The 144179-nt window shown below is 42.7% G+C and overlaps 6 protein-coding genes and 1 non-coding gene across 17 annotated transcripts in view; 5 read left to right on the plus strand and 2 right to left on the minus strand.

Annotated features, from left to right (window-relative positions):
* Positions 1–18809: 18809 nt before the first annotated feature.
* Positions 18810–18881, minus strand: trnaa-ugc (transfer RNA alanine (anticodon UGC)). Its single transcript has one exon. It is a non-coding gene; the product is annotated as a tRNA-Ala (tRNA).
* A 2479-nt stretch (positions 18882–21360) lies between these two features.
* On the plus strand, positions 21361–32909 carry LOC115159681 (myomegalin-like). Its single transcript, XM_029709638.1, has 27 exons — positions 21361–21642; positions 23070–23180; positions 23301–23377; positions 23469–23538; positions 23664–23944; positions 24107–24263; positions 24467–24520; positions 25840–25977; positions 26249–26362; positions 26479–26532; positions 26739–26885; positions 27044–27139; positions 27268–27405; positions 27497–27634; positions 27782–27961; positions 28182–28364; positions 28671–28775; positions 28913–29509; positions 29655–29831; positions 29944–30046; positions 30202–30582; positions 30862–31051; positions 31285–31406; positions 31506–31733; positions 32004–32269; positions 32468–32581; positions 32746–32909. The coding sequence occupies exons 1-27, from the start codon at positions 21565–21567 to the stop codon at positions 32887–32889; spliced, it is 4443 nt and encodes a 1480-aa protein (XP_029565498.1). The 5' UTR covers positions 21361–21564; the 3' UTR covers positions 32890–32909.
* Positions 32910–47007: 14098 nt separating this feature from the next.
* Positions 47008–64475, plus strand: LOC115159682 (uncharacterized). Of its 2 annotated transcripts, none has more exons than XM_029709639.1 (8): positions 47008–47171; positions 48100–48298; positions 48508–48698; positions 48960–49159; positions 50478–50631; positions 50838–50975; positions 52027–52119; positions 63185–64475. In XM_029709639.1, exons 1-8 carry the CDS (start codon positions 47157–47159, stop codon positions 63656–63658), a joined length of 1464 nt encoding a protein of 487 aa, XP_029565499.1. In that variant the 5' UTR covers positions 47008–47156; the 3' UTR covers positions 63659–64475. The 2 variants fall into 2 exon arrangements, with proteins under 2 accessions (XP_029565499.1, XP_029565500.1); XM_029709640.1 differs by having other exon boundaries at positions 50481–50631.
* A 199-nt stretch (positions 64476–64674) lies between these two features.
* On the plus strand, positions 64675–79825 carry trappc13 (trafficking protein particle complex subunit 13). Of its 2 annotated transcripts, XM_029709641.1 has the most exons (13): positions 64675–64775; positions 66097–66165; positions 70491–70590; positions 70912–70996; positions 71121–71248; positions 71437–71509; positions 71953–71997; positions 72411–72428; positions 73819–73952; positions 74323–74521; positions 75021–75121; positions 79364–79511; positions 79658–79825. In XM_029709641.1, the coding sequence occupies exons 1-13, from the start codon at positions 64730–64732 to the stop codon at positions 79763–79765; spliced, it is 1254 nt and encodes a 417-aa protein (XP_029565501.1). In that variant the 5' UTR covers positions 64675–64729; the 3' UTR covers positions 79766–79825. The 2 variants fall into 2 exon arrangements, with proteins under 2 accessions (XP_029565501.1, XP_029565502.1); XM_029709642.1 differs by lacking the exon at positions 72411–72428.
* Positions 79826–83689: 3864 nt separating this feature from the next.
* On the minus strand, positions 83690–91518 carry LOC115159686 (small glutamine-rich tetratricopeptide repeat-containing protein beta). 3 transcript variants are annotated; one of them, XM_029709653.1, is made up of 12 exons: positions 91407–91518; positions 90021–90135; positions 89687–89790; positions 89420–89501; positions 89134–89233; positions 87653–87802; positions 87173–87311; positions 86272–86334; positions 85532–85569; positions 84986–85069; positions 84573–84715; positions 83690–84287 (listed from the first exon to the last, which is right to left on the minus strand). In XM_029709653.1, exons 2-11 carry the CDS (start codon positions 90118–90120, stop codon positions 84604–84606), a joined length of 972 nt encoding a protein of 323 aa, XP_029565513.1. In that variant the 5' UTR covers positions 90121–90135; positions 91407–91518; the 3' UTR covers positions 83690–84287; positions 84573–84603. The 3 variants fall into 3 exon arrangements, with proteins under 3 accessions (XP_029565513.1, XP_029565512.1, XP_029565514.1); XM_029709652.1 differs by having other exon boundaries at positions 84595–84715; positions 91407–91514; XM_029709654.1 differs by lacking the exon at positions 83690–84287 and having other exon boundaries at positions 84597–84715; positions 87653–87757; positions 91407–91510.
* On the plus strand, positions 91313–102163 carry nln (neurolysin (metallopeptidase M3 family)). 5 transcript variants are annotated; one of them, XM_029709651.1, is made up of 13 exons: positions 91313–92331; positions 94292–94569; positions 94859–95007; positions 95774–95878; positions 96077–96179; positions 97535–97695; positions 98083–98218; positions 98580–98946; positions 99147–99348; positions 99501–99687; positions 101266–101394; positions 101527–101663; positions 101914–102163. In XM_029709651.1, the coding sequence occupies exons 2-13, from the start codon at positions 94320–94322 to the stop codon at positions 102070–102072; spliced, it is 2085 nt and encodes a 694-aa protein (XP_029565511.1). In that variant the 5' UTR covers positions 91313–92331; positions 94292–94319; the 3' UTR covers positions 102073–102163. The 5 variants fall into 5 exon arrangements, with proteins under 5 accessions (XP_029565511.1, XP_029565507.1, XP_029565508.1 ...); XM_029709647.1 differs by having other exon boundaries at positions 91313–91584; XM_029709648.1 differs by having other exon boundaries at positions 91313–91569.
* A 6656-nt stretch (positions 102164–108819) lies between these two features.
* LOC115159684 (erbin) overlaps positions 108820–144179 on the plus strand; it is a 145901-nt gene continuing 110541 nt past the window's right edge. For all 3 annotated transcript variants that reach the window (XM_029709643.1, XM_029709645.1, XM_029709644.1), the window contains exons 1-2: positions 108820–109437; positions 135394–135469. The gene's annotated coding sequence lies outside the window, so the exon portion shown is untranslated. The remainder of the gene's footprint in view (positions 109438–135393; positions 135470–144179) is intronic.

Here is a 144179-nt window from a genome sequence, read left to right on the forward strand (position 1 = left end):
GTAAGTGGAGTGAGTGTGTCAGCAGCAGAAAGAGATGGCTGTGAAACCATGCATGAGTAGTCCACACTCCACATGTCCCACTGCAATTGACACAACCCTTTCAGAGAAACACTAAGGAGACAATCAACTGGTCTGAAGGGTTTCTGTCTGTCCTGGAACAGTGTTCAAGCTCCACGTCATTTCGCCGCTTCGGAGTGGATCTGCCCTCAAGGGACAATAAGAGGACAGTCTGGGCAGATGATGACAGTCTGGGCAGATGATGACAGTCTGGGCAGATGATGACAGTCTGGGCAGATGATGACAGTCTGGACAGATGATGACAGTCTGGGCACATGATGACAGTCTGGGCAGATGATGACAGTCTGGGCAGATGATGACAGAGCTTTTACGTTTATTTATTTTATTTTTTATTTAACCTTTATTTAATTAGGCTGAAATGTATTTACATTGACTGACAAGGAATAGAGAGTGGTCCAGAATGCATGTGTTTTTGTCTATTGACTATTATTCTTGTTCAGTGACAGACTATGCATTTCTGTAAAAAAGAGTTTAATTTTCGAAGTAAAAGTTGTTAGGTTTTGACTTTTGCATTTTTACTGGGCCCTGTACGTGTGAAGGAAATTGTTAACAACCAGCACTTGACCATATCAGGTGTGCATTTTTCTTACTTGAGTTAATAAGTGTTGTGTCATTGGTGTGATGATATTTGCATACCATCAGAGGACTTTGGACCAAGTCAGAATGATAGCCTCGCTGTCTGACCAGCACCATCCTACATAAGTGTTCTTCAGCGTTTCAACAACTCAGCAACTCTCACACTTCAAACTACTACAGATCAAGGTAAGTGTGATATCCCTGAAATAACACAGAAAAGATGTTAGCATGGTAAGAAGTTACAACAGCTTAAATCATTGATAAATAGGGTAAATATGGTGAAGGTATCTTAGCATAAATTGAGGGAAGATGTATTTATATATTTTTCAAAAGTACAAAGAAGGTGACAGGAGGTTTCCAAAGATTGATGAAAACAACCAAAATGAACAGATGGCACAGATTAGCTGAGAGATATCAGATATTGTCCTGTCCCAGATGATACAAGGACATTCTGACGTCAACAGAACATTCTCCAATAAGACCTCAAAAAAAGAGCATCTTACATTCTCTATTTTGACTTTCCCTGTCAACATCAAATGTCATCATGCTCCCATTTTGCCCTTTCAAAGGTGAGACGAGGACAGAGCAAAGAATTGTAGAAATCTAAGGATAATGACAAGTAAGGAAAGGAGAGGTGAGGAGTGACTCAGTGGGAGACCGTTTAACTCTCAGATGGGGGGCAGGTCTCCCTTTGTCTCGACCGGGAGGGAGGGAGTCCTTCCCCTGGAGAAGAGGAGAGGAAGAAATTACTTTCATTTCATCTCACTGTTCCTCTCATCAGACACAGAGAAAGTGTGACCCATGGTTGAATCTTTCCTGTGCTAGTCAGTGAATTATTGTCAAACGGTCCACATCAAGTCAGTTTAGGGAGAGTCACTTTTGAGGATTCCACCACCGTTAAGTAAAGAGGCCATTTGAGTGGGTGTCACGACAGTATTTGTTGACATTTAACATGTCATGAGGATATAAAGTTGTCATATTATACGAGAGCTCTTCGCCAGAGAGAGAAAAATGAAAAATATATAATTGTATTACAGGCTGTGGCCGACAACAGGGGCCTGTTAAATTGAGTGCAACGTTACAACACGTTCAGATAGGAATGTATGGTGCAGAACAATTATAATTGTCCATCATGTAGAATAGGGATTTGTGTCAGTTCTGTTCATTACATTTCTATCTGGAACGCTCCAAACGTATCACATTAATGAACACACCCCTGGCCTACTCTAACTGCTCCTATCACTCCTCTCTACAGCTGACCAACAGTCGCAGAATGGGGAACACCAACACTGCCAGCCACCTCAACAACCAAAGCAAGATGAACATCCGCGCTTTCCTGTCTAATGCCAAGCTAGAGATCGACGCCTTCATCGTCTCCAACGCTGCCGCTGGCAGCAGTGACACCTTGACCAAGCTGCAGCAGCAGCCTGGTGGCAAGAAGTTCAACTTCAGGAAAGATGTGCAGTGTGTCCGTGTGCTGGCCTTGCAGAGTCAAGAGCTGCCCTGGGTTGATAACAAATTTATCTCCGTCTTTGTGGAGGACGAGAACGATGAAAACATATGTTCCAGACAGATTGTTCAGTGCATGGCTTTGTCCTCTCCTGTGTCTTTCATCTTATATGATGTATAGCTATAGCAATGATTGATCCCATTGAAACTGTACTCTTTGGTTAATATCATTAGAAGGTGCTCTGACCAGTTCCGACATTGGCCATTGTCTGGCATTCATTAAGGTTGCTTCCCTGATGTTGAATCTGTTCATTTGAACAAACATGCCATTGAAAAAGAAGGCTTTTCAAATATGTCATACCAACACAGAACACACCACAAAACACCTCACAAATGTGAAAATGCACATTTGTACCTGAACATCTGAATGTTGACTCATCTGTCAGAGAAATGTAATCAAAACTATGTCACTTCTTTAGGGACTTTGTTATCATTGACAGCTTCTGAAAAACCTGTTTTCTTCTGTATCCTTCAAGTGAAACTGTTATATGACTTCATGCTCTTGGGGAATTCTTCAGTGGATGAGCAATGAGCACTGTGCTCTTCATTATTGGGTAGTGAAAGAATGTTTTGCATGTCTCTATTTTGTCTCCCAGTTAAAGCATGTCATGTTACCCCTGTGTGATAGGCCTTATGTTCCTTCTATGGTCATCTATTCCAGCTCAAATCAGAGAGTTACGCTCTCCTCTGTCTAACCTTCTCCATGGTCCAGCTCTGTGGAAATTCAGATTACATGGTTTAACTCATTCACACTGACGCCTTTGTGATGCTGAGCCTTTGATCAACAATGACTTGGCAGAAAACAGATATTATGAAAACTGTTTTTCAATGACATCCAACATTTGTTTTCCTTGACTTACAAATAGCTTGTTTAGGAAAGAGGAAGCACTTACCTAGTGGTGATCTCCAAGAGTTAGGGGAGGGAAAAGACAGGCAAATTCAATCTTAATTAGTAAGGATCTCAGACACAGATTTAAGGGGAATGTTCCTGCACTGGATGACAAACAAGCAAGGAGCTTTCATTTGTGTTTCTCTGTAACACTGGGGTCTCGCTGATAAAACATTTGTGAGAACAGAGAAGGAGGGAAAAGAACAAAAACAAGGGCAAAGAACAACTTTTTTTTAAAATGTATTTTAAATGTATTGAATATTCGAAACATACAACATACTTGCAGTGAAGGCGCTCAATAACTACATCATACCAGTCATCCAACAGATTCCCATTCAGAGCAACACACAGAAGCATCCAGGGTCAATGCCCTGCTCAAGGGCATGTTGACCGATCTACCACCAGGCCAAAGAACGTGAACCCGAACCCTCCAAGATCCCCCCCACAGTTCCCCAATAGCTGTCCCTCAACTATTTGAGACCCCTCCCACAGTGCCCCCCAGGAAGATAAAATTAAATTAAAAATACAATTAATTCCAATCCCTACCCACAAGAACCCCCCAATGCACAACCAACCAAGAGAATGAACTAAAGAGAAAAAAGGAAAAGACAGAAGAAAACAGCAAAAAACAATGCAATTCTTTTTTTTAATAATACATTTAAAACAAAGGACATCAAAGACAACTAAAATCATAACAGCAATGCCAACTGTATATGTTTGTGTGCATGTCTGGCACTATTGCATGTATGTGCGTGTTCTTGTATGTGTTCATTTGAATTAGAGTGTGTGTATATGCATGTGTACAAACACCTGCACAACATCAGCCTCATGCAAACCGCGAGAAGCTCCCAATTCCCCACATCATATTTCCTCTCCGTGGCAGTGAGGCGGTGGGAGAAGAAGGCACAGGGATGCAGCTTAAGGTCCAGGGCAGAACGTTGGGACAGAACAGCCCCCACTCCGACATCCAAAGCATCGGCCTCCAACAGGAATTGACAGGAAGGGTTCGGATGAACCAGGATCGGAGCCGTGGTGAAGCGGTGTTTAAGGTCCCGGAACGCTCGATCCGTAGCCGTGGACCATGTGAACGGAATCTTGGTAGAGGTGAGGGCAGATAGGGGGAGGCCAGGGTAATGTAACCCCCGAAAAAGCGGTGATAAAAGTTGGCGAACCCCAGGAAGCGCTGGAGAACCTGCCGGACATGGAGCAGGTGTTCTTGGGGGGAGCAGGAGAAAACAAGGATGTCATCAATGTAGACGAAGATGAACCGGTTCAGCATGTCACGGAGAACGTCATTCACCAGAGTCTGGAACACGGCAGGGGCGTTGGTGAGGCCCAAGCGCATGACCAGATATTCGTAGTGGCTGCTGGCCGTGTTGAAGGCGGTCCCCATCTCGTATCCCCACCAGGTGGTAGGCGTTACGTAGATCCAGTTTGGAGAACACAGTGGCTCCCTGGAGTGGCTCGAAGGCCGAGGAAATGGTAGCGGATAATGGTTCTTTACAGTGATGTCATTGAGTCCCTGGTAGTCAATACACAGGCGTAGGGTCTTGTCCTTCTTCTCCATGAAGAAGAACCCTTTGCCAGCGGGAGAGGAAGAGGGATAGATAAATCCAGTAGCTGGGGAGTCCCTAATGTAGTCCTCCATAGCTTTGGATTCAGGTCCCAACAGCGAGTACAGATGCCCCTGGGGCGGCGTGGTGCTAGGGAGATGGTCAATCCCGGTGTCATAGGGGCGGTGCAACTTCCGAGCCCCCAGGAAGAAGTCCCGTGGCAGCTTGTGCTGACATCAGGCAATGAGCGTGGCAGAACGATCTCCAGCCCATGATGGCACCAGTAGATCAGTTAATGAGGAGATTGTGTCGCTGGAGCCAGGAGAATCCCAGTACCACGGGAATCTGAGGAGACTTAATGAGCAGGAACTGGATAGCCTCGCTTTATGCAATCACAGTGTCACATTTTAAAATAGCTTTTCGGCGAAAGCACATTTTGCAATATTCTGAGTACATAGCTCGGCCATCACGGCTAGGTATTTCTCCGGCCGTGAAAATACTGCCACCTATCCCGAAGAAGTTAACCTCTCTGGGCCAGTAGGACGCTTGCGTCCCACCTACTCAACAGCCAGTGTAATCCCGTGGCGCGATATTGAAATACCTTAGAAATGCTATTACTTCAATTTCTCAAACATATGACTATTTTACACCATTTTAAAGACAAGACTCTCGTTAATCTAACCACACTGTCCGATTTCAAAAAGGCTTTACAACGAAAGCAAAACATTAGATTATGTCAGCAGAGTACCCAGCCAGAAATAATCAGACACCCATTTTTCAAGCTAGCAGATAATGTCGCATAAACCCAAACCACAGCAAAATGCAGCACTAACCTTTGATGATCTTCATCAGATGACAATCCTAGGACATTATGTTATACAATACATGCATGTTTTGTTCAATCAAGTTCATATTTATATCAAAAACCAGCTTTTTACATTAGCATGTGACTAGCATGTGACTAGCATTCCCACCGAACACTTCCGGTGAATTTACTAAATTACTCACGATAAACGTTCACAAAAAACATAACAATTATTTTAAGAATTATAGATACAGAACTCCTTTATGCACTCGCTATGTCCGATTTTAAAATAGCTTTTTGGTGAAAGCACATTTTGCAATATTCTGAGTAGATAGCCCGGCCATCACAGGCTAGATATTTTGACACCCACCAAGTGTGGTACTCACCAAACTCCGATTTACTATTAGAAAAGTTTGATTACCTTTGCTGTTCTTCATCAGAATGCACTCCCAGGACTTCTACTTCAATAACAAATGTTGGTTTGGTTCCGAATAATCCATAGTTATATCCAAATAGCGGCGTTTTGTTCGTGCGTTCAAGACACTATCTGAAGGGTAAAGAAGGGTGATGCACCCGACGTGTTTCGTGACAAAAAAAATCTAAATATTCCATTACCGTACTTCGAAGCATGTCAAACGCTGTTTAAAATCAATTTTTATGCTATTTTTCTCGTAAAAAAGCGATAATATTCCGACCGGGAGTCGTTGTTTTCGTTCAAAGAGAGAGAAAGTAAACATGGTGTCGGCTCGTGCACGCGCCTCCAGTCTCATTGTCCTCAGATCGACCACTTACAAAATGCGCTAATGTTTTTCAGCCAGGGCCTGCAAAGCCACCATTCATCGTTCTGGTGCCTTCTGAGAGCCTACGGGAGCGTTAGAAAATGTCACGTCATGCCAGAGATCCCCTGTTTTGGTTAGAGATGATCAAGAAGGCCAAGAAAAAGTCAGAGAGAGCGCTTCCTGTTTGGAATCTTCTCAGGTTTTGGCCTGCCAAATGAGTTCTGTTATACTCACAGACACCATTCAAACAGTTTTAGAAACTTTATGGTGTTTTCTATCCAAATCAAACTTATATGCATATTCAAAATTATATGCATATTCTAGTTACTGGGCAGGAGTAGTAACCAGATTAAATCGGGTACGTTTTTTATCCGGCCGTGCAAATACTGCCCCCTATCCCCAACAGGTTAACGGACAAGAGGACACAAAATGACCACGAGTCCCGCAATACAGGCAACTCTTAGTGTTGAGCCTGTATAGTCGTTCCGGTGGAGACAATCCAGCTCTGCCTAGTTGCATAGGCTCGGGAAACTGTGACTCGGTCGTCTTCAGCGACTCTCGGGGAACTTGGGGTAGCCTCGGGTTCTCTCAGCAATGGGGCCGTTGGGGACTTCCGGGATGCCTCGGAGGCAAGGTGGAATCCTGTATAGGCCCTATAGAAAAGTTTCTGGTTATACACACATCCTTAAAAACCTCTTTGGGCTAGCATCCCACCTCGACAACATCCGGTGAAATTGCAGAGCGCAAAATTCCAAATACAAAAATCGTAATGTTAAACATTCATGAAAATACAAGTGTCTTACATCATTTAAAAGCTTAACTTCTTGTTAATGCAACTGCGTTGTCAGTTTTCAAAAAGGCTTTATGGCAAAAGCATACCATGCGATTACCTGAGGACAGCACGCCGCATACACCAGCATTAAAAACATTTTTCAAACCAGCAGAGGCGTCACAAAAATCAGAAATAGCGATAAAATATATCACTTGCCTTTAAAGATCTTCCTCTGTTTGCAATCCCAAGGGTCCTAGCTCCACAACAAATAGTCGTTTCGTTTTATAAAGTCTTCCTTTATATCCCAAAAAAGTCAGTTTAGTTGGCGCGTTTGATTCAGTAATCCACCGTTCCACTCGTTCAACATGCAGACAAAGGAATCCCAAAAGTTACCAGTAAACTTCATCCAAACAACAACAACGTTTCTAATCTATCCTCAGGTACCCTAATATGTAAATAAACGATAAAATGTAAGACGGAATGTAGTATGTTCAATACCAGAGATAAATAACGAAGTGTGCTCCCTCATTCAAGCGTGCCACAAGACTAGAGTCCTAACGAGAGACACCTTGAAAAACTACAACAATTGGTCATTTTCAAAAAACAAGCCTGAAACCCTTTCTAAAGACTGTTGACATCTGGTGGAAGCCATGGGAACTGCAATCTGGGAGGAATTCCTTTGAATATCCCATAGACAAACATTGAAATGGCCTGTGACCTAAAAAAAAAAATTACGGATGGATTCTCTTTGGGTTTTCGCCTGCCATATCAGTTCTGCTATACTAACCTCTCTGGGCTAGGTGGGACGTTTGCGCCCCACCCTAGTCAACAGCCAGTGGAATCGCGTGGCGCGAAATACAAATACCTCAAAAATGTTATAACTTCAATTTCTCAAACATATGACTATTTTACACCATTTTAAAGACAAGACTCTCGTTAATCTAACCACATTGTCCGATTTCAAAAAGGCTTTACAGCGAAAGCAAAACATTTGATTATGTCAGGAGAGTACCCTGCCAAAAATAATCACACAGCCATTTTCAAAGCAAGCATATATGTCACAAAAACCAAAACCACAGCTAAATGCAGCACTAACCTTTGATGATCTTCATCAGATGACACTCCTAGGACATTATGTTATACAATACATGCATGTTTTGTTCAATCAAGTTCATATTTATATCAAAAAACAGCTTTTTACATTAGCATGTGATGTTCAGAACTAGCATACCCACCGAAAACTTCCGGTGAATTTACTAAATTACTCATGATAAACGTTGACAAAATATATAACAATTATTTTAAGAATTATAGATACAGAACTCCTTTATGCAAACGCTATGTGAGATTTTAAAATAGCTTTTCGGCGAAAGCACATTTTGCAATATTCTGAGTACATTGCTCGGCCATCACAGGCTAGCTAATTTGACACCCACCAAGTTTGGGGCTCACTAACCTCAGAATTACTATTAGAAAAATTGCATTACCTTTGCTGGTCTTCGTCAGAATGCACTCCCAGGACTTCTACTTCAACAACAAATGTTGTTTTGGTTCCAAATAATCCATAGTTATATCCAAATACCTCCGTTTTGTTCGTGCGTTCAGGTCACTATACGAAGGGTAACGCGTGAGCGCATTTCGTGACAAAAAATTCAAAAATATTCCATTACCGTACTTAGAAGCATGTCAAACTCTGTTTAAAATCAATTTTTAAACAGAGTTTTTAGCATATGATGTCACAAAAACCCAAACCACAGCTAAATGCAGCACTAACCTTTTATGATCTTCATCAGATGACACACCTAGGACATTATGTTATACAATACATGCATGTCTGTTCAATCAAGTTCATATTTATATCAAAAAACAGCTTTTTACATTAGCATGTGACGTTCAGAAAAAGCATACCCCCCGCAAACTTCCGGGGAATTTACTAACAGTTTGCTAAATTACTCACGATAAACGTTCACAAAAAGCACAACAATTATTTTTGTAACGTTCGTCGTTATAGAGGGACCAAGGCGCAGCGGAGGTTTGGTTCATCATCATTTTTATTAGAACGGTGAACCAGCAAAACAATAAACGATACCACGAACGAACAGCTTCACAGGCTACGAATAGCAATGCAAATACAATTCCCCACGAACAGCGTGGGGGAAAATGAACTTAAATGAGATCCCAATCAGAGACAACTAGCGACAGCTGTCTCTGATTGGGAAGACAGAAACCAACATAGAAATACTCCCCAATAGAGCCAACACAAGGCTCCAACGCAAAACAGAAAACAAACACAGGAAAACCACCCAACATAAACCACCCTGACCCAAAACACCTGAGTTCACCCGGTCAGGGCGTGACAGTACCCCCCCCTCAACGGTGCGTACTCCCGGCGCACCAAACTTAAGTCTATTAGGGGGGGGAATCCGGGTGGGCGCCTCACCCTCGGTGGAGGCTCTGGCCCCGGGCGTGTTCTCCCCCCCGCCTCCACCTTAGCCCTACCTCTCTGGCCCGGACTGGACCACTGTGGAGCGGCATGCCCAGGCTCTGGAGCGGAGCCGTCGCCCGGAACAGGATTGGGCACCGGTGGACCGGACCCGGGCCGTGCCGGACTGGGAACACGCACCACTGGTTTGGTGCGGGCAGCAGGGACGGGCCGGACAGGACTGGGGACACGCACCACTGACTTGGTGCGGGGAGCAGGGACGGGCCGGACAGGACTGGGGACACGCACCACTAACCTGGTGCGGGGAGCAGGAACGGGCCGGACAGGACTGGGAACACGCACCTCTGACTTGGTGCGGGGAGCAGGAACGGGCCGGACAGGACTGGGGACACGCACCACTAACCTGGTGCGGGGAGCAGGAACGGGCCGGACAGGACTGGGGACACGCACCACTAACCTGGTGCGGGGAGCAGGGACGGGCCGGACAGGACTGGGGACACGCACCACTAACCTGGTGCGGGGAGCAGGGACGGGCCGGACAGGACTGGGGACACGCACCACTGACTTGGTGCGGGGAGCAGGGACGGGCCGGACAGGACTGGGGACACGCACCACTAACCTGGTGCGGGGAGCAGGAACGGGCCGGACAGGACTGGGGACACGCACCACTAACCTGGTGCGGGGAGCAGGAACGGGCCGGACAGGACTGGGGACACGCACCACTAACCTGGTGCGGGGAGCAGGGACGGGCCAGACAGGACTGTGAACACGTACTGGTGCCCTGAAGCGTGGAGCCGGTTTAGCCACTCGTCCTGGCTGGATGCCCATCCTAGCACGGCATGTGCTGGGCATGTCCACCGGACGTACCGGGCTGTGCGGGCGCACTGGCGACACACCGCGCAACTCCGCTTCCCGTGGCCTGGAGCGGGGAGCAGGGACGGGCCGGACAGGACTGTGGACACGCACCGTGGGCTTGGTGCGGGGAGCAGGGACGGGCCAGACAGGACTGTGAACACGTATAGGTGACCTGTAGCGTGGAGCTGGTTTAGCCACTTGTCCCGGCTGGATTCCCATCTTAGCACGGCATGTGCTGGGTCTGTCCACCGGACGCACTGGGCTGTGCGGGCGCACTGGCGACACAGCGCGCAACTCCGCATACCAGGGCTCCTCCTCCAGATCTTCCCTCTGCAGGTCCTCAATCAACTGCCTCATCCTCGTCTCTTCCTCCGCCGTCATCCCCCACGAGAGCAGTGGTCTGGGCTCTTCCTCTGCCCTACCGGACCACCCCATTAGCCCCCCCCCAAAATTTTCTTGGGGCTGTTTTCCGGGCCTCCTCGACCGCCGCCTGCGACTCCGTCTACCGGCTGGCTTTTCCTCCTCGACCTGGGAGTCCGTCCGCCAGGGTCCTTTCCCCGACATGATCTCCTCCCAGGTCCAGAACTCCTTTCCCTCGCGAGCCCATCTCTCGCGCTCCTTTTCCTCCCGCTGCTTGGTCCTGGTTCGGTGGGGAATTCTGTAACGTTCGTCGTTATAGAGGGACCAAGGCGCAGCGGAGGTTTGGTTCATCATCATTTTTATTAGAACGGTGAACCAGCAAAACAATAAACGATACCACGAACGAACAGCTTCACAGGCTACGAATAGCAATGCAAATACAATTCCCCACGAACAGCGTGGGGGAAAATGAACTTAAATGAGATCCCAATCAGAGACAACTAGCGACAGCTGTCTCTGATTGGGAAGACAGAAACCAACATAGAAATACTCCCCAATAGAGCCAACACAAGGCTCCAACGCAAAACAGAAAACAAACACAGGAAAACCACCCAACATAAACCACCCTGACCCAAAACACCTGAGTTCACCCGGTCAGGGCGTGACAATTTTAAGAATTATAGATACATTACTCCTCTATGCACTCGATATGTCCGATTTTAAAATAGCTTTTCGGATGAAGCACATTTTGCAATATTCTAAGTACATAGCCCAGCCATCACGGGCTAGCTATTTAGACACCCACCCAGTTCAGCCTTCACCAAAATCACATTTCCTATAAGAAAAATGTTCTTACCTTTCCTGTTCTTCGTCAGAATGCACTCCCAGGATTTCTTCTTCAATAACAAATGTAGGTTTGGTCCCAAATAATCCATCGTTATATCCAAACAGCAACGTTTTGTTCGTGAGTTCTAGACACTATCAGAATGCTACATCACGGTCACGAGCATGGCGCATGGCGTGACAAAAAATGTCTAAATATTCCATTACCGTACTTCGAAGCATGTCAACCGCTGTTTAAAACCAATTTTTATGCCATTTATCTCGTAGAAAAGCGATAATATTCCGACCGGGAATCTGCAATGAGCCTAAACAGCCGAATGAAATTTCTCCATGGGGGCGAATCGTGCATGCGCCTCATTCAATGGTCCTCTGATCGGCCACTTACCAAAGGCGATCATCTGTTTCAGCCAGAGGCCGCCTCGTCATCGTTCAGGTTTTTCCCGGGTTCTGGAGCCCTAGGAATTGTCACGTTACAGCTAAGATCCTTACTCTTCAATAAACAGATGCAAGACGCACGACTCCTTGTCAGACAGGCCACTTCCTGCATGAAACCTTGTCAGGTTTTTGCCTGCCATAGGAGTTCTGTTATACTCACAGACACCATTCAAACAGTTTTAGAAACTTTAGGGTGTTTTCTATCCAAACCTGAACAATAATATGCATATTCTAGCTTCTGAGTTGGTGTAGGAGGCAGTTAAAAATGGGCACATATTTTTTCCAAAATTCTCAATACTGCCCCCTATCCCAAACAGGTTTTAAGTCCTGTTGTATCTTTGAGAGGAAATTCAAGAAGGGTGCAATTGCGGCCTGCAATTTGAGGCGTTCCTGCATGTGGGCAATCCGTCATCTCCAGGAACCCCTCTATATACTTCTATTGGTACATTTTTCAGCTAGGACTCCAGTACACAGGTGGGAGGCGGGAGCTCCAGTACTGTAAGTGGCGGTAATGCACCATAACGTTGGATGACAATTGCCAATAAACCCCACATAGGAAGAATAAGAGGCAGTGGCGACAACAGTAGCTAACTAGTTAGGACAACGGTAGACAGTGTCCTTCGCCCCCCGCCTGTCGGGGACTGCTTTTCCGCAGTTCTGTTAATGACGGCGAGGGCAGGTGTTAGGCAGGTGTTAGCCCAATAATGGACTAAAGGAGCCTACCATTATTCCTTATAGTCCAAGGACCTTAAATGTTCTGTTTAAAGGCGAATTGGCTCTGGAAGCCAAAACAGCCAAATACTCCATTTAAACCAGAATCAATTCTCAATTGCGGTATGGTTCTAGAAACATAAATCCCTCTACTTTCATATCACATCAAAATAATTTTACACTTATTTCACAAAATGCACACTAACTCGATGTGTTAACTGGTTTTAACACAGTTGCAGCCGACAGTATTTTTCAGTGACAACACGTTTGTGGTGTCCATCTTCCGTTTACACACAGGTGTTCGGAGACGACAATAGCTAATTAGAACAGGCTCCGTCTGTTTTCCGTAAACAAGCACTGTAATATGGAAATATTGGCGTTCACTTTTTTTATGATTTCTCCTGATATATGTTCCTTATGTTTCCAAATCTGCTCTGCAGGTGATGCGTGTGTCACGCTCTGACCTAGGAGAGCTGTGTTTTCTCTGTTTAGTTAGGTCAGGGTGGGATAGGTGGGTGGGCATTCTATGTTTTGTTTTCTATGTTTTGGCCGGGTATGGTTTCCAATCAGAGGCAGCTGTCTATCGTTGTCTCTGATTGGAAGCCATACTTCGGCAGCCTGTTTTTCCCTGTGTTTTTGTGGGATCTTGTTTTTGTGCAGCTGTGTGCGAGCAGCCCCAGAACGTCACGTTTGTTTCACTTTCACCTGTTTATTGTTTTGTTCAAGTTCACAATTATAATATGTGGAACTACCGGCACGCTGCGCCTTGGCTAATTTATGACAGGGAATTCGAAGACAGCACTCGTGACAGCGTGTTAATGTTCAGACAGAGCATCGGGGCTCTTAATACTGCAGTGGGCTAATTCAGGGTCACATAGCGTGTTTCTTGGAAGGCTTAAACAAATCTACTTTGAAACAAAAGTATACACCTCACATACATGGTTATGGGCTTACAAAAAAGACATCTGTACCATGTCAGTTAAAGTGTTGAAATGTATTACATTTTGAGTTTGCATCCCAATATTACACTTTATATACATCACAGAAGACTGAAATATAACAAAACCGTTTGACATAGAAACACTGGGTCTTCAGCATTTAAAAAAAATATGTTTATTAATTATAAAATTATGAAAAATATTAATATTGCACCCATGAAGCCACTAGGTCATTTGACTGCAGGAAAGGGCTAACAAAACTCCCCCATACAGAATACGCATTTGTCCAATGACTCAAATACATAATGTGCTTGTCTCAAATCAAATGTTATTTTTCACATGCACCCAAGAAGGTGGTGATTGACTCCGCTGTCCTGGCGTCGTGAGGGAGCTTGTTCCACCATTGGGGTGCCAGAGCAGCGAACAGTTTTGACTGGGCTGAGCGGGAACTGTGCCTCCGCAGAGGTAGGGAGGCGAGCAGGCCAGAGGTGGATGAATGCAGTGCCCTTCTTTGGGTGTAGGGACTGATAAGAGCCTTAAGGTACGGAGGTGCCGTTCCCCTCACAGCTCCGTAGGCAAGCACCATGGTCTTGTAGCAGAAGCGAGCTTCAACTGGAAGCCAGTGGAGTGTGCGGAGGAGCGGGGTGACGTGAGAGAACTTGGGAAGGTTGAACACCAGACGGGCTGCGGCATTCTGGATGAGTTGTAGGGGTTTAATGGCACAGGCAGGGAGCCCCGCCAACAGCGAGTTGCAGTAATCCAGACGGGAGATGACAAGTGCCTGGATTAGGACCTGCACCACTTCCTGTGTGAGGCAGGGTCGTACTCTGCGAATGTTGTAGAGCATGTACCTACAGGATCGGGTCACCGCCTTGATGTTAGTGGAGAACGACAGGGTGTTGTCCAAGGTCACGCCAAGGCTCTTAGCACTCTGGGAGGAGGACACAATGGAGTTGTCAACCGTGATGACGAGATCATGGAACGGGCAGTCCTTCCCCGGGAGGAAGAGCAGCTCCGTCTTGCCGAGGTTCAGCTTGAGGTGGTGATCCGTCATCCACACTGATATGTCTGCCAGACATGCAGAGATGCGATTCGCCACCTGGTTATCAGAAGGGGGAAAGGAGAAGAGTAATTGTGTGTCGTCTGCGTAGCAATGATAGGAGAGACAATGTGAGGATATGACAGAGCCAAGTGACTTGGTGTATAGCGAGAATAGGAAAGGGCCTAGAACTGAGCCCTGGGGGACACCAGTGGTGAGAGCACATGGTGCGGAGACGGATTCTCGCCACGCCATCTGGTAGGAGCGTGGCGAGAATGAGCCGCGCCGGAGATGCCCAACTCGGAGAGGGTGGAGAGGAGGATCTGATGGTTCACAGTATCAAAGGCAGCAGATAGGTCTAGAAGGATGAGAGCAGAGGAGAGAGAGTTAGCTTTAGCAGTGCGGAGAGCCTCCCTGACACTGTTGTGTCGTCAGCAACCTTAATGATGGTGCTGGAGTCGTGCTTGGCCATGCAGTCATGGGTGAACAGGGAGTACAGGAGGGGACTGAGCACGCACCCCTGAGGAGCCCCCGTGTTGAGGATCAGCGTGGCGGATGTGTTGTTACCTACCCTTACCACCTGGGGGCGGCTTGTCAGGAAGTCCAGGATCCAGTTGCAGATCCTGTCCCAGGGTCCTTAGCTTAGTGATGAGCTTTGAGGGCACTATGGTGTTGAACCCTGAGCTGTAGTCAATGAATAGCATTCTCACGTAGGGGTTCCTTTTGTCCAGGTGGGAAAGGGCAGCGTGGATGCAATAGAGATTTCATTATCTGTGGGTCTGTTGGGGTGGTACGCAAATTGGAGTGGGTCTAGGGTTTCTAGGATAATGGTGTTGATGTGAGCCATGATCAGGCTTTCGAAGCACTTCATGGCTACAGATGTGAGTGCTACATGTCGGTAGTCATTTAGGCAGGTTACCATTTTGGTAGGTGTTGAAACATGTTGGTATTACAGAATCGGTCAGGGACAGGTTGAAAATGTCAGTGAAGACACTTGCAAGTTGGTCAGCGCATGCTCGGAGTACACGTCCTGGTAATTCGTCTGGCCCTGCAGCTTTGTGAATGTTGACCCGTTTAAACGTCTTACTCACATCGGCTTCGGAAAGCTTGATCACACGGTCGTCCAGAACAGCTGATATAGTCATGAATACTTCAGTGTTACGTGCGTATAGCCGGTATAGTACAATTCAGTCTTAGTCCTGTATTGACGCTTTGCCTGTTTGATGATTTGTCGGAGGGCATAGCGGGAGCTCTACTGTTTAGCTCAGTGTGGATGTTGCCCGTAATCCATTGCTTCTGGTTTGGGTATGTACGTACATTCACTGTGAGGACGACATCATCGATGCACTTATTGATGAAGCCAGTGACTGATATGGTGTAGTCCTCAATGCCATCAGAAGAATCTTTGAACTCATTCCAGTCTGTTCTAGCAGAACAATCCTGTAGCTTAGCATCTTAGTCATTTGATCACTTCCGTATTGAGCGAGTCACTGGTACTTCATGCTTTAGTATTTGCTAGTAATCAGGAATCAGGAGGATATAGTTATGGTCAGATTTGCCATATGGAGGGCGAGGGAGAGCTTTGTACGCGTCTCTGTGTGTGAAGTAAAGGTGGTCCAGAGTTTTATTTCCTCTGGTTGCACATGTAACATGCTGGTAGAAATTAGGTGAAACAGGTTTAAGTTTCCCTGCATTAAAGTCCCCGGCCACTAGGAGCGCCGCCTCTGGATGAGCATTTTCTTGTTTACTTATGGCCTTATACAGCTCATTGAGTAGGGTCTTAGTGCCAGCATCGGTTTGGGGTGGTAAATAGACAGCTACGTAAAATTTATATGAAAACTCTCTTGGTAAATAGTGTGGTCTACAGCTTATCATGAGATACTCTACCTCAGGCGAACAAAACCTTGAGACTTCCTTAATATTAGATTTTGTGCACCAGCTGTTATTTACAAATAGACACAGACCGCCACCCCTTGTCTTACCAGAGGCAGCTGTTCTATCTTGCCGATGCACCTAAAACTAAGCCAGCTGTATTTTGTCGTTCAGCCACGACTCGCTTAAACATAAGATATTACAGTTTTTAATGTCCCGTTGGTAAGATAGTCTTGATCAGAGCTCATCCATTTTATTATCCAATGATTGCACATTGGCTAATAGGACTGATGGTAGAGGCGGATTACACACTCGCTGTCAAATCCTTACAAGGCACCCCAACCTAGGTCCCCAATATCTCTTTTTCATGCAAATGACAGAGATTTGGGCCTTGTCGGGTGTCTGGAGTAAATCCTTCATGTCCGATTCGTTATAGAAAAAATCTTCATCCAGTATGAGGTGAGTAATCGCTTTCCTGATATCCAGAAGCTCTTTTCGGTCATAAGAGACGGTTATGTACATTATGAACAAAATAAGTTACAATAACAAGAAAAAACACACACAGTAAACGGCAGCCATCTCCTCCGGCGCCATATCTTTTCATGTGTGCGTGCGCATTCGTGCAAGAAGAAAAACATGTTGACTCACCCTACTTGTAGAGAAACGTCAATGCCATCCTCTCTTTCATGTTGACGAAACGGTCTATCACTCTGTCATACAGTATATGCTTTCATTTGGGTCTATAATTATTTGTTGCCCTACTCTACCTGGCTAAAATGCTTGCTCAGTAGCCTAACTTCCACTCATGGGCAACGTTAGCTAGTTAACATTCGCCTTCTACATCTAGCTACATATTGAACTTCCATCCACTCAGGCCAGCGGCACAACAATGTATGAATTTATGGTTGGATCAGAATCGCCCATTAGCTAGCAGGGAAAATTAAGTAAAACCACAAGTCCGAATCCCCATCTCCATCCATGTCTAATTTAGGAAAGGGACAATTTTAGCTAGCTAGCCACTGGAGGACAACAACACAACGAGATGCAACAATTTAAGTTTTCTGTCAATGAGGTATGCTCTCAATGGGATTCGATAGGAGACAGCAGACTGCATCAGATAGATGGCCGACACATTTTTATAATGTTTTTTATTTCACCTTTATTTAACCAGGTAGGCAAGTTTACAATTGCGACCTGGCCAAGATAAAGCAAAGCAGTTCGACACATACAACAACACAGAGTTACACATGGAGTAAAACAAACATACAGTCAATAATACAGTAGAAAAATAAGTCTATATACAATATGAGCAAATGAGGTGAGATAAGGGAGGTAAAGGCAAAAAAGGCCATGGTGGCAAAGTAAATACAATATAGCAAGTAAAACACTGGAATGGTAGATTTGTAGTGGAAGAAAGTGCAAAGTAGAAATAGAAATAATGGGGTGCAAAGGAGCAAAATAAATAAATAAATACAGTAGGGGAAGAGGTAGTTGTTTGGCTAAATTATAGATGGCTATGTACAGGTGCAGTGATCTGTGAGCTGCTCTGACAGCTGGTGCTTAAAGCTAGTGAGGGAGATAAGTGTTTCCAGTTTCAGAGATTTTTGTAGTTCGTTCCAGTCCTTGGCAGCAGAGAACTGGAAGGAGAGACGGCCAAAGGAGGAATTGGCTTTGGGGGTGACCAGAGAGGTATACCTGCTGGAGCGCGTGCTAAAGGTGGGTGCTGCTATGGTGACCAGTGAGCTGAGATAAGGGGGGACTTTACCTAGCAGGGTCTTGCAGATGACCTGGAGCCAGTGGGTTTGGCGACGAGTATGAAGCGAGTATGAAACATAGAGAGACAGAGGGGACCTGATTCGCTCGCGCGGATGCTTTCTCCTGTGAGATATATTCAGCCTCTTGCGAATTTAAGGAACATTATGGAACACAGAGAGACGAAAGATAAATTATTATATATATTTTATTTTTTTCTTGGTCCATTTTTTGGGGAAGCCTGGCTTCCCTTGGATCCATGACTACACGCCACTGATTAAATAAGATCTAAATAAGAGCTTGTTCATAAATGTCTTCTGTAGTGGACATCATGATGTTACATTTGTCATATTTACTTTCAACCGATTCCTTATGTCAACTACAGTGCACATACAACCCAAAAATCTCAGCGTTTTCATCAGTCTCAGTGGTCTGTATTCATGCAGAGGGAGCCCCTGAGTGGTCACAATCGGACACAAGTCTGAGTTTAAATAAGTAGTGCATGCTGCTTACGTATTTTGTTTGAGCTAAACTAAACTACGGGTGAAATCCATAGAGATTTGGACAAACAATGGGTTATTCAAAATTGTGAAAATAATGTGGAGATGCCGGGGATTGAACCCGGGGCCTCATACATGCAAAGCATGCGCTCTACCACTGAGCTACATCCCCTTCCGTAAAAAGTAAGAAACAATAAGGTTTTCTAAATAAAGTATTAGGAATGCAATTGAATACATTATTGAAATGAAGTTTTTGCAGTTGCCATTTTCCAAAAAAGTATACTTCGTTATCGCAGAGAATATCGTTAAATTGCCTACGGAGGATACCGGGAAGATTGTCCTTCACCTTTACCACAAGATGGCAGTATCGCCACACTACATACTGTATAAACCGTGACATCACCTCAAAGTTTCATTTCACAAGATATTTGATTTCACCAAAGAAAGGCTATATTTGGCTATGATCTTTGGCCATCAAAGATGGTGGTAAATAAACATTAATCAACACATTGAGTCTCCTTAATGTACATGTTGTTATTATGAATTTTACTTGTGCTTTTCAACTTGAATTTCTTATTGTGTATGCATTGTAATATCAATGTATTTCAGTATCTTGGACTGCCATACATCCAGTGGCGACCCATTATTCAGGGCAGGCTGCCTGTTTTTTTTTTGTTTTTTTTTTCTTCTTCTTGTTCAGGTTGCCTGTTTTGTATGTTATTTTGGCATTAATACATGTCACATATCAGTTTGCAAACAATGTTTAATTTAAAAAAAATTATAATATGAAGTTAATAAAGACGCATACAAACATGGGCTCCTTTTTGCTTTCTTGAGTAAGGCAGCTCCAAAATGCAGATGTTTCTGCCTAGCTTAGTGCTTTCAGTGCAGCCAGCGGAAAATACAGAGCGTAGAGGTTGGAAATGTTCTCTAATTGTGCTATGATTGACTCAGTGTTCTGTCACTCATGGGGACACTAGTCGCTGCAAATTCTAAGGGTAGAGCGAAAAAAATTAAAGCCCCTTGGGTGCTGCCATAGACTTACATTAGAAGTGCCCATCCAAAAAGGCTCAAGGTCATTGGCCACAGATAAAATTACGTCATGACATTGGCCACAGATAAACTGGTGGCAGGTAGCCTAGTGTTTAGAGTGTTGGACTAGTAACCAAAAGGTTGCAAGATAAAATTCCGGAGCTGACAAGGTAAAAATCAGTTGTTCATCCCCTGAACAAGGCAGATAACCCACTGTTCCTAGGCAGTCATTGAAAATAAGTATATGCAACTGACTTGCCTAGTTAAATAAAATAAACATCAAATCATGTAATATCTACAGTAGCTTTGATTGGACTGACATCATACTTTCAAAATGTTAGATTTTCCAAGCTTTAAAGGATAAACATTCAGCATTGGCCATGCTGTCAATCCAGCATAACTTCTGCCATGCTCAAACAACTGGAAACTCGGAACTGGGAAATCTCAGACTTCAGTGAGTTCAAGACAACTGGAAACTCTGAAAAATACCAGCTCCGACTGGGAAAATAAGTTTTGAACGGTCATCCAACTCGGAATTGAAAGTCAGGAACTCGGGCCTCTTTCTAGAGCTCCGACCTGAAGATCACTGACGTCATCATGATTCTACCTTGTTTTTTTCAGAGTTCCCAGTTGTCTTGAAAGCACCATAAATCCAGAGAATGCCAGACTTTGATGACTAAGTTTAATGACAAATGTTGACCACGAAGGACTGCTGAGCCACCTCCCTGTTCAAGTGAGCAAAGCACAACAAGGTGAGTCCAAAAATGTATTGTATGCTGCTGCATAAATTATGTAATAAGCCAGGGGAGATATATATATACCGTAGCTAAGAAAGTAATACTAAGTGTATGTTGTGTAGTAAGCTGTTAGTAGGCCATATGCCTCACCATAATAATTTGGTCCCTTTTGACCTCGTAATTTCGCCAACCGTTCTGACTTGGTGGTGCACATATAGCCTATAGCCTGTTTTAGAGAAATGTAATCATTGAATATTGTAAGAGCTTTCATTGTCTGCTTATATGCCCCCTTTATTTATCCTACGGTTCTGACTTGGTGTACAGGGAGAATACTGTAAGAATGGCCAATGTTCTGAATTCTGTCGCTGTACATTTCAAAAGTGCTGAACAAATAGTTATATTGGCTATGTCCATCCTAGCTTGCTCATTAATGTCTTAATCGAAATTACGGATTGCCTTTAATCTGCTCGTCGTCCCTTTATGCCATAGTTTGTACATCTCAATTGTCAGTAGAGACACTATAACGTTTGTCACCGTTATAGTGCAATTTATGTATTGTGTTGTGTAGTGGCTTTGCTGACATGCATCTAAAAAAATAAATGTACACCAAGATTTACAATCTAAAATCGCCACTGTATACATCAGTCAAATCTTCAAACAGTTGAAAAATATATTGCTTCGCCTCATCCTCGCTGATGATATCAAAGAAGGTGGGAAAGTTTCTTAATGATAGCTATCACTTTTAAGGAACGTAGAAGCTTCATGTTGTTACCTAGGAGACAATTGTTACATCGAATTATTTACATCAATTGTTACATCAAATTATTTATTGAGTTCTAGAACGTGCACTGGTGTCAATGAAGGTAAGGAGAAGCAGTCGGCGGCAAGACGTATTCAAATCAAATATGAACATGGGTTTGCTGCTCTAAACAGGTGAAATACTCCAAATAGAAACTATTATACATGAGATATCATTTTATGTGAAATGCTCATGGTACGTGTTTCACTGCTTGGTTTATACTTTTTGCTAAACACCAGACCAGGCCGTGTTTAGGTCAAACCAAACTGTAGGCAGAGCGTTAAAACATGGACCTCGCAGAAGAGTTGGGGCAGTTGGACCTGCTGACCACCGATGGACCATTCACCATGAAGGAGATAACACAGGTGCAGACACAGCAGTCACATGCTTCGTAAACAACAGGTGTAGACTGACAGTGAAATGCTTATTTACTGGCCCTTCTCAACAATGCAGAGAGAAAGAAAATAGAGAAATAATAGAAAAGTTAAACACATGTTAATAAACGTAATAATAGATACACAATGAGTAACGATAACTTGGCTATATACACAGGGTACTAGTACAGAGTCGATGATAACCTGGCTATATACACAGGGTACCAGTAAAGAGTCGATGATAACCTGGCTATGTACACAGGGTACCAGCAAAGAGTCAATGATAACTTGGCTATATACACAGGGTACCAATACAGAGTCGATGATAACGTGGCTATATTCACAGGGTACCAGTACAGAGTCAATGATAACTTGGCTATATACACAGGGTACCAGTACAGAGTTGGTGTGCAGGGGTACGAGGTAATTGAGGTAGATACACTACATGACCAAAAGTATGTGGACAGCTGCTCGTTGAACATTTCATTCCATAATCATGGGCATTAATATGGTGTTGGTCCCCCCTATGCTGATATAACAGCCTCCACTTTTCTGGGAAGGCCTTCCACTAGATGCTGGAATATTGCTGCGGGGATTTGCTTCCATTCAGCCACAAGAGCATTAGTGAGGTCAAGCACTGATGTTGGGTTGATTAGGCCTGGCTCGCAGTCATGGGTGAACAGGGAGTACAGGAGTGGACTAAGCACGACCCCTGTGTTGAGGGTCAGTGTGGCAGATGTGTTGGTGCCTAACCTCACCACCTAGGGGCGGACCGTCGGCCTACACTAGCCTACATGACGACTAGCCTGTTTGTATAATCGTCTTCATAAGCACGACTAGATAAATGCTTCACAAATTATTTATAAGCAAAGTTCTAAGCGATGGATGATATAACAAGTGATCTGGTGCTTTGCTAATGGTGACAACTTTTTTACCAACATTTATAGCATGACATATGCTTATTTAGAACTTCTAAAGCATTTGTATATGTGTAACAGTGTAGGTTCCGTCCCTCTCTTCGCCCCAACCTGGGCTCGAACCAGGGACCCTTGCACACATCAACAACTGACACCCACGAAGCATCGTTACCCATCGCGCCACAAAAGCCGCGGCCCTTGCAACGCAAGGGGAACAACCACTTTAGGTCTCTGAGCGAGTGACGTCACTGATTGAAACGCTATTAGCGCGCACCATCGCTAACTAACTAGCCATTTCACATCGGTTACATATGGGTCTTATAAAGGGTTTATGAAGGCTTCATTACATTTAGTTGTTTAAAATGGGACCATGAATTCAAAAGATTTCTTACCACTCATTCAAAAATGCTGCTCTAAATAGGCCTCACCAGAGACATAGATAGGCAGTACATGTAACTCTGGTCCTAACACTACTATTCCCCTTCACACTGTTGTTCTCAGATCATCTCTGACCTAAAGAAGGACAACTTCAACCTCAGACTCCGCATCTTCTTCTACGAGGAGCGGCTGCAGCAGAGGTGTGATGACTCTGCTGAGGAAATGTACAAAACAGTGAGCGATCAGAGACGGATCTCAACAAAGCCATGAACATCACAGTCATGTAACTACTTTGAAGGAATACTGTACAGGTAGGCCTACTGCATAACTACATGTGTTTTTGTCTCAACACAGAACATTGACCTGAAGGTAGAGGTTGAAACACTGAAAGAGGAATTGAAGGAGCTGCAGAGGGTCTCTGCCCTTGCACTGTAAGTTTAGACAAGAACCTTTCATTTTGACTGACTAGAAATCATATTTGTTGGTATTGTATCTAATCTGCCTGTGTTTTCTACGATCTAGTCAAGATTACCCAGAGCAGATGGATCAGCTCCGAGAGTACTGCAACACCAAGATCCAGCAGCTAGAGAAGGTATCTGAACAACACATTTAGGCTGAAGATGTATTCCATAACATTAGGCTGAAGATGTATTCAATAAACAAGTGTTCTCCAATGTCTTCCAAGATTTGCTGAATATCATTCCCATTTATTTCCAGGATCTGGATTCATCCAGAGTGGAGGTGGGGAAGCTGACAACCATGCTGGAGCAGGAGAGGACACATTGCCTGGAGCTGGAGAAGGAGCTTCGGGGGGAGGGTCACTCCCAATCTGACGTACCCACACAGACTGACCATTCCCAGTCGGACACCCCCACCCAACCTGAACACTCCCAGTCCGATGCACACACACAGACTGACCCCCTATCCAAGGAACAGGAACCAGACCAGAACCCAGAGAAGTTCCAGGACCTACTCAATCTGCTGGAGGAGAGAGACTGGTAGGAGAGACTGGAGACCTCCTTAGGTTTTTCTGTTCCCTCCATGGAATCACAATGAATTAAGTTTGTCCTTACCTGTTACAGGATTGTACTCTCTCCCTCTAATTATCTCCCTCTTCTTCTTTCATTATTTCTCTCTCTATGTCCCTCACTTTCTCCCAGGCTGATAGAGCAGCTGCAGGCATCTGTGAAGTCCCAGGAGGCTCTAATAGACCAGCTGAGATACAGTGGTGCTGGCCAGGGTAGCGGAGACCAGCCATCAGCTGACCCTGACCGCCAGCTGTCATCTCTCATTGCTCAGAGAGAGATGGACCTGCAGGTCAGTGTGTGTGTGTGTGTGTGTGTGTGTGTGTGTGTGTGTGTGTGTGTGTGTGTGTGTGTGTGTGTGTGTGTGTGTGTGTGTGTGTGTGTGTGTGTGTGTGTGTGTGTGTGTGTGTGTGTGTGTCTGCATGTGTTTGTGTGTGTCTGCATGTGTTTGTGTGTGTGTGTCAGTCACTAACCTTTAAAACCTTTATTTCTCAGGCTCTGGAACAGGATCGTGGCAGAGAGAAGAGGAAATATGACAGACACCTGAAGGTGGAATGAGACACAAAGCCGAATATTCATGATCAAATCAAGCATCAAATTCCATATTGGCCCAATCAAAAACAGAAGTCATCATATACATACACTTCATGACCAAAAGTCCACTCTTCTGGGAAGGCTTTCCACTAGATGTTGGAACAATGCTGTGGGGTCTTGCTTCCATTCACCACAAGAGCATTAGTGAGGTCGGACACGGATGTTGGGCGATTAGGCCTGGTTTGCAGACGGCATTCCAATTAATCCCAAAGTTGTTTGATGGGTTTGAGGTCAGGGCTCTGTCCAGCCAGTCAAGTTCTTCCACACCGATCTCCACAAACCATTTCCGTATGGACCTGGCTTTGTCCACGGGGGCATTGTCATGCTGAAACAGGAAAGGGTCTTTCCCAAACTGTTGCCACAAAGTTGTAAGCACAGAATCGTTTACAATGTCATTGCATGATGTAGCATTAAGATTTCCCTCCATTGGAACTAAGGGGTCTAGCCCGAACCATGAAAAACAGCCCCAGACCACTATTCCTCTTCAACCAAACTTAGGTAGCATTCTCCTGGCATCTGCCAAGCCAGATTCGTCTGTCGTACTGCCAGATGGTGAAGCGTGATTAATGACTCCAGAGAAATGGTTTCCACTGCTCCAGAGTCCAATGGCGGCAAGCTTTACATCACTCCAGTCAACGCTTGGCATTGCACATGATGATCTTAGGCTTGTGTGCGGTTGTTTGGCCATGGAAACCCATTTCATGAAGCTCCCAATGAATAGTTACTGTGCTGACATTACTTCCAAAGGCTGTTTTGAACTCAGTGGTGAGTGTTGCAACTGAGGACATCACTCGGCGGTCCCGTTCTGTGAGCTTGTGTGGCCTGGAGGCCAAGCTTGTGTGGCCTACCATTTCGCGGCTGAGCCGTTGTTGCTCCTAGGCGTTTCCACTTCACAATAACAGCCCTTACGGTTGACTGGGGCAGCTCTAGCAGGGCAGATATTTGACAAACTGACTTGCTGGAAAGGTGGCATCCTATGACGGTTCCACGTTGAAAGTCACTGAGCTCTTCAGTAAGGCCATTCTACTGCCAATGTTTGTGTATGGAGAATCTTTCATTTTGTCTGTGTGCTCGATTTTATACACTTTTCAGCAACGGGTGTGGCTGAAATAGCCAAATGCACTAATTTGAAGGGGTGTCCACATACTTTTGTATATATAGTGTGTTTATACATTGTGTTTGTTGCAGGAACAGAGAATGACTAGATATGTCCCAAATCTATAATAATTATGTCATAATGATTATAATAATGGTGCTGATAACTCACTGTTCAGGAGATGCATGATGTGATGGCAGAGAAGGATTTCCAGCTAGCTGAGTGTGAGTTTAAAGTCAAGGAGCAGGAAGTCACCATCCTGAAACTCAACTGCAAAATACATGAGAAAGATAGTGAGAAGAAAAAAGCTGTTCAGGTAAGAATATCATCCATTCATAGAAGGGGATGTAGCTCAGTGTGGAGTGCATGCTTTGCCTGTATGAGGCTCCGGGTTCAATCCCTGGCATCAACATAACTGTTTTGTGGTTGACTTACTTACCTTAGTTGAATGTGCTGACTACCTTTCTGGAGTCTTTCTGGATAACAGCGTCTGCAAAATTAACAAAATGTAAATGAAATGCTGGAGTAATGGAGTAAATTAGGTTATATCATGTAAAGTTGACTCATCTTTAACCTTTCACATTTAGTCAAGCAATGGAGTGACAGACACGATAGGCCAGCTTCAGGCATGTCTGCTGGAGAAGGAGAAAGATCTGCTGACCCTCAACAATCTGCTGTTTAGCCATGAGGATACAATCCATGTAAAAACTCACAGCTGTTCATACGCTGGCCAAAACTATTGTTTGTAGATCCATCCATCTATTTTGTAGCTCTTATTTATCCGTCCCTGAGAATGTTGTTGTTGGTTTTTCCCCAGACTCTTGAAAATGAACTGGCCAATGAGAAGATGAAATATGACTCAAAGACCAAGGTAACGCACAGGCCTTTTCTCTCCAGGTCCTCTGTTCTCCAATTCTGGAGTTAAATTATCCACTTCTCCTGTGACATGTTTATGTAATTTTTCACATATCTTTTTAAATACATGAAATTCAGGAACTGATAAGCTAATCAGCTTTATCTGCATAGATAAGCAGATCACTATTCTATCTGTTCAAGTACTGTTCCTTTGTCTATCAGGAGCTCCAGGATGCTTTGGAGCAGTCCAATGAGGAGATGGCAGAGAAAGACTTCCTCCTAACAGAGAAGGAGATTAATCTGAAGGAGCTGGAAGCTGCCGTAAAGACATTCAACTGCACACTGCAGGAAAAAGATCAATTGCTACAGGTATTAGGTCTACAACAAGCCAGAATCAACTAAGCAAGCACTGTATGAAAAAGCATACCGTATTGGTATCATATCATTTCCAATGACTGTCAACGGGTTCACTGGATAATATACACAGGAGTGTGAAAGGGAACCAATTTTGACATTCTCTTTCTCAGGAGGGCCATGTGTGCACATGCCCTGACATGACCACTGGTCACCATCAGGAATCAGTGTTACAGCAGCAGGTTGAAGAGGTGAAGGAGAATTCTGAGGTGAGATTCACAGTCACACATATCATATTCTTTGGAGCTTTTGCTCAGTGTACATTTCCATACCTTTGTTTTTTGTTAGAAATAGAAAAGATTGAAAGACTCAACTAGCTATGTGTTTTCTGGTGCAGAGAGCCAGGGAAGAGCTCATGTCTGTAGTAGAGCAGAACAACAGGGAGATCGAGCGTCTTCAGAAGGCTCTGCTGCACATCCAAACACACCCGCCTGCCCAAGAAGATCTCCTGTCTCACATCCAAGATGCTATAAATGTACTTTACCTCAATGCATACTATTTCCAGTACTTAACCACATATTGATTGCGGTTTGTTAATTGATAAGAGAATCCCTATATTTTCTTAGCAAGCCAAGGATGAGATCCTCACTGCCATTGAAGGGAAAGGAAATGACAGTTCTTCAAACCTGTCTCTACTGATGCAGAAGCTAACCGATCTGCAAGATATGAACAATCAGCTGTCTTGCTGTCAAGATCTGATAAATGTATGTTTACCTCACTTGCCTACCCCTCTGGTGAAACTATCTCCCCTGTGATATATCACTTTGAATTGTATTCATACGTCATTCATCTTAATTTTTTTTATGTCGTATGTTATTAATGTTAATAATACAATGTATTGTGCTGAGCAGAGTGTGGATGCTCTGATGCAACAGCGAGACGTGGAGATGGCTCAGACCAGGGATGTGTTTAACAGTCTGCAGGGAGCCAAGCAGGAGCTGGAGGAGAGCCTGTGCCAAACACTACAAGACAAGGACAGGTCCTTTGCACACCTACAGGTCGCTCTGGACAGGAAGAACAAGGACATGGAGGTATAGGAGGACACAACTATGCTTTTGAATGCTATATTCCCCAAAAATGCTACCCAGAAGATTCTGGACGTTGCTAAATAAACAAGCTAGCAGATTTAAAAATGGTTTTGAGGAAACAACAACACCCTAGCGAAGTTGAACATGAGCAAAAAAGTGAACTATCTTGTTCAAATTAATCTCATTCAGAGTTTCTGTCATATTGCTGGTAATATCTCTTCAGGTCATGGCTGGTCAGTTCCACAGCCAGATGGAGGGAAGCAACAGGGAGCTAGAACGACTGGAGCAGGGACTGAGAGAGACAAAGGACATGTTGGCTCAAATCAATGCAGATAAGCAGAGCCAGCTGACTGACCACCAACTCACAGTGGAAGAGATCCAGTCTGCCAATGCTCATGTGCTAAAGGTAACAGAAACCTCAAAGTTCTGCATTTTAGGACAAATCTACAAGAAATGTATGTCCTTATACAACAGTCACGTAGACTAGGGGTCTCAAACCTAGGAAGCTGTTATTTTGTAACTCTTTGTCTATATGAACCTTTAGTGCATAACTCTCAAGTGACTGCAGTGTAGTGGAGACCCATGTTCTACACATATATGTGACTCATTGAGTTGATAATATAGGTACTCAACCTACTGCAATACATCTGGTGTTAAGTGATAGAACATCAGATATCATTTCAGAATTCTTATTCCTGTCTCTCTCCTGTAGTCTTTAGAGTCAGTGATGAAGGGCTTGGACCAGGAGCTCCAGGAGAAAGATTATATCATATCCCAGCTACAGGAGGTTGTCAATAGGAACTCAGAGGATCTAGAGGTAGAGTGACAATTCTAAGTAATTATTTGGTTATTCTTATATAATTACCATTTCACAGTGTAATTTCTAGTTGTGGAATAAAAATTGGGAATGTATTGTACCTATTTCTGGACTGTTTGTCTCATCTCATTCCCCAGATCATGGTTGGCCGGTTGCATAGCCAGGCTGAGTGTAGCAACAAAGAGCTGGGGCAACTGGAACAGAGGCTAAAAGAGACAGAAGCCATTTTGCTTCAGACAACCCAGGAAAAGGAGACACAGATGACAGACCATCAACTTGAAATTGAGAAACTGCAGGGTGAAGCTGAAGACAGCAACAGGAAGTTGGAGCAGCTGGAGGAGAAACTCAAGGAAATGGAGGACATTTTGTCTCATACCACTGGCAAATATCTGCAGGACAATCAACTTACAGACAGGAAACTGCAGGGTCAAGCAGAGGACAGAGACAGGAAGTTGGAGCAGCTGGAACAGAGACTTAAGGAGACTGTGGACATTTTGGCTCAGATCACTGATGATAAGGACAAACTGTTGCTAGAAAATCAACTGGCAGAACAGAAACTACAGAGCCAGACTGAGGATAGTAGTATGAAGCTGGAGCAACTGGATCAGATGTTGAAAGAGAAGGATGTGCTGTTCATGCAGAGCACAGCAGACAAGGAGATACAGCTGACAAACTACAAACTCACAGTAGAGAAGCTAATGTCTTACATCACCATCAATGAACAGATGTTCAAGGTAACGAGAATAGTTTCCACCAGAACCATATATAGGTGTGCATAATACACTACCTTTAGCCAAAAGGTTCTGTCTCCTCTCTTTCCTTTAACCACAGACGTTGAGACAACGCTGTCAGAAACTAATTTATATTTTCTCTTTGAAGGAGTTGAGAGAACATCACAGCCAGATGCTGGCCAAGCATACGCTGGAGCTTGAGGACTGTGGGAAGAGGCAGGATCAGCTATCCACAGCACAGATTCAGATCTCTGCCTCCCTGCAAGAGAAGTGCTCAGAGGTCTCTGAACATAGACTCCTGACTGAGAGGGAGCAAGTCATCAAGGTACTGTAGACCATCAGAACTGGAGTCAATTATATTGGAATTCAATCAATTATCTACAGTTCCCATGTCTAATTTCCTACTCTTATCAATCTTACTGTGTGTTTTTGATTAGGGCCTGGACCATTTTGCAGTCCAAAGGGAGGGGGGGAGAACTAATCCCTGTCAGAGAGAGACTCTGGACCCTGACAACCACACCATCCCAGAGAACAGTGAAGGTGAGTGTAAGTGGTCTGTCTGTGGTCTGGGGTGGTCTGTAGCTGAAGTGTAATTGTAAAAGACTCATAAAGACTCTTACTCTCTCATTCCCCTTTCCTTTCTTCCTCCCTCTCTTTTATTTTCCATTTCACTCTCTCCACCTCCCTCTTCCCAGTTCCTTCAACTGAGGCTGGCCCGACCAAGTGTGAGAGGTGTCTCCAACTTTTGCAGAGGGAGAATGGCAGTCTGCTGGACAGACTGAGAGCTAGCAAGCACCTCAACAAGACCCTGCGCAGCCAGCTGGACCTGTGCAGATCCATTATGGCTCAGAGAGAGGGGGGTGATGGACGCAGTTTCTCCCCCTCCAACTCACTCACAGTGGAAGAAGAAATGAAGGAGCAGCTGCAGGAGATCTTGAGGCTGAGACAGAGTCTGGAGGAGAGCATCCAGGCAAACGGGAGGCTCCAGGAGCATCTGAAGAACCATAAGGCCCAGCAGGTAGCAACTCAGACTGGAGCCCAGCAGGCAGGGACAGAGATGGGCCAGAACCACCCAGGTCAGTCAGACATAGGGATCATTATTTATTTATTTGGGGAGAAATCATAACTTGAGATGCACACTTATATTGTACTTTCACGTAAATCATGCATTAATGTAAATTAAAGATTTACACGAAAACTGGAGTTACACTAAAGTTAATTAGCCAACAAATGATTTGACAATAACTACCTAGTTATTCAAGTGGTGAACACACTTACCCTCACACTTATCTGCATGACTGTTCAGAGGGAATAATCAGGACTGTTACTGTACATGCTTTTGTTCTGATGTCCAGGCGTGCATGCTGAGTCAGAGAGACTGAAGGCGTCTCTGGTTGAGACAGCCTGTGAGCTCACAAGGCTCCAGAGAGAGAGTGACATGCTGAGGGAGGAGAGAGAGAGGCTGACAGAGGGGCTCGCACGCTCTGAGGACAACAACAGGAGCCTGGAGGGCTCACTTAGCTCCACACAGGAAGAGATAGACAGGTTGGAGGAAGTAATAAGAAGTATAGGAAATAGTAGGAGTCCAATCTCCAGACTCCTTCATCCCAGCCTTGACTGTTAGTTTTCCATTGAATTATAGCCTGGGGCAGAGGTTCTTTGGCTTGACATCGGTACTGCAGAACTGATGGCTAAAACAGAACTGGCTCTCAGGCTGATTGAGTTAGATGTTGACAGACAAATAGAATACTTGATGTGAGTTTATTTCACTGTCTAAGGTTGAAGGGAGAACTCGATGCCTATCAAAAACAGCTCACCAACAGCAATGAGCTCCTCAAGTCATTTTGTGAGGAGATGCAGGGGTCCAAGCAGATGAGGACAGCTGCAGTCAACCCCACTGGTAATGTATACAAGAAGGTCCCTCACTTTTTCTCTCCATCTACAGTTATTCTTGCTAGATGTGATGTTGATTATGTTGAGTTGCTACACTTTCATCCAGCATCAGAGTTTGGAGGCGGTCTCCCGGACAACCCCAAGCTAAATCAACTCCTCTCTGAGATCCAGCGAATCAGAGCACAGCTTGCCGATAAGGACACAATACAGACTAAAGCCACAGAGGAGAAACACCCTGAGCATTCTGGTTGGCCCGAGTGCCCTCCAACAAACATCAACATCAACTATGTGGAGTGTGGAGCATCCAGGCATTCAAGCAGGAGCAGTCCTTCAGGTACAAGTAAGAACTGTGAAATGTCTCAGTGATCATTATGTATTGTGATGGCGTAAAAAGAAATGGCAGCATATTTTCAATCGAAGCTTCATTGAAATGGCTTTATATCCCTCATATCACCATCAAGACTACATACAGTAAATGTAACACTAGTAATCAAATTGGTTGTCAAAGATAGGCTTCTGCTTAGGAAAATCAACACATTGGTTGACTTGAATGGCAAATTCAACTAAATTCAGTGACTTTATCACAACTGTTTTTATTATTCAGGGAGAAGAGATCATGCCAAGAAGGACAATGACAACCTCTCACAAAGCAGCCTTACCTCCAGCATAGATGACTCGGTCCCATCCTTACTGAACAGTAGCCTATCCCCACTGTGGGCAAATGACAAGAGCCCTAATGTCACTGGCCAGGAGGATGATTGCATCAACCTGCAGAGACTGATATCAGAAGGGAAGACAATGACCAATAAGATGAGTAGGCTACTACAGGAGTGCCACAACAACAACTCCAATCCCACATCACAGTCAGCAGTGAGTCCTTCGGAATTTGAATGTATCGTTAGTGGTCCCCAAGGGGGAATTGAAATGCCACAGGTTTCAATATTATGATTATTAATATTTTCCCCAAACCACATTTGAGATGTTTTGCTCACGTGATTAAAGCAGTGCTCAGTTTTCCTTTCATAATTTTATCTCACACTGCTGCTGTTTGATGTCACTCCGATTCAGGTGGACCAGAAGTACATCAAGCATCTCTCATCTACCATCGGTGCCTGTCATCTTCTGAGGCTCCAAGAGAGGCGTTCTCAGAGTGACTCTGTGAATATCTACCAGAGCCAAGAGGTAGAGATCCTCCCCATGTATCACCAGTCAGGGTTTAAATGTGAACACTGCAGCTCACCTCACATGCATTTTGTCTGAGCAACATTGTCAGTGAAAAATATAGATTTTATAACAGCAATGCATATTCTTACATTTTATTCTCTACATGTTGGTTTTCCCCTCAGGATTTCTACTTGGAAAACCTGAAACTGAAGAATAAAATTGAGATAATGAAGAGGGAGCAATCTCAAAACAAGAAGATGCTTTCTGAGGCCGTCAAACGACTGAGAAGAGTGAACCTGGGGAAAGTAGGGAGAGTGAGTGAATAGCAGCAAATGATCATCATTCCACTAAGCCAATCTTTGTTTCATAGATTCAAATAGAAAGAATGAGAGCTTCCCTCATCAGTCTTAATAAAAGATTGCCATTGCAATGCTGTTGTTTCTCTCAATTCTGTGTTGTATTTTTGGACAGATTAATCAATGTAGAAATGTGCCATATAAATTTGACGCACATGATAAGCTTATGCACTGATGCCACGTTCACGTGCTAGTCGGAACTAGGAAACTCCTAGTGACCAGTATATGAACGCGGCATGTAGCGATTGAACTCAGCGATTCCACATGTGTTTTCTGCTGCTCATTAAAAAAAAATATTTCAGTCTTGGGGGTGCGGTACGATGTGGGTGTGTTACAATTATATGTATTAACCCTAGACGACTGACAGGAGGAGCCATTTTGGTACGCCATTGTAAAAGATTTTGAAAGGCATTTAATTCATTAATGTCTACATTCATTTTTAACAAGTATATTCTATTACAGACACCTAAATGCATAGTTTTAAATTATATTATATGAACTGAACATAAAAATAAAACAAATATATACTGCTCAAAAAAATAAAGGGAACACTAAAATAACACATCCTAGATCTGAATGAAATAATCTTATTAAATACTTTTTTCTTTACATAGTTGAATGTGCTGACAACAAAATCACACAAAAAGAATCAATGGAAATCCAATTTATCAACCCATGGAGGTCTGGATTTGGAGTCACACTCATAATTAAAGTGGAAAACCACACTACAGGCTGATTCAACTTTGATGTAATGTACTTAAAACAAGTCAAAATGAGGCTCAGTAGTGTGTGTGGCCTCCACGTGCCTGTATGACCTCCCTACAACGCCTGGGCATGCTCCTGATGAGGTGGCGGATGGTCTCCTGAGGGATCTCCTCCCAGACCTGGACTAAAGCATCCGCCAACTCCTGGACAGTCTGTGGTGCAACGTGGCGTTGGTGGATGGAGCGAGACATGATGTCCCAGATGTGCTCAATTGGATTCAGGTCTGGGGAACGGGCGGGCCAGTCCATAGCATCAATGCCTTCCTCTTGCAGGAACTGCTGACACACTCTAGCCACATGAGGTCTAGCATTGTTTGAATTAGGAGGAACCCAGGGCCAACCGCACCAGCATATGGTCTCACAAGGGGTCTGAGGATCTCATCTCGGTACCTAATGGCAGTCAGGCTACCTCTGGCGAGCACATGGAGGGCTGTGCGGCCCCCCAAAGAAATGCCACCCCACACCATGACTGACCCACCACCAAACCGGTCATGCTGGAGGATGTTGCAGGCAGCAGAACGTTCTCCACGGCGTCTCCAGACTCTGTCACGTCTGTCACATGTGCTCAGTGTGAACCTGCTTCATCTGTGAAGAGCACAGGGCGCCAGTGGCGAATTTGCCAATCTTGGTGTTCTCTGGCAAATGCCAAACGTCCTGCACGGTGTTGGGCTGAAAGCACAACCCCCACCTATGGACGTCGGGCCCTCATACCACCCTCATGGAGTCTGTTTCTGACCGTTTGAGCAGACACATGCACATTTGTGGCCTGCTGGAGGTCATTTTGCAGGGCTCTGGCAGTGCTTCTCCTGCTCCTCCTTGCACAAAGGCGGAGGTAGCGGTCCTTCTGCTGGGTTGTTGCCCTCCTACGGCCTCCTCCACGTCTCCTGATGTACTGGCCTGTCTCCTGGTAGCGCCTCCATGCTCTGGACACTACGCTGACAGACACAGCAAACCTTCTTGCCACAGCTCGCATTGATGTGCCATCCTGGATGAGCTGCACTACCTGAGCCACTTGTGTGGGTTGTAGACTCCGTCTCATGCTACCACTAGAGTGAAAGCACCGCCAGCATTCAAAAGTGACCAAAACATCAGCCAGGAAGCATAAGAACTGAGAAGTGGTCTGTGGTCACCACCTGCCGAACCACTCCATTATTGGGGGTGTCTTGCTCATTGCCTATAATTTCCACCTGTTGTCTATTCCATTTGCACAACAGCATGTGAAATGTATTGTCAATCAGTGTTGTTTCCTAAGTGGACAGTTTGATTTCACAGAAGTGTGATTGACTTGGAGTTACATTGTGTTGTTTAAGTGTTCCCTTTATTTTTTGGAGCAGTGTATATTGTGCCTTTGAAGATTTGAGGGCATCAAGGCATTCACAATGGTTACGGGATGGCTGTTCAGGAGTCAGGGCTTAGGGTCACGGGGTCTGGGATCCTGGCTGCTTCATCGGATGGTCTGGTGGGCACCACAGCAGTGGTGGAGGTCAAGTGTCCCGATGGTGTAAGAGGCAGTAGAAGGATTTCTATATCAAGGAGGGAGGGTCTTACCGCCTTCGTGAAGACCATCCTTACTGGCACCAGGTCCAAGGTCAGCTCCACATCACTGGAAGGGACATCTGCATCTTCATTGTGTGGACCACCAAAGCCTCCATCACCATCCCCATCCAGCGTGACGGCCTCTGACAGACTCATATTGCTCTTCCTGTCAGTACCTGTTTTCAGGGAAGCCAATGGTCCAAATATTCCACATAGTTCATACACACACACTAGGCTCCCAGAATAGTTTATATTACATATTAGTCTTGCTCAAAGCAGCCAACTAAAGTAATGTAGTTAACTTTATCATGGGCACAGTGGGAATTTATATCTGTGATGTTCAAATGATTTCTTACTGGCTGAAGGCCCCAGCCTGTACCTGACATTGTTGAAAAACAAGTGAACAATGAATAAAGATCATATACAAACAATAGGCTCCTAGAATAGGTTATATTACACTAAAGTTTTGCTCAAAGCCACCAACTAAAGTAATGTAGTTAAGGTAAGTTAAATCACTAAGGCTGGTCTGAGTGCATCTTCTCACAGTTTCATTCAGTAGTACAACACAATTCACATTGCATTTTATCATGGGTACAGTGGAAATTTATAAATGTGATGTTTAAATTATGTTTTACATTTACATTTACATTACATTTAAGTCATTTAGCAGACGCTCTTATCCAGAGCGACTTACAAATTGGTGCATTCACCTTATGATATCCAGTGGAACAACCACTTTACAATAGTGCATCTAAATCTTTTAAGGGGGGGGGGTTAGAAGGATTACTTTATCCTACCCCAGGTATTCCTTAAAGAGGTGGGGTTTCAGGTGTCTCCGGAAGGTGGTGATTGACTCCGCTGTCCTGGCGTCGTGAGGGAGCTTGTTCCACCATTGGGGTGCCAGAGCAGCGAACAGTTTGGACTGGGCTGAGCGGGAACCATGCTTCCTCAGAGGTAAGGGGGCCAGCAGGCCAGAGGTGGATGAACGCAGTGCCCTTATTTGGGTGTAGGGCCTGATCAGAGCCTGAAGGTATGGAGGTGCCGTTCCCCTCACAGCTCCGTAGGCAAGCACCATGGTCTTGTAGCGGATGCGAGCTTCAACTGGAAGCCAGTGGAGAGAGCGGAGGAGCAGGGTGACGTGAGAGAACTTGGGAAGGTTGAACACCAGACGGGCTGCGGCGTTCTGGATGAGTTGTAGGGGTTTAATGGCACAGGCAGGGAGCCCAGCCAACAGCGAGTTGCAGTAATCCAGACGGGAGATGACAAGTGCCTGGATTAGGACCTGCGTCGCTTCCTGTGTGAGGCAGGGTCGTACTCTGCGAATGTTGTAGAGCATGAACCTACAGGATCGGGTCACCGCCTTGATGTTAGTGGAGAACGACAGGGTGTTGTCCAGGATCACGCCAAGGTTCTTAGCACTCTGGGAGGACACAAGGGAGTTGTCAACCGTGATGGCGAGATCATGGAACGGGCAGTCCTTCCCCGGGAGGAAGAGCAGCTCCGTCTTGCCGAGGTTCAGCTTGAGGTGGTGATCCGTCATCCACACTGATATGTCTGCCAGACATGCAGAGATGCGATTCGCCGCCTGGTTATCAGAAGGGGGAAAGGAGAAGATTAATTGTGTGTCGTCTGCAAAGCAATGATAGGAGAGACCATGTGAGGATATGACAGAGCCAAGTGACTTGGTGTATAGCGAGAATAGGAGAGGGCCTAGAACAGAGCCCTGGGGGACACCAGTGGTGAGAGCGCGTGGTGCGGAGACAGATTCTCGCCACGCCACCTGGTAGGAGCGACCTGTCAGGTAGGACGCAATCCAAGCATGGGCCGCGCCGGAGATGCCCAACTCGGAGAGGGTGGAGAGGAGGATGTGATGGTTCACAGTATCAAAGGCAGCAGATAGGTCTAGAAGGATGAGAGCAGAGGAGAGAGAGTTAGCTTTAGCAGTGCGGAGAGCCTCCGTGACACAGAGAAGAGCAGTCTCAGTTGAATGCCCAGTCTTGAAACCTGACTGATTAGGATCAAGAAGGTCATTATGAGAGAGATAGCAGGAGAGCTGGCCAAGGACGGCACGTTCAAGAGTTTTGGAGAGAAAAGAAAGAAGGGATACTGGTCTGTAGTTGTTGACATCGGAGGGATCGAGTGTAGGTTTTTTCAGAAGGGGTGCAACTCTCGCTCTCTTGAAGACGGAAGGGACGTAGCCAGCGGTCAAGGATGAGTTGATGAGCGAGGTGAGGTAGGGGAGAAGGTCTCCGGAAATGGTCTGGAGAAGAGAGGAGGGGATAGGGTCAAGTGGGCAGGTTGTTGGGCGGCCGGCCGTCACAAGACGCGAGATTTCATCTGGAGAGAGAGGGGAGAAAGAGGTCAAAGCACAGGGTAGGGCAGTGTGAGCAGGACCAGCGGTGTCGTTTGACTTAGCAAACGAGGATCGGATATCGTCAACCTTCTTTTCAAAATGGTTGAAGAAGTCATCCGCAGAGAGGGAGGAGGGGGGGGAGGGGGAGGAGGATTCAGGAGGGAGGAGAAGGTAGCAAAGAGCTTCCTAGGGTTAGAGGCAGATGCTTGGAATTTAGAGTGGTAGAAAGTGGCTTTAGCAGCAGAGACAGAAGAGGAGAATGTAGAGAGGAGGGAGTGAAAGGATGCCAGGTCCGCAGGGAGGCGAGTTTTCCTCCATTTCCGCTCGGCTGCCCGGAGCCCTGTTCTGTGAGCTCGCAGTGAGTCGTCGAGCCACGGAGCAGGAGGGGAGGACCGAGCCGGCCTGGAGGATAGGGGACAGAGAAAATCAAAGGATGCAGAAAGGGAGGAGAGGAGGGTTGAGGAGGCAGAATCAGGTGATAGGTTGGAGAAGGTTTGAGCAGAGGGAAGAGATGATAGGATGGAAGAGGAGAGAGTAGCGGGAGAGAGAGAGCGAAGGTTGGGACGGCGCAATACCATCCGAGTAGGGGCAGAGTGAGAAGTGTTGGATGAGAGCGAGAGGGAAAAGGATACAAGGTAGTGGTCGGAGATTGCAATGAGATTAGTGGAAGAACAGCATCTAGTAAAGATGAGGTCAAGCGTATTGCCTGCCTTGTGAGTAGGGGGGGAAGGTGAGAGGGTGAGGTCGAAAGAGGAGAGGAGTGGAAAGAAGGAGGCAGAGAGGAATGAGTCAAAGGTAGACGTGGGGAGGTTAAAGTCACCCAGAACTGTGAGAGGTGAGCCATCCTCAGGAAAGGAACTTATCAAGGCGTCAAGCTCATTGATGAACTCTCCAAGGGATCCTGGAGGGCGATAAATGATAAGGATGTTAAGCTTGAAAGGGCTGGTAACTGTGACAGCATGGAATTCAAATGAGGAGATAGACAGATGGGTCAGGGGAGAAAGAGAGAATGTCCACTTGGGAGAGATGAGGATTCCAGTGCCACCACCCCGCTGGCTCGATGCTCTAGGGGTATGCGAGAATACGTGGGCAGACGAAGAGAGAGCAGTAGGAGTAGCAGTGTTATCTGCTATTATTATTTTACCTTGCATGTCACGCCTCATATCTAAAACATAGGGAAAAGGGGACATTAAGTAAAAATGTTGATGCATCTACAAATTCAATGTTTTACACAGTATCGTATCATATTTGATGAGTTACTGACCTGTCTGTCCATAGGCTCGATGTACTGTACTCTCCACAACTGAACGCTTGCATTCGGATTACACTCCGCACAGGATGTCCATGCACCGGATGGTCTGAGGGATGCAGGGTTGCCATGTCCGTGACTTTCCAATTAAAATTGGACTACTTTGAAAACAATGTGGCAGGTGAAAATGTATTGATCGTGGGTTACGGGCATTTTGGGCTACTTCTAAATTGCAACACAATTAAAAATATATATTTCACTCTGACCTGCTGCTGCTGACTATCAGGTAGAGATGCATAGTTGTGCACGGGTCAGCTGTTTGTTCACCTGCACCCGCCAGCAATTGCTAATAACTCATCCGCAACCGCCCGACTATGGCCTGCACCCAACCCTAACCTGCAAATATAAAAAAATGTGCTATACGCTACAGTCAAAGACTGCAGAATTTTTTGGGGACAGTGGGTGCACAACTTTTTTTTAACTGATTTTTGATATGTTTCTGCTTATAATTTCCAACATTTTGGGAGGCTATTTGTTAGTCAACTTAATAATTAGATACATGTAACTTCTCTTTTGTCTTTATATGTTGCCCTAGAAGACTAAATAAACCCTTGCTCAACAGAATAATGTAATAGATCGACTGAATGCACGCTTCAATCTAGTTGACATCGGTGATTATATTATAAGAGGACTTTGGAGTTTGCCAAAAAAACAATAGGTTATTCTGGTTAGTCAATGTCCAGATTTCAGTTTCCATTTAACCCATCTAAACAGTAGGCTACAGTTCCCTTAACATTTCCTAAATGATATCATAACCGCCATCGATAAAAGACAGTACTGTGTAGCCGTCTTCATTGACCTGGCCAAGGCTTTCGACTCTGTCAATCACAGCATTCTTATCGGCAGACTCAATAGCCTTGGCTTCTCAAATGACTGCCTCGCCTGGTTCACCAACTACTTCTCAGATAGAGTTCAGTGTGTCAAATCGGAGGGCCTGTTGTCTGGACCTCTGGCAGTCTCTATGGGGCTGCCACAAGGTTCAATTCTCGGGCCAACTCTTTTCTCTGTATATATCAATGATGTCGCTCTTGGTGCTGGTGATTCACTGATCCACCTCTACGCAAACGACACAATTCTGTATACATCTGGCCCTTCTTTGGACACTGTGCTCTTCAACCGATTGCTGCCCGCACCCTCCTGCCCGACTAGTATCAATACTCTGGACGGTTCTGACCTAGAATATGTGGACAACTACAAATACTTAGGTGTCTAGCTAGACTGTAAACTCTCCTTCCAGACTCACATTAAGCATCTCCAATCCAAAATTAAATATAGAATCGGCTTCCTATTTCGTAACAAAACCTCCTTCACTCATGCTGCCAAACATACCCTCGTAAAACTGACTATCCTACTGATCCTTGACTTCTGCGATGTCATCTACAAAATAGCCTCCAACACTCCACTCAGCAAACTGGATGTAGTCTATCACAGTGCCATCCGTTTTGTCACCAAAGCCCCATATACTACCCATCACTGCGACCTGTATGCTCTCGTTGGCTGGCCCTCACTACATATTCATCGTCAAACACACTGGCTCCAGGTCATCTATAAGTCTTTGCTAGGTAAAGCCCCGCCTTATCTCAGCTCACTGGTCACCATAGCAACACCCACCCATGGGACTCGCTCCAGCAGGTATATTTCACTGGTCATCCCCAAAGCCAATTCCTTCTTTGGTCGTCTTTCCTTCCAGTTCTCTGCTGCCAATGACTGGAACGAACTGCAGAAATCTTTGAAGCTGGAGACTCATATCTCCCTCACTAGCTTTTAAGCACCAGCTGTCAGAGCAGCTCATAGATCACTGCACCTGTACATAGCCCATCTGTAAACAGCCCATCTATCTACTTACCTCATCCCCATACTGTATTTATTTATTTATCTTGCTCCTTTGCCCCCCAGTATCTCTACTTGCACATTCATCTTCTGCACATCTACCATTCCAGTGTTTAATTGCTATATTGTAATAAGACTTTTTGTTTTCTTTTGTTCTACTGTATTATTGACTGTATGTTTTGTTTATTCCATGTGTAACTGTGTTGTTGTATGTGTCGAATTGCTATGCTTTATCTTGGCCAGGTCGTAGTTGAGAACTTGTTCTCAACTAGCCTTCCTGGTTAAATAAAGGTGAAATAAATACAAATGGATTCTGCATGGATTGGGCACAGAAGGTCTCGCTGGGGAAATGTAGCTGACAGTGTCAGCTAGAGATGACTTGCAGGAGCTTCCTGCAGGAATTTGTAGACTTGTATGAGGTCTTCTCTGTTGCTAATTAGCATTTCACTTTTTTTTAATTAAATGTAGCCGATTATATTGATAAAACTCACCTAGTCCAAGTGAGAATTGTACGGTTAGTTCGACACATATAACAACACAGAGTTACACATGGAGTAAAACAAACATACAATCAATAACACAGTAGAAAAATAAGTCTATATACAATGTGAGCAAATTATTTAAAAAACATTTTTTGGGGGGGGGAGGGGGAGAAACGCCGAAAATAAGGTATGGGGAAAAAAACAGTCTTGGAAGATCTCCTACGTTTTGTTTAACGAGATAATCTTCATCAGCTAACGTCAGTTTGTGTGAATTCTGAAGAATTTATGTAAAAAAAAAAGCACATAGGCTTTATAATTCATAAAGGTTATGTTAACCGACTGCTATTATTGTAATATTCATATGTGAATACATACTGAATTATAATTGGATGCATTTTACCGCCGTATCCTACTGTGCAGTGATTGGTTAAGACCACCCAGACGGTTAGGGCATAGTCAGTTGATCGTGGTTGGAGATAGGCGAACATGTAGTTGTAGCTAGTTAATAAAGAGTTATGTTAAGAAACATCCTGTAGTTCTGCGTTTTATTATTTGTACAAAGCGTACAAAACAAGACATGGTGTCAGAGTAAATGGTCTTAAAAGATGGATTTTTCTGGAGTTCCTTCACCTCGAATGGACTGGGAGTCTACAAACTTACCCGATGCATGGCGTAAGTACAAACAGCATGTGGAGCTAATGTTCACGGGTCCTCTGAAGGAAAGAGGAGAAGAGGAAAAATGTAGCTACCTGCTCCGCTGGATCGGTAGGGAGAGATATTTACAACACATGGACACTTACCGAGGCTGAATCAAAGGTACTGAAAACATACTACGATCGTTTTGAAGCATATGTTGTGCCGAAGACTAATACAATTTTCGCTAGGTACAAATTCCATGAGAAAGTACAGGGAGCTAGCGAGTCTTTTGAACCGTTTGTGACTGAGCTGCGTCTGCTTGTGAAAGACTGTGATTATGCAAACAAGGATGAGATGGTCAGGGACCATATCGTATTTGGAATACACTCACCGCGAGTGAGAGAGAAACTTTTGAATGTTGGGTCTGAGCTAACGCTGGACAAAGCTATCGACATAGCCAGATCTCACGAGCTAGCACAGGCTCAGATGAAAACCATTTCGCGCCGCAGCACGAGCGCATCACGTGAACAAGCAGTGCACGCAGTCAGGCAGACATCAAAGCACACCTCCGGTGCCCAGAGAGCGCGTTTCAGAACGGAGAGAGACATAACTCCAAAACAGAGCGACACAGACTCAAAACGCCCCAAAACATGTGGATATTGTGGATACAAAGTGCATGGCGAACAAGGAAATTGTCCAGCTAAAGGCAAACAGTGTACTAAATGTGGTAAATGGAATCACATTGCAAAAGTGTGCAGAGCTTACCGTGGAAAAACAGTACACACAGTGAGTGAAGATGAAATGTCAATCAAAGAGTCAAATGATGATGAACTGTTTATTGAATCAGTGACACAAAAAAGTCACATATCAGAGACAGAGCAAGCCTTTGCTGACATTGAGATAGGAACACAAGGCACAAAGCTAAAGTTCAAACTAGACACTGGTGCACAAGTAAACATTATTCCTCTGAATAAGTACCGCAGCTTGACATCTGAGTGCGAGCTACAGCCCACCATGCGCAGACTGACTGGTTATGGTGGTGAACAGCTCCCAGTAAAAGGCACATGCACTTTCAAATGCAAATACAAGGAAAGTGACATGATGTTGGACTTTTACGTTGTTGACACTAGAGCACCTGCAGTGCTAGGTCTTAAAGCATGTTTAGACATGGACCTCATCAAGCTAGTTTTATCAGTAACAGCACCAGTAGAGACAGGAAATGTACTGGAGGAGTTTGCTGATGTCTTTACAGGAATAGGATTATTCCCAGGAGAATGTACCATTCACCTTGACCCAGACGCAACCCCTGTGGTCTACCCCCCGAGAAAGATTCCCCTTGCTCTCCGTGCCCGTCTGAAGAAAGAGTTGGAGAGCATGGAACAATCTGACATAGTCACCAAGGTTACAGAACCGACCGACTGGGTAAACGCGTTAGTGGTGGTGGAGAAACCACGCACAGGCAAGCTCCGAGTATGCCTCGACCCAAGAGACTTGAACAAGGCTATCAAACGGCCCCATTACCCTTTACCGACGCTAGATGGCATCACACACAAGCTAGCGGGAGCACACTACTTCAGTGTCATGGACGCTAGATCAGGCTACTGGGCTATCAAGCTCACAGAACAGTCATCTAAGCTCACAACATTCAACACACCGTTTGGACGCTACAGGTTCCGTCGCCTGCCTTTTGGGATTATCTCAGCCCAAGATGAGTTTCCGCGAAAGATCGACGAAGTGTACGAAGGCCTCGACGGAGTTGTGGCAATTGTGGATGACATCCTTGTCTATGGTCGAACCAAAGAGGAGCACGACCGAAACCTCCGCGCGATGCTGCAAAGACCCCGCGAGAGAGGAGTCCGGCTCAACCCAGAGAAGAGCACAGTCGGCGCTACAGAGGTCAGCTACTTCGGACATCTTCTCACAGCGAATGGAATCAAGCCAGATCCACAGAAGATCTCAGCCATAAAAGAAATGGAGCCACCAAAAAACCGTGCAGAGCTGGAAACAGTGCTTGGCATGGTCAACTACTTATCCAAGTTCGCACCCAGCCTTTCCAATGCTAATGCACCCCTGCGTCAACTGCTAAAGCAGTCCAGTGAGTTTCTTTGGGACAAGCAACACAACATTGCTTTCCAGAATGTGAAAGACTTGATCACGAGAGAACCAGGACCAATCCTTGCCTACTACGACCCCAACAAAGAGCTCAGACTCCAAGTGGACGCGTCGAAGTATGGACTAGGTGCAGTGCTACTGCAAGAAGGAAAGCCCATCGGCTACGCTTCCAAATCTCTCACAGACTGTGAAATCAACTACGCTCAAATTGAAAAAGAGCTCTATGCCATTCTATTCGGATGTAAACGTTTCCATCAGTACGTATATGGACGACAAGTCATTGTGGAATCCGACCACAAGCCCCTTGAGTCAATCATGAGGAAACCACTAGCTGCAGCCCCGCCAAGGCTACAGAGAATGATCCTTCAACTACAAAAATACGACTTCACAATCACTCACCGTCCAGGCAAAGACATCCCTGTCGCAGACACACTCTCCAGGAAGTTTCTTACCTACAAGGACAGCAGCCTCAGTGAAGGCATGGACATGCAAGTACACACTGTGTACAGCAACTTACCAGTTAGTGACACAAAACTGAAGGAGATCCAAGCAGAAACAGGAAAGGACTCTCAACTCACACAGCTGAGGGAAGTCATACAGGATGGATGGCCTGAGGAGAGGAGAAAATGCCCTCAGAGCGTCTCAGAATTCTGGAACCATCGTGATGAACTATCACAGATCAACGGAATCATTTTCAAAGGAGAGAAAATCATTATTCCTACCAGTCTCAGAGAAGAGATTTTGACAAAGATCCATGCTGGACACATGGGCATGGAAAAGTGCAAACAGAGAGCACGGGACATTATGTTTTGGCCTGGAATGTGCAAACAAATAGAGGACATTGTTGGTAGATGCACCATCTGTCTTGAAAGACGCCCCTCAAACACCAAAGAGCCAATGTTACCTCACTGTATCCCAGACCGACCCTGGCAGGTGGTGGCAACCGATCTGTTCACCTGGAACAACGAGGACTACATCGTAACAGTGGACTACTACAGCAGATACTTCGAACTCGACAAGCTTCACAGCACCACATCTGCAGCTGTGATACACAAGCTAAAAGCAGCCTTTGCCAGGCATGGCATTGTAGAGACTTTAATATCTGACAATGGGCCCTATTACAAATCAAATGAGTTTGAATCCTTCACAAAAGCATGGGAGTTCACACATGTCACCACAAGCCCACATTACCCTCAAAGTAATGGCCTTGCTGAAAAATCTGTGCAGATTGCTAAATCACTCATGGACAAAGCAAAAGCAGACAAGAGAGACCCCTACCTCAGTCTCCTTGAATGCCGCAACACTCCAGTTGACAACTTCAAATCACCAGCCCAGCTGTTGATGAGCCGCAGACTTCGCTCAACCCTTCCCAGCACCAACCAGCAGCTGCAACCTGAGGTCGTCAGCTACAATGAAATGCATGGAAAACGTGCACAGAGACAACAACAACAAAAGCGATACTACGACAGGTCAGCTAGACCAATGCCACCACTGATCGACGGAGAGTCAGTTAGAATCCAGGAGCATGGCCTCTGGAAACCAGCAGTCGTCATCCAGCCAGCTGACACTGAACGTTCATATTACGTCCGCACAGCAGAAGGAGCAGTGTACCGCCGCAATCGTCGTCACTTACTGAACACAAAAGAACAACACACTGATGAGATGAACTGTTCCCCTGAAAGAGAACGTGATGGACTAAACACACACACAGCACAACATACACCATACTTACCTGCAACACCACAAGAGCTGTTGACTGACACAGAAGCATGCTCAACATCATATCGCACAAGGTCAGGAAGAGAGGTCAAGCCCAGAGCTGTCCTCGACCTCTGAAATGTCAAAGGGTGTAGGCGGATCGCTGCCCTAAAAGAGTTCCAGACTGTAAACTTGTTATTGAAAGTTCACTTGAAATGCTTTGATATTGTATTTGTTTGAAATGTTAAGATGTCATTTCTACAGTGAAAGCTGAGTTGCTGAGAATCCCTTGTTCGAAAAGTAACAGTATGTTGGATCATTGTTTCAGAGTCTATGTTGATTCAGTTGGTGTGTTATGCAATATAAATGGTTACTTACCTTGAGTTCAAACTACAGAGCATGTATTCAAAAGAAAAGCTTAGAATATGTAAACATTTGTATTTTGTTTTAAAAGAAGGGGGATGTAATATTCATATGTGAATACATACTGAATTATAATTGGATGCATTTTACCGCCGTATCCTACTGTGCAGTGATTGGTTAAGACCACCCAGACGGTTAGGGCATAGTCAGTTGATCGTGGTTGGAGATAGGCGAACATGTAGTTGTAGCTAGTTAATAAAGAGTTATGTTAAGAAACATCCTGTAGTTCTGCGTTTTATTATTTGTACAAAGCGTACAAAACAAGACAATTATCTTATAGAACAAAACGTATAAGGTCTCCTAAGCCTGTGTTAACCTCAGACCTTATTTTCGGCGTTTATTCAAAAACACTATTATTTGCCCACTAATTTTCTCCATAGGGATAGCTGAACGAACCAGAGGTATCTAATTTCCGGGTTTTAGGACTACAAACTGCAAAGCTCAATACAAAGATGGTTTAGTATGAAGACGTGTAGAAACTGCTTCTCCAATAGAAATCCCCGATCACGCTTGTAGGCGACCTTGGCTAGGTAAACTCATGCGCAGAAACACGTCATCGGGTCTAACGGTCGTCTCGCGTCAAACTGCGCATGTGCAACCCGTACAATCAAAGCACTACTTCGATATACAGTTGTTTTTGACGAAAATTAAAACGTGTCAGTTTGTCATTTTCACAAGGTTGGAGTAATGACATGTTCAGCTACTTATTACATTGGATCGAATCTAGGTCGTGCCTTTAGATTTCAAGAAAATGTACAACTAAGGAATCCTTTTTGACTACTCTCATTGTCTTCTTAAACCCCTAACCCGGCCTGCTTGGTCAACAAGTCTCGCTATGTTGCGCCTCTGGGTTTAGAAACTCTCCACGCTCTTTGTTTATTGTATAAAAAAACGATAGAAAAAAAAAACTACGCCACGCTCTGTCGACGTAAGCACTTACACGTTCGCCGCCATTGCAAGCAAAACGAGTGCACAGATGACGAACAACACACAACACTTCACAACATGCGATTTGGCTCGCTTGTTTGAACCAAAATTAACCGATAACTTTACCTGAATGTGTTTCAACAAAAGTTCCAGCTTCAGGAGATAAAATGTCGGCTTTTATTGTAAGTATGTCGATTAATCAGTCACATTTCTAAAGCGTCTCAAGTCTAGTCTTGAAGGCCACATGATGGATGGACAGTCTTTATCTAGCTAAAACGCTAGCTAGCTGGAGCTGCTACACGCATCCAAACTAGCGCCTGTAAAGTTGTTGATTAGCAAGCTATTTAAAGTGCCAATAAGCAGTAGAAACAATAACAAAGCCGGGTCCCCGCCCCAGTTTCGATAACAAAAACTGAGGGATGGGTCTAGATAAATGTAACCACTCAAATGCATAGACAGCTATGGATGCAAGGACTGACCATCCATGATGATATCAAAATTAACGTGTTGGCAATGTTTTGAGGCTATATAGTGATTGTTTACAGTTACTTTGTTTACAAACATTGGAGTAAAAAAAGCTTGTTTTGAGTTATGATGGGGAACGAAAGTTAAACTAAGCTCATGAGGCATTTCTAAGTTATGTCTGCAAGAATCAATGGGTACATATCATTAATTTATGTAGAAAGATGGATGTAACAACTGCTGATTGCTCCTTTTAATGTCCAAAGAAATGCCATTAAGTAGTCTGCACTGTAGCTAGATAGATAATTATGTTATGTGCAGATGGCTACGATAAAATGGTGTGGAGACTTGAGGTGAGGCCTGAGGGGATATGCTCAGTAGTTTATTTCATGCATGGGTTGACCTTAAGTCTAAGGCACCTATTTACCACTAGTTGAAAGCAAATCATCTTCTAGCAGAAATCATAGACAACTAGAGTACCTAATGGAACATTATTGTTGTCATTCAGCTCAGTATGTAACTAGTGATTAAAGTAATATAGCTTCAAACTACAGTAAATATGTTGTTAAAATGACAATTGTATGAGGATTAACTTGCAACAGTTATCCTCAGTCTACCTGAATTGATCTCCTTGCTGTGCTGTTTCAGGCCCACCCTTCGGTGCGGATCAGGGGCACAGAGCACACCTACAACCCAGTGTTGTGTCAGGACGACAACTGCTCAGGCAAAGACAAGGGCACTCATATGCACTGTCCTCTCTGCACTGTGGTCGAGGCCTATCACGACCCTCTTATCCTACGGGCTCATTACCGCATTAAACACGTTGACAAGGGCATCGACTTTGCTGGTGAGAGGCTTTTCAACACGTATACATAAAAGTACACATCAGATGCTAGATTCAGTGGTAGTATGACTTTGCCAAAAGGTTTCAGTGAGAGATCTTTCACTCAAATCAGTTAAAATGTTTAAAGAAATAATCAGGCAGGCTCTTTTATTGATTGCTAGAAAATACATGGGACCTACAACTTTACAGCAAGCTTTTTGTCTTCCCTTCAGGCCTAAAAGTGCTTCGATGCTGCAACCACTGTGAGATCGTGGGCACCATCAAAGGGGAGAAAAGGTTCAAGGGGGCACACTGGCACTGCTACCGCTGCCGAAACGGCTTCAACCGCCGAGACGAGGCCATCAAACACTATAAGACCCACTTCCGGAACCCCCACACCACCTTCCAGATACAGGTCACACAGGTACTATCACCAAACTACTGTAATAGAACAGACATTCACCATTGAACACTGTGTATGAAGAGTAAACAGACAGGGCACTTATTCTCCATATATACAAAAATAGTCTGAGTAGGAGTGCTGATCTAGGATGAATTTTGGCCTTTTAAATCATAGTCAATAAGAGTCCTGATTTTATAATACTTGATTAGCTCGCCTACTCTGAGAATCTTTGTGAATACGGACCAAGACAGATCTCTCACAATCCCCTCCCTGTGCATTCAGGAGGTGAACAGCCGACAGTATTATGACCAGAGTCCGGAGGCCCACCCTAAAGCCTATGGAGGGCTGGAAGTGTGTACGGGCTCTGGGGTGGAGGGGGGAGACATGGGGACTATCATGGCACAGCCAATCCTCAACACAGCCAACACAGAGACTCTGCTCACTGTGGAACCCAAGGTTTCATATATGTCTCATGATTTGTGGTGGGTAAATGTGGATAGTAGGGATGTAACAATTCACTGATACGCATCTGTCCCAGGTTCAAATGTCCTAGGTCCATAGGTCCTAGGACCCCAAACCGTTCCAAATGTAGCACGCATCGGTCAGAAAATCTATTAAAACTTTACAAATCGCTGGTTCACAAAAATTTGGGGGCTCAAATTACTTTCTACCTTCCAAAAATACCTAATCTTTTGTGACAACAGTGTCCTCTCCTTCAGTGTCGAGCTAAGCATGTCATTGATCTACAAGTAATTTTGCATGCCGAACAACCATAGGCAATATTAGTAGCCTAGTCAAACTGTGTGCTGCTTTGTGCACTGACAAACAAGAGGTAAACCTATTGCTGATTTTGCGCATCACCTTCAGCATTCAAATGTTTCTATTGTCAAATGTGCTGTTAAATTGTTTTAGCGGAATAAAAGTAGCCTAAGCTACCGCCAGAGACACAGCTCTCATCTGGCTATACATGCTGAACTTGGCTTACATTGGATTAATTTAGATTGCAGGTTCACCATCAGCAAACATTTTACTTGAAACAATCAGTGTATATGGTATTTGTTTAGATATACACTGTAAAGTTGATCATTTCAATACGAGGACACCAATCACTTTTGCTACCTGCACTGCATGGGCGACGCAAGAGAAGCTCACTCAGTCTGTCAACTTGTAAATGGTCTAAACCATTCGATTATGAGACGGGTGAAATCCAAAGTTGTGCTATATATTCATTGTCTATATCATAGCATAATTGTGTAGATGATAAATTGAAACTCTCAAACAGGTTTAATCTGCAAAAGTTATTAATTAATTAGTGAGAGATGGTGATTTCAGATCCGGTAGGTGTGTGTGTGGGGGGGGGACAGATCCAGCTCATGAGCTCCATCAGCAGCAGATTTTAATTTAGAAATGAAAATCAATGTGTTTATGTAACAAATATCAGTGAATCGAATCTTATCGCATCAAACCGAATCGTTTCAAACTAAAACATATCGTTCCTGTATCAGCGCCCATGTATCTATCTATAAAATTGTCTTGAAAGGGATAGATGCACATCCTAAGTAGAGGGTTGTGGTGGGTTGATATTGTGAAGTGTATGTCATGTTGTATTGTGTGATCTGTACAACATGTCCTGTTGCTTGTGCTATCAAAGTTTATATTGGTGTCGCTGAATCTTCTATAGCGGTAGTGTCTTCAGTGTTAAAAAGGTTCATCTCAAACCCAGCACAGGAGGTGTATATGTCAAGTAACTTGTGTCTTGGCATTGTATGGTGATTGGTGCCTGCTCTGGTTGAAGGACAGCAGCGTGAACAACGGGATCCTAGTGGCGGCCGAAGAGGAGGTGGGCCCTTCCCAGCATACCCTGGACCAGACCCAGACGCTGGTTCTCGTGGACCCAGATGGACAGGGAGGCAACCTGATTTACGAGGAGGCGGCCAGCATTATCTCTGAACAGGTGTCTCCATTGAGTTATCTTGCTAATACTATGCTTTAGTAAGTTCTCACATCCAATGTTTTTCTTACCAATATCAATTACAACCCTCATCAATCTACATAGTTTTATGCAAGCAGCCTGCATGCCCTAATGCTAACCTCTGTTACCCCTCTACCCCCTTCATGCCATGATACTAACCTTGGTGTACTTGTGGTTGTCTATTGCAGGGCGGGGAGAGTCTGGAGCAGGCCCTGCATATAGAGAAGCATCTGCTGGAGCTCCACCAGCAAAACGTGACCCTGCGGCAGGAGAAGGACGCCATGGAGAAGAGGCTAAGGGCAGAGATCCACAGACTTAACGAACAGGTACACTAACAGCAGACTTGTGAGCTGAGATACAGACTATAAGACCAAGTACACTGATCAGCACAGATTATGTAACCTCAAAGAAAGGTTATCAAAACAAGATGGCCTACACAAAAAAGCTAAGATGCTTTGTATGAAGGATAGATATTAGATCATTTTTAATGTTTAGTGGCAGCAGGGGAGGCAAGGCTAGGAGACTGAGGGCAGAGATACAGCATCTCAAAGACCACCAGGTACAGAGATGGGTAACTTAACGTGATATCTTTTTGTGAAAGATAAACTTATTTGTATGATGAACTTGTCATAATTTGTGTCTGTGTGAAGAATAGATGTGTTCATTTTTAACATGTTTAGCGGCAGGAGAGGCCGATTGGAGAGGTGGATGGAGGCAGAGATGCCGAGTTTCTTTGACCTCATTCAGGAACAGGTATTTTTGGCACCCAGAAGCAAACCTTGCGTGTGCACTGGCTGGCCAGAGACTTGAGGGCAGACACACTGACAGAAGGCTGAAGGCAGAGATATTTACATTTATAGACTCCAGGCACACAATGTTAGTAAATGGCAAAACACCCATGGTTTTCAACACTCCCCCTTTCCTGGCTTTGCACTGATGTCTACGAGTGTTTTAACTGGGGCAAAAAGTGTGGAAATTAAGAGTTGTGGGAGTCACTCAATAAATGCAGCAAAACACTTACGTGAAAGATGGACTTCAAAAACGTATAGGCCAGAATCATTCAGCAATTGACCGGGGAAACGATACGCAATCTCGATCAGCAGGTACACTGACCATGGTATGGAGCAGCAAAGACATGGTTAACTTATCAGGATAACTATTTTATTTATTAAAAAAAAATTGGTGGAGGAAACTGATTTGTATGGGGATCTTCTCAAAATGTGTATTTGTGTGAAGGATAGATGGGAGTTAAAGCGCTTACCTTATGTCTCTTCTAATAAGTCCTCCACCCTTTCTGTATTTGACATTCTTGGTGGAATGGAAAACAGACCATTCTGACGTGGCCATGTTGTCTCCCCTGTGCTGAGGTGCCCCCAGGTGGCCAGTGTGGTGCAGGCCAACATCAAGATGTTTGAGGAGCTAAAGCTGTACCGCTCTGCAGAGAACAGCCAGCAGAGAATCGATCAGCTGGTGAGTGGACGCTTGTAACTGCTACTGTAGTGATGATCCTAAGTTATTGTTAAATAGGGGTAAGATCTGAAATTATTTTCCAATTGTTTCGTTCTGAACTGAACCACAATTTTTTTCATTCCGTTCCACTGTTTCCGACCAGCAAAATAAACCAAAAAAGTACAGTTTTATATCGTTCCCTTTTCAACCTATGAAATCAAGTTTTTTACATTTAGCTCATTAAATTACTTCACTGATCAGTGTGGATAGAGCAGGCAAGCTAGTTGTTTACATGCATGATGGACAGACTAGTGTAGCCTATGGCACACGATGCAACTGAAATTTTGCGGGTGGGGAGAGATCGAGAGTGGGTTAAATACAACGTGATAGGCCTATGGTATCCTTATCTAGCATTGGAAAAGTTAATCCATTCTTTAGCTAATACAAAAATCGTTCTGCCTATCTTCTGAATCACGATTGTAACGTCAGTACAGTAGCCTATGCTCCGTAGGGGGAGGGCCAGGTAGCCTAAACACATACACACTGGCAAAGATTTTCAGTTTGCAGGCATACACTGGAATAAGTTTCTGAGTGACAGTGAGGGTTTGCATAGGACCTTTGTTGTGTTTTTTTTGTGGGACTAGAAAAAAATGACTGGAACGTAAAATTATTAACCAGTTCCCATGCTTTTAAAATAACAGTTCTGTTCCTGAACAATATGGATCACTTTCGTTTCTGTTCCTTGAAAATGTTCAGTGTTTTTGGTTCTGTTTCTAGTAGGGCTGACCCCATTTAGTCAACTGGTTGGTTGATTGTTTGGTCGATAGGCTGTTGGTCGGACGTGATTTCTTTAGTCGAGCAGTAGCAAAAAAAAAATTATAGATCTATCATGGTGTACAAGACACCGGTCTAATTTGTGCTGAGTGGACTGATCCATTGTGGGGATGCACAGTCCATCAGTCTAAGACATGTGCTACTGAAATTGTATATGGTTATATTACATAAGAACAATGGTGCAAAACTAATAAAAATAATATTATTTAAAAACAAATGCGCTTTCTATCTCGTTGGATAGCGGTTGCTGTCTCTGCTTCTGAAACACATTAGTGCGCTGTTGAATTGGCGCCTTTTCCTAGACCATGTTGCTATGTGGATAATAGCAACGTTAACCAGCGTATTGGTGTTGAGAACAATGCCGTGGAGGCATCAGCAGAATGAGGAGATGAGAAAACAGCCCTTGCCTTATTATCTAAGAAAAGTTTGGAGATGGGAAACCTAAACTTAATTAGCTATGTAATCAATAGCCTAACTGTTAAATGTGCCTGGCTTTATAAGACAGCAATATATCTACAGAAATAAGAGTTTTTATTTAATAGCCTACTGATTTCGCCTCAAGCAATGACATTTCAAGTAAGCAATTTCACAAATTGGGCTGTTTTTAATCTTTGCTTTACTGTAATAAAGGCTTTACACTTTTTGTCGTTAGAACAGCCTCTCTGGTATTATTTCTAATTAATGTTTACACTGTTCCAAATTGCCTGAAATAATATTTATAATAATGCTCCTTTTTCTTGATCATCTTCTTATTATTAGAATAAGAAATGTCATTAGTAGGCTTAGTATAGCAGACTTGTATAACCACCATTGAGCTGTAGGCCTAAGAGCACATCCTGTTTATTCTTAATACTGTAACTTAGGCCTGTATGTCAATATATAGGCTACTGTATCAATCAACCATTAGTTCATGTCATCACACAGCATATGAGTAATTCATGATTTGAAATGCATTCAAGCATTTTAGTTTTAAAATGAAGTGAGCCCAGAATAATTAGCTTAAGCAATAAACCGTTCCATTTCGGAAATTGCATTCACAAATTAGTGCGAACGTTTTTAGTCTTTGCTGTATTAAAGACTTAACAAAAAAAACGTTACAACAGACTCTGGTGCTCTTATACTTTATTTAGTGTTAACATTGTTCCAAACGGTCAGAAAAATTATATTGCAATCTATACAGCACCTGTTTGGCACACATAATATGCATTCAGCACTTGCTCCTTAGATTTTTTTCTTGATCTCTAGTATTTTCCACAACTAGTCACATTTATTCCACACATCTGACTTTCCCTTTAACTCCAGAGCAATCTGTAAATATTCCCCCATTTTTGAGGTTTATTTGTCACATCCTCTGTATCCATTTTGCTGTCACATGTGTTTTTATTTGGGGGGGGGGGGGGGTAGATCAGCTATAATATTGTAGCTTCCATCAATGTAATTGTCTGCATCACTTCAAATCCCCCATATATTTTTTTGCAAATATACATACAGTACCAGTCAAAAGTTTGGACACCTACTCATTCTATTTTTTTTTTATTTACTATTTTCTACCTTGTAGAATAATAGTGAAGACGTCGAAACTATGAAATAACACATGGGATCATGTAGTAACCAAAAAAGTGTTAAACAAATCAAAATATATTTTAGATTCTTCAAAGTAGCCACCCTTTGCCTTGATGACAGCTTTGCACACTATTGGCATTCTCTCAACCAACTAGGGCCTGTCCTTTGGTATGATGAGTCCAACTGCCGTGTCTTTGTGAGACGCAGAGTAGGTGAACGGATGACCTCCGCATGTGTGGTTCCCACCGTGAAGCATGGAGGAGGTGTGTGTGTGGGGGGGGGGGGCTTTGCTGGGGGGACTGTCAGTGATTTATTTCTGAGGCTGGTAACTCTAAAATAGTAAAAAATAAAGGAAAAACCCTGGAATTAATAGGTGTCAACTTTTGACTGTATGTGTATATATTCCTTTAACTTTCTAACCCTACCTCCCCTAATTGGAGTGAACTAGTGATCAACAATGCTTAGACGGTAGATCTATTTCCTTTGTTTTTACTCCACTTTAGACCAAGCAGCCTTCATGTTCGCAGCATTGTATGTCACCAGTGCAAATACCTTCTGTGGTCCAAGGCCATTGACTGCCTTCAGCTCATCTGCAATGTAGAGACCGGTGTGTCTGTCCCTTGTCTGTGCTCTTGTAGAATACTGGTTGAGGGGTGGAGATGATGTAGTTAATTATTCCTTGCCCACAAACATTTTACCACCCATCAGAGATGATTGCAATACAGTCTGCTTTCTTTATGATTCACTCTCTGCATCCAGCAAATTAGTAGATAAAGCATGTCTGGTTGGAGGGGTGTATGCTGGGCGAAGAACATTCAGAAATCATTGCCTGTGAGCATCAGAGGTGAAGCAGTTGCATACACAGCTCGAGCAAGACATTCATTAGTATTTCCCTGACTACATTCCTCTTACTACTTCTTATTCAAGGACGACCATGAGCTGTTGCTATCGTTAAGGTGTCTGATTTGTTATTTTCACCAAAACTAGAAGTAAAGGGACTTTTGTCAGTTTGCTTGTTGTGAGCATTGAGGGAACTTTATACACTTGGCCAGATCAAGTCAAATGTATTTATAAAGCCCTTCTTACATCAGCTGATATATCAAAGTGCTGTACAGAAACCCAGCCTAAAACCCCAAACAGCAAGCAATGCAGGTGTAGAAGCACGGTGGCTAGGAAACTCCCTAGAAAGGCCAGAACCTAGGAAGAAACCTAGATAGTAACCAGGCTATGAGGGGTGGCCAGTCCTCTTCTGGCTGTGCCGGGTGGAGATTATAACAGAACATGGCCAAGTGTTCTTAGATGACCAGCAGGGTCAAATAATAATAATCACAGTGGTTGTCGAGGGTGCAACAGGTCAGCACCTCAGGAGTAAATGTCAGTTGGCTTTTCATAGCCGATCATTCAGAGTATCTCTACCGCTCCTGCTGTCTCAAGAGTTGAAAACAGCAGGTCTGGGACAGGTAGCACGTCCAGTGAACAGGTCAGGGTTCCATAGCTGCAGGCAGAACAGTTGAAACTGGAGCAGCAGCACGGCCAGGTGGACTGGGGACAGCAAGGAGTCATCAGGCCAGGTAGTCCTGATGCATGGTCCTATTGCTCAGGTCCTCTGAAAGAAAGAGCGAAATAGAGAGAGCATACTTAAATTCACACAGGACACCGCATAAGACAGGAGAAATACTCCAGATATAACAGACTGACCCTAGCCCCCCGACACATTAACTACTGCAGCATAAATACTGGAGGCTGAGACAGGAGGGGTCAGGAGACACTGTGGCCCCATCCGACGATACCCCCGGACAGGGCCAAACAGGCAGGATATAACCCCACCCACTTTGCCAAAGCACAGCCAACAGGGATATCTTCATCTTTGTTGCACTCTTCACATGATTTGGCACAGTATTTGCAAATGTACACAGCTTTTCCTTCTACATTAGCTGCAATGAAATGTCTCCGCACATCAGATAGTGCCCGTGGCATTTTCCTGTGGAGATTAGAAGAAATGAGTTAACCCCAAATACAATTCCATGTACAGATAAATAGTTAAGCAGTTAGATTAAACAATTCCTTTGTAAGATACATGTTTTAAAATGAAATATGTATGGAAACAGGTGAATTAACACTCCTCAGTTAACAGGCTCAAGCAAGCTCAAACCCACATGTTAACAATTTCTGCTAGTTTGTTTTTGCTACCAAGTTAGAAATGATTTAAACACACTTTGCTGTAGGCTACTATTTACTAGCTAACAAAAATATTGTATGTCATATAAAATATATTCACACCACCCAATATTGTAATCAAAACTTACCAGAAAGCATGTAGTCCATGGCTCAGACAGTGTAGTAGTGTGTGTGCTCAATAGCATCTCATTAGCGTGCAAGATCTTGAGAATCAGCTGTACATGTGATGGAAGAGTGCACTGTGCATGCAGAGGGTTGCAATTCCATTGAATTGGGGATAGTTTAACCAAAATATGCCACAAGACCTAGAATTGCCTCATGTGTATCCCACAAAAAAAGGTGCACTGTTAACTTTTTAAAATACATTTAAGCAAAATTCCAGGGCTTAACTTCCCATGAAAAATTCCGGAAATTTACCGTCAAGTTTCCGACCCTTTGCAATCCCTAATTATTTTATTATTGATCGATCGACTATTACTTTTCAGATCATCCAGTAGTGCTATCTACGGTTTTCAGAGTTTGTTTTAACCAATTTATTGACGTGATTATGTAATATTATAGGTCAGGCCCTATTGTGCCGTATTTGGACAGGATTAGTTTTACTGGGGGAGGTGGGGTTATGTAATTATGTGCACGAGCACAAAACACCACATCTGTCATTTTAGTCCCGTCCAAATTGACATCCCTTTGTTGAGAGAAATCTCTGCGTTTGACAGGTGTTGCTCGCGGTTATTGCAATAGTTCAATTTATCAGATCAGTTATTGCTTTAAGTGCTGCACATAGCCTTTATATAAAGGGCCTACATGTATCAACTTGCACAGTGAATGCTTTTGTTTATGTTTTGTGTGTATGATTTGAATATTGCCAAATGCATCATAAAAAAAAATATTGTGCCTATTTAATGCAACCCTTGCTGTTAATAGATCGCAAAGCAGCAGCATAGAACTGACCTAAACATTTGGAAATGATAAGTAAACTTTTTCATCCATATCCTTAAAATGCATCTCGAGTGCAATTGCACGGTTTAGCTCACATCTGAAGGCTGGAGGGCATTTAGGATGTACTACGGATCCCTAAAATATCCTAATGATTATAATCACACTTCCTTAATTTAAATATTATGGCAACACTATAGGAAAGATGGTTTAGAAACTTGGGAACCAAGCTTGAGTTATCAGTGTGGCCCTATCACCTGGACGTGTTGAAATGCTTAATCTTCACACCTAGAATAAAAACCTCCAGGCTTCTGTCATAACTGTAAATTTATTTGAGAGAAAGAAAAAAAAGAATTACAGGGTGCAGTTTGGGGAAAAATGAATCCCGTGGAATAATGGACATTCTGGTGTAATAATTACATAACCAACGTTCTCTAGTAATTAGTGATCAAATTTGACATCCGGTGAAATCGGAGTGCGCCAAAATCTTAATATTTAACATTCATGAACATACAAGTGTCATACATGATTCGTTAGCTTAGAATCTTGGTAATCTAACTGCGTTGTCAGATTTCAAAAAGGCTTTACGGTCGAAAACATGGCATTCGATTGTCTGAGGACAGCGCCCCATGTCAACATATCTTTCAAACCAGCACTGGCGACAAAAAATCTAAAATAGTGCTAAAATAAATCACTTACTTTTGAAGCTCTTCCTCTGTTTGCAATCCCAAGGGTCCCAGCTACACAATGAATGGCCGTTTTGTTCGATAAGTCCTTCTTTATATCCCAAAAACGCTGTTTAGTTGGCGCCATTGAATTCAATAATCCAGTCCTTCAACATGCATACAAAGGATCCAAAAAGTTACCAGCAAAGTTCGTCCAATCGTGTCAAACGATGTTTTTTCTGAATCCTCAGGTTGTCTAATATCTAAATAAACTATAATATTTCAGACGGAGATTACTATGTTCAATAGCAAAGGAAAAGAACAAAGAGGGCGCCCACATTCACGCGCGCATAAAGACTACTTTTGCCCTGGCGCTCAACTTGGAATGACTACAAATACTACTTCATGTAAAAAAATAAATTTAAAAAAAGCCTAAAACCTTGTATAAAGACTGTTGACATATAGTGGAAGCCATATGAACTGCAATCTGGGAGGTGGAAATTAGATCTTTCAATAGCATTGCATTGGAAGTCATTCCAAGCTCCAAAAAAAAGATTTCCGGATTGATTTTTCCTCGGGGTTTCGCCTGCTATATCAGTTCTGTTATACGCACAGACATTATTTTAACAGTTTTTGAAATTTCAGAGTGTTCTATCCAATTCTACCAATTATATGCATATCCTAGCTTCTGGGCCCGAGTAACAGGCAGTTTACTTTGGGCATGTCAGACAGGTGGAAATTCAGGATACTGCACCGACCCTAGAAAGGTTCATGCTTACATTTTTAATGCCATAAATTGATGCCATTAACGCATTTTCTTAGTTTGACTCCCTGAACCATCCATAGTTCAAATTCAAGCCCTGGCAGCTGATGTGCTAGTTTGACAAACACTTTACTAGCTAGCTACTTGTATGACTGAATAATGGAGAATGCTAGTAAGGGGCTTTTAAATGGCCAATTTCAAATCACTCCCAGATGGCTCTTTGGATGAAACCAAAGTAATTTGCATCTACTGCAAGGCTGAATTTGTTTATCACCAAAGTACGAGTCATCGTTTTCATTTACAAGCGAAACATACTGTTGACGCCGGCAATACAAGTAGTTACTAGTAGCAATGGAGGACATCTTCGGCAGGCTAAGCTAGAAGGGTGTGCGCGCCGGAGGCCTGTCGACAAGCAGCAGGCTAACACAAGAAATAGCCAAGTGGATAGCTACAGCTTGCAGGCAAGTCCACATTGTGGAGGACGAAGGCTTGAGGGATAGCATTGAACGACAACGTATGAGTTACCCTCGAAAGCCACCGTCGTTACAAGAATAAACAAGCTGTATGAAAGGGAGAGGGCTATGAAAGTGGAGTTGAAACATGCAACGGCTGTTGCTCTCACGGGAGACCACTGGAACTCGGTCAGTAACCACAACTACCTGGGTTACTGCGCACCACATCAATGGAATCTGCATTCACACACTCTGGCCGTAATGAAGACGGAGGTACTATGCTCAGACGTGCGCCGGGCATTTCATGGCTCTAGCAAAGCAGTGGAGCATTGAAAACAAAGTTACCACAGTTTGCATAGACTGTGCATGGAACATGATTGCAGCTGCCAGACATATGCCTTCTTGAACACCTGCTCTGCATCGCGCACAGTCTCCAAAGGTCCATCAGTGTCCCTACAGAACAGAGGGTTTGACAGTGCCATAGCTAAATGGCGAAAAATTGTTAGCCATTTCAAACACAGCCCACTAAATGCTGCAGAGCTAGGACATCAGCAAATGGACTGAAAGAGTCACTGGCACACAACAAGATGGAATTCCACTCTGGAATTGGTAATGCATGTCCACAGAAACCAACAACCACTGAGAGATCACCAACAACCAACAGAAAACCATGCCAACCACAGCTGAACTGGAGAAACTGCAGAAGCTGGAGGCACTACTGGAGCCCTGCAGGTAATATTCTTTATCACTATTAGTGTTATAATAAGGTGGGTGTAAAGTATGAGAGAGTCTGGGCATAACAAGTCTCTCACAATTGACAAGTGATTTTGATTGATCTTTCACTGCAGATACTTGACTGAACTTCTGGGAGGAGAGATGTACATTTCCTGCTCAGTGGGGTTGCCTGCTTTGTCATCTCCTTCGGGTGATTGAGAGCTCCAATGATGACCCTGCCTAAATGATAAGATTCATGCTGACATTCACAACAGACCTGGAGAAATGCAAGGAAAACGCCAACCTAACATGGCTGAAGCTCGCCACAGCACTCGACCCAAGGTTTAAGGACCTGAAGTGCAGGTCTGGGAAGGCACTTCAGGTCCTTAAACCTTGGGTCGAGTGCTGAAAGAAGAGAGGCCTGCACAGCAACTGGATAAAGCAACAGAGTCATAGCCACCAAAGACGAAAGCTGCCCTTTAGTTGAGTTCTTCTGAGTCTGATGAAGAGGAGGAATCCATTAAATGTGTGGAGTGTTACAAAGCAGAGCCCAGCCTCAACATGGAGGACTGTCCACTACAGTGGCGGTCACAGCATGCAGGGCCACACCAGGCTGGCCTGCATTGCATGAAGTTACCTGGCAACGCCTGTTGCATCAGTACCATGTGAGAGGCTGTTTTCTCACACTGGGCATATTGTACACAAGAAGAGAGCAGCTTTATCGTCTGAAAATGTCAGCGGGCTTGCTTGTCTTTGCAATTGGCTCAGTGAAAAGAAATGGGAGGATGACTGAAGTGTATGGTCACAGGTTAATGTTCTGAGGGATTCCTGACATTGTTGTATAGGTTCTTTGTATCCATTTTTTTCCCCATTTTTTTTTCTTTTTTTTTTTCTTTTCTTTTTTTTTTCTTTTAGTCAACCCTCCAATCAGTAACTGGGAGAACTATCATTTTGTGTGTCTGTACCTACCTACCTATTAGTAAGTTCCAGGTCTATTGTATTTAACTTGTTTATGGTGAATATGCCATTAAAAACATTCTGATACTGAAATATTTTTGGTTTCAGTCCCTCCCTACATGCCTATAACTCAATACACTGCTTTTTTTTTAAATAGAAAAATCTTTATTTAGCACCAAATTTGAGCGAATAAAATATTTGTGATTTAATTCCAAAATTTAATGCAATTCATCTCAATTCATTATTTTGATTGTTTGATAGGCCTACTAGTTCCGTGTGAATAGGTCTTTGGTCACGATGCATACATGTGTCACGTAAAAAGAGCAAGGTTTGAGGAAATGGGGAGGGATTTCGGAAACAACTTTTCAGAGATGGCTGTAATTATGTTGCAGCTTCAGAAACACGGACAGCACGATAAACACTTGATGTTCTGTGGCTGCAGCAGGGAGGAGAGCGAAACAACGGTGCTAGTCACTGTCACTCCGTTTATTTTTTTCTTACACAGCACAGCAAGACTGAACAATCAAATAAATTGCTGGTCGGACTCCCTCTAGTCATTTGTGTTTTGGTTATTTAATCAAACCATGTGCTTAAAGCATCAGACAAGCTCAGTGAATTTAGTTGATTTGATTAAAATACATAGGATGTGTCATATGAAAAAAGACATGTTAAAAATGTAGACCAATCAATTGGTCGAAAGAACAGACACTTGGTCGACCACTTTTTTATTTATATAAAAAAAAAAAAAATGTCTGGGACAGCCCTAGTTTCCTGGACCGGTTCCAACCCCTGTTCTTGAATATTCTCAAGATCACATTCCAGATAAAAAACAACGCGTAAAGCCTCTTAGAGCCTTTTGAAAATCTACAGAGCTATGCATATTCTGTATGGTTAGTAAAAATTACTGAGCTTCAATAGTATTCACGAGCTGGAATGTCAAAGGGCCTAATTGCCCACTGAAGCAGTGGTTTCTTGTTTAAAATGCTTGTATACCAATATACATGTAGCTTCCCTGGAGCCATCCTTTTATAAATCTACTAAACATCACTGACAGGCCATTCAGTTGTTACATGGTATAAAGCCGGGATTAGTTTTACTGGGGGAGGTCGGGTAATATAATTAAGTGCACGAGCACAATACACCACATCTGTCATTTTAGTCCCTTCCGAATCTATGTCAGTGATTTTACATGGCAGAAGAGTAACAATTCCAGACAGAATAACTTGTTTTTTGGTGAACTCAAGTCCTCTGGCAATATTAGTCCCCCCGTGTGAATTGACATCCCTGTGTTTTGAGAAAAATGTCAGTTTGACAGGTGTTGCTCGCGGTTTGAGCAAGCAAACCATAACTGATTCGATAAATTGAACGAAGTCCTGCGCATAGCCTTTATATGAAGGACCTACATGTATCAACTTGCACAGTGAATGCTTTTGTTTGTTTTATGCGAAGGAATTGAACATCGCCAAGTGCATCATAAAAAAACATTAAAAGCAACATTGCTGTTAACAGATCGCAAAGCAGCATAAAACTGAGCTAAATGTTTGGAAATGACAAGTTCACTTTCTATTCATAGCCTAACATATCAAGTGCAAGTGTGCTGTTCGGCTCACATCTGAAGGCTGGGGGGCATTTAGGATGCCTTCTACTGCGGATTGCTAAAATATCCTAATGAATATGATCACACTTCCTCAATTCAAATATTATGGTGACACTATACCAAAAATGGTTGGCATGGTTTAAAAACTTGAGTTATCAGTGTAGCCATGTTATCGTGTGGACTTGTTGCAATATCTTCACTCCTAGAAAAAAAAACTCCAGGCTTCTGTCATAACTGTCAATTTAGTGGAAATAATAATTACAGGGGGCAGTTTGGAAAATGAATTCCGTCTGAATCGTCCTCTTGAATAACAGACATTCTGGGCTAATAATTACATAATCAACGTACTCTAGTAATACTAGTTCTGTGCAAATAGGGTTTATGAGACTCTTTCACCACTGATGATGCCTGTCTTTCTGTTTGGCAGGTGAAGAGTCTGGAGATGCAACACCGCACTCTCATCCACACCCAGCTAGCCTCCCTGAGGACAGAGCTTCTACGGCAGGCTGAGAGAACAACGCCTGTCAACGGCCACACAGAGCTCACAGTCAGCCTGGTTGGTGAGATAGCCACTCACCCTGGGGAGATGACCCTCTTTGAGGAGGAACAGACTGAAACAAGGGTAGAGAGGGAGGAAGAAGCATTGACCATGGTGGTGGTTCAGATGGGCCCGGACCCAGGGGACTCGGTACCGATATCGGGTGATGCGTGTTTGGTGGCTGGGAAGAATGAGGAATCATCGGTCCCTGAACTGGACAGTGTTGACTCTGGGGCAGAGCCCTTCAAGAATGCTACAGAATCCCTCGAAGACAAAGAGGGGGAGGAGAAATGGTCAAGGAAGCGCAGCCCCAAAGAGGAACCCGGGGGGGAGAGTGAAGCCAAACTGCAACGCATCTGTTGAGATAATAGATAATTGAGACAGTGGTCTTTATTACTCTCATCTGTTTTTCCCTTTGTCTCTCTCCAGTCTTTTCCTGGCAGTACTTGTGAGTTTCTTTAAGGGAGGGTACCTTTCCCACAAGGTGTTCTAATAGGCTGCTGCAGACTGAGCCAGGCACAGTACAGCAGTGTGGGAAAACCTCAACTGAGAAACCAGTCCCTAATATGGCTGTGAAAGTCAATGCATCCTCCACTCCCTGCAGTGTGTAAGCTGTACATAATGCTACTCCACTAAACCTACTGACTTACTGTTTACCAGTCTGCTCTGTACATTAGCTCTGTTTTAGAAGCTTCATGAAGGATGACGGTCTGCAGTGAATTAGATCTATTCAAAGCAAATAACCAATACATGTTATTTTGTTCTGACTGAAGTTTTTGCAATGTGTTCCAATGTTTTCATAAAGCTTGTTTGTTCAACAGTTGGTTCCATTATTCTACTAAACATTATTTTTTACAGACTGGAGGTAACTAACCATCTGTCTTGATGAGACAGCCACTTGTCACACTATGCAATTGTAGTTTGTTATACAATGTGTTGCTCATTAACTTGCATAAGATGTATACAGTACATAGCCTACAAATCATATCGGATACAACAGTACATCTCAAGCCTATGAATTTGCTTTATTTGAGAAAATGACTAAACAAAGCTACTGTGTAGTTTATTGCTTACCGGTATTCAGGCATTGTTTTTCATTCCAAAGTTGTAGACAAATGAAAAGCAATCCCTTGACATGAATTTGTAGTTGCTGAATAAAGAAAACACCAATGTGAAGAAATCTTTGTCATTCTGTCATGAATCTGAATGCATTCAAACCTATACACCACTTGAACATAGATTTAATTGGCTGTATTTGTTTTATAGGATGTCTATGTATTTATACATTTAATGGGGAAGAGGTGGAAATACAATTTGACGTGACACCTGTGTACTACAATGTTACCACGAGGGATCTCCCAAAATTGTCCCTCTGCGTTTCCTATAGTCAGCTGATATTGCCAGGTGAAAGTTCAACCGAACTCTTAAGACAAAATGGAAGTAAATCAGGCAAAACAAGAGCATCTACTTGCTTTAAAAGGTATTTTACTGAGTTAAATAAATGGCAACCGTGTATAAAATAATGGCTTAAGCAATATACTCGTTAGGGTTGCGTTAAACATTTTTAGCTAATGTGGATATCTGAAAAGAGGTTAACAGCTGACACTGACAGCTAGCTAACGTTAGCTGATAATGGCTACTGGCTTACAAGCTAGCTGCTAAGCTAACGTCAAATAAGCTTGCTAACTGAACGATGATGAACGAACTAGCTCGCTGACTACCTAGTATCGAGTGGTGTTGACGAGTGTCTTTTTTTCTGTTCATTTGCACCAGCTAACCTTAGCTAGCTAGCCAACAATATTATGTCAAATCATTTGCCATGTCATTCATTAAACATTTGGGTACTATATCCAAAGTTTTTCGCCTTTAACTCTCTACTATACCCTTATACTATAACCTATGTATTCTTTATTTAGTTAATGGTGGATTATGTTGTCCTAACTGTATAGCTACGTATTTAGCCAGCCTCTGACATCTTGCTAACGTTAGTTAGGTAGCTCAAATGACCGAATTGTTGTTGATCTGATGATGAGCGTTTCTTACCTGTCCACTACTTGACTATTCACTCAAAAAGTTAGTTTCTTTGAGACCTCAACGTAGCTACAGTGTGCTGAATACACAAGTCTCAGACATTTTGGTAGACCCATTCAAATAGCTAGCTACCTGGTACGTGTTACGGTATTATGACTGGTTACCCTAATATTATCACAAATGCAAGGGGAAGTTATCTTTTGGTATTGTAATAAGCAGCAGCATAATAGAGGATTGGGTGTAGCTAGAAGTTTTCCTAAATTATTAATCAGAGAACACCTGACAAAGAAAGACTGCTGTGACAAAGAGGAATTCTAACATTTATTTGGATAGTAACCTTCAGATGGTTTATAGATCCTCAACTAATCTATCAAATAACTGAAACTAACCACTGATTTGAATCATCTGATCGGGAAAACACTAACCCTAGACCCCTTATTTGAACCTAAACCTAATCTTAGCTATAGCCTCACATGCAGACTATTTACATGCAACATCTTGCATGCAAGTGAGTTACAGTTGTTAGTTTGTTGATAGTTTGACCATCCGAAGGCCATCTAGGCCTATAGGGGACTATCCAAATAAAGTATGGCCTGAAAAACTTTGTCTGGAAACAACGCTAAAGGAGGCTGTACTTATCTGGCAGGCATTAGGATATCAAGGCTGTTTGAGAGAGGTCTAGATTACCCATGGAATTTCCATCTAAAATTGCAAGCAAGTAAACTAGCCTAAGCCTAACTGAACAATCTTTGCTCCCTTGGCTTTCACAGTGATGCGGTTAACAAAACCCACTCTCTTCACTAACATGCCAGTAACATGTGAAGATAGAGACCTCCCAGGTAAGCCTCTTGATTTATTTTACCCCCAACATGTAGTAGAGTTGTAGAATCTTTATTAGGCCTATCCAATTTGCTTTGCTGCAGTGATTCTAAATACATTACATAGGCTATGCCTATAGATATAAATGTAGAACATAGAACTAATAGGCTAGTTCCTATGACTGTGTGGCTCCTGTGTTGCTTAGTTGGTAGAGCATGGCATTTGCAATGCCAAGGATCGTGGGTTCGATTCCCTCTGGGGCCACCCATATCTTTTTTTATACACTCATGACTGGAAGTTGCTTTGAATAAAAGTGTCTGCTAAATGGCATATATTATATTTCAAGTCCACAGTAGGCTTATGGTAAAAGCATTGCTAGAACTGACTACTTCCATGTAGTGCTATAGATCCCTGGTCCATAACAACACATTCACATGTCATATTTCTAATTGAAAGCAGTATTCCTCAAAGAGAGAAAAACAGATGCACGATTCTAAATTTCACTACCCATGGGAACATTATTTATTACAATACTGCATGCCATCCTATATTCATTGGACCGATATGTATGAGAACATGTAAATCAGCTAAGCTTTCCTTTACTGGGGTTAAGCCTCCAATTAACATTCTTGGCATGACGACAGTGAAATGAATTGAGCCAATACATTGATTAACCTGGGGAAATTATGTGAAGTCGGCGATCAGTAATAAAGCCAGGCAGCCACATCTGTCTGCCTCCTCCACTGAATTACTAAGGTATCCCAGGAATTGCTATGTCTAACCGGCTCCCAAATTTATTCGTGCAGGCCTAAAGAGAATTTACAGTGTTTATTTTTCCTTCTGCCGGAGACCTACCTACTGCAATGTGAGCGCTGTGCTGGTAACCCAACTCCACTCAACCCATAAATCACAGTGACACTTCTGGGTAGGGATGCTATTTATACAGGGGGGAGGATAAAGGCATATCTGGCCGTAAATCAAAATGAACTACTAGAACACGATATAGGAGAAATAAAAATAAGTTGTGAAAGTTTTTATGCCACCCAGCTCTCGTATCTCCCACGCTGCTCATCTAAAGGCTGCCTTTCACTCAAATATTTAGAACGTTGACATTGATCATCAATATTAAAGCTACAAAACTTACAGGGCCCATATGAGGAGACTGACTGACTATTAGACCTGGTAGTTACAGTTTCCATAGAGCCATAAAACAAATAATATCTGGAAAAAATGTATAGATATAGTCAAACATTTCTGGCATTGTGTCACGTTCTTTATGTGCCTCAACAACACTTAGCTAGATGCAGTGCCTTCAGAAAGTATTCTCCAAAATGTGTTACAGCCTTAATTGAACATTTATTAAATTGAGATTTTGTCACTGATCTACACACAGTACCCCATAATGTCAAAGTGGAATTATGTTTTTAGAAATGTTAACAAATTCATTAAAGATTAAAATAATAAATGTTTTGAGTCAATAAGTATTCAACCCTTTTGTTATGGGAAGCCTAAATAAGTCACAATAAGTTGCATTGACACACTCTGTGCAATAATATTGTTTAACATAATTTTTAAATGATTACCCCATCTCTGTACCCCACACATACAATTACCTGTAAGGTCCCTCAGTCGAGCAGTGAATTTCAAGCACAGATTCAACCACAAAGACCAGGGAGGTTTTCCAATGGTTCGCAAAGAAGGGTACCCACCTATTGAAAAAAATAAACAAGAAAAATAACAGACATTGAATAGCCCTTTGAGCATGGTGAAGTTATTAATTACACTTTGGATGGTGTATTAATACACCCAGTCACTACAAAGATACAGGCGCCCTTCCTAACTCAGTTGCCAGAGAGGAAGGAAACCGCTCAGGGATATCGCCATGAGGCCAATGGTGATTTTAAAACACTTACAGAGTTTAATGGCTGTGATAGATAACTAAGCATGGATAACAACATTGCGGTTACTTCACAATACTAATGTAAATGACAGATTGAAAAGAAGGATACCTGTACAGAAAAAAAAAACATCTAGAAACATGCATCCTGTTTGCAATAAGGCATTAAAGTAATATTGCAAAAAATGTGGCAAAAAAAATGGTTTTGTCATGAATACAAAGCATTATTTTTGGGGAAAAGCCATCACAACTCATCACTAAGTACCGCTCTTTATATTTTCAAGCATGGTGGTGACTGCATCATGTTATGGGTATGCTTGTCAGCGCCAAGGACCAATGAGTTTTTCAGGATAAAAATAAATGGAATCGAGCTAAGCACAGGCAAAATCCTAGAGGAAAACCTGGTTCAGTATACTTTCCAACAGACGCTGGGAGACAAATTCACCATAAAAGTTCCTGAGTGGCCTAGTTACCGTTTTGATTTAAATCTGCTTGAAACGCTATGTCAAGACTTGAAAATGGATGTTTAGCAATGATCAACAACCAACTTGATACGGTGCAATCAGAGTATTCAGACTCCCCTTTTCCACATTTTGTTACGTTACAGCCTTATTCAACAATGGATTTCAAATAATAGAACATTCTCATCAATCTACACACAATACCCCATAATGACAAAGCGAAAACAGGTTTATAGACATTTCTGCAAATGTATTAAAAATAAAAAAAACAGATACCTTATTTACATAAGTATTCAGACCATTTGTTATGAGACTCGAAATTGAGCTCAGGTGCATCCGGTTTCCATTGATCATCCTTGAGATGTTTCTACAACTTAAATTCAATTGATTGGACATGATTTGGAAGGTTCCACAGTGGACAGTGCATGTCAGAGCAAAAACCAAGCCATGAGGTCGAAGTAATTGTCCGTAGAGCTCAGAGACAGGATTGTGTCAAGGCACAGATCTGGGGAAGGGTACCAAAAAATGTCTGCAGCATTGAAGGTCCCCAAGAACACAGTGGCCTCCATCATTCTTCAATGGAAGAAGTTTGGAACCACCAAGACTCTTCCTAGACCTGGCCGCCCGGCCAAACTGAGCAATCGGGGGGAAGGGCCTTGGTCAGGGAGGTGACCAAGAACCCGATGGTCACTCTGTCAGAGCTCCAAAGTTCCTCTGTGGAGATGGGAGAACCTCCTAGAAGGACAACCATCTCTGGAGCAGTCCACCAATCTGGCCTTTATGGTAGAGTGGCCAGACGAAAGCCACTCCTCAATAAAAGGCACATGACTGCCCGCTTGAAGTTTGTAAAAAGGCACCTGAAGTACTCAGTCCATGAGAAACAAGAATCTCTGGTGTGATGAAACCAAGATTGAACTATTTGGCCTGAATGCCAAGCATCACGTCTGGAGGAAACCTGGCACCATCCCTACGTTGATGCATGGTGGTGGCAGCATCACGCTGTGGGGATGTTTTTCAGTGGCAGGGACTGGGAGACTAGTCAGGATCGAGGGAAATATGAACGGAGCAAAGTACAGAGAGATCCTTGATGAAAACCTGCTCCAGAGTGCTCAGACTGGGAAAAGGTTCACCTTCCAACAGGACAACGACCCTAAGCACACAGCCAAGACAACACAGGAGTGGCTTCGGGACAAGTCTCTGAATATCCTTGAGTGACCCAGCCAGAGCCCAGACTTGAACCCGATCAAACATCTCTGGAGAGACCTGAAAATAGCTGTGGAGCAACACTCCCCATCCAACCTGACAGAGCTTGAGAGGATCTGCAGAGAAGAATGGGAGAAACTCCCCAAATACAGGTGTGCCGAGCTTGTAATGTCATACCCAAGAAGACTTGAGGCTGTAATCGCTGCCAAAGGTGCTTCAACAACGTACTGAGTAAAGGGTCTGAATACTTATGTAAATTTAATATTCTGTTTTTTCCCCAAAAAAATCTAAAAACTAGTTTTTGCTTTGTCATTATGAGGTATTCTGTGTAGATTGATGAGGAGGGACAATTTAATCCATTTTAGAATAAGGCTGTAGCCTAACAAAATGTGGAAAAGGGGAAGGGGTCTGAATACTATCCAAATGCGCTTTAAATTGTACAATCCAGGTGTGCAAAGCTCTTAGGGACTTACCCAGAAAGACTCACAGCTGTAATCGCTGCCAAAGTTGATTCTAAAGTGTTGACTCAGGGGGTTGAATGCTTATCTAGTCAAGATATATTAGTGTTTTTTGTATTTTCTTCCACATTGACAATGTATTTGTGTATATTGTTGAGCAAAAATTACAATTATGTAAATTTTAATCCCACTTTGTAACACAACAAAATGTGGAACAAGTCAATTGGTGTGAATACTTTCTGAAGGCATTGTATGAGAGTAATTTGTATGTGTGTGTGCATACCTGCGTGCACATGTGTGTACATGTGCGTGCGTGCATTCTACAGGGGATTTGTTTGGTCGGCTAATGAAAGAGGACCCATCCACTATTAAAGGAGCAGAGGCGTTAATGCTGGGCGAGATGCTCACACTACCTCAGAACTTTGGGTAAATAACACTACAGCAACAACTCTTTGACATATAGAGAAGGATGAAACATGTAGAGGCACACACAACTAGCATTTAACAATCAGACTGGCAGTTTATATCTTTCATTCCCCCTGGCCGATCATTTCTGTCCGTATCTCTTGATCTGTTTCAGTATAGAATCATCACGTTTCTTGCAAGACACCCTTTCACAGGAATACTTAGCCTTAATTTTGACCATCATTTTCACCAAAAAGCATTGTCTCGTTTCTGTTCTTCAGTGGGCATGTGAGTCCATTATCTTTGTGTGTGACACTTGTGTAACAATTGTCCTCTACACAGAAATATTTTCCTTGGTGAGACCTTCTCAAGTTACATTAGTGTGCACAATGACAGCACCCAGGAGGTCAAGGACATACTAGTAAAGGTACAGTACAGATATACATCAATCCAATGGAAACATGTTTAACCAATCTCTTTCTCATTGATGAATCCACTTGTCCTATTCACACAATTTTAAGTGAAATCCACATTTTTGTCATGTCTTACAGGCAGACCTTCAGACCAGCTCTCAGAGGCTAAACCTATCAGCGTCCAACAACACAGTCACAGAGCTGAAGCCTGAGTCCTGCATCGATGATGTCATTCACCATGAAGTCAAAGAGATTGGAACTCACATGTATGCTTTCCTTTCTGACATGGAATAAATCGGAAACAATATACTTTTGACCATTGCCCTATGTAATTCTGGGAAAGGGGTGTCACTCGAGACAACATTGGGGAAGATTTACAGCAACACATCTGCAAAGATGGTTAGGAGTTCATTTGAATGCTAATATTCAAGGAATTTTGGTCTCTCTATTCTAGCTTGGTTTGTGCAGTCAGTTATACCACACAGGCGGGAGAGAAGCTATACTTCAGGAAGTTCTTTAAATTTCAGGTGAGTTTCAAAGCGTCCTTTATATGACCTCCCCCATGCTCACTCACAGAGTTATATTAGAAACCAGACCTCAACCCTGAGCAATGTCACAGGTCCATGACAGAGAAAAGGCAATTAACAGTATCACACAAGCTTTGGCTTTTGACGACCAAACTATCTCACTACCTACTTACTGTCCTCAGTCTCAGAAAGGATCTGCTCTAAGTCACACAAAGAAACTAAATCCAACTTCTCTTAAAGTTCTCTTATAAGTTTTGTATAAGCTATACTGACCGTTTTTAAATCACATTTCTTGGCTCATGGATTTGAGCTTTTTCAGAGATAAATGGTGTTATTTTCTAACGTTGTGAAGGGAGGTTTGTTGTCGCTGTTGAATGGAGGAATCTTTTGAGAAATCATTTGAGAAATCGGCGTCATTTAGCTTGCAATCTATTCTCAATCAGGTTCTGAAGCCGCTCGACGTCAAAACCAAGTTCTACAATGCAGAGGTATGTTTTTTTTCTCTTTCTCTCAGCTGCACTTACCTCACTCTTTTATTACCTGTACCAAAACAATGACGAATACAGTCATCCTACCGACTTATTCAACTTTCCACCTTTGTCAACATGCTAGCTGTCTTCACTCGTACATAGTCAGGTCTTTTTCCATACATTTCCACTATCAATTCCGCCTCTGGTTTTTAGATGACATCACAAACATAGAGTTTGCTGTATATCATGCTTCATTCCACGGTCAGGCATTTTCCATTGGTGACACATAGTCAAATTAGCTTTTTATTCTCTCCTTTGCATATTAGTAGCATTTCATTTGTTAGCGTATGAAACAAGATGTATTGTCACTTTCATTTGGCATGTAACCTTCATTTGTTTATGGTCTCTTGTGTTTTTATTTTCTCCATTAGAGTGACCTCAGTTCCGTGGTAATCGTTTTTCTGTTGTCATTGCTCTTAACTCTCGCTTTCTTAATCCTTTTTGTTGCAGCAACGTCTGTCTGTCTTTCTCTGGAGCCAATGAACATGAGCAATGGCAAAATAAGGGAAAAGCATGCAGGGGAAAAAATATGAAGAATAAAAACCCCTATAGTAAGACTACTTCTCACAAAGGAACAGATGTGTGATGCTGCTTTAGTAAAGGGTGATCAAATGCTTTTCCCACTATTTTGCCGTTACTCTGTTTTTTTTCCTCTTCGCCGCTTGAGCCCTCTCGCTAACTCATCTCTCACAGGACTTGTGCAATCGGGTAGTATGTGGGCGTGGTGCCAGAGAGATTCATGGGAAATAGAATGGAAGTGCGTTGATCAAACAGTCCATCCTCATAGGGTGAAATCAACATTATGGGTCTAGGCTAGGGCGAGGTTCTAAATTGCACCCTATTGCCTGGGCCTGTAAGGCTCAAAAGTAGTGAACTATATAGTGAATAGGGTGCCATTTCAGACAGAGCCTAGGTCTGTATGATTGTATTGGGGTTTCCATTTCTACAGGTCTTTTGAATGATTGGATTCAAATGTAGATTTGAATGATGGTTTTCAATCAAAATCCAGTACCAATCTCTGATGGGAAAGGATGTTCATTTTAATGATGATTTTAGTGTTGGTGATTAATCTGATTTCATGAATTTATATGTTCACTCTTTATCTAAAATAAACTCTTTCAAGAGTCCGAATAAATCGGATCAAGTAAAACATTCTTCAAATAAGGCTCTGGACAAAAGCTATTTGAGATGTGTCTGATCAGTTTTTTGGTCTGTCTCGGCATGGGAGATGTGGAGAGGTGCTCTGCTCTGTAACAATAACCCCAGTCTGTCCGTCCGTCTGGCAGAATGTTTCTGTCTGTGGTCCCTACTTAATCACTAGCCTTTGAATTTCAGGCATGAACTAATCTCTGAGCACTCCTCTGTTCAGTTGAGTACTAATCCACTCCTCAAAGGTAAACTGAGCAGACTTTGCTACTCCATTTTGGCCCTGCTGGTTGATTTTGATAGGACTGACAAAGGTATGAAAACCCTGTCTTACCGGGGTTCTAATGATGTCTGAATATTTCGAACACATTCATACATGCCAAAATCTAGTGTAAGTTATACAGGTACTTCATGGTGTTTTCTAGAATCTAACTGTATAAATCACATGCTTTCAGAAAATCTGACACACACTAGGCCTAAATGAAATCTACAGTTTCCCCTTGAGGGGCCAATACGTTTTAAAGTACATTGGAAGGAATTGAAGTCAAAGTGCTGCCCAGTTAAGTCCTTTTGAGGAGGTGTTCCTCTAGTTAGTGGCTAATGTTAGAGCTGACCCCTTACCCCCACCCCCAGACAGACGAGGTGTTTCTCGAGGCCCAGATCCAGAACATCACCACGTCACCCATGTTCATGGAGAAAGTGTCCCTGGAGCCCTCCATGATGTACAATGTCACCGAGCTCAACACCGTGGAGACTGGGGACGAAGGGTAAGGGGGACACACACACACACACATTTTAGTGTTACGTTTGGATTGTACAGTAAAAAGGCAGTAATATAAGAAAGATACATGTGAAGAGGAGAAAGCGAATTCGACAAGAGTTTATCTGTATAGATTATGCTAGCATGATATCTTGTTTTTTTCTAGTGTACATTTTTTGTGTTATTTTACTGCTTTTTTTGTTGAGACATTTTGACTGTGAAAGCTGTATGACTATTCTGATCGAAGTCTATGCTGCGTACAAGATACAGCATTCACTCTGCCAGATCTTCTCACAGTAGGTCAAGGCGCCCCTACTATGTCAAAGGTAATAGGTTTTCAGTGTCAGCTCAGACTCTCCACCCTGACTGTGTTCCAGAACTTCTACATTTGGGAAGATGTCTTATCTGCAGCCCATGGACACGCGCCAGTACCTCTACTGCCTGAAGCCCAAATCGGAGTTTGCAGAGAAGGCAGGCGTCATCAAGGGTGTGACGGTCATCGGTAAACTGGACATTGTGTGGAAGACCAACTTAGGAGAGAAAGGAAGGCTGCAGACAAGCCAGCTACAGAGAATGGTACCAGAGCATTCTCAGTCACATGATATGGTTCTTAGTTAAAGTATATGGTTGTTGCATAACAGGACATTCTCAGTCTCAATGCTGTGGTTGTCTTTGTTGAGTGGTGTTGATGGTCTTGTCAGTCATACCTGGGCTGTTGACAAAATGTGAATCATTGGACAATTACAATGACATAGCTCAAAATGAAGATTATATTCTCAGTTGGATAATGTAGTCATTGTATAGTTTCCAAATTTGTCGATGCGCTTCTTGTGAGCCTAAAACAAAGAAAATCGGTCAAATGTATCTGCTATTGCCTGGATCGGACAGTGTAATAATTACATTTGTGTTGACCCAGTATTAATTGGTTTTCGTCTTGTATCCTTATTAAACAATGTAAAAACTCCAGCATACCGGTAATCTGGATGCTTCCAACAATATAATGGATCTTATTTATCAACGTTTTGGTCTCAGTCGACCTTCAACAGGGTATTGTTTTTCCACTTGTCTCTGCCAGGCTCCAGGTTATGGAGACGTCAGACTATCACTGGAGATGATCCCAGACACCGTCAACCTAGAGGAACCCTTCGACATCACCTGTAAAATCACCAACTGCAGGTATAATCATATGGATGGATGGACCTACAGTACCTGTCAAAAGTTTGGACACACCTACTCATTCCAGGGTTTTTCTTTATTTTTACTATTTTTCACATTGAGAATAATAGTGAAGACAAAACTATGGAATCATGTAGTAACCAAAAACGTGTTAAACAAATCAAGATATTTTATGTTTGAGATTCTTCAAAGTAGCCACCCTTTGCCTTGATGACAGCTTTGCACACTCTTGCCATTCTCTCAACCAACTTCATGAGGTAGTCACCTGGAATGCATTTCAATTAACAGGTGTGCCTTGTTAAAAGTTCATTTGTGGAATTTCTTTCCTTCTCAATGTGTTTTAGCCAATCAGTTGTGTTTTGACAAAGTAGGGGTGGTATACAGAAGATAGCCCTATTTCGTAAAAGACCACGTCCATATTATGCCAAGAACAGCTCAAATAAGCAAAGAGAAACGTCAGTCCATCATTACTTTAGGACATGAAGGTCAATCAATCTGGAACATTTCAAGAACTTTAAAAGTTATTTCAAGTGCAGTTGCAAAAACCATCCAGCGCTATGATGAAACTGGCTCTCATGAGGACTTCCACAGGAAAGGAAGACCCAGAGTTACCTCTGCTGCAGAGGATAAGTTCATTAGAGTTACCAGCCTCAGAAATTGCTGCCCAAATAAATGCTTCAGAGTTCAAGTAAGGCAAATCTCAACATCAACTGTTAAGAGACTGCGTGAATCAGGCCTTCATGGTTGAATTACTGCGAAGAAACCACTACTAAAGGACCAGTAAGAAGAAGAGACTTGCTTGGGCAAAGAAACACGAGCAATGGACATTAGACCGGTGGAAATCTGTCCTTTGGTCTGATGAGTCCAAATTTGAGATTTTTGGTTCTAACTGCCGTGTCTTTGTGAGACGCAGAGTAGGTGAACGGATGATCTCTGCATGTGTGGTTCCCACCGTGAAGCATGGAGGAGGAGGTGTGGGGGTGCTTTGCCCATTGACACTGTCTGTGATTTGTTTAGAATTCAAGGCACACTTAACCAGCACGGCTACCACAGCATTCTGCAGCGATACACTAACCATTTGGTGTGCGCTTAGTGGAACTGTCATTTGATTTTCAACAGGACAATGACCCAACACACCTCCAGGCTGTGTAAGGGCTATTTGACCAAGAACGAGAGTGCTGCATCAGATGACCTGGCCACCACAATCACCTGACCTCAACCCAATTGAGATGGTTTGGGATGAGTTGAACCGCAGAGTGAAGGAAAAGCAGCCAACAAGTGCTCAACATATGAGGGAACTCCTTCAAGACTGTTTGATAAGCATTCCAGGTGAAGCTGGTTGAAAGAATGCCAAGAGTGTGCAAAGCTGTCATCAAGGCAAAGGGTGGCTACTTTGAAGAATCTAAAATCTATTTTGATTTGTTTCACACTTTTTTGGTTACTACATGATTCCATATGTGTTATTTCGTAGTTTTGATGTCTTCACTATTATTCTACAATGTAGAAAATAGTAACAATAAAGAAATAACCTTGAATGAGTAGGTGTGTCCAAACTTTTGACTGGTAGTGTATGTATAATTCAATTACATGTTTTATTTTACCAGGCACATCAAGTAATAACAAATTCTTATTTACATTGACAGTCTGGCAAGAGGCAAAAGGCCTCGTGGGGAAGGGGTGGGGATTAAAAGAAAGTGTAAGAGAAGATTGACAACATGGACAGAACAGACTTGGCAAAGTACATATACATCAGCAGACAGACAGTGGAAACAAAGCACAACAAGACGAGACACAACCACGCTACATGAAGGGAGACCTATGGCAACAACACAATGTGGTACAAGCATTAATAAGGGCAGACAACAACACATGGTACAAGCATTAATAAGAGCAGACAACCACACAACATGGTACAAGCATTAATAAGGGCAGACAACAACACATGGTACAAGCATTAATAAGAGCAGACAACCACACAACATGGTACAAGCATTAATAAGGGCAGATAACAACATGGTACAAGCATTAGTAAGGGCAGATAACACAACATGGTACAAGCATTAATAAGGGCAGACAAAGGCATGCGGGACAAAGTAGGCATAGACGAAGCACATCAAGACAAGAAGGGATTTCACAAAACATGGCAGACCACAATACAAGCAGCATAGCACAAATAATAGATGGGGCAAACATACAGTCGTGGCAAAAGTTTTGAGAATGACACAAATATTAATTTCCACAAAGTTTGCTGCTTCAGTGTCTTTAGATATTTTTGTCAGATGTTACTATGGAATACTGAAGTATAATTACAAGCATTTCATAAGTGTCAAAGGCTTTTATTGACAATTACATGAAGTTGATGCAAAGAGTCAATATTTGCAGTGTTGACCCTTCTTTTTCAAGACCTCTGCAATCCGCCCTGGCATGATGTCAATTAACTTCTGGGCCACATCCTGACTGATGGCAGCCCATTCTTGCATAATCAATGCTTGGAGTTTGTCAGAATTTGTGGGTTTTTGTTTGTCCACCCGCCTCTTGAGGATTGACCACAAGTTCTCAATGGGATTAAGGTCTGGGGAGTTTCCTGGCCATGAACCCAAAATATCGATGTTTTGTTCCCTGAGGAACTTAGTTATCACTTTTGCCTTATGGAAAGTTGCTCCATCATACTGGAAAAGGCATTGTTTGTCACCAAACTGTTCCTGGATGGTTGGGAGAAGTTGCTCTCGGAGGATGTGTTGGTACCATTCTTTATTCATGGCTGTGTTCTTAGGCAAAATTGTGAGTGAGCCCACTCCCTTGGCTGAGAAGCAACCCCACACATGAATGGTCTCAGGATGCTTTACTGTTGGGCATGACACAGGACTGATGGTAGCGCTCACTTTGTCTTCTCCGGACAAGCTTTTTTCCGCATGCCCCAAACAATCGGAAAGGGGATTCATCAGAGAAAATGACTTTAACCCAGTCATCAGCAGTCCAATCCCTGTACCTTTTGCAGAATATCAGTCTGTCCCTGATGTTTTTCCTGGAGAGAAGTGGCTTCTTTGCTGCCCTTCTTGACACCAGGCCATCCTCCAAAAGTCTTTGCCTCACTGTGCGTGCAGATGCACTCACACCTGCCTGCTGCCATTCCTGAGCAAGCTCTGTACTGGTGGTCCCCCGATCCCGCAGCTGAATCAACTTTAGGAGACGGTCCTGGTGCTTGCTGGACTTTCTTGGGTGCCCTGAAGCCTTTTTCACAATATTTGAACCGCTCTCCTTGAAGTTCTTGATGATCAGATAAATGGTTGATTTAGGTGCAATCTTACTGGCAGCAATATCCTTGCCTATAAAGTCCTTTTTGTGCAATGCAATGATAACGGCACGTGTTTCCTTGCAGGGAACCATGGTCGACAGAGGAAGAACAATGATTCCAAGCACCACCCTCCTTTTGAAGCTTCCAGTCTGTTATTCGAACTCAATCAGCATGACAGAGTGATCTCCAGCCTTGTCCTCTTCAACACTCACACCTGTGTTAACGAGAGAATCACTGACATGATGTCAGCTGGTCCTTTTGTGGCAGGGCTGAAATGTAGTGGAAATATTTTTGGGGGATTCAGTTCATTTGCATGGCAAAGAGGGACTTTGCAATTAATTGCAATTCATCTGATCACTCTTCATAACATTCTGGAGTATATGCAAATTGCCATCATACAAACTGAGGCAGCAGACTTCATGAAAATTAATATTTGTGTCATTCTCAAAACTTTTGGCCTCAACTGTTCAGTAAACAGACACCACAATCAGCAGCCTACATTATTTGTTTGTGTAACAGCTCCAGCTGTCGGTGAAAATGTCCATGACTGAGTCCTTCAAAGCTGAGACAGAGACATAACTTTCCAGCTTAAATGTTTTTTATAAATTGTTCCAGTCGCTAGCTGCAGCTAACTGAAAAGAGGAGCGACCCAGGGATGTGTTTGCTTTGGGGACTGTTAATAGAATGTGAATAGCAGATCAGGGGCTGTAATTAGCGGATGAGGGTTGCAATGGGTATCTCAGCACACCATCTTAAATCGTGCAGTAGAGTTTAGTCGGCTAGGGGGAGTGAGGCCTAACAGGGTTTTGTAGATGAGCATCAACCAGTGGATTTTGCGTCTTGTATAAAGAGATGGCCAATTTACAGAGGAATACAAAGTACTGTGATGTGTTCTTTAAGGAGCATTGGTGGCAAATCTGATGGCCGAGTTGTGTGTGTCGTTGCAGTGAGAGGACCATGGACCTGGTGCTGGAGATGTGTAACACCCGCTCCATCCACTGGTGTGGTGTATCAGGGAGACAGCTGGGCAAAGTCAGCCCCAGTGCCTCGCTCTCTCTGCCCCTCAAACTCCTCTCCTCTGTCCAGGGCCTGCAAGTAGGTGCCCACTTCTTCACATTAGAATACATTGTAACACTAAGCATAGCTAAGTCTTATTACAGTATGTTATGCTATTACTGTTAACATTTGCAGTCAGCAATCGGTTGGCAATTGTAGCTAATCACCATTTGCTTGTGTTTCAGAGTATATCTGGCCTGAGACTGACCGACACATTTCTGAAGAGGACTTATGAATACGATGACATTGCACAGGTGTGTGTGGTCTGTCCATACATGAGCCGTGAGAGCTAAGACTCTTCTAGAACTGAGCACTATACATCTCAATGGACCAATTACCAAACTTTGCACCTATACAGTGAGGGAAAAAAGTATTTGATCCCCTGCTGATTTTGTACGTTTGCCCACTGACAAAGAAATGATCAGGCTATAATTTTAATGGTAGGTTTATTTGAACAGTGAGAGACAGAATATCAACAAAAAAATCCAGAAAAACACATGTCAAAAATGTTATAAATTGATTTGCATTTTAATGAGGGAAATAAGTATTTGACCCCTTCTCAATCAGAAAGATTTCTGGCTCCCAGGTGTCTTTTATACAGGTAACGAGCTGAGATTAGGAGCACACTCTTAAAGGGAGTGCTCCTAATCTCAGTTTGTTGCCTGTATAAAAGACAACCTGTCCACAGAAGCAATCAATCAATCAGATTCCAAACTCTCCACCATGGCCAAGACCAAAGAGCTCTCCAAGGATGTCAGGGACAAGATTGTAGACCTACACAAGGCTGGAATGGGCTACAAGACCATCGCCAAGCAGCTTGGTGAGAAGGTGACAACAGTTGGTGCGATGATTCGCCAATGGAAGAAACACAAAAGAACTGTCAATCTCCCTCGGCCTGGGGCTCCATGCAAGATCTCACCTCGTGGAGTTGCAATGATCATGAGAACGGTGAGGAATCAGCCCAGAACTACACGGGAGGATCTTGTCAATGATCTCAAGGCAGCTGGGACCATAGTCACCAAGAAAACAATTGCTAACACACTACGTTGTGAAGGACTGAAATCCTGCAGCGCCCGCAAGGTCCCCCTGCTCAAGAAAGCACATATACATGCCCATCTGAAGTTTGCCAGTGAACATCTGAATGATTCAGAGGACAACTGGGTGAAAGTGTTGTGGTCAGATGAGACCAAAATGGAGCTCTTTGGCATCAACTCGCCGTGTTTGGAGGAGGAGGAATGCTACCTATGACCCCAAGAATACCATCCCCACCATCAAACATGGAGGTGGAAACATTATGCTTTGGGGGTGTTTTTCTGCTAAGGGGACAGGACAACTTCACCGCATCAAAGGGACGATGGATGGGGCCATGTACCGTCAAATCTTGGGTGAGAACCTCCTTCCCTCAGCCAGGGCATTGAAAATGGGTCGTGGATGGGTATTCCAGCATGACAATGACCCAAAACACACGGCCAAGGCAATAAAGGAGTGGCTCAAGAAGAAGCGCATTGGCTAGGCCTCTCCAGGACCTTAGTCTCCAGACCTTAATCCCATAGAAAATCTGTGGAGGGAGCTGAAGGTTCGAGTTGCCAAACGTCAGCCTCGAAACCTTAATGACTTGGAGATGATCTGCAAAGAGGAGTGGGACAAAATCCCTCCTGAGATGTGTGCAAACCTGGTGGCCAACTACAAGAAACATCTGACCTCTGTGATTGCCAACAAGGGTTTTGCCACCAAGTGCTAAGTCATGTTTTGCAGAGGGGTCAAATACTTATTTCCCTCATTAAAATGCAAATCATTTTCTAACATTTTTGACATGCGTTTTTCTGGTTTTTCTTGTTGTTATTCTGTCTCTCACTGTTCAAATAAACCTACCATTAAAATTATAGACTGATCATTTCTTTGTCAGTGGGCAAACGTACAAAATCATCAGGGGATCAAATACTTTTTCCCCCACTGTATCATCAGTACACACCCCAAGCTGATCATGTTTTAACAGATGTTTTTAATGTTTTCTTTGCAAAAAAATTATGATTTTAAGTTAATGTGCATTTAAATGTGAATAAAAAACGTTAACTCAATCCCTAGTTTGTTGTGCTTCGCTAAAATCTTTATCATTATTCTGCACTAAGTACAAATCTGTCTCCAAAGTGATTTAATTATATGATTTCACTACAAGACTCAGAACTCAACAATTATCAATTTCAAGACATTTTATTGAGACGTATATTTGTTGACCAAACATTATGCTGCTCTGTTTTACACAATATTCATTAGCTTCAATTATGTGTCTGACAAATATCAGATGGAAAAGCATGCAAAATCAATAAGGCTGAATAAGTCCCATACTATCAACATTGTTTCAGTGATGTCAAATGAAATAGAATCAAAAGGGAAATGGCATTGACATATTTGTGTGTTTGCTATGGTTGCAATAATTAGTAAATACAGGGTGAGGGTAGGGGGTGGTCACTATACATACTTTCTTTTATCTTCAAATTAGCAGTCTGATAATTGCTATCCAAAGCAATGATAGAGATCCACATGATCAAGGCTTAGGGTCTTTGTTTCACCCAACAGTAACTATAACAAATCATTTGGTACAAAAATAACTGTCTGAACATGATAGGATAGAAAACAATGTAACCCTGCTGTCTGTCGTGTGTAACTCATAGTCATGAGAAAAAGGAATGTGATCCCAGTTCAAATACTTCACAGATGCATCCTTTATCCCTTTCACTCCTTCCTGAACAACCCCTTCCTCCATTTCTCTCCTTCCTTAATTCATTCCTCCCTTTCACTCCTTAACTCCCTTTCTGTCCTTCATTAGTCCATCCCTCCCTTTCTCGCCTTCCTTCTTTAATTCCTTCCTCCCTTTCACTCAATGCAATTACTGAAAGCAATTTTAAGTCAAATCCTGGGGTCAGTTCTGAAAGGAGCAATGTTACAGAACGTGAAGGTGTATCTGTTATACACAATACAGTTCTAATTGCCTGTCATGTACAGTGCCTGTCCAAAGTTTGGACATACCTACTCATTCCAGGATTTTTCTTTATTTTTACTATGTTCTTTTATTGTAGAATAATAAAGAAGACATCAAAACTATAAAATAACACATATGGAATCATGTAGTAACCAAAAAAAGCATTTAACAAATCAAAATATATTTTATATTTGAGATTCTTCAAAGTAGCCACCCTTTGCCTTGATGACAACTTTGCACACTCTTGGGGTTCTCTCAACCAACTTCATGGGGTAGTCACCTGGAATGCATTTCAATTAACAGATGTGCCTTGTTAAAAGTTCATTTGGGGAATTTCTTTCCTTAATGTGTTTGAGCCAATCAGTTGTGTTGTGACAAGGTAGGGGTGGTATACAGAAGATAGCCCTATTTCGTAAAAGACCACGTCCATATTATGCCAAGAACAGCTCAAATAAGCAAAGAGAAATGACAGTCCATCATTATTTCAAGAGATGAAGGTCAGTCAATCCGGAAAATTTCAAGAACTTTGAACATTTCTTCAAGTGCAGTCTCAAAACCCATCAACCTCTATGATAGAACTGGCTCTCATGAGGACCGCCACAGGAAAGGAAGACCCAGAGTTATTTAGAATTCAAGGCACACTTAACCAGCACGGCTACCACAGCATTCTGCAGTGATACGCCATCCCATCTGGCTTGCACATAGTTGGACTATCATTTGTTTTTCAACAGGACAATGACCCAACACACCTCCAGGCTGTGTAAGGGCTAATTGACCAAGAACGAGAGTGATGGAGTGCTGCATCAGATGACCTGGCCTCCACAATCACCTGACCTCAACCCAATTGAGATGGTTTGGGATGAGTTGGACCGCAGAGTGAAGGAATAGCAGCCAACAAGTGCTCAGCATATGTGGGAACTCCTTCAAGACTGTTGGAAAAAGCATTCCAGGTGAAGTTGGTTGAGAGAATGGCAAGAGTGTGCAAAGCTGTCATCAAGGCAAAGGGTGGCTACTTTGAAGAATCTAAAATGTAAAATAGATTTGTATTTGTTTAACAATGTTTTGGTTGCTACATGATTCCATATGTGTTATTTCATTAGTTTTGATGTCTTCACTATTATTCTACAATGTAGAAAATTGTAAAAATAAAGAAAAACCCTTGAATGAGTAGGTGTTTCCAAACTTTTGACTGGTACTATAGAATAGGGAATCCTATCAGCTCTATTAATTTAATTTCTTTCTAAATGTTTCACCTCACTGTATACACCCCTGCATTCTCCTACGTACAATTCTGTTGGATCAGTGAAATCAGTGCGGACCAAAGGATCAACATAATATACCAAAGTATAGGAACACGGAAATAGTTTCCACATTGCTACTACAACACACTATAGATAAAACACAGAAATCCATTTGGAATGGAACATTATTGAGGAAAGATTAAATATTTGCTGTGCACTAGGTTGGATATTTAGAATAATTAGTTGAGACTGTCTCCTGATTGGGTCTCGAACTGTGTAGAATATTCTTTCTCCTGATTGGTGGGAATGTTTTTGAAACTAATTGGGTGTCTAGAATGTGGTTGATACTCTATTTCCTGTTTGAGTATCTACATAGAATGTGTTGGATACTCTCTCTTCTTATTAGGTATGTAGAAGGTGTAGACTGTTTCTCATCTCTCCCCTCCTCTCTGAAGATACAGTCCCAGTAAAGTGCCATCGTCCCCATCTCCGTCTGTCTCTTCATTCCAGCTCTGCCGGTGATGTGAGTTTAAGGAATGGGTGTAGAGATTGCAATCACAACATATGGTTGCCCTTCCTCTATTGAAACGTTTGCTGAAGGGAAGAAATATGCATGTTATTCAAACATCCTTTTCACCTTCTGTAACAACATTGTAATAACAGTTTGTCATTCATAACCAGATCCTGATCCATCTATTGCTGGTTAAACAAAAACACACGTAGAATCAAATGTTAGGTCTCTGCTATTGATAGAACAGGACAGGTGAAAGCAAATCCACCGCAATCTCCATGTTGCTTTTCACCATTCCATTAGAGCACATGAAGGGGAGGAAGCCTCTTTAGACTATGAAGATGCACCCTGTAAGAGTGAGCCCTAACCTCTGTGTTGTAGTACACAGACCTGTGTGGATCACGAGTGCTCCTCAGCGCTGCCACTGAAGGAGCGGCTGCGGATGTGGTTCCTCAGCTGTTCGATCAGTTCTGGGTTCTGCTGCTGGATCTGCTGGGCAAACTGCTGACCACTGCAAACAGAGGCCGAGCTGGCATTTAGGGTTTCTCTGCTTTACATACTAGGTTAATGTAGTCCTTGTGTCAAGTAGATTATCATACAGATTGATGAAGCATGCTACTTTGAGTCCCTCACAACTCTGAGCAAAAAAAATGTTGGACCAAAATGTTGCCTTTACTTTTAGGTAATCCTTGATCTGTCTGTTGCTTTTTAAAATGTGTAATTTGAGCCCTAAGGTCAGGAGCAGAGAGTCCCTGTGTATGTTACAATCGTGCTGACGTACGCTTCAATCAGGCTGGAGATGTCAGACAGTCCTCCCACTCCTGCTGCTGGACCCCCGACCGCATTGGACATCATCCCTGACATACTGCTCACAGAGAGAGCGAGGACGAGAGAGAACCCAAGAGTTATAAATGTGTCACACGCCATTTTAACAAAAACATCTGCGCATAATTGAACAGTAATTCCTCAATTCTGACTTAAAGCAATGATAACAGCATTATGAATTAGGGGGATGGAGGGTATTTTTGTAAACTAAAACATATTGATGGGCTGTGTCTCAATAGTTTCAGTGGGGTGTCTTTCATCTATTTAATAATAACACTTTTGTGGGCGCTTACATTTGTCCTATGTGTATTATGCATGTGTGAGCACATGTGCATGTGTGAAATGGAAATGTGTTTGTTGCATATCCCACCTCCGAGACACCCTCAGAGAGTGGGGGATATTTATCATAATCAGTGCAGATTAAGGAAAAGTTGAGGATGTAGCTTCACACTATTCAGCCACACAGCCCTGGGTATGCTGCTTAAACATGCAGAACACTCACAGCTGTTGCACTTGTTGGTTCTGCATCACACTGGCGGCCTGTGAACGAGCACAAAGCCAGCAGAAAATCACCATGTCGCCCATTTAAATGTGTGAAAAAGACAGTTAACAGTGTTAAAGGGGAACGAGATGCATTCTCTAGTAGCATGGCTACTTAGCATCACAACAATGTCATAGCTGTCTAGTAAAACTATTCAGGATTCAGCCCAGCTGCTTCCATGAAGGATCGGTATGCTTATAAAGACATGCACTCTGCCTGGCAGGCATTCCTACTGCCAACTGTTCAATCAACCAGTCATGATCAGCCCCTTAAAAGTCCCCAGGCCCCTTGACAATGGCATTGGTGGAAAACCAGGCCAACTGTGTCAGGCATGGGGTCAATTTTAGGAAGCATTCTTCTCTAGTAACCGTATCACAAACACACATAAAATAAGTATGAGGAACCAATGTCTAGGATTTGTCTAGACAAGGGATGGACTTGGCCCTGGAGGGACTGCAATGCGCGTCAGACTTGGGTCAAATATAGTATTAGTTTTCTTTCAAATGCTGCAGGTAAGCTTGATTTAGCTTGCCCACTGTGATGGAACCAATGGAATAGTCCTAAAGTGCATGCCCCCGCCTACCGCAACTGGTGCACCATGTAAGCACACCTAAAGTACCTTAAAGTAAACTAAATCTATTTCCACCCAGGTATGCTGTGTGCAGTTATTTATTCTAGTCCATCACTAATCTCAGTCTTACCATGCTGATGAAGGCAGGGTTGTTGATAAGGCTGGCCATGTCAAATCCCAGTCCCGTAGCCATCTGTAACAAGAAAACATTCAAAGGCTTCGTTAAGTTAAATCTGACAAGATAAATCTGTCCATATATTTAATATAATTTTGGACCACTGCTCAAAGCAGGAATATTAAATGTGTCTGATATAGCTGTTGACAGTGTTGGGGAAGCTACTCTGAAAATATAGTTTAACAAGCTAATTACTTTACACTGGAAGAAGTTAAGCTACACTAAAGCTACCTAAATATAGTTTACTTAACTAAAGTTACTTTGAAAAAGTAGTTCACTACATCCAAACTACTAAATCTGAAATGTTATAGACTACAAATTGCAAGAACAATTCACTCTGGAGTCAGATGTCAACAGAATGTGCAATTTAGCTTATCAAACACAAAAATGATGTTTCAAGTGATAATTAGGCATCTCTGATGCCAAAAAATAAGGAAATTCTTGCCTACTTCACTCATATTTTCTTTCCAAAAAAAAAGTAATGTGTAGTTCCAGTGGTTTGCTACACTGCTCCATGGCAAAAAATAAATTACACTACCTGGAGTTGAATTTAGTTCAACTACCACCAAGCTACTGCTAAATGTAATTAAATTACTAGTTGAACTATATGTAGTTCACTACCCAACACTGGCTGTTGACACAACTGGGACATCTTGATACACTTGAATACCCATGGGATACAAGACAAGTGTAATACATGAAGAATCCTTCTGAAAGTTTAGTTCAAATGTAAATAAAGTGTATATTCTTGGAGGTGTAGTGACAGTATTTGTAGGGGAGTAATGGCACATTATTACATGCAGAGTTAATGCTAACAATGTGAAATTGAGTTAAAAACTTCAGCAGCACTACTTACAGGACTGGATGCCTCTTTTTGTTTCTGCTCAGCAATCTTCAGGTTGGATTTGTAGGTGTCATTCTCCGGATCTAAAACCAGAGCTTTCTTAAAGTAGGAGATGGCCTCTGGGTACTTATTCATAGCAGTCAATGCCAATCTAGAGAAAAATGGAATAAGAGACATTGGAGCGGTGCAGTGAGTTTAACTCCTGAGCAAAATAATGACTATTTTCAATTCTTGCTCTATCATCTCATACGAACCATACCAGTCAACAGATGCTATTGCTCCTTAAACAGTCCCAAAAAGCAATGTCATATTCCTCAAAAGATACATGACCACAATGGAAATAAGTCCCAGACTTTGTGTGTTATCTTGATGATTTTACTCATGTACATGTAGGCCTTTTTCAAGTTTTATGTATGCTTGTTTTTAAAATTGTCAAAATAATAAACTAAATTAAGACCAGACATTTCCACTCCTCTCCCATGTCTAACTCACCCCATTCTCCCATAGGCTTTACTGTAGCTGGGGTCAATCCCTATGGCCCTTTCACAGTCTCCCGTTGCCTCTGTGTAGTTCCCCAGTTTACTGTGTGCTGCAGCCCTGCGTTGATGATAACAGCAACAGCCAGCCACACAACCAGACGCACTGGTTCATTTATTAGGACTCAGATCAATAAGGCATGCAAAGGCTGCAGCAGCTTGGTGTTCCTATAGCTAGTAGTCTAGTTCACCAGACCTACTGTATGTCTGACAAGAGGCACACGAGGCTGTTGTGTGCCATGTCTTTCAGCTCAAACATACAGCAATTATGAGTGCATTGTGTATGCATGAAACAAGTCTATCGTAAGAGTTATACTCCAACTGTTCACAATAGTGACTTAGACATACATACACTACCGTTCAAAACAGAGCAAACTGGCTCTAACCAGAATAGAAAGAGGAGTGGGAGGCCCCAGTGCACAACTGAGCAAGAGGACAAGTACATTAGAGTGCAAAACACTAGTCTCAACGTCAACAGTGAAGAGGCGACTCCGGGATGCTGGCCGCCTAGGCAGAGTTGCAAAGAAAAAGCCATATCTCAGACTGGCTAATAAAAATAAAAGATTAAGATGGGCAAAAGAACACAGACACTGGGCAGAGGAACTCTGCCTAGAAGGTCAGCATCCCAGAGTTGCCTCTTCACTGTTGATGTTGAGACGGGTGTTTTGCAGGTACTATTTAATGAAGCTGCCAGTTGAGGACTTGTGAGGTGTCTGTTTCTCAAACAAGACACTCTAATGTACTTGTCCTCTTGCTCAGTTGTGCACTGGGGCCTCCCACTCCTCTTTCTATTCTGGTTAGAGCCAGTTTGCGCTGTTCTGTGAAGGGAGTAGTATACAGAGTTGTACGAGACCTTCAGTTTCTTGCCAATTTCTCGCATGGAATAGCCTTCATTTCTCAGAACAAGAATAGACTGACAAGTTTCAGAAGAAAGTTATTTGTTTCTGGCCATTTTGAGCCTGTAATTGAACCCATAAATGCTGATGCTCCAGATACTCAACTAGTCTAAAGAAGACCAGTTTTATTGCTTCTTTAATCAGAAGAAAAGTTTTCAGCTGTGCTAACATAATTGCAAAAGGGTTTTCTAATGATCAATTAGCCTTTTAAAATGATAAACTTGGATTAGCTAACACAACGTGCCATTGGAACACAGGAGTGATGGTTGCTGATAATGGGCCTCTACGCCTATGTAGATATTCCATAAAAAATCAGCTGTTTCCAGCTACAATTGTAATTTACAACATTAACAATGTCTACACTGTATTTCTGATCAATTTGATGTTATTTTAATGAACAAAGAATGTGCTTTTCTTTCAAAAACAAGGACATTTCTAAGTGACACCAAACCTTTGAACGGTAGTGTATATAATATAGGTGTTACACATACTCATTTGAGTAGTGTTAAATCTTGACCATTTCAGAAGTGCTTGTGTGTACCTGTTACAGTAGTAGACAGCGTTTCGGAGGTCTAAATCGATGGCTTTTGTGTAACACTCCACCGCACAGCTGTAGTTCTCCTCTTTCATATGATTGTTCCCTGCGTATGAAATGGAGGTATCACATTTTGAGATAATGCCAGTCTGATGATCAGATCACGTCTACTGACAAATGTTGCTACAAAATTACCAAACAATGTCACTATGGGAACAAACTGTAGTACACTTGAACTTATCCAACGTGTGTTTATCAAAAGTCTACAATACATATTCAAAGTGTCAAGTACCTTCATTCTTCAACTGTTCGGCCCTTTCTGTGTCTTCTGGTGACGGGGATGTCTCTGGTAGCACCAGGTTATTCTGGTCATTCTAATGAAATGCAGTCACATTTGTCAATCAAGCATTATACACACCTTTCCGTTTGTAGTTTACTGCATTTGCGAGGTTACAACTGATTTGAGCATGATTGATTAACTGCACACAGACAGATGAATATTGTAGATCAGGTAAAAGAGTTTGAAACAAGGTAGTGAATCAGAGAGTAACCTTCCCACCTTGAGGAGAGAGTTGAGGAATATTTCAGTGAGAGGTTGTGGTGCTGCGAGATGACAGTCACTGGAGTTGATCTTGAAGGTGGTCTCCAAACATTGTATGGCAACTCCAAGGGCAAAAACAGTGTTGCAATAGCATAATAGTAAACATTGAGTAGCTTCGATTCAATGGAACTGTTTATATTATGGTTATAGGTCCATTAGATAACATAGTGCATATGTTATTATAGTCCAAATGTGTTTACAAATCCTTGAATTGGAGAGAGCTGGATGCAGTATTTTATAAGCACTTTTAGCAAAAACTTTGTGAACAGACAGTGATCCCACACTGACCTACCTTCGAGGCTTTCCTGCTCATCGGAATTCAAAGCACCACAGTGTGTTTGATCTCGCAGGAACTGCACAATAGAGAATGCCAAGCGCTTCTCCACTGCCATTTTCACTTCAAACAACTGGGCATGAGAGGTTTAGAGATAAAAGAAGAATAGAATATAATATTAAAGTTTGGGGACACATAGAATAGAATAGGAAATGTAAGGGATACATACAATATAATAGAATACCACACAGTAAGAGGCTGCAGAGTTCATTCAAACTAAAGAAGTGTCATGAATGGTTTTATGACAGTTGAACAGTTCTATGGTTACTGGACTCCCTTACTTATGGTATCTCAAGTCACTGTAAGCGGAAAGATGCAAGTCTGTTTCCAAGACAACTAAAGGGAAAATTGTGTGTATAAGCCATTCTGTATAAGCAAAACACAGTTCAGTAATCATGAAACCCTCGGTATCATACACACATCACACATTCATACATTTGATAACTCTTCACTTCACTATCGATTTCCCAAAATAAGTTACTACTGTTAATTGCAGCTGGACATTCAACAGAATTCAGATTTTGATGTGATACACATTCGACATGTAAGTATTTGAATACCTATTTGTCTACTAATTCAATTTTTGGATTGTGAGATATTGTATTACCGTACACTACAGTAATATAATTACTGCACTGCATAAACTTGCCAGGGGTAACATGTGCCATTATACATCACACATAACCTACACAACAAGGGGCACATGGGAGAGACGGACCCTATGCTTCCCCATATTATAAGATAGACATGGCTTTGAAATAAAATATGACAGTATACAATCAATGTATGGCAAAAAAACAACAACATTGATTTCAATTAATTATCTCTTGTGTGATCAATAGTTTTCCAACCATGCATAATAACCTCACAATGTTGACATTTGAAAAGTCTAAAATTCATAATCATGCTTGTTTGACATTTCAAGGCAAGGCAACTAGCCCTCTGTTCTGTTGACATAGTCCCTTCTAATAACAAAAGATGTAGTGTTGACATGGAATGATGCCGTGATGTAATGCCGACTAGGGACTTGAGATATCATCATGTCAACCTAATGCATCACCATCTAAAGTAAATAGCAGTCGTTGATGGCAGACATATATTGATTATTTACATAGCGTGTCCAAATACATCATCATCCATGATGATCACCGACAGTGCGCCTCTCTACCCATAGTCTGCAGCCTATAATAATGACTGAGCATCGCTATAATGAAGCAGCCATTCTTCCGGAGAAAAACAAAGGCAGGCTGATATCTCTTTCCTATCCTTCCAAATACAGTACTGTAACATTATAAATAACAACATTGATTCAAGGGATGTCATTCGACGCCCCCGCCCACCTACCTGAGATATTTTCCAGCAGTCCCTGCTATGGTGTCATGAGAACTTCTGTCAGATTGATCGCATCTCCGGCGCCTGCGCATTTCACAACGGAAGTGAACCGATTCATAATAGCACGACTGGAGCTCATTATAGTTCAATGCTGGAGCTGTCAAGTACAGCAGAGGTTGGAGGAGAGAGGGTTTGCGAATTGCACGCAAAAAACTGCATGAACTAACTGCTGGCATGTTTTTGATAAGAATTGTAGTGTGCCGACTACTGTCATAGTCGTGTTCGTGTTTGTTAATTCCACATTCATTATTGATGTTGCTGTGTTACTAGTTGCCATAGCTAAGGGAGGTACTATAATTAACCAAAGGCATGAATCATGTGTGGCTTTTATAGGCATACCGTGCAAGCTATGAAACAAGATAACTATGAGCTCTCCAAGTCTTATAAAGATGTAATGTATGGAGAGTATAACATTATTTCGTTGTTGTTAAAGCCGTAAAACTACACCTTACAAGTGCAGTTACCATTTATTTTGAAACGTTGGACATTGAGTATGTAACTTAAGTACGCCAGTCCATTTTACATTTTATGAGCGCATATCAAGTTTACATCTCATTGCTGTTGAGGTTATGCCAAATAAATCGGCTGGCTGGCTGGATGGACATCGTTAGCCTGGGGAAAAATGCACAGCATTCGTCTGTATTGGAGTTGTTGGGTGGTTCAAGTTCCGTGGCTTTGCCTATGACCTTTAATAATGTATAGTTTGTTTACTTAATCGGTTTCGCAATGACTCAAGGGTATATAGAAGCTATAGGCGCTTACACTTGATAGGATACGTGTGCTTGATATGACTAAAACTGTGTTAGAACTACTGTGTAGAACATTGGCAATGTTACATTCTCTTAAACCCACAGAACAGCCCAGAGACAATCTAACAGTAAGTTCTCACACTGCACTGCAACATTGTAGAGCTACTAGTTGTTACAGTGTAACTAAAACAGTTCATAACAGTGTTTCATCATATATAGCTTTTATAACCTTGAGTCATTTGAGGTAAAAAGGAGAGACACTTTTTTCTGTGCACTGTAACATTGGCAGTGTCACATTGTCTATTCTTGGAATGATCAAACACTGCAACAATCTATTGCTATCCCTTTCTTTCTGAAATGACTGCTACAGTAACCTATGGCAACTTAAGCTACATTTAATTCAGTTATGCTTTTATATATTTTAATTGTATTTTAACAGCCAATACAAAAGCACAACAAAGCCTTTTTATGACATAGCCTACTATAATCTCAAGGTTATCTAGGCCTGTAACCATTTTCACTAATATGTGTTGTGGGATCAGTTGTCAGTCATCTGGGTAAATGTATCCAAGTGGTAGTGACGATCGTGTGAAAGTCTTAAAGGCCATTAAATAAAAGCAAATAGTCTGTAAATACTTCATGTCAGATGCTATCTTCTAACCCAGTGGTCGCGTTCTCAGTCAAAAAGCAAGCCAAGATCTACCGCTCGGATTAAAAAACAAAAAAAACATGACTTAAACAATGGAACATTAACCTAATAAAAACAGTTCTGTAGAAATGAGATTTGCGCAGTAGGCCTAAAACATTATCACAGCATATTGGCTATATGCCTAGCCTGGCAATTGTTCTTTGTTCTTCTCAGACCAAAAATGTATTTCAAAACTCAAGCTTTGATATTAAAATAGATCAGTTTGCAAGGTACAGCTGAGGGGGACGAGGTCAAATCATGACGTCAGTGATCTTCAGCTCGGAAAGTCGGAGCTCTATTAATAATTCCAGTTGTCTTGAATGCACTGACGTCTGAAGTAGAGCATTTCCGAATTCGCAGTGGTTTTGAACATGTCATTAGTTTCAGCGGAGGGAGAGAAATAGCAGCCTCTCTCGGTCCCTGTTCTATCCTTCCTTTCCTCCGGTGAGACTGACCAGAGAGCGGACACCGTCTTCCACCAGATGGCGAAACTCGAGTCGCACCTCATCTGCCTCATGCACAACTTCATGTTATTCCTAAAACCAGAGAAAGTGAAATATTCCTCGATATTAAAATATACATGACGAGCTGCTAATAATAATAAAAACGCAGGGCTATCGATACACTTGTCTGCTCATTGATTGCAGCTGCAGCGCGAGTGGACGTAGGTAGACGCGCATTTTATGTTTTGTAGCCAAAAACATTAATGGGCTCTTTAATGTTGAATAAAAACAGTTTTGACAGTGCTGAATAAAAAGTTAGACATGTACTGACTCATAAAAGCAGCAACTCTTTCCTTTATTCTTTGACAGTCTCTCTCTGGTCATGCTTTTACAAGTCATGAAATCTCAGGTAGGCTAGTATCAAACTTTGGCACGGTGAAGCTATGCGATTGGCCAGCGCAGTAGGCGCACTCGATATATCCACAGATCTCGCCGTCCACCCGGTAGCCTGAGTTTGTCTTTTCAGAGAAATTAAATGGTTCCAAATGGGAACACTTTGTCTCACCGGTGTACAGGGCTTCTGAATCAAGTGCATCTACGACCAACAGCGCAACACGAAAAAAGGGGCGCAAGCCTTTGTTGTTGGCTTTTCTACAGAAATATTTGGTGATTGACTAGGAATGCCAGTCGATCGATCGGTTGGTGACTACTTTTTTAACCTAACGCAGTCGTTGCTTAATAAGGACTGGTGCCATTTAGTCTTAGTATGGGTGTGTGTGAAGATTAGAGTTTAAGATAAATCTTTCCTTGTATTTCTTAGCATTCCAGTATGTTTCCTAGAATTTACAGTATTTCAAGTGAATTAAATCACCCGGAGGTTATATGAAATGTACAAAAAGTTGCGAATGTCATGCACATGATTTTGTCGTTTTTTTGTAATTATTTTATTTTCTCCAGAGTGTTTGGTTCTAAACCCGGTGTGAGAATGACCCTGCAGAATGGGCTGGTGTTGCCTGCTGCCAAAAACTGTTCCCATGCAGTAGCTAGCACAGCAGACTACAACAACAGGAACACCCTGAGATGGGACCTGACCCCAGACCAGATCAAGAACATGACAGAGAGCCTGGTCCAGAGGATCAAACAGGTCTACGATGACATCGGATCTCTGGATGTAGAACAAGTGTCCATTGAGAACACCTTAAAAGCCCTGGCCAATGCCAAATTAGAATATGCAGGTAAGTTATTGTCTGATCTGGGCCACACTGATCTTGGTTGATTAAAAGGTCACAAACGTGTTTTTAATGTTGAAACAGTAAAATCAAACTTTTTATATGGAGATGTCTCTCGCTTCACATTTTTTTAATGCTGTAATTACACATATTTAGACAACACTTCTGCTCCAGTTGTTTGAGCTCATACCTCTTTTTGTTTCTTCCCTGGACCACTAATCTATAATGTATTTCTATAGTCTACCCTGGACCAGCTGAATATGCCACCTTTATCTTGCCTGCATTTGTTCCCCAGCACAACGCCATGTTCTGGATTTTCCCCAATACGTGTCTGCTTGTAAGGAGGTGCGCTCAGCGAGCACAGAAGCAGACAAGAAGCTGTCTGACTTTGATGTGGAGACAAGTATGAGGGAAGATGTGTTTCACAGAGTGATTGCCTTGCAGGTACAACTAACTAATTAACTACCTATTAACTAACTAATGTAGGTACAATATACACATATGGCCAAAATAATTTATGACAAAGTAATAATGTTTATTTCAAGGTCATTTTGAGGTGTTATGTAATTAAATTGTTGGCTTTGGCTAGTTGGTAGCGTAGCATACTGAGAGTTCATTCGTTCTAAATGTGCCCTCATTTGATACCATTGGTTCATATTTAGCCTACAGTAATTTGATCCCGATAACGGTCTGGCACCAGCTGATGCCAAGTTTCTTGATCCTGCTAAAAAACACTGTTAGTCCACTGACCATCATTTTCACATATCATAGATAGTGAACTGGTCAATCCACACATTGACGCATTATATCATTATCAATCAATCAATTGATTTGGATCAATAATCTGGAAGAGTTTTGTACTCCCAAAACACTGAGATGAGACAGTGTTCTCTCCAGGCTATTTATTGCCCTTTGTAATGAAGTTGTATCCATGGCCACAGCTATTTCATTGAGAGACCAGATTAAGTCCTCACTGTCATTGGGGCTCTGGAAGCAGTCAAGGTACCGACAGACATGACGGTGGAGACCGCTCCAACCCCTGCCAGGTGGAGGCCTGGCGGACTGACAGAACCACACACCACACACAGACAGACACACACAAACATAAATCACACCATAGGTAATCAATGGGACATATGGGTAATATTAAATGTTCTTCCAACATGGCACAAGTGCATCCTCAGAGAGTGGTCTGATTTTTTTCTTGCAGGAGAAGCAGCTGGACAATCTAATGCCTGAGGCCAAGAGATTCTTAGACCGTCTTATCACATTAGGGAAGAGGAATGGATTGCACTTGTCAAAGGATATACAGGAGGTAATACAAACTTTGGAGTTTCATATACATAAGGGAAAGGATTCCTGGGTGGTGCTTTAAGTGCTGAAAACAACATTACATTTGTTTGAAGATTTGATATGTGGCTGTTATGTGATTTGTAGCACTGAAAGTCAAACAGTCTATACTTTCGACATTGTAGACTTCTCATAACAATGTGGTAATTTCTTCTCTCTCTAGGAAGTCAAAAGATTGTCAAAACTCATCAGTGAACTCTCAATCGACTTCAACCAAAATCTAAATGAGGAAAACACGTATCTAACATTCAGTGAAAATGAACTAAGTAAGCAGAACCAGCCCTAAAAGAAATGAAACGACTATCTATGATTGTCCTTCATACAGTGCATTCGGAAAGTATTCAGACCCCTTGACTTTTTCCATATCTTATTACGATACAGCCTTATTCTAAAATGTATTAAATTAATGGTTTTCATCAATCTACACACACAGTACCCCATAATGACGAAGCGAAAACAGGTTTTTAGACATTTTTGCAAATGTATATATTATGAAACAGAAATTTACATAAGTATTCAGACCCTTTGCTATTAGACTGGAAATTGAGCTCAGGTGCATCCTGTTTCCATTGATCATCCTTGAGATGTTTCTACAACTTGAGTGGAATCCACCTGTGGTAAATTCCATTGATTGGACATGATTTGGAAAGGCACACACCTGTCTGTATAAGGTCCCACAGTTGACAGTGCATGTCAGAGCAAAAACCAAGTCATGAGGTCAAAGGAATTGTCCGTAGAGCTCCGAGACAGGATTGTGTCGAGGCACAGATCTGGGGAAGGGTACCAAAACATTTCTGCAGCTTTGAAGGTCCCTAAGGACACAGTAGCCTCCATCATTATTAAATGGAATAAGTTTGGAATCACCAAGACTCTTCCTAGAGCAGCAGGGACTGAGAGACTAGTCAGGGTCGAGGGAAAGATGAACAGAGCAAAGTACAGAGAGATACTTGATGAAAACCTGCCACAGAGCTCTTAGGACCTCAGACTGGGGCAAAGGTTCTCCTTCCAACAGGACAACGACCCTAAGCACACAGCCAAGACAATGCAGGAATGGCTTCGGGACAAGTCTCTGAATGTCCTTGAGTGGCCCAGCCAGAGCCCGGACTTGAACTCGATTGAACATCTCTGGAGAGACCTAAAAATAGCTGTGCAGCAATGCTCTCCATCCAACCTGACAGAGCTTGAGAGGATCTGCAGAGAAGAATGGGAGAAACTCCCCAAATACAGGTGTGCGAAGCTTGTAGCGTCATACTGGAAAGACTCGAGGCTGTAATCGCTGCCAAAGGTGCTTCAACAAAGTACTGAGTAAAGGGTCTGACTACTTATGTAAATGTAATATTTCTGTTTTAGATTTTTTATAAATTTGCTAAAATTTCTAAAAACCTGTTTTTGCTTTGTAATTATGGGGTATTGTGTTAAGACCAATGAGGGGGAAAAAACCCAGTTTAATCCATTTTAGAATAAGGCTGTAGCGGTACAAAATGTGGAAAGTCAAGCGGTCTGAATACTTTCCGAAGGCACTGTGTATTCTTGTCGTAATATGTCCTTTTAATATCCTTGATATATCATTACCATGTTTCTCCGAATATTTGGGTGTTGACTCCTGCTTTTTACCTCAAAGGTGGCTTAGCGGATAGCTATCTGAATGGTCTGGAGAAGACTGAGGACAGGCGGTACAAGGTAACCCTGGCATACCCTCACTACTACCCCCTGATGAAGAGGTGCCACATGGCTGAGACCAGGAGGAAGATGGAGACTGCTTTCCATAGCAGATGTAAGGAGGTAAAACCACCTGCTCTTGATCCACATGCATTTTTTAAAAGAGTTATACAAATCAAATGTGTAATGGATTAATGTATTGATTTATTGTTTGGTTGGTTGATCAATTGATTTTTTTATCAGCAATGTTGGTTTGCCACTTGGCATCAATAACAACGTTTGGAATTATAAGGGTGCCAAGGGGTGCAGTTCCTTCAGAAATCAAGGCACCCTAAAAAATGCAATATTATAATAAGTTTAGCCAACTTTTTCAGGGCATCCCCAAGACCAGTTTACTTATTGATAGAGTTCAGAGAGTTCTCATGAAAGTCAACATGCAGTGTTTATGACCACGTGTGCCAGACTTCCTGAAAGTTTTCCATTTCCAGGTAAAAGATTGTCTTGTTGCAGGTAAACACAGTCATTCTGGAAAAGCTGATTGAGCTGAGGTCAAAGGTGGCACAGCTACTGGGTTTCAGTACCCACGCCAACTGTGTGCTTGAGATGAACATGGCCAAGAATACCAACAATGTGGCATGCTTTCTAGGTATGACCTCTTACCTGACTAAACAACTTGACCCCCCACTGTGTGTCAATATGGCAAAAACTCTTATTGCGCAACAGTAACCTCAGAGATGGAATTACGTATTATATCATTTTTCTGTATGCCTGACAAATCAATGTAGAACTTTATTACACAGCATTCAGATATGTAACAAATAGGTAATGCCTTACCAATAGTCAGATTCGAAAAATGTTGGTCAGTCAGCTGCCTCTGTTATTCAAATGGTGTGCTTCATTAACTTCTCTAGCACTGATAACAAAAACACAAAAAAACACTTATTGAAATTGAGGTGAGGTGTCATTCACTTAATTTTGATATATTTTCCATGTCCCCTACTTCACAGATGAGTTCTATGCGAAACTGAAGCCGGTGGGAATCAAGGAAAGGAAGTATATCCTGGCCCTGAAGAAGAGGGACTGTGCCATGCGGGGAAAGGCCTTTGATGGACAGATCAACGCCTGGGACCTGCCCTACTACATGAACCAGGTGGAGCAGGTGAAGTTTGCTGTAGACAAGGACAAGTTGATCGAGTACTTCTCTCTGGAGGTGGTGACGGAGGGGTTGCTCAGTATCTACCAGGAACTGCTTGGCCTCAACTTTAAGCGGGTAAACGGCGCCCACGTGTGGCACGACAATGTCAGCCTCTACTCTGTACTGGACACGGCCACTGGGGAGGAGATCGGCCGGTTCTACTTGGACCTGCATCCCAGGTGAAAGGACAGGGAAATATGAACATCAGCAGGACTGTGGGGTGCTAACGGGGCTATAGTTGTACACTCCTGGTAGGGATACAGGGTTAGTTGCTCTCGTTGAAGCTACCATAGCACACTATTGTGGCTAATTTTAAGGTTCAGAGTGTGATTCACACTGTGCTTGATGTTGAGTCATTTACCTTGTGTCGTCTCTCCAGAGAAGGGAAGTACGGTCATGCTGCCTGCTTTGGGCTCCAGCCGGGCTGCCTGGGGCCTGATGGGAAACGTATGCTGCCGGTTGCGGCCATGGTGGCCAACTTCACCAAGCCTACGAAAGGCTGGCCCTCTCTGCTGCAGCACCACGAGGTGGAGACCTTCTTCCACGAGTTTGGCCACGTCATGCACGAGCTCTGCTCTAGGGTAGGCTTTTCTGCTGGGGGGTGAAATTCAGTAGCATATATTATGAAGTCAAGCACACATGGGGTGCACTCGAAACACTAGCCTCTATGAAATTATCACCAGCATGGTCCTGAAGTGATACAGTGTATTATGATCTCCACGGCCCTCCCTAGACAACGTTCTCAGAGTTCAGTGGGACCCTGGTGGAGACAGACTTTGTGGAGGTGCCATCTCAGATGCTGGAGAACTGGGTATGGGAGAAGGAGCCCCTGAGGAGGATGTCTCGCCACTACAAAGACGGCAGCCCCATCCCCGACAACCTGCTCAACAAACTCATCGCCTCCAGAGTCGCCAACACAGGTCAGGGATCACACATATACTGTAATAAGGTAACTAAGAAGTGAGTAGTGCATTTATCCCATTGGCTCTATCCTACTGGATATACAGTACATTCTGAAAGTATTCAGACCCCTTGACTTTTTTCACATTTTGTTACGTTACAGCCTTATTCAAATGTGTTTTAAAAAAAAATGTGTTCCTTCATTAATTTACACACAATACCGTCGCTGCACAGCTATTTTCAGGTCTCTCTAGAGTTGTTCGATCGGGTTCAAGTCCGGGCTCTGGCTGGGACACTCAAGGACATTCAGAGACTTGCCCCGAAGCCAGTCCTGCGTTGTCTTGGCTGTGTGCTTAGGGTCATTGCCCTGTTGGAAGGTGAACCTTCGTCCCAGTCTGAGGTCCTGAGCGCTCTGGAGCAGGTTTTCATCAAGGCTCTCTCTGTACTTTGCTCCTTTCATCTTTCCCTTGATCCTGACTAGTCTCCCAGTCCCTGCCTCTGAAAAACATCTCCACAGCATAATGCTGCCACCACCATGCTTCACCGTAGGGATGGTGCCAGGTTTCTTCCAGACGTGACACTTGGCATTCAGGCCAAAGAGTTCAATCTTGGTTTCATCAGACCAGAGAATCTTGTTTATCATGGTCTGAGAGTTCTTTAGGTGCCTTTGGCAAACTCCAAGAGGGCTTTCAATGTGCCTTTTACTGAGGAGTGGCTTCAGTCTAGCCACTCTACCATAAAGGCCTGATTGGTGGAGTGCTCTTTGGCCTGTATGCCAAGCGTCACATCTGGAGGAACCCTGGCACAATCCCTATGGTGAAGCATGGTGTTGGCAGCATTATGCTGTGGAGATGTCTTTCAGCGGCAGGGACTGGGAGACTAGTCAGGATCAAGGGAAGATGAAAGGAGCAAAGTACAGAGAGATCCTTGATGAAAACCTGCTCAGGAACTCAGACTGGGGCGATGTTTCACCTTCCAACAGGACAACGACCCTAAGCACACAGCCAAGACAATGCAGGAGTGGCTTTGGGACAAGCCTCTGAATGTCCTTGAGTGGCCCAGCCAGAGCCTGGACTTGAACCTGATCGAACATTTCTGGAGAGACTTAAAAATAGCTGTGCAGCGACGCTCCCCATCCAACCTGACAAAGCTTGAGAGGATCTGTAGAGACAAATGGGAGAAACTCACCAAATACAGGTGTGCCATGCTTGTAGCGTCATACCCAGGAAGACTCAAGGCTGTAATCACTGCCAACGGTGCATCAACAAAGTACTGAGTAAAGGGTCTGAATACTTATGTAAATGTGATATTTCAGTTTTTATTTTTTGTAAATTTGCAAAAATATCTAAAAACCTCTTTTTGCTTTGTCATAATGGGGTATTGTGTGTGGATTGATTAGGGGAAAAAACAATTTAATCCATTTTAGAACAAGGCTGTAATGTAACAAAATTTGGAAAAAGTCAAGGGGTCTGAATACCTTCCAAATGGATAGCATTCATAGTCTTTGGTAGCATGCATTTCTGTTCCCTTCAAATCCATAATATTTGTTAATAACTTGACATCCAATAGACTCCCACTCATGTGCCTGTCTTGTTCAGGTCTGATGAACCTGCGACAGGTAGTGCTCAGTAAAGTGGACCAGTCTCTGCACACCAAGTCCCATGCCGAAACTGCCGAGGTGTTTGCCAAGCACTGCCAAGACATCCTGGGGATCCCCGCTACTCCAGGTCTTACACCAGTGATAATATAATGCCATTTAATTAGAATATGAATGGACATTACAATTCAAATATTAAAACAATGTTCCTCCCGTAAGGATTTATTGTTCTCAAAGAATACAACATTATTTTTTACTCCAGGTACAAATATGACAGCTAGTTTTAGTCACTTGGCTGGGGGCTACGATGGCCAGTACTATGGCTACCTGTGGAGCGAGGTCTATTCCATGGACCTCTTCTTCAGTCGTTTCAAAAAGGAAGGAATCATGAACCCCAAGGTGTGGCAAAATCAATTCACTCCCCATTCATCTTGAGTTAACATATTTAAAAATTGGTATGCATCTATACTTTTCATAAAGAAATGTAAGCCTTCAAGTTCCATTTGATTGGCAAGCATCTTTGAGTGCTACCTTGTGTGTGAGTAATATTACACCATTTATCATACTCTACTCTTATGTACCCAAAATGTACTTGAATTTAAGCCTTAAAGTTTGACTGACATGTTTTGTATGCCCATCTTATCATCAGGTGGGGAAGGAGTACAGGAGGGTGATTCTGGAGGCTGGTGGTTCTGTGGATGGAAGGGACATGCTGAAGACCTTCCTGGGTCGTGAACCTTGCCAGGATGCCTTCTTTCAATGCAAGGGATTGGCCAAAGCTGAGGGAGCACTGAATGGTCGTCACTGACCCCCTCTCACTCCACATTAAAGGGATACTTTGGGATTTGGGCAAAGAGGCTCTTTATCTACTTCCTCAAAGTCAGATGAACTTGTGGATACCATTTTTATGTCCCAGTATGAAGGAAATTGGAGGTAGTTTTGCGAGCCAATGCTAACTAGCGTTAGTACAATGACTGGAAGTCTATGGGTATCTGCTAGCATGCGAGATTACATCTATGTTGTTCATGCTAGCAGATACCCATAGACTTCCAGTCATTGTACTAATGCTAGTTAGCAGTGGCTCGCGAAACTACCACTAACTTCCTTCAAACTGACAATATTTTTTGCTTTTTGTACAGTTTATATACATGCCTTCAGAAAGTATACACACCCCTTGACTTTTTCCAAATGTTGTGTTACAGCCTGAATTTAAAATGGATTCAATTTAGATGTTTTGTCACTGGCCTACAGACAATACCCCATAATATCAGAGTGGAATTCAGTTTTTCTATTAATTAAAAATGAAAAGATGAAATGTCTTGATTCATTAAGTATTCAACCTCTTTGGTATGGCAAGCCTAAATAAGTTCAAGAGTAAAAATGTGCTAAACAAGTAACAAAATAAGTTGCATAACTACCTCATCTCTGTACCCCACACATACAATTACCTGTAAGGTCCCTCAGTCGAGCAGTGCATTTCAAACACAGATTCAACCACAAAGACCAGGGAGGTTTTCCAATGCCTCTAAAAGAAGACCACCTATTGGTAAATGGGTGAAAATAAAAAAGCAGACATTGAATATCCCTTTGAGCATGGTGAAGTTATTAATTACACTTTGGATGGTGTACTTTTTGTCCTGAATACAAAGTGTTATGTTTTGGGCAAATCCAATACAACACGTTACTGAGTACCACTCTCCATATTTTCAAGCATAGTGGTGGCTGAATGTTATGGGTATGCTTATAATCATTAATGACTGGGGAGTTTTTCAGGATAAAAAAGAAACAGAATGGAGCAAAGCACTGGCAAAATCCTAGAGTAAAACCTGGTTCAGTCTGCTGTCCACCAGACACTGGGAGATCAATTCACCTTTTATTTTATTTTTTACTTCAGTTTATTTTAGTAAATACTTTAACACTTTTTCTTCTTAACTGCATTGTTAAGGGCTTGTAAGTAAGCATTTCACTGTAAGGTCTACACCTGCTGTATTCGGCGCATGTCACAAATAACATTTGATTTAAGACACAAGGCCAAATCTACACTGGAGTTACTTACCAAGAAGACAGTGAATGTTCCTGAGTAACCGTTTTGACTTAAATTTACTTAAATCTATGGCAAGACCTGAAAATATTTGTCTAGCAATGAACAACAACCAATTTGGCATGGCTTGAAGAATTTTGAAAAGAATAATGGTCAAATGGTGCACAATCCAGGTGTGGAAATCTCTTTTGGCTTTCTGGGTAAGTCCCAAAGTGCTTCTACAAAATATTGAATACTTATGTAAATGAGATATTTCTGTATTTCATTTTCAATAAAAACATGTTTTCACTTTGTCATTATGGGACATTGTGTGTAGCTGGGTGAAGAAGGTTTTTTATTTAATCCATTTTCAATTCATGTAACACAACAAAATGTGGAATAAATCAAGGGGTATCAATACTTTCTGAGGGCACCGTATTGGTTGTTATTGTATTGGAGTTGCCATGTTTAATTTTAGCTCCCGAGTGGTGTGCGGTCTAAGGCACTGCATCTCAGTGCTAGAGGCGTCACTACAGACCCTGGTTCGATTCCAGGCTGTATCACAACTGGCCGTGATTGGGAGTCCCATAGAGCGGCACACAATTGTCCCAGCATCGTCCGGGTTAGGGGAGGGTTTGGCCAGGTAGGCCGTCATTGGAAATAAGAATTTGTTCTTAACTGACTTGCCTAGTTAAATAAAGGTAAAAAAAAAATTTAAATCAATAATAATTCTGTTAATTGTTTGAGTGCCATACAAGATGGTGTCGAAAGAGATGGCAGCTTCGATTCAAGTCCTTAGGAAAATGTGCAGTATTTCGTTTTTTTTATGTATGATTTGTTATTTTGTTAGCCCAGAAAACCTTAAGTGTTATTAGAACTATTTGATATCAGAGAGGCGTCAACTTACCAGCGCCATGACCAGAAATACGACTTGCCCAAAGCGGATCCTTTGTCTGCACCTCCCAGGGCATTTGAACTGATTCCAGAGGCCGACCCAAAACAATTCCGCTAGAGGAGAGGGTGCCGGAGCGGTCTTCTAGTGAGGCTTCGGATGCGAGCACACCACCCACCGCTCTTGTGTATATTACTCACTAATGTCCAGTCCCTAGTTAGCAAAGTCGACAAAATCTGGCCAAGAGTTGCCAAAGAGATATCCGGCATTGTAACATACTCTGTTTCACGGAAACATGGCTAGCGGGGGACATGCTGTCGGAGTCCATACAGCCAACGTGATTTTCAGTCCATCGCGCCGACAGGAATAAACATCTCTCCGGTAAGAAGAAAGGCGGGGGTGTATGTTTCATGATTAATGACTCATGGTGTAATTGTAACAACATACAGGAACTCAAGTCGTTTTGTTCACCTGACCTAGAATTCCTCACAATCAAATGCCAACCACATTATCTCCCAAGAAAACTGTCCTCGGTTATCGTCACAGCCGTGTATATTCCCCCGCAAGCGGATACCAAGACGGCCATCAAGGAACTACACTGGACTTTATGCGAACTGGAAACCATATATCCTGAGGCTGCATTCATTGTAGCTGGGGATTTTAACAAAGCTAATTTGAGAACAAGGCTACCTAAATTCTATCAGCATATCGATTGTTGTACACAAGCGAGTAACACGCTCGACCATTGCTACTCTAACTTCCACGATGCAAACAAGGCCCTCCCCTGCCCTCGTTTTGGCAAATCTGACCATGACGCCATCTTGTTGCTCCCCTCCTATAGGCAGAAACTTAAACAGAAAGCGCCCGTGCTTAGGTCTATCCAACGCTGGTCTGACCAATCGGATTCCACACTTCAAGATTGCTTCGATCACGTGGACTGGATATGTTCCGGGTAGCCTCAGATAATATCATTGACGTTAACGCTGACTCGGTGGGCGAGTTTATAAGGAAGGGTATAGGAGATATTGTACCCACTGTGACTATTAAAACCTTCCCTAACCAGAAACCATGGATTGATGGCAGCATTCACGCAAAGCACGTTCCACCGCATTCAATCATGGCAAGGCGACTGGAAATATGACCGAATACAAACAGAGTAGTTATTCCCTCCATAAGGCAATCAAACAAGCAAAGTGTCAGTATAGAGACAAAGTGGAGTCGCAATTCAACGGCTCAAACACAAGACTTATGTGGCAGGGTCTTCAGACAATCATGGATTACAAAAAAGAAAACCAGCCCCGTCGCGGACATCGACGTCTTGCTTCCAGACAAATTAAAACAACTTCTTAGCGTGTTTTGAGGACAATACAGTGCCACTGACGCGGCCCGCTACCAAAGACTGTGGGCTCTCCTTCTCCGTGGCCGACGTGAGTAAAACATTTAAACTTGTTAACCCTCACAAGGCTGCCGGCCCAGACGGCATCCCTAGCTGCGTCCTCAGAGCATGCGCAGACCAGCTGGCTGGTGTGTTTACAGATATATTCAATCAATCCCTATCCCAATCTGCTGTCCCCACATGCTTCAAGATGGCCACCATTGTTCCTGTTCCCAAGAAAGCTAACTAAATGACTATCGCACTGTAGCACTCACTTCTGTCATCATGAAGTGCTTTGAGAGACTAGTCAAGGATCATACGACCGCCTCCCTACCTGTCACCCTAGACCAACTTCAATTTGCTTACCGCCCCAATAGGTCCACACACTGCACACTGCCTTATCCCATCTGGACAAGAGGAATACCTATGTAAGAATGCTGTTCATTGACTACAGCTCAGCATTCAACACCATAGTACTCTCCAAACTCATCATTAAGCTTGAGACCCTGGGTCTCGACCCTGCCCTGTGCAACTGGGTCCTGGACTTCCTGACTGGCCGCCCCCAGGTGGTGAAGGTAGGAAACATCTCCACTTCGCTGATCCTCAACACTGGGGCCGCACAAGGGTGCGTTCTCAGCCCCCTCCTGTACTCCCTGTTCACCCACGACTGCATGGCTATGCACGCCTCCAACTCAATCATCAAGTTTGCAGACGACACAACAGTGTTAGGCTTGATTACCAACAACGACGAGACAGCCTACAGGGAGGAGGTGAGGGCCCTCAGAGTGTGGGGTCCTGAAAATAACCTCTCACTCAATGTCAGCAAAACAAAAGAGATGATCGTGGACTTCAGGAAACAGCAAAGGAAGCACTCCCCTATCCACATCGACAGGACAGCAATGGAGAAGGTGGAAAGTTAAGATCCTCGGTGTTCATATCACCGACAAACTGAAATGGTCCACACACACAGACAGTGTGGTGAAGAAGGCGCAGCCTCAGGAGGCTGAAACAATTTGGCTTGTCACTGAAAACCCTCACTAACATTTACAGGTGCACAATTGAGAGCATCCTGTCGGGCTGTATCACCGCCTGGTACGGCAACTGCACCGCCCACAACCGAAAGGCTCTCCAGAGGGTGGTGCGGTCTGCACAACGCATCACCGGGGGAAAACTACCTGCCCTCCAGGACACCTACAACACCCAATGTCACAGGAAGGCAAAAAAAGATCATCAAGGATAATAACCACCAGAGCCACTACCTGTTCACCCCGCTTCCATCAAGAAGGCGAGGTCAGTACAGGTGCAACAGAGCTGGGACAGAGAGATAGAAGCTGTTTTTCAATCTCAAGGCCATCAGATTGTTAAACAGCCACCACTAGCACAGAGAGGCGGCTGCCTACCTACAGACTTGATATCATTGGCCATTTTACTAAATGGAATACTAGTCACTTTAATAAGGCCACTTTAAGAATGTTTACATATCTCGCATTACACATCTCATTTGTATATAATGTATCCTTCACTATTTATTTTTTACTATCTATTGCATCTTAGCCGCTGTCACTGCTCATCCATATATTTTATACTTATATATTCTTATCCCATTCCTTTACTAGATTGTGTGTATTAGGTTTTGTTGTGGAATTGTTAGATATTACCTGTTAGATACTGCTGCACAGTTGGATCTGGAAGCATGAGCATTTCGCTACATTCGCATTAAAATTTTGTAGTAAGGTGGGTGGAGTGTTCCCTCACATGAAAGGGCTTGTTTTTGTATGAGAAATTCTTGATATTTGATGACTATATAGTCTTACATACTGGCAAAACTGGGAACAGAAAAGGCAACTGCAAAAGTATGATCATTTTTAATTAGTCAATGTGAAAAGGTACAGTATCTCAAAAAGATGACAATACTTGGACATACCTCAATTGTTATGTGTGTCCACAGGAGGGAGACAAAACATCATACATCATCACATTACACTGACCATTGTATATTTGGGACAGTTTCCAGGGTCCAGACCCAGATTAAGTTTATTCCTCGACTAAAAAGCACTTCAATTGAGATTCTCAATTGGGCATGCTTTTCAGTCCAGAGGTAGATGTAATCTGGGTCTTGGAAACTGGTCATTGGTTTCCACTATGTTTCCAATAGGCTAGGCTAGGCTGGAACACCGTGACAGAATCCTCTCTTGTAATGTAATTTGCCCACGAGGTGATGTATAAATCATATTCTTTCAAATGCTGTTCATATTCGTTAAAATGCAGTATATGCTATTGCACTTGTAGCTACATTGATGGTCTTCAGTCGCTCTATTGTATTTGGGAGTCATTTATTTAACCAAATGTGTAGGATGATCCCAGTCCTTCTAGGCACTAGTCTAGTAGACGACATTTGATGTATAGACGTGTCAGCCTCAGAATTTTTATGTCATGTCACAACAACCCTTATTCCCCAATTCATCTTCACAGGCGGGACACCTTTACATGGGTGACATTTTCCCTACAAGAAGAGATTATAATTTATTCACAAGGCCCTGTTCCAATATGGCTGTGTTCAGACAGGCAGCCCAATTCTATTTTTTTTCACTAATTGGTCTATTGATGAAATTGGTCAAAAGGCCAATTAGTGGAAAAAAATATCAGAAAGCAGCCCAAGATCCTTTTCCATTTCCTTACATCATTCCCTCTTTCCTCTCTTGAAGCTATCACTGATGTGACCCTATAAAGGATTGATGAAAGCTATGCAGTGTATCATTACTTTAATCTATTGAAAATGGTATCAGTGATTACGTCAAGGAAGGGAGGAAAATCTAGATCATGCGTCAAATTATTATTGTGACATTCCATCACCACCATCACTTTACTCTGGGATAATCTCAATTGAAATCTTCTCGTGTCCTCTCAGCGCCTCCTTCTCATAACCCATTGGATGAGAAAGCCAGAGGTCCCGCCCCTCTGATCTTCTCCTCCAATGGGTTTTGAGAAGGAGGCTAGGAGAGAGGATGCGAGGAGCGCAATTGAGATTCTTCCACTGTGAGTGACTGTACCCTATATCATGTCTCTCACTGGAGCTAAGACAAGTCTTGTTCACACAATACCAAATGTACATTATTTTCTGTTGTTAAAATAACCATCCAAATATTTGTGAGTATCAATATAGCAGCAAATAATCAACTAAAATATGTCCTACCTCTCCACAAACCGTATTGGTGAACATCATTTACAAACGATTGAAACACAATTTTCATTGGTTATATTAACATGCCTATCAGGTAAGTGCACTCAGATGCAAGGTTGTCGCCGTACTGGGCCAACGATACAGCCGCATACTGGTGTTGGCTCGGTAGACTGGCCAACTCTGTTCTTGCTACAAACGAGATGCATGCATACATTTTTGAATGACAAAAATAACAAGAGATTAGGACTGAAAACATTTGGGTGCGGCGTTCTTCAGAAGAAAGGATTCTGCTTTGGCGGTGGTGGATTTTTTTCTTCTTTTGCTTTCTGTATTTCCTTGGCTGTTGTGGACATTTTGGATTCCTTTTTAGTTTATGTTCGTTTTTATATTTTTACCCAAATACAATTATTCTTTTTGAGAACTATTTCCCCCGTTTATTTTAGGAATCTCTTTTTGTTTATGTATTGTCTGACTGGACACTTTTTCAGCGAGACGCAAACTCTGAACAATAAACAACTTTTGAGGGGATTGGTCTCGCGAAAGAATGCGTCTGACTGATTAGCTAGCTAGCTAGGTGAGGTTTAAGTGGATGCTTGGAAGAAACAAACCTTGTCGGCCAGCGAATTTATACAGTTTAAACGTTCGTGGATTTAACCATTTTCGGACTATATATCAAATGAGAAACTAAATCGACACCATTGTATGGTAAGTGAAGTCTAACGACACTCATCACTGTAGCTATATAGGTAGCAGTTGGCTAGTGTGTGGTCGCGAACAAACGCATTAGCTAGTTACCTAGTCGCGTCGCTAGCCGAGGGGGTGTATTCCCGCTAGTTTGCACTCTTTACAGGTGGATTTCCTTACGAATGGGGTTGGCTAACTAATAATTACTAATGCAGTGGCGTTGGTTGGTTATTGTGGTAAAGCATACTAGATAGTTTGATGGTTTTACAAGTGGCAATATCACAATCTGGCAATTAACGTTACTCGTTTACTTGTTTTGTTTTCTTACACTGGAATGTCATTAACGTTAATGTAGCTACTGTTTACTTTCCATTAACGCTAAGCTATCTGACATTAGGTACTTTAATAGTTAGCTAGAAGGCTACCAACCTACAGCCCAATTCATTATCTGACATTGTTTAGAGGCACGAGTCCTGTTTATTGACAATCAGTATAATGCGGAAATAAGAGGCCAGCAAACTGTAGCTAACGAGATTCAATGTATGTTGTTCATCGCTTCCTGTGCTGCACACCTTCAGTTCGTATTCGAGGACCGATGTCCTGCTGTACTCGGCATCTTGGCACTTTCATTTTATTAACTTTTCCCTTTGTTAATAAGATTAGCTATCTAGTATCCAAACTAGCTAACTTCAATCAGTTGGCTTTGATCCTGTGTTATTGACCCGAGACAGGGAGGCTAATCTCGCTACGGATGTATCTGAAAGTGTTAAGAATGTATCTAATGGCATTCTCACTATAGCTATCTAGCTAGAATGATTAGAACCCTGCAATGACTGGGATCTTAGTGGGAGGTGAAAATTCCATCAAATCTTATTTGTTAACCTTTTGTATTTACCCTGGATAAATAGGCTATTACTAGCTTTACCTGTGAGCCATCCTATGCTTAGGTCTATGGAGTAAAGGCTCTTTTTTTCTTAAAATAAATACAAAATTACTGGTTTGTTACTTTTGTGGTTAGTGAGCCTAGAGAATTAGCAGGTGAGGAATCTAACAGGATAGGTTTGAGGCACTTGGTAGGCTCATCTTCACTGTGGATTATCAATTTCACTACTCTGCACCACAACACCTCCAGGTTATTAGAACTATCCAAAGGTAAACCTGTTGACCTGACAACCTGAGCTGTTCATTATTGTGTGACAACTGGGGAAAATGCCATCCCATAAAGAGCTTGCCCTCCTCTTACAGATAGTCTCTTTACCACACCTGCTGTCTCGACCTCTGAATGTTCCGCTACGAAAAGCCAACTGACATTTACTCCTGAGGTGCTGACCTATTGCACCCTCTATAACCACTGTAATTATTATTTCACCTTGCTGGTCATCTATGAACATCTTGAAGAACAATCTGGCCTTAATTGCTATGTACTCTTATCTCCACTAGGCACAGCCAGAATAGGACTGGCCACCCCTCAGAGCCTGATTCCACTCTAGGTTTCTTCCTGCCTTTCTTGGGAGTTTTGCCTAGGCATCGTGTTTCTACATCTGCATTGCTTGCTCTTTGGGGTTTTAGGCTGGGTTTCTGTGTAAGCACTTATTGACATCTGCTGATGTAAAAAGGCTTTATAAGTACATTTGGTTGACATACAGCAGCAGACAAGAGTGATCCTTTCGAGTGGTTTTTGACTGATCTTGTTGGTTGGATTGATTACTTTTAACCATGCCTTGTTATAAAGGAATTAGGCTATTTACATTTTGGTTAGTATAATATGATAGCTAAAGACACATGTAGCCAAAACAATCTGACGATTCTGTGATATTTTTTCCCATGGCAAAAAGTAAAACACGAATCAGATATTACATTTAAATGTAAGAAAAACAATACATTTGCACATAAAATAAATGTATTCAAATTGGTAACATTAACAACAAATCATACCATAACCCCACCGCTACCATTGGGCACTCTGTTCACAACGCTGACATCAGCAAATCGCTCACCCACACGACGCCATACACATGGTCAGCGGTTGGCCGGTTGGACATACTCACAAATTCTCTGAATAAAATTACATTGGAGGCGGCTTATGGTAGAGAAATGAACAATCAATTCTCTGGCAACAGATCTGGTGGACATTCCTGCGGTCAGCATGCCAATTGCACACTCAACTTGAGACTTGTGTGGCCTTGTGTTGTGACAACTGCACATTTGAGTGGCCTTTTGTCCCCAGCACAAGGTGCACCTGAGTAATGATCATGCTGTTTAATCAGCTTCTTGACATGGAACACCTGTCAGGTGGATGGATTATTTAGGCAAAGGAGAAATGCTCACTAACAGGGATTTTAGACACAATTTGAAAGAAGCTTTTTGTGCATATGGAACATTTCTGGGGTATTTTATTTCAGCTCATGAAACATGGGACCAACACTTTACATGTGTTATGTTTTTGTTCAGTGTAACAACTGTATTGAAGTAATTGATATAAAATTGATATTGTGTGTGGGAGAGGGAGTTCAATTGGGATTGTGTACCATCCTAGATCTATGATCAGGGGCACCCAGGGGTAAGGTGGTTCAGAGGCAGTGAAACACAACTGGGCAGAAAAGCATCCAAGTGAGAGAAGTCAGCACAGCATCAGGTGTTCCTCATGGGGCTCTGATTTGTTAGCTCTTCTCACCCTTAATTTAAATTAACATAGAAAAATAAAGAATAGAATGAGAGAGAGTGCACCAGGGCTGTTACTCTGTGGGTAAAAAGACTGTAGAGAGCTGAAAATAGCTGTGCAGCAACACTCCCCATTCAACCTGACAGCTTGAGAGAATCTGCAGAGAAGAATGGGAGAAACTCCCCAAATACAGGTGTGCCAAGCTTGTAGAGTCATACCCAAGAAGACTTGAGGCTGTAATCGCTGCCAAAGGTGCTTCAACAAAGTACTGAGTAAAGGGTCTGAATGCTTATGTAAATGTGATCAGTTTTTTGTATTTTATACATTTGCAAAAATGTCTAACCTGTTTTTGCTTTGTCATTATGTGTAGATTGAGGGGGGGAAAAAAAATCAAATTTCAGAATACAGCTGTAACGTAACACAATATGGAAAAAGTCAAGGGGTCTGAATACTTTCCGAATGCACTTTTTATCTAATGTAGTTTATGATATCAATTGAGACATTGAACAAATACAAATAAGGCTGCTACGTACACCTACTTCAAAGCCTACACAACACTGATTATTTTACCAGACTCAGATTTTCCTTTTTTTTCCTGTGCCACCAAAGTTTAGCATACTACTGTATCGTGAACAGTTTTACTAGTTCTGTAACATTATATGGAACAGTGTTTAAATTGAACAAATGGTTAGCGGGGAGAGGCTATACGGACACTCCTGGCCTGCAAAGCGATGATGTATGTTGCACAGCTTAGAGCCGAGTGAACTGAATCACACGGTTGTGACAGCTAAGGAGAACACACTGTTGTTGCCATTCATTCTCTCCCCATTGAGTAGACTATATCATAGTGACATGTAGATGGCTACCAATATTAGTTATTTCTTGAGTAGGCTGCTATCCTACGATCTAATCATGGTAGGGGAATTTTTTTATCCCTTGATACTAACTACTGCAGACAACACTGATAGGCTACAGTTTCACCTTAGGTTGGTAGGCACCTCACAACACCAGTGCACTGGTAATTCAATTTCGGCTTTAGGGCTTGCTTGTAGGTGGCCCACAACATGGTTTGTGTGTAAAATGTGTCTCGTCAATCTGGAAAAACGTTGCGCCGGTAATTTATGGGTCATATCTTTTGAACTGCTAGAAACAAGTCATTTTCTCTGTAGTAATGATAAAACCATACCTGTCACTTTTTCTAATTCGCACAAAAATATATTTACGAGCAATTTAGAGCAGACCGAAATGGATTGTGTCAACTTGAGCAAGCTAGAAAACGTTAGCTAGCTAGGTTTGCTAAGGAGACATACGGTAATTCAACGTTGGCTAGCAATAAAGATACTTAGAACCAAATCGAGGTACCTACCCAGGAGCTGCTGAAAATATTATTTCACTTCACAGCCGCTTCAAGAAAAGGTTTACTAAAATAGTCTGAGCTTCATGTCTGACGAAAGCATGAGGTTAGCACCTGAAACGGATCATTTGAATCTTCAGTAGGCATAAGCAATTACTGTAAAGAAATACAATATCATAGACTAGTTTTTACAGTAGGTTTCCAATTGCAGTTAAGTCTTTTTCAGCATTTTACCCACAATGCGTGCAATCTACAGCATAAATGCTGTAAAACACATTTACGGTATTTTACTGTTTATTCTACATTGTTTTACTGTTGAAATTACAGAAAGTCTTAGTGTACCTTTGTTCATGCCAGTTCCACTGGCTCGGCAAATATCCATCTGAATAAAATGATTAAGTGGAGAGATTTGATGTGAAATTGACTTGAATTTGACAAGACTTTCCACAAAACACAAACAGTTCTCCAGAGGACACATCGTAGGCAATTTTTGGCAGACTCGCACATTTCCAATTTTTGAGGAAGATATTGTATGCTCGATCGCAAAGAACTTGTGATGGCCCGTATTTCTCTAACAACCCATGCATGTCAAGCAATAGGCTAGTTGCAAAACAACTTAGAATAACATCAGAGGACATTTCCAAAATAGGACTATTAATGGAGCAAGGGCTGGGCGATATATCAACATAGTGGACAGGCTAGCATGCTGTTCAAACAGTTGGAGACAGACAGAAGGGGTGTGTTCTTAACAATTCAAATGTTCTACCTTGGTAGCTAGCAAATAAATCTGAGTTGGCTAAACTTGAAATATACTGAACAAAAATATAAACGCAACATGTAAAGTGTTGGTCCCATGTTTCATGAGCTGAAGTATAATTTTGTGTACAAATTTGTTTACATCCCTGTTAGTGAGCATTTCTCCTTTGCCAAGATAATCCATCCACCTGATAGATGTGGCATATCAAGAAGCTGATTAAACAGCATGATCATTACACAGGTGCACCTTGTGCTGGGGACAAAAGGCCACAAAAAATTTGCAGTTTTGTCAAACACAAGGCCCCAGAAGTCTCAAGTTGAGGGAGTGTGCAGTTGGCATGCTGACTGCAGGAATGTCCACCAAAGCTGTTGCCAGAGAATTGATTGTTCACTTCTCGACCAGAAGTCGCCTCCAATGACGTTTTAGAGAATTTGGCAACCAGTCTCGCAACCGCAGACCATGTGTAACCATGCCCCAGAACCTCCAAATACGGCGGCTTCACCTGCGGGATCGTCTGAGGGAGGGCGGGTAATTAATTGTCTATTGACTGATTTCCTTATATGAACTGTAACTCAGTAAAATTTTTGAAATTGTTGCATATTTATATTTTTGTTCAGAGATTTGTTTGAGACCTGTGTTTTATTTTCTATAATGCCTACTACAATAAGGTAGTCATTATTAGTGAATGTGAATTGTGCATGGTCCTGGTTAAATTTGTGACAAAAAGGGCATTTTCATAGACTGACTTAAAAGCCAGATCAGTGATTATTGCAAAAAAATCAGGTTAAACTATTTTGATAAAATAATAAAATAACAGTTGTTTGTGGAAGGCTGATTTATAGCCTAGGTATAAGTTAACAAGCTCTGACTTCATTCGATTATAGCAGACTGTTTTAAATGCAGTCGATTTGACCTTTTTAATTGGACAACAAAGCTTATTTATAAAAACTGAGATGTATATTGTGAATTGCCCATAAGTTTGAGATGATTTTCAGGCCATATCGCCCAGCCCTACTAGACACTAAAAACAAGACTACAGTGGGGGGGAAAAGTATTTCATCCCCTGCTGATTTGCCCACTTACAAAGAAATGATCAGTCTATAATTTAAATGGTAGGTTTATTTGAACAGTGAGACAGAATAACAACAAAATAATCCAGAAAAACGCATGTCAAAAATGTTATAAAGCGATTTGCATTTTAATGAGGGAAATAAGTATTTGACCCCTCTGCAAAACATGACTTAGTACTTGGTGGCAAAACCCTTGTTGGCAATCACAGAGGTCAGACGTTTCTTGTAGTTGGCCACCAGGTTTGCACACATCTCAGGAGGGATTTTGTCCCACTCCTCTGTGCAGATCTTCACAATGGTCAGATCCGTCCCCCCAGAAAGGAACCATTTAGATGGATCCTCCAGATCCATTCCACCAGAGCCATGCATCAGGACTAAGTGTGTGTGTGTTAAAGTGCTATGGAATGTTTCCATTAAGACGTAGAGAGCCCGGTCTCTCGAGTGCTACTGTATATTCACTGCCTGACTGTATAGCCATGCTTATATCACATGTTCTTGGTACAGACAGCATCAGATATACTGTAGATCATTTTATGTTGTTGAGTAAGAAGAAAGCACCTCATTAAACCTAGGCCGTACCCATGGTAAGTTATTGGTTTTGAATTGTTTTTTACGTGCCACTTGGAAACAACAATAATTTAGAATGATATAATCTTGAAAAGAAAAGGAAACTTAGTCAATATGATGCCTCTGTGGCTGTGTAACCTAATCTACCCTGTTTAAGGCTCAGTAGGTGACTTGGTTACTGTCATGAGGAATCGATGTGTATTGGAGCATGACTCCAGTGTCCTTAGATTGACTTTCATTGATTACCCACTTTGTGGAAATTGTGATGGGAATTTTAAAGGGCTATATATCACCCATTTAGCTGCTGCCAGTGACGGCAGTTTTGGAACAGTTTGATTTTCATCTGCATCCTGAGAATAAGCTCAAGCATGCTCTCTCTTATTCTGTGTCTCTCTTTAATCTGATTCACTTCAGAAATGACACTGAAACCCCTTTCATCATCTATGGGGAGTGGGGGCTGGCCTTTTGTACTGGTAATGTATCTGAGCCCTTCCCCCAGTGGCTTCTCTCTAGAAGATGGGGCCTATATCAGTCCATTTGTCTTTGACAGTGTCGTGTTCACTGTCAGCCCTTTGACTGATTCCCTGTCCATCTGCCCTTCGCTCAATACATCAAAAACCAGTCAATTGAATTAATGGCCCCAGAGAATGCTTTTTATCTCTATTTTCACTGGGTTGTGTGGTATTGTCACAAATTACTACATATCTATAGGGAGACACCATGACAGTTTATTTTTGCTCCTTGTCCCTCTGAGCTGTGTGGGGGGGGGATTTTGCCCCAGCACTAGGTCTCAACGATTAGTAAAAACAGGTGTTATAGGCTAACGCTAGGCTCAAAGTGGACCAAAGCCTGCATACACCTAACAGTCTACATAAACTCACAGGACAAGGCATTGAGTAAACCCCATAGGTCTACTGCTACTGTCCCACAGTCAAGAGAAAGTCAGTTGGACCGTTTCTGTTGATGTCTGGCTTGCTGGTGTGAATGGAAACCTCATTCCTCCATCTCCCGAACTCACTCGGAGGATGTCCTAAAACCAGGGCATTAATGCTATTTTCTTGTTGCTGCGGGAGGGCGGCCGTGTTAAGGGGGTATAGGAGGAAAGGGCAATCAACATTTAGAATGGTTTTCATTGTGAGTTTGTGTGTGTTGCCAAGACAGCAGAAATGGGAACGGTTGTTGGATTAGTGAGGCAAGGGCCTTGTTCGCTGGAGGACTCAGACCCAAATGAAGCCTGAGTCGGACTAGGACGGCTCCACCACATACACTGACCCTAATGTTGCTGTTTGACAAAATGGCAGTAAGCATGATTATACAGTAAACATCAGTATATTCATTGATAGCAGACACAAAATGGGTCTCTTTTTTAAGACATTTCCGAGAGTGATACTGGGACAGCAATGGAGAAGACCATTTGATGTGTTTTGAATAACAGAGATGAGCCCGAGGCATTGAGAGAGCTCTGTTTATGCCAGTGTGAAGATGATGATGTGTGTTAGGAGGGGTGGCAGCCTTGGTAGCTGTAGACAAAAGTGGTTGTTGAAGGAGGCAACACCAAAATCCCCCTCAGTTTTCTGTATTCGGGCGAAATAAACCATGATTTCACAAGATTACACTGTCAGAACTAGGGCTATGGCGGTCATGACATTTTGTCAGCTGGTGATTCTCAAGCAAATAACTGCCAGTCTCACGGCAATTGACTGTTAATTAACATAAACACTTAGCATCTCCAGGCTTCCACACAGCCTACAAGTCACTGATGCAGACCTTTTGGAACATCTACATTTTAAAAAGTCAATTTAATATAGCCTACACCATAACAATAAATCCATTATTTATTTTAGACAGGTCTAAAGAAACATGATATTAATGAAATGTAGTCTATTTCAGAAGAACAGAATAGCATACTCTGAGTGTCCTTATGTTAGGCCCTGATCTGGTATGCCATATGGCTGTGGTCTGCAAAATAAACTAGTGTAGCCAAGATTTGCTTACAATTCCATGGCATTATTTTGTATTATTTTATAGTATGAAGAATACAATTGAACATAGCTGAATATAATAGAAAGGATGTTTTCTCCAAACAATTTCTGAGGGAGTGTGCACATGCAGCTATTCTGTGTTGAGCGTTTAACAAAGAAACAGATCCTCCTGTCTTAATTTAGAGTTATTTATGCAACTTTAGTTGTGAGGCAAACGTTGGGCTATATGTTTTGATTTTTAATCCATTTTAAGGCTGCATGATGCGGCTAACGATGATTTGAAAAAAGTTGCCTAAAGTTGCCTAAAATTGCCTAAAATTTCCCGGCAGCATCCCCCTAGTGGGGCCGTAATGCCCCATAAAAAAACATCAATGCCTTTTGCGGCCAGTGGCAGTTGTGCACTTGGGCTGAATATAATAATTATAATTTCCTTCTCCCGGCTGCGTGTTCAGAAGCACCTCTCACTCACATGGCTCTCTCAGATATCTCAAATCTTATTAGCCAATGCCTGTCACGTGATCAGGTTGTTCTCACAGGCATCTGTCTCAGCTCCGAAGAAGGCTTCAAGTGAAGACAGACACATCGGGACGCAACTGCGGAATTCGCTACGAATTCCGAGGGCATATTGAAGATGTTAGAAGAACTATCCACATTTACTTTTCGTCAGCCAACATGAGAAGGCCTAACGAACCGCAAAAAGACTAGCTTATGTCAATCTCCCATAGTACAAAAGTTGACCTATTCTATTAGCTAACTTGTCCTTTTGTGTGAGAAAGACATATTCCAAACATAGTCTGGGAAAGTCCTGGGATGCGATATCCCAAATTAATACAAACACTTGCATCAAAAAAACTTTTAAAAGCAATGAGGCTGATGCAACAGATCAGAACTTTGTTCCAAAATGCAATCAATTAGCGGGAAAACAGCATTCACAAAAGTGACCATAAATGCAATTATGCATGTAATGCTTAATTATAAAGGTGTATTCTTATGGTGAAAATTATATTCCCCAAACTTGAAACTCACGCGCCGCCTATGTATGCCAGTTAGGCTCTACACCGGTTGTAAAGCGGGTTAATGTGCTTCAGTTTAAGAAGTTATTTGGCCACTTGAGTTGTGATACAAAGTTTCAAAATATATAGGCCTATGGGCTAGGCTACATGAGGTGTGGGACGACGAATGGAAAAAAGTCAACAACAATAAAAAGGCAAGCACTGTTTCTTGCCTTACTGCACAAGCTTGGCATCATTCACAAGTGATAATATACAATTCACAAGTGATAGGCTAATATTGTCACTATTCTTGATTTAATTTTGTCTTTACGTATACTAAATAATATGTATTTTTTTTTTATTTTATTTAACATTTATGTAACCAGGAAGGGCTCATTGAGATTTTAAATCTCTTTTTCAAGAGCTTCTTGGCCAAGATAGGCCTCACCAAGTCATTACACAATTACAGACAGACAACATGAAAAACTACAGGTGATCTAGTAAAAAAAACAGAATTCACAAGAGTATAACAAAATCATAAAACTGCAAATTAAAAACATTGACAGGTCAGGAAATCAGCCTCAAAATCCTTCATCAATGATTTAAAAACACCAATCGGGACAAGTTCTTCCAGTTTAAAAGTATTTTGTAAGGCTTTCCAAGCTGATGGCGCAGAGTACATATAAGCCCTTAGAATGGACCATTATCATGCACCTGTCTCGGAACAGGGGCAGGGGAAGAAATTACATGTCATCTATGCACTTAAATAGCAAATGGAGGACACTTTTCCCATGGTTCATTTTCATGCCAGCCAGGAAGTCTATACTCCTGTTGTAAAGCGAAGCAATGTGCTTAATATTAGGAAAGTTGAGAAATAAATATAGTAGACTTAGCCTATAGAAAGCTGATGGGAACCTCTTTTTAATAGAGGCCATCAAAACTCTTGTTTTCTCACGCAATTGCATAACCTATAGAAATAGTGCGCAACATGAGCTCATGGGCTCTCATGAAGTGTTTGATTTTCGATTACAGTTGAAGTCGGAAGTTTACATAGCCATGGTATATTGGCCATATACCACAAACCCCTGAGGTGCCTTATTTCTATTATAAACTGTTTACCAAAGTACTTAGAGCAATAAAAATACATGTTTTGTCATACCCGTGGTATACGGTCTGATATACCACGACTGTCAGCTAATCAGTATTCAGGGCTCGAACCACCCAGTTTATAAATATATACAGTTGAAGTCGGAAGTTTACATACACCTTAGCCAAATACATTTAAACTCAGTTTTTCACAATTCCTGACATTTAATCCTTGTAAAAATTCCCTGTCTTAGGTCAGTTAGGATCACCACTTTATTTTAAGAATGTGAAATGTCAGAATAATAGTAGAGAGAATGATTTATTTCAGCTTTTATTTCTTTCATCACATTCCCAGTGGGTCAGAAGTTGACATACACTCAATTAGTATTTGGTAGCATTGCCTTTAAATTGTTTAACTTGGGTCATGTTTCGGGTAGCCTTCCACAAGCTTCCCACAATAAGATGTGTGAATTTTGGCCCATTCTTCCTGACAGAGCTTTTTCAGTTCTGTCCACAAATTCTTTATGGGATTGTGGTCAGCTTTGTGATGTCCACTCCAATACCTTGACTTTGTTGTCCTTCAGGCATTTTGCCACAACTTTGGAAGTATGCTTGGGGTCATTGTCCATTTGGAAGACCCATTTGCGACCAAGCTTTAACTTCCTGACTGATGTCTCGAGATGTTGCTTCAAAATATCCACGTAATTTTCCCGCCTCATGATGCCATCTATTTTGTGAAGTGCACCAGTCCCTCCTGCAGCAAAGCACCCCCACACCATGATGCTGCCACCTCCGTGCTTCACGGTTGGGATGGTGTTCTTTGGCTTGCAAGCCTCCGCCTTTTTCCTCCTAACATAACGATGGTCATTATGGCCTAACAGTTCTATTTCTGTTTCATCAGACCAGAGGACATTTCTCCAAAAAGTACGATCTTTGTCCCCATGTGCAGTTGCAAACCGTAGTCTGGCTTTTTTTGGTGGTTTTGGAGCAGTGGCTTCTTCCTTGCTGAGTGGCCTTTCAGGTTATGTCGATATAGGACTTGTTTTAATGTGGATATAGATACTTTTGTACATGTTTCATCCAGCATCTTCACAAGGTCCTTTGCTCTTGTTCTGGAATTGATTTGCACTTTTCGCACCAAAGTACATTCAGAATGCGTCTCCTTGAGCGGTATGACGGCTACATGGTCTTATGGTGTTTATACTTGCGTACTATTGTTTGTACAGTTGAAAGTGGTACCTTCAGGCGTTTGGAAATTGCTCCCAAGGATGAACCAGACTTGTGGAGGTCCACAATTTTTTTCTGAGGTCTTGGCTGATTTCTTTTGATTTTCCCATGTCAAGCAAAGATGCACTGCATTTGAAGGTAGGCCTTGAAATACATCCACAGGTACACCTCCAATTGACTCAAAGAATGTCAATTAGCCTATCGGAAGCTTCTAAAGCCATGACATCATTTTCTGGAATTTTCCAAGCAGTTTAAAGGCACAGTCAACTTAGTGTATGTAAACTTCTGACCCACTGGAATTGTAATACAGTGAATTATAAGTGAAATAATATGTCTGTAAACAATTGTTGGAAAAATGTCATGCACAAAGTAGACGTCCTAACCGACTTGCCAAAACTATAGTTTGTTAACCTCTCTCGGCTATGTGGGACGAAATCCTCCCACCCTATTCAACAGCCAGTGAGAAATCAGAGCGCCAAATTTAAAACCACAAAATGTCATAATTCAAAGTTCTCAAACATAGGACTATTTTACACCATTTTATAGATACACTTCTCCTGAATCGAACCACGTTGTCCGATTTCCAAAAGGCTTTACAGCGAAAGCAAAACATTAGATTATGTTAGGAGAGTACATCGACACAATAACCACACAGCCATTTTCTAAGCAACTAGCATGCATCACAAATACCCAAAACACAGCTAAATGAAGCACTAACCTTTGACGATCTTCATCAGATGACACTCCTAGGACATTATGTTATACATTACATGCATTTTTTTGTTCGATAAAGTTCCTATTTATATCTAAAAAACAGCATTTTACATCGGCGCGTGACGTTCAGAAAATATTTTCCCTCAAATACTGCCGGTGAATCAGCGCCACAATTTACAAAAATACTTGTCATAAACGTTGATACAAAATTAAACTGTCATTCAAAGAATTATAGATGAACATCTCCTTTATGCAAACGCTATGAAAGATTTCAAAAAAGCTTCACGAGGAAAGCACTCTTTGCAATACTGAGCTCAGAAAAATACACTAGGCTATACAGATAGCCGCCATCTTGGAGTCATCTAAAAATCATAATTTGTATTAGAAATATTCCCTTACCTTTGATGATCTTCATCAGAAGGCACTTCCAGGAATCCCAGGTCCACAACAAATGTTGATTTGTTCGATAAAGTCCATAATTTATGTCCAAATAACTCCTTGTTGTTCTCGCGTTCAGTAAGCTACTTCAAATGTAGAAAGCGCGCGGACGATGTCGCGACGAAAAGTTTAAGAAAGTTGTATTTACGTTTGTTCAAACATGTCAAACGTTGTAAAACATCAATCTTTAGGGCCTTCAGAACGTGAAGATTCAGTAATATTTCAACTGGACGGTTCCTGTGTCTTGAAAAAGTTTTTGGAACGGGAGGATCCATCCTCATGAATGTGCGCCAAGAAGTGATGTCATTCTCTGGGTGACATTCCCAGGCTTCTCATTCGGTCTCTGTTCATCGTAGACGCTTCAAACAACTTTCTAAAGACTGTTGACATCTAGTGGAAGCCTTAGGAAGTGCAAAATGAACCCTAACTCACCGTGTGTTCGATTGGCAATGACTTGAAAGGACTACAAGCACCAGAATTCTCACTTCCTGCTTAGATTTTTCTCAGAATTTTGCCTGCCATATGAGTTCTGTTATACTCACAGACATCATTCAAACGTTTTAGAAACTTCAGAGTGTTTTCTATCCAAATCTACTAATAATATGCATATTCCAGTTCCTGGGCCCCGAGTAGTAGGCTGTTTAATTTGGGTACGTTTTTCATCCGGCCGTGAAAATACTGCCCCTTACCCTAGTGAAGTTAACAAGAAATGTATCAAGTGGTTGAAAAACGAGTTTTAATGACTCCAGCCTAAGTGTATGTAAACTTCCGACTTCAACTGTACATTTGCATTGAAGTCAGAGTGATTAGAGGGACAATGGAGTGCTGAGTACCAGGCATTTAGCAAGTTTGGTAGACTACAGCAGCATCAGCTCCTGGAGAAGCCTAGTTAACGTCACTAAGCGGTCACATGGAAGTTGACTGCGGTTATGACTTGTGACTGCCGGATAACAAAAAATTACAAGGAGCACGTGCTCCTAAGTTGAAAAATGTAGGAGGACAATGAAAAATATTTTAGGACCATCCATGATATGAAAATGTATAGTAAAAATCATGTTTTGAGCCTATACAGTGTTTGTTTACATTGTTTACAAACATTGGAAAAACAAGCTCATATTTGGGCTTCTGATAGGGTACGACAGTTTAACTAAGCTCAAGAGTTATACTCTTCAAGAATAAATGGGTTAATATTAGGGGTGTAACGGTACACGAATTCGTACCGTTCGGTAAGGGGATCTTGGTTCGGTCCGCACTGTGAACCTAAATGAATAGATTAAAAACAGTAGGCTTATAGGCTATTCCTACGCTGCATTGTATGCCTTGGGTAAATCTGAGCTGAAAAAGCTATTTAGGCTATTACATTAAAACAACTAGAGCCCATGCACACATTTTAATCAAAATTAAATCTTAATTGGCGCATTTTAAACTACTTTTGAGAGCTGCAGCCGGGAACTAATTTGGCTTCCCAGTAGTTTATAAGGGCGACGGACAGAGAGTATGTCACCACTGCCCAACCAGAATAGCCTATGCAGCTGCCGACACCTCGCACATGTTGACACATTTACGCCGACATCACCTCAGTATTCCTACCACCAGAGCAAGACGGAAATGCAAAAAAATGGTCTCCCCTCTGCATTCAAGCAGCCCTTCACAGCTGACTGACCAGACTAAAGAAATTACAGGAGCGATGGCAATGTTCATAGCCGCAGATATACGCCCATTCCCGGTAGTTGAAAAATGTAGGGGGTTTCAGCACTTTATGAAAGTGATCGAGCCACATTAAACTTCGCCCTCTGGCACCCATTTCCACAAAACGGTAGTAACCGCTTTATATAAGCAAGCTAAAGCCAAAGGTGTCAATGAATTGGCCAATGCACCCTGTGTTGTGCTTACTACAGATGGATGGACCTCCAGGGCTACAGAGAGCCACTTCAGTGACAGCCCATCACATTACCCCGGAGTGGGAAATGAGAAGTACCGTGCTACAGACACGTCCCCTTTATGAGTCACACAAGTGTGCATATTTAAATTTTTGTCAGAAAACATAGGATAGGCCTATACAATGTCTGAGCCATGCTTACATATTGAATCCACACGCATATTATACTATTTTAGTGTTGTTGTTGATTAGTAATCGTGTGTTGACATTTTTTAAATATATAAACGAAACAGCAATACGTACCGAACCGTGGGTTTGGTGAACCATTACACCCCTATTAGGGATATATTGATTCAGCGATACGTATCGGACCCCGGTTCAATTGTTTAGGATATGAGTGCATCAGCCCGCAGGATCCCAAACTGATCCAAAAGTAGCTTGCATCGGTCAGAAAATTGATTCAAACGTTACTAATTGGTGGTTCACAATTTTGTTAACCTGTTGCGGCCAGGGGGCAGGATCTTATCCCGGTATTGGGATTCATTGTCATGTGACCATGGCGGGGAATTCAAAACTGCAAGAGTAATCATTTCAAATAATCAACTATTTTCCTCCATTTGAAAGATATATCTCCTAAATCTAACCACGCTGTCCGATTTGCAGAGGCTTTACGGAGAATGCATAAAGTTAGGTTATGTGAGGAGAGTACATTGACAATAGCTGCGTGTAATGTTTAGCCAATTCAAAGAAGGGCATCAACAGACAGAAAACTAGCTAGAATTATGCACTTACCTTTGACAATCTGCATCAGATGACACTCATAGGACATTATGTTAGACAATACATGCATTTTTAGTTCCATCAAGTTCATATTTATATCCAAAAACAGCATTTACAGTCGCGGTGAAATTCAGAATTTTTTTCGTCTCGAATGCTCCCAGTGAATCCAGCATTACAAATCACGGAATTACTATTCGAAAACATTGGTAAATTATAATATTGTCATTCAAAGAATAATATATTATCATCTCGTAATTGCTACCGAATGGCCAGATCTCAAAATAACTTTACTGGGAAATCACATTTTGCTATAAACTGGGTACTATGCTAACAACATAAGCTAAGCTATAAGCTAAGCTAAGCTATACCGTTAGCATTAGCATCATCTAATATCGATAATAACATTCTAAATATCCCCTTACCTTTGATTATCTCCATCAGAAGGCGCTGCCAGCGATCCCAGGTCCAGAACAAATGTGGTTTCTTTTGATAAAGTTCATAATTTATGTCCAAATAGTTAGCGTTCAGTAGGCTCCCACAAAATGAGGTGGGCAGTGTAAAGTCACGCCGAAAAGCTAAAAAAAACCTAGTAAATAATCTATTTATGTTTGTTCAAACATGTCAAACGTTGTTTAGCATTAATCTTTTGGTCCATTTTTAACGTGAAACATCAGTAAACATCAGTAATATTTTCACACAACCTATCAAGTGTCTAGAATAAACGATTATGACAAAGACACTCTTCTCAGATTCATGCGCAGGCGCAAAAAATGAAGTGATGACGTGTCAACTTGTAAGCATTCTAATTCGGTCTGTATTCATGACAGATGCTTCCAACAACTTTCTAAAGATCGTTGACATCTAGTGGAAGCAGTAGGAGTTGCGAACTGAATCCTTTCTCACTGTGGTATCTTTAAAACAATGACACTAAATAGTACAGTCACAAAATTCTCATTTTTTTTAAATCTATTTTTCACAGGTTTTTGCCTGCAATATGAGTTTTGTTATACTTACAGACACCATTCAAACTGTTTTAGAAAATTCAGAGTGTTTTCTATCCGAATGTGTTAATAATATGCATATCCTAGCTTCTGAGTTGGTGTAGGAGGCAGTTAAAAATGGGCACATATTTTTTTCAAAATTCTCAATACTGCCCCCGTGGCCCGTAGAGGTATTAAGCTCCAATTACTTTCTTTCTAACTTCCGAAAATTCCTAATCGTATGTGATAACTTCGTCCTCTTCATTGACGAAGTAATCATGTAATTGTGTTGACTATCATTGATCTACAAGTCAATTTGCATGCTGAACAATCCCAGGCAATATCAGTAGCCTAGTCCAGTGATTCCCAACCAGGTGTACTCGGACCCCTGGGGGTACTTGTCCTATCCACGGGGGTATTGGTATTTATTAGGATCCCCATTAGCCGCTGCAAAAGCAGCAGTTACTCTTCCTGGCTTCCACATGAAACTTGACATAATACATGGTACAGAACAATATTATTTAAGGACTGAACTAACTTGAAGACTCAGGCGACCATAGGCTTACTGGTAAAATGCACACGAGGGGGTATTTCAGGGGTACTCCAGGCAGAGCCAACTTCAGTTGGTGGTACACTCCCAGAAGGTTGAACCACTGAAACTGTGCGCTGTGCGAAGCTTCGCGTGCTGACCAACAAAGGATAGGACTATTCCTGATCTGGCACATCTGCGTGTCACCTTCAGAATTCAAATCTTTGTAAAATGGCTTACGCAATATTTGGCCGTATTATTTGAGTGACAACCCCAAAAAATAAAAAAATAGTTGAGTGACAACCAATCTAATTTGCTAGGTTATTTTTTATAAAATGCGCTGCCCGAAGCCGTAGCCTAAACTACCACCAGAGACACAACTCTCATCTGGCTATACATGCTGAACGGGGTTGACATTAGAATAATTTGCATAATTTTGTGGAATTAAATTGGCGTGTGTGTATTTTCCTCAGCCGTTTTGTATCTTATTTATTACACGTGCACAGCATACAGAGCCTATTTTGAGGGGAATATCACCTCCTTGCTAGAGCTCAGCTCATTGCTGCTGTAGTGAAATGTGCTTTTATAAACCCAACAATTCAAAATGCAATTCTAGATGGCCACAATTAAAAAGCTACTACTTTTGAAAAATAGCTACACATTTTGAAAAGTAGCTGATAGCCCATTTAATATCAGCCAAAAACCCATTCTTGGCTTTGTAATATAGCTGTAACGTGTCAGTTTGCATATCATTTGATATGACAGTCTGACAAATGTAACTCACATCTGCCTCTCCACTCTGCCTCTCCACTCTGCCTCTGACCCACTTTAGAAAACATCTGTGCACTCTGCCTCTCCACTCTGCTTCTGACCCACTTTAGAGAACATCTGTGCACTCTGCCTCTCCACTCTGCCTCTGACCCACTTTAGAGAACATCTGTGCACTCTGCCTCTCCACTCTGCCTCTGACCCACTTTAGAGAACATCTGTGCACTCTGCCTCTCCACTCTGCCTCTGACCCACTTTAGAGAACATCTGTGCACTCTGCCTCTCCACTCTGCCTCTGACCCACTTTAGAGAACATCTGTGCACTCTGCCTCTCCACTCTGCCTCTCCACTCTGCCTCTGACCCACTTTAGAGAACATATGTCTCTCACTCCATTTCTCTCCCCCTACCTCTCTCTACTACACCATGACTGTTACACATTCACAAAGCCAAATTCTTATTTTCAATTAAGTGCCCACAATGAGCGAGACAATCCGGAGCATATTTATGCATAAGCACGCCACACATTATCACATGTAGCCTAAACATGTGTAAGGGTTGACACAGAAGGAGGCCTACACTCTATAGCTCCCTTAATCCACTGTTTATTGTTAGGCCTATGTGAGTGCCAGCAAAAAAAAAGTTTGCTTTGCTTTGTCTAGGGCAGTTTACTGTGCGTAAACAGCAGTTAGTACAGTAACAATGAGTGTACATAGGCCTAAATATGCCTGTGTTCTAGTATTTGGAGTATGGGTTTGATGCAGCTAATACATTTTTGTATTGGCTAATGCTCTGCTCTGTGTCTGGTGTCTACTAGATGCAGATCAGACACTAGGTTGCTTTGCTCTTATTCACTTCACAGCACACCAGAGGGAGAGTACTACAGATGCCCTTTACCTGTGTGTGTGTATATACACAGTGTGTACTTTATAGGCCTACTGAATATGAATATTTCTGACAGGTATATAAAATCAAGCACACAGCCATGCAATCTCTGTAGACAAACATTGGCAGTAGAATGGGCTTACTGAAGAGCTCAGTGACTTTCAACGTGGTACCATCATAGGATGCTACCTTTCGAACAAGCAGTTCGTCAAATTTCTGCCCTGAAAGAGCTGCTCCGGTCAACTGTAAGTGCTGTTATTGTGAAGTGTAAACGTCTAGGAGCAACAACGGCTCAGCCACAAAGTGGTTGGCCACACAAGCTCACAGAACGGGACTGGTGAGTGCTGAAGCGCGTACCGTGTAAAAATAGTCTGTCTTTGGTTGCAACACTCAATACCGAGTTCCAAACTGCCTCTGGAAGCAACATCAGCTCAATAACTGTTCTTCGGGAGTTTCATGAAATGGGTTTCCATGGCCGAGCAGCCGCACACAAGCCTAAGATCACCATGCGTAATGCCAAACGTCGACTGGAGTGATGTAAAGCTCACCACCACTGGACTCTGAAGCAGTGGAAACGCGTTCAGTGGAGTCATTAATCACGCTCGACCATTTGGCAGTCTGACAGACGAATCTAGGGTTTGGCGGATGCCAGGAGAACGCTACCTGCCCGAATGCATAGTGCCAACTGTAAAGCTTTGGTGGAGGAGGAATAATGGTCTGGGGCTGTTCGGGCTAGGTCCCTTAGTTCCAGTGAAGGGAAATCTTAACGCTTCAGCATACAATGACATTCTAGACAATTCTGTGCTTCCAACTTTGTGGCAACTGTTTGGGGAAGGCCTTTTCCTGTTTCAGCATGACAATGCCTCCGTGCACAAAGCGAGGGAGGTCCATAGAGAAATGGTTTGTCGAGATCGGTGTGGAAGAACTTGACTGGCCTGCACAGAGCCCAGACCTCAACCCCATCGAACACCTTTGGGATGAATTGGAATGCCAACTGCGAACCAGGACTAATCGGCCAACATCAGTGCCCAATCTTACTAATGCTCTTGTGGCTGAATGGAAGCAAGTCCCCGCAGCAATGTTCCAACATTTAGTGGAAAGCTTTCCCAAAAGAGTGGAGGCTGTTATAGCAGCAAAGGGGGTACCGACTCCATATTAATGCCCATGATTTTGAAATGAGATGTTCAATGACCAGGTGTCCACATACTTTTGGTCATGTAGTGTATGTGTGAATGCATGGAGCCATTAGTAAATCCATGATACTTAAAGATATATTATTTCATAATATATTTTCCATAACCAACGATATTGTATTTTCAGCTGTTTTGAAACTGGTGTACAAAAAAGAAAGTAAAAGACGTAAAAAACTAAACTTAAGAACGGGAAGCATAGAAATTGTTCACATAGAACAGATCTACCGCTTCTTAGACTTGCTTTCAATAAGAATGACAGATCTAAAACACATATTTCTATGTGAATTTGGTCGGGTCGCCCAAAAAGTTAGCTATCGCAGCTTTAAGAGAGAACTAAAAGCCCTCTGTAGGAAGTGGAGCATAAAGTGGCAATGATGATGCAGCCCAGTAGTGTGCTCAGCTGACTGTGACACACACAGACAGTGTTGGGCTGCACTGTAGCTCCATTGTGCTGTATGGGCTCAGGGAGAGTCAAGGCAAGGGGGGGGGGGTGAGCCCAGCGCTGATTGGGTTTGTCTCCGATCAGCTGGCAAGGCCACAGGCCGCAATGACATGTGTAGGCAGACAATACTGGTCTGATGTACTCTGGGCTTAGAGGAATGATGAACCTATTGAGGCCTTGTGTGGATACACTATGTAGTCTATAGCCACAGTAGATTAGGCCTCACTGGCTACACTCTAGGCTGTGTATGCTAATGCTACTTTATTTCTGTGGCTTTCCAAGAGGTGTAGGCTATGTGCCTATAGACCCTTTGCCAGTATACAACACACTGATGTCATGGAAAGCCATTTCCATCTGCGTCCATTCAACACAGCCTAAATTTAAGTTTTATTACTTCTAAACAAAAACCTTTTTGGGCTATCATGCGCTTACAATTATGTTTTGATTCTTGCTTGAACAGTCGCTAAGATTATTTTTGTTTGTGATCTTTGCAAAATAACTATTTTGGATGCAGCAGTTGTTAGCTAGAATGCTAACGCTCATTGATATAGGCTTTAGCAAAAGCTAGCTGTTTTATTTGAAGTGTTTCTTAAGTATAATGCATTTGATTTCCAATGATGACAAACATTATATTAAGCAGGACATTCATACGAGCCTTAAAATCCAATTATAATCCACAAGTAGTGTGAAATGCATTCATAAGCAACATGTAAATGGAGGCTTTTTTTTGCTGCCGTTCTATAAGAACTCCCCTTTGAAAGAGGTCTATAAGGTAGTTTAGGATAGGCCAATAGCATACACTAGCCTCATTCTTGACAAAACAGACAGCTAATCTAGCAATGTTTTTCAGACCGCAAACAACAGGATAGATGCACCCTAAACAAGCCAAATTGTTCCTCCATAAAATAATAACTAAATTGATAGTATTAATTTGTCCACAACAACAGTTGAGGATTATCTTAGATTAGATTTCTTTGTGTTGTGACAAATTAAAATGATGCAGCAGTCCTGTCGGTTGCATACAAAACAGAGATGTCATGCGTATTTCCCACTCCCTGCCTTAGTCATAATAATACAGCTGTTGTCATCTGACATCTCACAAATGTTTCATTAACCAATAGTCTATTCATGCATGTCCTTACAAAAATACAATAATGGGCAAATTTAATTACCATTAAACTCACATGAATTAAAGATTGATTCTAGGAATGTTAATGGTTAACCGTTAATCGGTTAGCCGGAGAAAATACATTTGATCAGTCATGCTTATCGGTCTATAGGGTTAATTTTGGCGCATATGTGTTTTCGTTAGTCGTCATTCATTGTATTTATCACACGCCTACAGCATACAGAGAGCCTAGTTTGAGGAGTGGAATAGTCTTCCATCTGCCCTACTGCACAAGAGTGGCTCCTCAAAGCCTGAAGGCTACTGAAGTGAAACCTGCTTTTGTAAACCCAGTCATTGCGCAACAAATAACAATTCTAAATGCAATCGCGTGTAAAAAAATAAATAATTGGTTGCCATAATTTAAAAGGAGCTATTTTATTTCTCAATCTCAACTCATAATTATACCACGCTGCCCATTCGGGTGTATAGGCTATAGCCTGCCTACCGTTGACTATCAGCGCGTCACCCACCACTTTGCAATGTGATCTTGAGGCAGTATAATCAAAGATTTTTATAACTAAACCAAGATAGACCACACACCGTCGTTTCAAATGGGAACAAATTAGTAATAGTGGGAAGAACAAGCAAGGAGTTGGGCAGAGCCAAGCATGAGCTAGCAAGATCCTATTGGCGCATTCCAGCATTCATTTGCACATTTCAAATCAAATGATCAAATCACATTTTATTAGTCACATGCAGTTTAAAAAATGAAATAAATACAATAAGAACAAGAAATAAAAGTGACAAATAATTAAAGAGCAGCAGTAAGATAACAATAGCGAGACTATATCCAGGGGGGGTACCGGTACAGAGTCAATGTCCAGGGACACCGGTTAGTTGAGGTAATATGTACATGTGGGTAGAGTTATTAAAGTGACTATGCATAGATGATAACAGCAGAGAGTAGCAGTGGTGTAAAAGAGGGGTGGGGGGGGCAATGCAAATAGTCTGGGTAGCCATTTGATTAGGTGTTCAGGAGTCTTATGTCTTGGGGGTAGAAGCTGTTTAGAAGCCTCTTAGACCTAGACTTGGCGCTCCGGTACCGCTTGCCGTGCGGTAGCAGAGAGAACAGTCTATCACTAGGGTGGCTGGAGTCTTTCACAATTTTTAGGGCCTTCCTCTGATACCACCTGGTATAAAGGTCCTGGATGGCAGGAAGCTTGGCCCCAGTGATGTACTGGGCCGTTTGCACTACCCTCTGTAGTGCCTTGCGGTCGGGAGGCCGAGCTGTTTTCATACCAGGCAGTGATGCAACCGGTCAGGATGCTCTAGATCAGGGGTGTCAAACTCAAATACCCAGTGGGCCAAAATGTAAAACCTGAACAAAGTCGCGGGCCAACATTGAACAAATGAACCTTTTAATATGGACCCAAACAAGTTTTGCTTTAACATTGAATATGGAACAAGCATCGCTTATTACCATACAATATATAATTTAATAGTGGAGACATGCAAAATCGAATTTCAAATGAAAAAACACATCAATGGCATTCATTTATTAAATAAATAAAATTTAAATAAAAATCGTATGCCTCTTTTCTATTTGCAGCCTTCTGATTTAAATACCAAAATAAACTTTTTCCACTGGCTAATAATTTTACAAATAAAATGATAATAAATCAATCAACCATTCAAGCCCATGCCTTGTAGCAAGAAAAAGTGCACAAAGAAAACGTTAATTATTGCACACTGATCTAATCTGATGTGCCCATTTTCGCCATTTTTGGGAAGGGATAGCGCGCTGACAGTTGTAGCGTCTATGTTGCTATGACTACTGTCACAGAGGAGAGGGCGTTTCTGGGTCCTGTCCTGATTGGCGCGCGAAAACAACAGCAGAGCATTATGGGATTCGTAGTATTAGCGGTGAATGCGCTGTATAATACCGGCGGGCCAGCTCTAGTAGTAATTTGGTATTGTCTCGCGGGCCAAATATAATTATTTGGCCCACGGGCCAGAGTTTGACACCCATGCTCTAGATGGTGTAGCTGTAGAACCATTTGAGGATCTGAGTACCCATGCCAAATCTTCTCAGTCTCCTGAGAGGGAATAGGTTGTGTCGTGCCCTCTTCATGACTGAGTTGGTGTGCTTGGACCATGTTAGTTTGTTGGTGATGTGGACACCAAGGAACTTGAAGCTCTCAACCTGCTCCACTGCAGCCCCGCCGATGAGAAGGGGGACGTGCTCGGTCATCTTTTTCCTGTAGTCCACAATCATCTCTTTTGTCTTGATCACGTTGAGGGGTTGTTGTCCTGGCACTACACGACCAGGTCTCTGACCTCCCTATAGGCTGTCTCGTCGTTGTTGGTGATCAGGCCTACCACTGTTGTGTCATCGGCAAACTTAGTGAACAGGGAGTACAGGAGGGGCCTGAGGATCAGCGTGGCGGATGTGTTGTTACCTACCCTTACCACCTGGGGCGGCCCGTCAGGAAGTCCAAGATCCAGTTGCAGAGGGAGGTGTTTAGTCCCAGGGTCCTTAGCTTATTGATGAGCTTTGAGGACACTATGGTGTTGAACGCTGAGCTGTAGTCAATGAATAGCATTCTCACCTAGGTGCTCCTTTTGTTCAGGTGGGAAAGGGCAGTGTGGAGTGCAATAGAGATTGCATCGTCTGTGGATCTGTTGGGACGGTATGCAAATTGGAGTGGGTCTAAGGTTTCTGGGATAATGGTGTTGATGTGAGCCATGACCAGCCTTTCAAAGTACTTCATGGCTACAGACTTGACTGCTACAGGTCAGCGTGATCACACAGTCTTCCGGAACAGCTGGTGGTCTCTTGCATGTTTCAGTGTCATTTGCCTCAAAGCGAGCATAGAAGTAGTTTAGCTCATCTGGTAGGCTCATGTCACTGGGCAGCTCTCGGCTGTGCTTCCCTTTGTAGTCTAATGGTTTGCAAGCCCTGCCACATCCGACGAGCGTCAGAGCTGGTGTAGTACGATTCGATCTTAGTCCTGTATTGACACTTTGCCTGTTTGAAAGTTGGTCGGAGGGCATAGGGGGATTTCTTATAAGCTTCCGGGTTAGAGTCCCGCTCCTTGAAAACGTCAGCTCTAGCCTTTAGCTCAGTGCCTGTAATCCATGGCTTCTGGTTGGGGTATGTACGTACGGTCACTGTGGGGACGCGTCATCGATGCACTTATTGATGAAGCCAATGACTGATGTGGTGTACTCCTCAATGCCATCGGAGGAATCCCGGAACATATTTCAGTCTGTGCTGGCAAAACAGTCCTGTAGCTTAGCATCTGCTTCATCTGACCACTTTTTTATTGATCAAGTCACTGGTGCTTCCTGCTTTCATTTTTGCTTGTAAGCATTTCCGTTAGGGAACGCATACTCTGAAGTGCTCGTGTGCAATTACTCAATTTGCCTTTGCACTCCTAAACAACACATTGTTTTTTTACTTTGGCAATGGGTAAAGTCTACAAAACTTAGCCAAAGCAGGATCCTATATTAGTAACCCATCATAGTTGTTGCTATTAGATTCACCCTCTAAGTTTCTAATGGAGATTTCAATTACTGTAACAACTGCTCGCAATAGGTTTAGAACGGTGTTTTCTGAGAACTGCATTTTGGCAAATGTTTGAAGATTACGTTTTATTATTCATTGCAAGAGTTGCAAATTCAATAATAGGCAGTAGCCTTTTGAACAGTAAAACGATAGGCTTGCTATTGTTGCATGTTTCCATTAAGCTCTTAATGAAAATTGTCCAGTCCTTGTATCATGCATAGTATCAGATAGGAAGAGGCAAAGCGGGAGGTTTCACTCTCACCAAAATATGTCCAAAATAAGCCCAATACATTGCTATGGGTTTATTTTGGGCCTAAGCTTGTCGCCTGCCTTACAGCCTTGGGAAGACTCCCATTGTCAGGGCAGAAACATAAGCATCTCGTCATTATATGCAGATCTCTGATAGTATTTTCTGTTGGTCTCTTCATTTTACTGTTTGAATTTTTTTTTTAATGGAGGGTCAGTTAGTCGGCAGCAAAATTGACCGAAATTTGCATCCCTAATTGATTCAAAAGTCAATGTAGCCTAATAAGCTATTTGTAAACACTGCATTGTTTGTGTTTTTCAAATGTCATTGTTGCCCAAGATATGGGTTCTGGTGCATATTTGAAGTTTTGTTTTCAAATTGGAGTGTCACAAAAGTTGATATGTAAAAAGACACAATGAAATGTAGGCCTATGCACTGCCTCAGAGAAACTGTTTATTTTACGAGCATAGCCTCAAGTGGGGTATGGTGGAATTCTGGACTCCTAGCTCCGGAGTATCACTGAATGCAATTAACAAAAACAGCTCTTTTGCAAAATCCTTACATCACGTAAACCCCCCCATCTTTTTCCATGTTGGTTTAAGTAGATAAAGATAATTTGGCTTGGATAATCCTGTCTAATAAGGGTAATGGGCCAATTTCGGGCCATTTAGGCTTAACCCTAAGATTATGAGAAGATTTAGCGTAAGTGTTTCTGTACTTAACCAACGTATCTGCTTATTCCCTTCTCCAGATAAGCACCTGTGCTGCTGTTGGGTCTCTCACCTGCCACCAGCTGGGATCCAGTAGCCCGGGTCATAAATGACAAGGTAAGGTAATGGCCTGCTGGGCTTGACTTTGAGCCTAGCTCTGTGTAATGTAATGGCCTGCTGGGCTTGACTTTGAGCCTAGCTCTGTGTAATGGCCTGCTGGGCTTGACTTTGAGCCTAGCTCTGTGTAATGGCCTGCTTGGCTTGACTTTGAGCCTAGCTCTGGCCAACATCATGACTCTGATCAAGGCTGGTTGATTAAATGTGGCGGTTTTTAATGATAAAGAAGGGTTTTTCGGACATCCTCCATTTGACCCCCAAAAGTGGCTGAATAGACTACCGCTCACGTATCTTTTCTGTAACATGCCAATCTTTGGATCCTCCATAGCCTTCATTGCCTTGCTCTGTTACTGTTCTGACTTTAGCGTTCTCAAGCATATGGAATTTGCAATAAGGCCTGGAAAGGGTTGTTAAAATGCTTGTTTCTGTGTTCGCTCATCTACATGATCAAGAGGTCTGACTCAAGACTGCTCTCACGCCTGTTAAATCGGTAATTTAAGACACTTTGGCCGGCCAATGTGTCCTATCTTTTGGCCTCAAGGAGAACAGGGTGGGGTGCTGCTCCTGTTGATGCTTCTCAGGTTTGGGCTCATGTTTTGCATAAGCACACCAGCAGCACTCTTCTGAGCCTTTTGGGTAAAACACTGCGGTAAATCCTGTATTGAAATGTGCCATGGTGGTGGAACATTTCCATACAGGATTTACCACAGTGTTTTACCCAGAAGACTCAGACGTTTCGGTTTCCATCTATGCATGCCAGCACCCATGTCTCACTTGGCCAAGGCTCCGGCGGACCTGCTCTCACTTGGGGCCAAAGGCAGGCCACTGGTACTTTTCATCTAGCATTTACATAACAATGGCTAACTGTGAACACCGTCTCACAAAGCAACTGTTTTGATTATGCAGAGGTTGTTGATTTGTAGACTGCAAATTGACCGCAAGAATCCTAAACTGATATAATATGTATTTATTTTATTTCCCCTTTTTCTCCCAAATTTCGTGGTATCCAATTGGTCGTTACAGTCTTGTCCCATCGCTGCAACTCCCGTACGGACTCGGGAGAGGCGAAGGTGCGTGCGTCCTCCGAAACACAACCCAGCCCAGCCGCACTGCTTCTTGACACAATGCCCGCTTAACCCTGAAGCCAGCCACACCAATGTGTCGGAGGAAACACCGTACAACTATCGATCATGTCAGCGTGCATTGCGCCCGGCCCGCCACAGGAGTCACTAGAGCGCGATGGGACAAGAGCATCCCTGCAAGGCCAAACCCTCCCCTAACCAGGACGACGCTGGGCCAATTGTGCGCCGTCCCATGGGTCTCCCGGTCATGGCCGGCTGCGACAGAGCCTGGGCTCAAACCAGGATCTCTAGTGGCACAGCTAGCACTGCGGCACAGATAGCACTGAATACTTGAGTACAGATTTCCAAACTAAAAATCTCTTGGAGCTGATTTTCTGGTGTTTTACAGTCTATTTCCAACAATGAAAACTTGGGCCAAATAAAACCACCCACGGGCCAAATTCAGCCCGCGGGCCACCAGAACCCTGATATAGAGGAACAGATGCAATGATTTGACTGCATATGTGGGCCTACCTACATACTCTTAAATACATGCCTACAGACTTCAATCTACACACAGTGTGGGGGTTAAACTTTCTGCTGATAAACAACACCAGGGTAGACAAATTGCAAGGAGAGGCTGTGCTTATCCTATACTGTCGCATAAAAAGCTTTTTTAAAGTTTTGAGTTGTTTCAGAAAACCTAGTGTTGCAAGATATATTTTAATTAATGGTACATTTCCATCTGTGATTTACCCCAGTGTTTTACCCGAAAGGCTCAGACTTTTCTGTTTCCATCTACGCGGGACAGCATTTTGCCTGCTTATTTGTGATTGTGTGCTTGCAAAGTGATCTGCAGATTGCACATTGCAATAGAAAGATTGCATCGGTAACAAAGGTATAACACCTTTTGTCAATAACTTGCACGGTAGACAGCTTGTCAATAACTGGTCCATAACTGTGTCATTCATTACTGTCCTAAACAGCTTTTCAGTTATTTAATAATAGGCCTAATTCATTTTTCTGAGGTCTGGACATTCTAAACTCACTGTCAGCTGCGTTTATTTTCAGCAAACTTAACTTGTGTAAATATTTGTATGAACATAACAAGATTCAACAACTGAGACATAAACTGAACAAGTTCCACAGACATGTGACTAACATAAATTTAATAATGTGTCCCTGAACAAAGGGGGGGGGGGTCAAAATCAAAAGTAACAGTCAGTATCTGGTGTGGCCACCAGCTGCATTAAGTACTGCAGTGCATCTCCTCCTCATGGACTGCACCAGATTTGCCAGTTCTTGCTGTGAGATGTTACCCCACTCTTCCACCAAGGCACCTGTAAGTTCCCGGACATTTCTGGGTGGAATGGCCCTAGCCCTCACCCTCCGATCCAACAAATCCCAGACGTGCTCAATGAGATTGAGATCCGGGCTCTTCGCTGGCCATGGCATAACACTGACATTCCTGTCTTGCAGGAAATCACGCACAGAACGAGCAGTATGGCTGGTGGCAAAGTCATGATGGAGGGTCATGTCAGGATGAGCCTGCAGAAAGGGTACCACATGAGGGAGGAGGATGTCTTCCCTGTAACGCACAGCGTTGAGATTGCCTGCAATGACAACAAGCTCAGTCCGATGATGCTGTGACACACCGCCCCAGACCATGACGGACCCTCCACCTCCAAATCGATTCCGCTCCAGAGTACAGGCCTCGGTGTAACGCTCATTCCTTCGACGATAAACGCGAATCCAACCATCACCCCTGGTGAGACAAAACCGCGACTCGTCAGTGAAGAGCGCTTTTTGCCAGTCCTGTCTGGTCCAGCGACGGTAGGTTTGTACCCATAGGCGACGTTGTTGCCGGTGATGTCTGGTGAGGACCTGCCTTACAACAGGCCTACAAGCCCTGTCCAGCCTCTCTCAGCCTATTGCAGACAGTCTGAGCACTGATGGAGGGATTGTGCGTTCCTGGTGTAACTCGGGCAGTTGTTGCCATCCTGTACCTGTCCCGCAGATGTGATGTTCGGATGTACCGATCCTGTGCAGGTGGTGTTACACGTGGTCTGCCACTGTGAGGACGATCAGCTGGCCGTCCTGTCTCCCTGTAGCACTGTCTTAGGCGTCTCACAGTACGGACATTGCAATTTATTGCCCTGGCCACATCTGCAGTCCTCATGCCTCCTTGCAGCATGCCTAAGGCACATTCACGTAGATGAGCAGGGACCCTGGGCATCTTTCTTTTGGTGTTTTTCAGAGTCAGTAGAAAGGCCTCTTTAGTGTCCTATGTTTTCATAACTGTGACCTTAGTTGCCTACCGTCTGTAAGCTGTTAGGGTCTTAACGACCGTTCCACAGGTGCGTGTTCATTACTTGTTTATGGTTCAACAAACATGGGAAACAGTGTTTAAACACTTTACAATGAAGATCTGTGAAGTTATTTGGATATTTACGAATGATCTTTGAAAGACAGGGTCCTGAAAAAGGGACGTTTTCTTTTTTTGCTGAGTTTATTATTGTGACCCATTCAGAGTGAAACTGAGGGCTCTCTTTTGGACCATAACAGGATTATGTGCCATGCAATATTTCCCTGCCTTTCTCTCCCTGCCACCCACAGAAATTGTTAAAGGGTAGGTAGCATAAACGTACCCACACATAACATCTGAATTTGCATCAGAATACTCATCAAAAGTCCCAATGCAAAGTTACCTAATTTTTCGATTTTTCTAGTTATTACATAAAACTGATCAGAATGCCGAAGTTATGCCGAAAAAAACATTTGTGGGGTGTGACATAATATGAAGGACCAGGCAAGCTATCCTATTTCCTATAATGTAAACGCCAACAGAAATAACTTCAAATGTAAAACTTCAAATTAATCCAAAACAATTGCACTCATGACTAATGTATATTTTAACCAACTTACAAGCAAATACTCTATGAATTTATTGTTACAAATCAGCTTGCAAGGTTGCTAGCCAACTAGTCTGCTAAAGTTAGCCCTACTAGCCTGCTAACGTTAGCACTGCGTGAGTCAGCCAGTTGCTATCAACACCTAGCTTACCGCTACATTAAAGTAAACCAATGTTTTGGAAATACATAACGCCATCTAACCAGTTATCAAGTGTTACCGGTATATGCAGTTAAATTTGCCGGCAAGCCAACCAGCTAAAGTTGGTTATTTTAGCCTGCTAGCCTAGCCAACTAACTAGCCTCGCTAGCCAACCACTACAGTCGACATAGCTAAGTCGTAAGCCAGAGAACAACTAGACTAGAATAGGCAGGAACCCACAGAACACCACAAAAAAATCCAGCTGATATAAAGTAGAAAGAGTGGAGACTTACCGATTTGACAGCTGAGTTGGCTACCAAAGTCAAAGAGCCAAGGAGAGGCCTTCAGCAGAAGAGTCAGCTAGCTAATCCAATAGCTATATAGTGAGGTAGATCCACATAGAATTGACATGGTTTATCTCCATTACTGCTGACACTCGTGATGTACCGGCAGGTCAGTAGGAAATAGAGGCTGCAAGCTTCACATTCACGCTCGGCACAACACCTGGTTTCAGTCAGTCTTATTCCAAATCCTGTCTTCCACTGGTTATACTAAGCCATCGAAGTCCTCCGGGGTGAAATGAGCACTACATGGTAACGCCCTGGCCATAGAGAGGGATTTTTGTTCTTTATTTTGGTTAGGCCAGGGTGTTACATTGGGTGGGCGTTCTATGTTCCTTTTTCTATGTTTTTGTATTTCTTTGTTTTGGGCCGTGTGTGGCTCCCAATCAGGCACAGCTGAAGCTCGTTGTTGCTGATTGGGAGTCACACATAAGGAGCATGTTTTTCCTTTGGGTTTTGTGGGTAATTGTTTCTGTTAGTGTTTGCACCTGACAGGACTGTTTTGGCTGTCAGTTTTCTTGTTTTTTGTATAGTGTTCACGTTGTTCTATTAAAATTCTAATGATGAACACATCCTCTGCTACACCTTGGTCTACTCTCTCTCACGACAGCCCTTACATACATACAGTAGACGTGCGCACGGTTCCCATACTCCAATCCGCTCGCTTCAACCGGACAAACCGTTCTGACTTCAATGCTTGCTTCTCATTTATGGCCACAAATGAGTCATAACCCTGTCCTTGTAGGTATTACTGCACTGTGTAGGTATTACTGCACTAGCTACAAACGAAGGAAAACTACTACAACGCTCAATCGACTACCACTACCAAACGCACAGGAGAAAAATAATTTATATGGTTTCTTCTTCGTGGATGTACATAGTAGCTCGCCAGCGCCAACACTTGGTTTGGAATGTAAATGGAATTACATGCTGACATCGCTAGTAGCTAACATTAGCCAGCTGGAACTAGCATCGTAGCACCGGTTCTCCATATGACGTTGAGAAATAGTGGCTTGTGGGTAGTTCCGAAGATATCCGTATATAAGTTAATAAATATGTAAAAACGCTAAAACATAACTATTTTTAGATATAGGTAAGTCTTTGACCACACTGTGTTGTTACTTTGGTGAGTAAAGACTCATGATTCCCTTAAAGAGTCTATTCCAGGCAGATGGTACTGTAGGCTACACTACAGTACTGTTACTGTTCTATCTGTGGCAGCAGCTGAAATAAGCATTTCTGCCCAGGCCAGAGATTCTCCCCCGTGTAGGCCTGCTCCAGAGTGCCCAGTTGGACTGGTGTTGCTGACCAATCAGCCCCTTTCCGAGAGCCCCACCTGGCCTAATGAATGAGGCTGTACGGGAGATAAAACACTCTGTAAAAAGAGTAAACGCAGGCCTAGGGGCCTATATGAGGACGGAAGACACATTAAAGCCGGGTCACTGTGAAGCACTTCATGAGAAGAATGTAAATTAATAACATTTGATTGATTGATTGGTAGAAGAGTTCTGTTTCTCCTCCACAATGTTGTTTCTACATTTTAGGCGCTCTCACTCCCTTATTAATCAACAAATACCCTGCGCTACACGTCAAACGCAGCCGGCTTCTCCAGAGATGAATCCTCTTAAGCCACTGTTTAATTTCAATCAGGGAAGTGTAGCCTCATTGTTGGCTAAGTGCTGGGCTGCTGAGAGACAGTGATAGTGGGAGAGAAAGGAGGAAAGAGCAGATGAGAAAGAACAATGAGGAAAAAGCACAAGAGGGAGGAAGAGCTGGGGAAAAGAGCGCCAGAAAGAGACGAAGAGACAAATGGAGAGAAAGAAACAAAGCTGTGTTTGAGATCCAGGTTGAATGCATGGGTTTGCTGCTGATGAATGCCTTTGCATTAGAAGCTATATATCCCAGCGGGCCCTTTAGAACAGCAGCAGCTCCTCCGTGATGACAACAGAGATCTCTTTTATTCTTTTATTCCATTTTTTTTACCCATTTTTCTCCTCAATTTCATGGTATCCAATTGGTAGTTACAGTCTTGTCTAATCGCTGCAACTCCCGTACGGAATCGGGAGAAGCGAAGGTTGAGAGCCGTGAGTCCTCCGAAGCACAACCCACACTGCTTCTTGACACAATTCCTCACTTACCCCAGAAGCCAGCCACACCATTGTGTCGGAGGAAACACCGTACGCCTGGTGCCCGGCCCGCCACAGGAGTCGCTAGTGCGCGATGGGACAAGGATGTCCCTGCCGGCCAAACCCTCCCCTAACCCGGACAACGCTGGACCAATTGTGCGCCGCCCCATGGGTCTCCCTGCGATGCAGTGCCTTAGACTACTGCGCCACTCGGGAGGCCCCGACAACAGAGATCTCTGATAGTGCTCAGTCCACCCTTCCTCACTACACTCCCGTCCAGTGTATTTTCCATTGCAGGAGTTTGCCTGGCCTGGCCTCAACACTGTTGAATATTAAGCAGACGTGGTGTTGTGGCTGATCTACGGACATGTTGAACTCTCAGGATACCACTTGATAGACCAGTCGCGACACACTGGTGTGCCCTGAGGAGCTCTCAGGTGTGCCGCGAAATGCATATGGAATGTTGACTTGTAACGCTCAGATAATACATTAAATAGCAAATGGTTACATCTGTATCGTTGTCCGTTGCGCTCAGGCTCTGACATTTGTATAATTTGAGCGGCGTGCATCACAAGCAAAGTAATTTGTATCAATTTACTTTGCCTGGCTTGTGAGAATCGTTAGTACAGGCAAGTCTTTTTTTTAAGTGCATAAATTACATGTATTCTTTTCCCCTGCCCCTGTTCTGACAGGTGCATGATAATTGTCTATTCTAAATCAAAACGAATTTCACATACAGTACCAGTCAAAAGTTTGGACACACCTACTCATTCAAGGGTTTTTCTACATGATCTACATTGTAGAATAATAGTAAAGACATCACAACTATGAAATAACACATATGGAATCATGTGGTTACCAAAAAAGTGTTAAACAAATAAAAATATATTTGAGATTCTTCAAAGTGGCTACCCTTTGCCTTGATGACAGCTTTGCACACTCTTAGCATTCTCTCAACTAGCTTTACCTGGAATGCTTTTCCAACAGTTCTGAAAGAGCTCCCACATATGCTGAACGCTTGTTGGCTGCTTTTCCTTCACTCTGCGGTCCAACTCATCCCAAACCATCTCAATTGGGTTGAGGTCGGGTGATTGTGGAGGCCAGGTCATCTGATGCAGCACTCCATTACTCTCCTTCTTGGGCAAATAGCCCTTACACAGCCTGGAGGTGTGTTGGGTCTTGTCCTGTTGAAAAACAAACGATTGTCCCACTAAGCGCAAACCAGATGGGATGGAGTATCGCTGCAGAATTCTGGGGTAGCCATGCTGGTAAAGTGTACCTTGAATTCTAAACAAATCACAGACAGTATCACCAGCAAAGCACCATCATACCTCCTCCTCCATGCTTCACAGTGGGAACTACACATGCAGAGATAATCCGTTCACCTACTCTGCATTTCACAAAGACACAGCGGATGGAACCAAAAATCTCATATTTGAACTCATCAGACCAAAGGACAGATTTCCACCAGTCTAATGTCCATTGCTCATGTTTCTTGGCCCAAGCAAGTATCTTCTTCTTATTGGTGTCCTTTAGTAGTGGTTTCTTTGCAGCAATTCGACTATGAAGGCCTGATTCACGCAGTCTCTTCTGAACAGTTGATGTTGAGATGTGCCTGTTACTTGAACTCTGTGAAGCATTTATTTGGGCTGCAATTTTTGAGGCTGGTAATTCTAATAAACTTATCCTCTGCAGCAGAGGTAACGCTGGGTCTTCCTTTCCTCTGGCGGTCCTCATGATAGCCAGTTTCATCATAGTGCTTGAAGGTTTTTGCGTCTGCACTTGAAGAAACTTTAAATGTTCTTGAAATGTTCCAGATTAACTTACCTTCTTCAATTCTTAAAGTAACGATGGACTGTTGTTTCTCCTTGCTTATTTGAGTTGTTCTTGTCATAATATGGACTTGGTCTTTTACCAAATAGGGCTTTCTTCTGTATGCCACCTTTACCTTGTTACAACACAACTGATTGGCTCAAACACATTAAGGAGGAAAGAAATTCCACAAATTAACTTTTAACAAGGCACACCAGTTAATTGAAATGCATTCCAGATGCCAAGAGTGTGCAAAGCTGTCATCAAGGTAAAGGGTGGCTACTTTGAAGAATCTCAAATATAAAATATATTTTAGAGG

This window comes from Salmo trutta, chromosome 23, assembly GCF_901001165.1.
Source record: "Salmo trutta chromosome 23, fSalTru1.1, whole genome shotgun sequence".
In the NCBI taxonomy this organism is placed as follows: Eukaryota; Metazoa; Chordata; class Actinopteri; order Salmoniformes; family Salmonidae; genus Salmo; species Salmo trutta.

Excerpts from the sequence above, each read along its gene's own strand:
- trappc13 (XM_029709641.1), top strand. The coding sequence starts at position 64,730 with ATGGAAGTAAATCAGGCAAAACAAGAGCATCTACTTGCTTTAAAAG. Across the intron at positions 66,166-70,490 it reads TGAAGATAGAGACCTCCCAG|GGGATTTGTTTGGTCGGCTA; the intron begins GTAAGCCTCTTG and ends TGCATTCTACAG. Across the intron at positions 70,997-71,120 it reads TCAAGGACATACTAGTAAAG|GCAGACCTTCAGACCAGCTC; the intron begins GTACAGTACAGA and ends CATGTCTTACAG.
- nln (XM_029709647.1), top strand. The coding sequence starts at position 91,379 with ATGTCATTCGACGCCCCCGCCCACCTACCTGAGATATTTTCCAGCAGT. Across the intron at positions 98,947-99,146 it reads TACTTGGACCTGCATCCCAG|AGAAGGGAAGTACGGTCATG; the intron begins GTGAAAGGACAG and ends TCGTCTCTCCAG. Across the intron at positions 99,349-99,500 it reads TGCACGAGCTCTGCTCTAGG|ACAACGTTCTCAGAGTTCAG; the intron begins GTAGGCTTTTCT and ends GGCCCTCCCTAG.
- LOC115159682 (XM_029709639.1), top strand. Across the intron at positions 50,632-50,837 it reads CCAGCATTATCTCTGAACAG|GGCGGGGAGAGTCTGGAGCA; the intron begins GTGTCTCCATTG and ends TGTCTATTGCAG. Across the intron at positions 52,120-63,184 it reads AGCAGAGAATCGATCAGCTG|GTGAAGAGTCTGGAGATGCA; the intron begins GTGAGTGGACGC and ends TCTGTTTGGCAG.
- LOC115159681 (XM_029709638.1), top strand. The coding sequence starts at position 21,565 with ATGGACCTCGCAGAAGAGTTGGGGCAGTTGGACCTGCTGACCACCGAT. Across the intron at positions 27,406-27,496 it reads ACATCCAAGATGCTATAAAT|CAAGCCAAGGATGAGATCCT; the intron begins GTACTTTACCTC and ends ATATTTTCTTAG. Across the intron at positions 28,365-28,670 it reads CCAATGCTCATGTGCTAAAG|TCTTTAGAGTCAGTGATGAA; the intron begins GTAACAGAAACC and ends TCTCTCCTGTAG.
- LOC115159686 (XM_029709653.1), bottom strand. The coding sequence starts at position 90,120 with ATGGCAGTGGAGAAGCGCTTGGCATTCTCTATTGTGCAGTTCCTGCGA. Across the intron at positions 89,234-89,419 it reads CGAACAGTTGAAGAATGAAG|GGAACAATCATATGAAAGAG; the intron begins GTACTTGACACT and ends TTTCATACGCAG. Across the intron at positions 84,716-84,985 it reads ATCTCCAGCCTGATTGAAGC|TGGTCAGCAGTTTGCCCAGC; the intron begins GTACGTCAGCAC and ends CTCTGTTTGCAG.